The 144,179-nt window shown below is 40.6% G+C and overlaps 1 protein-coding gene and 2 pseudogenes across 2 annotated transcripts; 1 reads left to right on the forward strand and 2 right to left on the reverse strand.

Annotated features, from left to right (window-relative positions):
* Positions 1-15,466: 15,466 nt before the first annotated feature.
* LOC101677850 lies at positions 15,467-18,419 on the reverse strand (annotated as a pseudogene).
* A 10,331-nt stretch (positions 18,420-28,750) lies between these two features.
* LOC101690342 lies at positions 28,751-30,021 on the forward strand (annotated as a pseudogene).
* A 12,465-nt stretch (positions 30,022-42,486) lies between these two features.
* GCLC (glutamate-cysteine ligase catalytic subunit) lies at positions 42,487-89,371 on the reverse strand. Of its 2 annotated transcripts, none has more exons than XM_004771855.3 (16): positions 88,735-89,371; positions 66,271-66,383; positions 65,249-65,431; positions 61,898-62,011; positions 60,258-60,316; positions 60,015-60,148; positions 56,068-56,142; positions 55,502-55,618; positions 54,320-54,458; positions 53,783-53,895; positions 53,211-53,303; positions 52,816-52,920; positions 45,889-45,970; positions 45,700-45,803; positions 45,503-45,623; positions 42,487-44,073 (listed from the first exon to the last, which is right to left on the reverse strand). In XM_004771855.3, exons 1-16 carry the CDS (start codon positions 88,882-88,884, stop codon positions 43,862-43,864), a joined length of 1,914 nt encoding a protein of 637 aa, XP_004771912.1. In that variant the 5' UTR covers positions 88,885-89,371; the 3' UTR covers positions 42,487-43,861. The 2 variants fall into 2 exon arrangements, with proteins under 2 accessions (XP_004771912.1, XP_044926957.1); XM_045071022.1 differs by having other exon boundaries at positions 89,271-89,370.
* Between the last annotated feature and the right edge of the window lie 54,808 nt (positions 89,372-144,179).

Consider the following 144,179-nt stretch of genomic DNA (forward strand, 5'->3'; position numbering starts at 1 on the left):
ACCTGAGAGCTCATCATCCTGGTGGAGTCAAGGATTAAGGAAGTGATGAGCCCGTGAGGAAGGTTAGGGCCAGGCCACAGTGTGCTGACTGTGTGAAGGTCTACATGTCCATCACCAGGCCAGCCCCCCTTGCAGTGTGGCCACACATTGTTGGGCAAGTAGTGAGCCTGGTATGATATTGTTGGGCAAGAAGTGAGCCTGGTATGATAGCAGGTTCTAACAGGAATGGTGGAGGGGGAGGACAGTGGGTTCAGATCCAGTATCATTGGCCAAAAGAACACTTTGTCCAGGCCCTTTGTTCTTTCCTGAGCTCAGAAGCAAAGGCCCAGGAAGCTACTGCTCTCTGAGATGAAAGGAATTATATACCAGGATGGGGGCCTGTGCCCTCTGAGTGAGGAGGTTGAAGGAAGAGAAAAAGCTTATGAACAAATGAGCAGTTTGGGTCAGAAACAATGGGCAAAAGAGAGAAGACACTCCAAAGTGCCAGGTTCCTTGCAGGCAACAAAGCTGGAACCCAGGGGGGAGTCTAACAAATGCCATAATCTTCTTTTTGAGGACAGCCTGTTCCCATAGGCCTGATGCGACCTTATTTCTGTTAAATTATTTCATTGCTGTTTTCATGTCAGCACTTTACAAAACAACACAGGCCAGGAGTCATAGGTCAATCTCCTAAGTATGGAATAGGGAATTCTCTTCATATCCTGAACAGAGATGGCCCCTCGTGAAATCGTGCCACAGGTGAGGCTAACCTTTACTGCACCCCACATCACCCGCAACCCAGGGTTTTGCTTTGGTCTCAGCAAGGATATTAGCTGATTAGGCTTCTGGAGGACACCTTGATACTTGTTTCTAAAGGCCATCTTAGAGGTCCAGTTGCGGGGGGGGGGGTCAGGTGGGACAGGAGAACATCTACCTAACTGCTGAGAGTGAAGACTGGAAGCTGTACCTCAGTTTTCTTTGCCTATGAAGAAAGAGTGACTTTAGAACAGTGCTTGATCTGACTGAGGTAAGTCTCGGGAGGGATGGGAAACAGGTGTGCATGGACAGTGCTCATCTTACACTGTGGGAATTGTGTGCTTATGCATTTCTTTGAACAAAATTTATTGAGTGCATCCTGTATGTCAGCCATTGTTCAAGGTGACACAGTTATAGCAGGAAACTTATATTCTGCTGTTTCATGTTTTAAATATTATACGGAGTTACCAAAAAATCAAAGGATGTTGGGAAGGGTCCTTTCTCTTTCTTAGTAATGAGTCATTAAAATATTCTAGATCCATAGAGGGGCTGGTAGCCTGCCTAGATCATTCAGGGAGCTCAAGACATGTCCATCTTTTCTAATTGGTCAGTCAACGAGGAGCTCAGATTAGGAGGATATAGATAAGTAATTGCATTCCACATGGTAGTAAACTTTGAAATATGAAGTGAATTGTTTAACTCAGTAATCAACAAGTTTCAAGATCTCTTTGTTGTTATTAGTTTCCTGGGGCTGCGATAGCAAAACACAACAAACTGGGAAGCTTAAGACAATAGAAATTTATTCTGCGACAGTTGTAAAGGTTAGAAATCTTTTTTTTTTTTTTAATTTATTTATTTGACAGACAGAGATCACAAGTATGGAGGGGGGTGGGGAAGCTGGCTCCCCACCAAGCAGAGAGCCCAATGCGGGGCTCAATCCCAGGACCCTGGGGTCATGACCTTGAGCTGAAGGCAGCTGCTTAAACGACTGAGCCACCCAGGCGCCGTGAAGATTAGAAATCTTAAGCCAAATTGTTGGCAGGGCCATCATCTCTCTGAAGACTCTTGGGAAGGATTCTTCCTTGCCAGCAATCTTGGGCATTACTTGGTTTGTGGTAGAACAACTTCAGTCTCTGCTTTTCATCCTCGTAAGTCCTTTGTCCCTGTGGGTTTTCAAATCTTTCTCTTATAAGGACACTGGTCCTTGGATTTAAGACTTACTTTCTTTTTTTAAAAAAAAAATATTTATTTTTTTCAGCGTAACAGTATTCATTGTTTTTGTACCACACCCAGTGCTCTGTGCAATCCATTCCCACTCTAATACCCACCACCTGGTTCCCCGAACCTCCCACCCCACCACCCCTTCAAACCCCTCAGATTGTTTTTCAGAGTCCATAGTCTCTCATGGTTCACCTCCCCTTCCAATTTCCCTCAACTCCCTTCTCCTAATTCCCCATGTCCTCCATGCTATTTGTTATGCTCCACAAATAAGTGAAACCATATGATAATTGACTCTCTCTGCTTGACTTATTTCACTCAGCATAATCTCTTCCAGTCCCGTCCATGTTGCTACAAAAGTTGGGTATTCATCCTTTCTGATGGAGGCATCATACTCCATAGTGTATATGGACCACATCTTCCTTATCCATTCGTCCGTGGAAGGGCATCTTGGTTCTTTCTACAGTTTGGTGACCGTGGCCATTGCTGCTATAAACATTAGGGTACAGATGGCCCTTCTTTTCACTACATCTGTATCTTTGGGGTAAATATCCAGTAGTGCAATTGCAGGGTCATAGGGAAGTTCTATTTTTAATTTCTTTTTTTTTTTTAAAGATTTTATTTATTTATTTGACAGAGAGAGATCACAAGTAGGCAGAGAGGCAGGCAGAGAGAGAGAGAGGAGGAAGCAGGCTCCCTGCTGAGCAGAGAGCCCGATGCGGGACTCAATCCCAGGACCCTGAGATAATGACCTGAGCTGAAGGCAGCGGCTTAACCCAATGAGCCACCCAGGCGCCCCAGTCTATTTTTAATTTCTTGAGGAATCTCCACACTGTTCTCCAAAGTGGCTGCACCAACTTGCATTCCCACCAACAGTGTAGGAGGGTTCCTCTTTCTCCACATCCTCTCCAACACATGTTGTTTCCTGTCTCGTTAATTTTGGCCATTCTAACTAGTGTAAGGTGGTATCTTTCATCCAATATGACCTTGTCTTAATTATATCTACAAAGACTTATTTCCAAGTAAGGTGACATTCGCAGGTAGCGGGGATTAGGGCATCAACACATCTTTTGGGGGAACACAGCCCAAACCACGGCACAGTTAAATCAAAGGGTGCCATGAGAGATGGTGAAGGGAGTAACACATCCAGGTGCAGGTAATAAGGTCTACATTGTCCACACAGAGTTTGAAAGCAGTTTTATTATCACCATGCTCCCAGAATTCTAAGCAACATCGGTGGTCCAGTATTCCTCCTTACCAGGGGACCTCCTGCCACTTCTGTCATGTTCCTCCTACTTCCAACCGAACAGTGGTATGCATGACTTGTACTCATTTACTAAGTCTGCCATAGCGAAGTTCCACAGACTGGGTGATTTAAAGCACAGCAATAAAATTTCTCCCAATTCTAGAGGCAAGTCCAAGATCAAGGTGTTGGCAGAATTGGTTTCTTTAGAGGGTTCTCTTCCTTGGCTTGTAGATGGTCATCCTCTCCCTCTGTCTTCTTCCTGTGTGTGTGTGTGTCTGTGCTCAAATTTCCTCTTATGAGGACACCAGTCATGTTGGATTAGAGCTCATCCTAATGACCCCATTTTAACTTAATCAGCTCTTTAAAGATCTTAACTCCAAATAGAGTCACAGTCTCAGATAATTTAGCCCATCACACCCTGAATTCATCTATTAAATATATTTTTAGTTCATATTATAGTAGAAACAAAAACCCTACTTTTCCCAAGAAGTACATTCTCACGTTTAACCAGCTTTCTGTTATCATTCCTATTACTGTAGCACTTCACGAATGGGTTCCTAGTTTCACAGCCATTACTTGGTAACAGAAGTTTATGGTGAAAGAAGTTTTAAAGAAAAGTAGCAAGGTTCCCAAACTTACTTTATAATGAAACCGCTTTCTCTATGATTTCTCCGATAATGCTTTTCAGAAAGATACTCTACAGAACAAAGTTGAACAAAGCTTATTTATGGCAATATAAGAATTGTGGTGATATTGTTAGGAATATATTTAATTGCTCTTAAAAATATATAATGTTAATTGTCATTAAAATTATAATAATCTTGTGTGTATATCTTATTACATACAAATATAAGTACAAAATATAAATAAATAAATAACAAGTAAGATTGCTAGGACTCATGTTATGACTTGAGTCTAGGACACAAATATAAATTTGAGAGCTGAAAAATAGCTAATTGATGTTAACCCAAATGTCAGTTAATTGAGAACCGCTGGCTCACAGAGCTCATAGGTAACTGAAGGTAAAGATCACATATTCCACTGAAGGCCTTGAATGACCATGATCTACTAGGGGAAAATATAAAAAACGAATAAAAAAAGTATGAAGAATGAAAAAAAATCGCCCCAAGTCTGACCAACCAGAAGAAATCATCATACACATCTCAAATTGTTTCCATTCTTTTTAGTCTGCTCACCTATATTTGTTACATAACTGATATATCACATATTAAGTTCTATGCCCTATTTCATATATTAGTGATGTTGAACATCTTTTCATGTGTCTGTTGGCCATCCGTATGCCTTTGGAAAAATGTCTATTCATATCCTCTGCCCATTTTTTAATCAGATTTTTTTTTAGTTGAGTTGTAGGAATTCTTTATGTATTTTGAACATTAATCCTTTATGAGATATACCATTTGAAAATATCTATATACTCTAATTCAGTAAGCTGCTTTTTATTTGTTGATAGTTTCTTAACTGTGTAAAACCTTTTTAGTTTGATGTAGTCCTAATTGTTTATTTTTGCTTTTGTTGCCCATCACTGATGAGATACATCCCCCTAAATACCACTATGATCAATATCCAAAAATTTACCAACTGTGTTTTCTACTAAAAGTTAAATGGTTTGATGTCTCACATTTAGGCCTTTAATTTTGAGTTTATTTTTGTGTATGGAGTAAGAAAGTGGTCCAATTTCTGGAAAGCCTGGTTGGCTCAGTTGGTTAAGCAACTGCCTTCAGCTCAGATCATGATCCTGGAGTCCCGGGATCGAGTCCCGCATCGGGCTCCCAGCTCCACAGGGAGTCTGCTTCTCCCTCTGACCTTCTCCTCTCTCATGCTCTCTCTCACTCTCTCTCTCAAATAAATAAGTAAAAAAAAAAAAAAAAAAAAAAAAAGAAAAGAAAGAAAGCGGTCCAGTTTCATTCTTTTGCATGTTGCTGTCCAGTTTTCTTCAACATCATTTATTGAAGAAAATTATTTTCCCCATTTTATATTCTTGCCTCTTTGTTTTAGATTAATTGATCATATAAGTGTGGGTTTATTTTTTTATCCTGTTATGTTCATCACCATACATCATTAGTTTCTGATCCAGTGTTCCAAGATTCATTGTTTATGCACCATACCCAGTGCTCCATGCAATATGTGCCCTCCTTAATACCCACCACCAAACTCACCCATCCCCCGAACCCCCTCCCTTCTAAGTGCAGGTTTGTTTCTGGGTTCCCTAGACTGATTCATTGATCTATAAGTTTACATTTGTGCCAGGAACATATGGTTTTGTTTACCACAGCTTTATAATAGATCTTAAAATTGGGGATATGATACCTTCAATTTTGTTCTCTTTCTCAAGATTGTTTTGGCTATTGGGGTTTTTTTGTTAATGTTGTTCCATATGAATTTCAGTATTATTTGTTACAGTTCTGTGAAAAATGCTTAGTTAGTACTTTGTTATTTTGTTACTTTGTACTGTTAGTACTTTGATAGGGATTGCATTGAAACTACATATTGCTTTGGGTAGTATAAACATTTGTCAATATTAAAATTGGTGAGCATGGAATAGCTTTCCATTTCTTTGTATCATCTTCAATTTCTTTTATCCATGTCTTATGTTTTCAGAGTACATGTTTTTTACTTGTTTGGCTAAGTTTACTACGAGGTAATTCTTTGGTGCAATTATAAATGGAATTTAAAAAAAAAATTCTTTCTGCGGGGTGCCTGGGTGGCTCAGTGGGTTAAAAGCCTCTACCTTCAGCTCAGGTCATGATCCCAGGGTCCTAGGATCGAGCCCCGCATCTGGCTCTCCACTCCTCAGGGAGCCTGCTTCCTCCTCTCTCTCAGCCTTCTCCTCTCTCTGCCTGCCTCTCTGCCTACTTGTGATCTCTGTCAAATAAATAAATAAAATCTTTAAAAATTTTTTTTCTTTCTGCTACTTTATTAGTATACAGAAACACAACAGATTTCTGTATATTAATTTTGTCCCCTGCAACTTCACTAAATTCATTTATTATTTTGAATAGTTTTTTGGTGGAATCTCTAGTGTTTTCTGTGTGTAGTATTATGTCATCAACACATGGTCTACTTCTTTACCAATTTGGATGCCCCCCTTTTTTCCTCTTTTCTTTCTTTTTGTCTTTTGTATTTGGTTTGTTTGTTTGATTGGTTGTTGTGGCTAGGACTTGCCATGCTGAATCAAAGTGGTGAGAAGACATTCTTGTCTTGCTCCTGATCTTAAAGGAGAAGCTCTTAGTTTTGAGCATAATGTTAGTTGTGGGTTTTTCTTATGTGGCGTGCACTATGTTGAGGAATGTTTCCTCTAAACCTACTTTGTTGAGAGTTTTTATCATGAATAGATGTGGCATTTTTTTTTAAATGCCTTTTTTCATCTATTGAAATAATCATATAATTCTTATCCTTTGTTTTGTTAATGTGGTATAGCACATTGATTGATTTGTGAATATTGAACCATCCAGTAACCCTGAAATAAGTCCCACTTGATCATGGTGAATGATCCTTTTTTAAATTTTTTTTATTTTTTATTTTTTAAAGATTTTATTTATTTATTTGACAGACAGAGATCACAAGTAGGCAGAGAGGCAGGCAGAGAGAGAGGAGGAAGCAGGCTCCCTGCTGAGCAGAGAGCCCGATGTGGGACTCGATCCCAGGACCCTGAGATCATGACCCGAGCCGAAGGCAGCGGCTTAATCCACTGAGCCACCCAGGCGCCCCTGAATGATCCTTTTAATGTATTGTTGAATAACCTTTTATTGTTTTGCTAATATTGTGTTGAAGACTTTTGCTCCTATGTTCAAGGATATTGGCCTGTATTTTTTTTTTTTTTTTTTGTAATGTCTTTGTCTGGTTTTGGTAGCAGGGTAATGCTGGCCTCATAGAATGTATTTGGAAGCTTTCCTTCCTCTTATTTTTTGGGGCAGATCAAGAAGAATGGGTATTAACTGTTTTTTAAATGTTTGATAGAATTTAAGCTGTCGATTTATCTGGTCCTAAACTTTTGATCTTTGGGAGGTTTTTGTTTTGTTTTGTTTTTTACTCATTCAATTTCATCTGTTTAGATTTTCTATTCTTCCTCATTCAATTTTGGAAGATTTTATGTTTTTAGGAATTAATCCATTTCTATGTAGTCCAATTTGTTGGCATATAATTTTAATAGTTTTCTTTTATAATCTTTTGTGTTTCTGTGGTATCACTTGTAACCTCTTTTCTTTTGTTAATGATTTTATTTACTTGCATCCTCTTTTTTCTTGTAAGTCTGGCTAAAGGCTTGCCAGTTTTGTCTATCTTTTTTCAAAGAAATAGCTCTTATTCATCTTTTCTATTTTTTTTTTTTTAGTCTCTATGTCATTTATTTTTGCCCTGATCTTTATTATTTCTTTCCTTCTACCAATCTTGAGCTTTGTTTCTTCTTCTTTTTCTTTAGGTAGACCATTAGGTATAGGTTACATTGTTTATTTGAGATTTTCTTGTTTCTTGAGGTAGGCCTGTATCACTGTAAATATTTCTTTTCTAGAACCACTGCCATCACATCCCAGAGATTTTGGTCCATTGTCATTTCATTTGTCTTCATGTATTTTTTTTTACTTAGTCTTTCATTTCTTCATTGACCCATTGGGTATTTAGTAACATGTTGGTTACCTTCCATGTGTTTGTGGGTTCTTTTCTTTCAGTTTTGTATGAGTATGTGTAATTTTAGTTTGATACTATATTTGTGGTTGAAAAAGAGGGGAGACAAACCATGAGAGACTGTGGACTCTGAGAAACAAACTGAGGGTTTTGGGGGGCGGTGAGTTTGGTGGTGGGTATTAAGGAAGGCACTATTGCATGGAGCACTGGGTGTGGTGCTTAACAATGAATTTTGGAACACTGAAAAAAATAAAAAAAATTAATTATTAAAAAAAGAAAAGAAGGGGTGCCTGGGTGGCTCAGTGGGTTAAAGCCTCTGCCTTCAGCTCAGGTCATGATCCCAGGGTCCAGGGATCGAGCCCCACATCGGGCTTTCTGCTCAGCAGGGAGCCTGCTTCCCCATCTCTCTGCCTACTTGTGATCCCTCTCTCTCTGTCAAATAAATAAAATCTTAAAAAAAAATATTAAAAAAGGAAAGAAAAGAAAAGGATGCATGATTTGATTTCAATCTTCTTAAATTTATTGAGACTTGTTAGTGGTCTAACATGTGATCTCGCCTGGAGAATGTTCTATGTGGACTTTAAAAATGTGTATTCTGTTGTTTTTGGATGGAATAATACACACACACACACACACACACACTCTGTTAAGTCTTTCTAATGTGTCATTCAAACATTCAAAGACACTCTTCCCTTATTGATTTGCTGTCTGGATAATCTACCCATTGATGTAAATGGGTTGTTAAAAATCTCCTACTATTATTGTATCATTGTGAATCTCTCCCTTTATGTCTGTTGGTATTTGCTGTATTTAATGTGCCCCAATGTTGGGTGTATAGATACTTGCGATGACTATATCCTCTTGCTGGATTGATCCCTTAATCATTCTGTAATGCCCCTCTTTTTCTTTTGTTGCAATCTTTTTAAAATTTATTTTGTCTTCTATAAATATTGATAGTCGTGCTCCCCCCCCCTTGCATGGAGTATCTTTTTCTATACTTTTAATTAAGTCTCTATGTGTTTTGAGGTATGGAGTGAGTCTCTTGTAGGCTATATATAGAAGGGTCTTTTTTTTTTTTAAAATCCATTCCACCACACTGTGTCTTTTGACTGGAGCATTTACATCACTTAACAATTAAAGTATTTACTGACAGATATATACTTGCTGCAATTTTGTTCACTGTTTTCCGGCTGTTCTTGTAGTTCTTCTCTGTCCCTTTCTTTTCTCTTCCTCTCTTTCTTTATGGTAATGACTTTCTTTAGTATTAACCTTGGCCTCTTTTCCTCTTTATTTTTCGTGTATCTAATTTAGGTTTGGAGTTTGTAGTTACTATGAGCTTTGTATATAACATCATAGGTAAAAGGCAGTCTATATTAAGTTGATAGCCACTAAATTATAACATGTGCTAAAAGAACTTCCTTTTTAACACCCTGCCTTCATGTGTTATATATATGTTGTCATACTTCACATCTTTTTATTCATAATTTTCTTACTTCTAACTATGGGCTTTTCTTTACCACTTAACAAAGTCCTTTTTAACATTTCTTGTAAGGCCAGTTTAATGATAATGAACTCGTTTAACTTTTGTTTGTCTGGGAAACTCTTTATCTCTTTTTCTATTCCGAATGATAACCTTGGTAGCTAGAATATTCTTGGTTGTGGGTTTTTTTTCCCCTTCTGGCTCCTTCCAGAATACATCATGCCACTCCCTTTGTTCCACAAAGTTTCTGCTGAAAAAATTAGCTGATGACCCTATGGAGTTACCCTTGTACATAACTTTTAGCTTCTCTCTTGCTGCTTTTAAAATTCTCTCTTTATTTTTAACTTTTGACATTTTAATTATCATATGTTACAGTGTGGACCTCCTTGGGTTTGTCTTGTTGGTACTCCGTGATTCTTCAACCTGAATGTCTGTTTCCTTCATAGCTTAGGAAAATTTTCAACTATTATTTCTTCAAATAAGTTTTCTGCCTCTTTCTCTCTTCTTCTTCTTGGACCCCTTTAATGTGAATATTTGTGTGCTTGATGTTGCCCTAGAAATCTCTTAACCTATCTTCATTTCTTGAAATTCTTTTTTCTTTTTACTGATGAGATTGGGTGCTTTCTACTACCTTCTCTCCCAGTTCACTTATCATTTCTTCCATGTCCTCTAAATTACTGCGGATTCCCTCTAGTGTGTTTTCCACTTCAGTTACTGTATTCTTGAACTCTCATTAGTTCCTTTTTATATGTTCTGTCTCTTTGTTGAAGTCCTCACTGAGCTCTTTCACTTGTCTTTCCAGTCTGGTGAGTCTTTTATTCATTCATTTATATAATTATTTTATTTTACTTTATTTTAAAATTTTTAATGATTTTATTTATTCATTTATTTGACACAGAGCATGAGCGGTGGGGGAAAAGGAGAGCATATCCACTGTCTCCTCATTTTGCTTGACTTTCTGTATTTGTTTCCATGAATTAGGTGGAATAGCTACTCCTCTTAAGCTTGAAGAAATTGTCTAGTATATGATCATCCCCTGTGTAGGCTGTCTGTGCCTGGTGACTTTGACTGGCTGGCTAGTGTTCTGGTTATTTGGGGCATGGGGTCATGCATAGAATGCTCATGCTGGGGCTGCCCCTGGCAAGACAGCTGACCCTGAAGTAGGTGTAGGCTGGGTGTTGCATGGTGCTCAATGCAGGGGAGGACCCTGGCAGGGCTATTAGAGCTGAGGCAAGTGTGGGTGAGAGTGTTATGGGTGTGCAATGGTAGAGAGCCTGGTTCTGAGGCAGGATGTAGGCCAGGGAGCCCTGGCCATTTCGTACAAATAGGGTGGCTAGAACTGAGGTGGTCCTGGACTGGGGGTTTCTGGGATACTCCACACAGGAAGCACCTTGATGGGGTGAGTGGAACTGAAGCAGGCATGAACTAGGATGACCTAGAGCACCCTGGACTGGGGAGCCCTAGCACCCAGCTCTCTGGAGCTTAAGTTATATGGGTCACTTAAATGATATGGATTAGTGTTCATGGTACTCTGCACCTGTGTCTCCTTAGCCCAAAAGGTGACGCTATAGTGAGCACTGACCAGGTTTGTCCAGGTCTGTGGCATGTCAGCCACCTTGGTGTGATGGCAGGTGTTGGTATATGGGATAGATGCCTGAGATTCAATGGGGCAGTGGGCCAGCTAGGGCATCCAGACCATATTCCTGACTATGCTATCAAGGGGAAGGGGCAGTAAACCATGATGTTCAATAGGCACTCTGGACCCAGGGAGTTCCAGTAGTTCCCCCACCATGTGGCAGGGCTCTAGGACTAGTTCCTTCATATTCTAGTTGCTCTTTTAAATTGTGGCTTATTTTCTATGCTCCAAGGTATCCTGTGCTTGTATGGAATAGAGAACTATTGCTTGTTGACGTGGCAGGCTTGCTATTGTACTTGGAACCCTACTCCTGTTTGTGGTCTCAACATGGAAGGTGAGCATAAATCATGGCTTTCACTAGCCCTTTGGACCCCGAAGATTTTAGTAGCTTCCTCACCATTTGGTAGGGTTCTAAAGATAGTTCCTTCAAATTCTAGCTTACCCTTTTAAACTGCAGCTTTTTTTTTTTTTTTTAACTGTTTTCCAGGGCAGACCAATTTGCTCCTGGTTGCTCAGTATCGACCCTCCCTGCTGTAATTTTCAGCATTGGGGTTTGGGGTTCCATTTGTTACCATGTTTCCATTTTTCTTGTCATTCTCTATGTGATCTCTCCATCTCAGGTTGTATAGAAGCTATTCAAACAGTTCTCCTTCAGGAGGAACTGCTCTATCAGTAGGTGTATATTTCAAGTGTCCATGGAGGAAGTGAGTTCAGGGTCTTCCTGTGTTGCCATCTTGGAACACAATCAGTACCTGTTTTGATTACTATAGCTTTGTGGCATAATTTGAAATTTTGGAGCATGATGCCTCCAGCTTTGTTCTTTCTGAAGATGCTTTGACTATTCAGAATCTTCAGTGGTTCCACATAAATTTTAGTATACTTCTATGAAAAATACCATTGGTATTTTTATAGGGATTGCTTTGGATTAAGATGGCTTTGGTAGTATTAACATTTTCACAATATGGATTCTTCCAATCAATAAGCATGGCATGTCTTTCCACTTATTTTTTTCGGTCCTTTTCAATTTCCTTAATATCTTATGGTTTTCAGAATAGGCTCTTTCACCTCCTTGGTTAAATTTATTCCTAGGTATTTTATTCTGTTTGATACAATTGCATATGGGAATGTTTTCTCAATTTCTCTTTCTGATAGTTTGTTTTTAGCATATAGAAATGCAATAGATGTCTGTATATTGATTTGTAGCTGCTACTTTATCAAGCTCATTTATCAATTTGAAGAGTTTTTTGGTGTAACCTTTAGGGTTTTCTATGTATAGTATAGTATCATGTCATCTGTGAACAGTTTTACTTCTTATCAATTTGGATGCATTCTTTCTTTTTCTTGCCTGATTGCTATGGCTAAGATTTCCACTACTATGTTGAATAAAAGTGATGAGGTGGGTATCTCTATCTTGTTCTTCATCTTAGAGAAAAAGCTTCCAATTTTTCACCATTGAATATGAGACTGGCTATGGTTTTTTCCATATATGGCTTTTATTATGTCGAAGTATGCTCCCTCTAAACGCACTTTGTTGAGACATTTAGCATGAATGAATTAATTCTGTCAAATGCTTTTTCTTCACTTATTAAGATGATCATATAATTGCCAATTTTCATTTTGTTAAAGTGGAGAATCATATTGTCAAGAGGCAAATATTAAACCATCTTTGTATGCTTACAATAAATCCCACTTATAGAATGTATTTTTGTATTTTTGAATATGTATTTTTGAATGTGGCTTGCTCATATTTTTTGAGGATTTTTACATTTATGCTCATTAGAGATATTGGCCTGTAGTTTGTTTTTCTTTTTCTTTCTTTCTTTCTTTCTTTTTTTTTTTTTTTTATTGTTTTTGTGGTGTCTTTGGTTTGTTTTGGTAATATCCCCAAATGAATTTAGAAGTTTTCCTTCAATTTTCTGGCTGAGTTGGAGAAGGATAGGTATAAATCTTCTTTGAATGTTTGGTAGAATTGACCTGTAAAACTATCTGGTCTTGGATTTTACATTTGTTGGAGTTTTTTGATTGCCAATTCAGCTTTATTATTAATAATTGCTCTGCTTACATTTTCTATTTCTTGTTAATTAAGTCTTAGAACAGTGTATGTTTCTAGAAATTTATTTTTTCTAGGTCATCTAATTTTTTGGTTTATAATTGTTCATAGTAGTTTCTTATAATCCTTTGTATTTCCATGGTGTTTACTGTAACATCTCTTTTTAAAATGTTTTTATTTGGGGCACCTGGGTGGCTCAGTGGTTAAAGCCTCTGCCTTCGCCTCGGGTCATGATCCCAGGGTCCTGGGATCAAGCCTCACATCTCTGCTCAGCAGGGAGCCTGCCTCCTCCTCCTCTCTCTTTCTGCCTGGCTCTCTGCCTACTTGTGGTCTGTCTGTCAAATAAATAAAAATCTTAAAATAAAACAAAATGTTTTTATTTTTTTAGGCCCTTTCTCTTTTTTCTAGCTAAAGTTTTGTTAACTTTATTCTTTTCAAAGAGCCAATGTTGTTTTCATCGATCTTTTCTGTTTTGTTTTGTCCTATTTCTGCTCTGACCTTTATAAATTTTTTTCCTTCTACTCATCTTGGGCTTTTTTTTCCCCCCTAGGTCCTTTAGGTATAATGTTACACAGTTTGAGATTTTTCTTGTTACTGAGGTAGACCTGTATCACTATAAATGGCCCTCTTAGAACCACTTTACTGCATTCCAAAGATTTTTGGTCTGTTGTGTTTTCATGTGCATTTGTCTCCAAGTATCTTTTGATTTCATTTTTCATTTTTTCATTGACTCATTTGCTATTTGGTAGCATGTTGTTTACCTTCCATGTGTTTGGATTTTTTCCAGTTTATTTGTGTGTGTGTGTTTTTGTGTATGGTTGATGTTTAGTTTCATACCATTGCAGTCAGAAAAGATGCACAATATGATTTCAGTATTCTTAAATTTATTAAGACTTGCTTGTGGCCTAACATGTGATTTGTCCTGGAGAATGTTCCATGTACACTTGAAAGAATGGTACCCTGTTGTTTTTGGGTACAATGTTTTATATATATCTGTTAGGTCTATCCAGTCTAATGAGTCATTCTGAATGATCTGTCCATTAATGTAAGGGAGTGTTAAAAGTCTTTCTACTAGAAAGACAATTATCATAAGATCTCTCTGATAGGAGGAATTTGAGAGGCAAAGTGGGGGGTTTGGGGGTAGGGAAGACAAAAATGAAACAAGGTGGGATAGGGAGGGAGACAACCATAAGAGACCCTTTTTTTTTTTTTAAAGATTTTATTTATTTATTTGACAGAGAGAGATCACAAGTAGGCAGAGAGAGAGAGGAGGAAGCAGGCTCCCTGCTGAGCAGAGAGCCCGATGCGGGACTCGATCCCAGGACCCTGAGATCATGACCTGAGCCGAAGGCAGTGGCTTAACCCACTGAGCCACCCAGGCACCCAGAGACCCTTAATCTCACAAAACAAACTGAGGGTTGCTGGGGGAAGGGGTGTAGGGAGAGGGTGGTTGGGTTATGGACACTGGACTGGGGAGGTTATGTGCTATGGTGAGTGCTGTGAAGTATGTAAACCTGACCATTCACAGACCTGTACCCCTGGGGAAAATAATACATTATATGTTAATAAAAATAAATAAATAAATAAATGGCTTTGAATCGTGCATTATTATGGGCAATTATTATATAAGCTATTATTATTATATAAACTATTATTATGTTACTGTCAATTTCTCCCTCTGCCTCTGTTAAATTTGCTTCATACTTAGGTATGAAGCATAAATATTTATTAATGTTGTAGCTTCTTGTTGGATTGATTTCTTCATCATTATATAATATCTCTCTTTTTAAATTTCCAGTGTTATTTTTAAATTTAAATTCAAGGTAGTTAACATACTACAGTGCCTTTCTTGGTTTCTTGTTATAGTCTTTGTTTTAAAGTCTATTTTATTTGATGTTTTGCTACCCCAGCATTTTTTCATTTCCATTTGCATGAAATATGTTCATTCCCACTTTAATTTTTGACATTTCACTTATATTATGTGTTGGTGTGTATCTCTTTGGGTTCATTTTGTTTGGGACTCTGTGTTTCTTGAACCTAGATGTCTGTTTCCTTCCTCAGGTTAAGAACGTTTTAAGATCTATTTCTTTAATTTTTTTTTTGTCCCATTCTCTTTCTCTCCTCCTGCCGAGACCCCTATAATGCAATGTTAGTATGCTTGATGTCCCAGAGATCCCTGAAAGTATTTTTATTTTTTTTAATTTATTTTTTATTTTCAGCATAACAGTATTCATTATTTTTGCACCACACCCAGTGCTCCATGCAAGTATTTTTATTTTTAAAGTTAGGTTTTCTTTTCTTTTCAAGATTTTATTTATTTGACAGAGATCACAAGTAGGCAGAGAGGCAGGCAGAGAGAGAGAGGAAGGGAAGCAGGCTACCTGCTGAGCAGAGAGCCCGATGTGGGGCTCGATCCCAGGACCCTGAGATCATGACCTGAGCCGAAGGCAGAAGCTTTAACCCACTGAGCCACCCAGGTGCCCCAGGTTTTCTTTTCATTGTTCAGTTTGTTTGTGTGATTGGGTGATTTCCACTACCCTGTCTTCCAAATGTTTGATCTTTTTTTCTGTATCCTCTAACCTGCTCTTTATTTTCTGTAATGAATTTTTTATTTCTATCATATTCTTCAGCTCTTATTGGCAATTTTTAATGTTTTCTAAAGTTCTTAGTGTGTTCATCCATTCTTTTCCCAAGTTTAGTAAGCATTTTATGACCATTACTTTGAACTCTTTAATCAAGTAAATTGTTTTCTCCCCCATTTCTTATCATCACTTTATTTCTCTCGTGCTGTTCCAGTCTCTGAGTACATCAGGTATAGTGCAGCATTATGACGGCATACAAAAGCATCAGTTTCACCTCCCAACTCTGTTAACTGCTCTAATGAAGACACACATGGATAATGTTCTTTTAACATATCTGGCAATTTAGAAGTCTTCTTGTGAATACTCCAAGAACATCTAACTGGTGTTAGAAACTTTAGTTCTTTAAATGCATTTATTTGTGTTATCAAACTGTATCTTCTTTTTTTTTACATTTTGTAGGTATGATGTAGTAGACACATTATATTTAATTAAGCAGCTCCCCCTGGTTTCTGAACTGGGGATTTTAGCATCATTGCCTGGATCTTTTGTTTTGTCATCTTCCTCTTTTTCACCATCTTGGAATACCACATCTCTAGTCTTCCTGACTCTAAATTAACACTCATATCTTCACTGTTGACTTCCTGAATGTATCCCTTAGTTGCACAAGCCTCAACCTTTTCTCCATATTTCACTTTGTCTTGATTCTTCATTGTTAGAATATCTGCAATTGCATTTCTTCAATAGTCTGAGCCCCTGCCAGAACAGCTTTCTCAGACATTGTGATAATATTTTCGATAGGACTTGTGAGTGGTTCAATATGTGCAAAGCATAGCCAATATTTAACAAGTTTTTTGGCATCTGGAATATTTTTAATGAGGTCATTCAGTATGACCAACATTTCTTCTTCTGGCATCTCTCATTAATCAGGTTTAGGCATTCCAAAAATGTCTTGTTTACTTTTTCAGTAAATAATCTTTGCTCATCTTCTGCCATGATTGTCCAAAAGGACCCAGCTGAGTTTTCATTCTGCCCTTCAGGCTCAGGCTGGGTAATCACTGAGCTAGGAGGCATTTTCAGCACTTTTCTTTTGCCAGCTTTCCACTCACTCAGACGAGCTTTTCTCTCTTCTGCTGTTTCTCTGGCCTGAGCCTATCTATCAAGAGTTGCTTTTGCTATATGTGTCTACAAGGGTCAGTGCTTTTTGATTTCAGTATCAGTTTGGTCTTAGAAGATGCAGCAGGCTTGCCTAGAGTTTCAGAGGTCAGGCTTATTGACAGTGTCTTCCTTCTCTCTACATCCTGAGAACCGGTTTTGGCACTAGATGAAACCGTGTTTGATTGCAGTAATTCATCCTCCCGAGCCCTTCCCAGATTATAATGTTGGCGGTGGTTCTCCCAAGGCCCTGTTTCACAGCACCCTGAGCACTGTCACTGTGACTTCTGATGGGAGGCCACACCAGCTGTCTATCCTGAGATGCCGTGCTCCCAAGTTTAGCAATGGTCACCGCGTTTGTGGCTCTATCACTTTTCATGGTCACACTGTGGGTGTCTGTGGGTGGAGGCTCTGGGGCTTTAGGGACAGCAGCTGAAGGTTTCTTCGTTGTTGCCGAACTCTCATCTCTTACTAGCAGGGGCTTTCTAAATGAATTAATCTTAGACTGAACAATTTGGCCAGGGTAAGACCCAAGCACAAACTCCTTGGGCATGTTAGCATCTTTGGTTTTTCTTTGGGTATTTGTTCCTTTTTATTGTTGCTTTTAAAATGAAACACTTGGCTTAATTCATGTGTTGATGTTGAGGGTCATCTTTAATTGGTATGGATTGTCCCATTTGATTATTATCCTCAAAATTATGTAGTGTCAATCACTATGGTTGAATTGGTTGATTCATTAGAAGGTCTTAAAGGAATACAATTTTTTCTCATTGTTATATGATTTTTGTTCCCAGGAGGTCTACTGACATTTTCTTTACCAGCCATTTTTGTTTTAAATTTCAGAACTTTTGTCTCTTTGCAGACCTGGCCCTCAGAGTTCATCACTTCATGGTCTCTACTACTGGGTATGTAATCTTCCTGTCTGTATGCAAAAAAAGCTTTTCTTTTTAATATATGTTCCCTGAGTTTTTGTCTCCTTTGTTCTCTGAATGCAGGCTGAGCCCTCTAGTTGGGGGTAGTGTAGCTCCTGAGGCACGGCTGGGAGCCCATGGCTGCTTCCAGAGGGGGATGCGTCTCGGCTCTCTATCAGGTAAAGTGTTTCATATAGTTATTTTTTGGAAGCTTTTTCTTATTCTTTGGTTTGATCTTAGAGAAAAAGCTTTCAGTTTTTCACCATTGGATATGAGATTGGCTATAGGTTTTTCTTTTTTTTTTTTAAGATTTTATTTATTTATTTGACAGAGATCACAGGTAGGCAGAGAGGCAGGCAGAGAGAGAGGAAGGGAAGCAGGCTCCCTGCTGAGCAGCAAGCCCAATGGTGCCCTAGTTATAGGTTTTTCATATTTTTCATATATGGCCTTTATTATGTTGAGGTATGCTCCCTCTAAACCCACTTTGTTGAGAGATTTAGCATGAACAAATATTCTTCTGTTTTTTCATTTTGCCTGACTGTCTGTTGGTTTCTGTGTATTAGGTAATTTAATTATGTCTCCTGGCCTTAAAAGAATAGTCTCACGAGGATTTCCTGTAGGGCCAAGAGCAATGACAGCCTTCTTAACCGGTAGAGTCAGGTATTCTTGTAATTTCCCCTGCTGGGCTATGTGTGACCTGTTGTAAGGTAGCTTCAGCTGCTGTGGGCATAGTGATGTGTGGGATGGCTGGGACTGCTTCAGGTGCATTGGTGGGCAGGGATGGCCTTGGCCCCGATGGCTGCAAAGCCCTGCCAGTTGCAAAGCCTTGTTGCAACTGCTTTAGGGCATGCTGGTAGGCAGGGTTACAAGTTCCAGTGTGACTTCTGTGGGTAGTCTGGTGAGCAGAAGTGGCTCTCACTTTGTTGGCTATGAGGCCTGTCTGCAGCTTGATGCACAGGTGTTTTTGGTATAGTTACATTGCAATATTTTCACTTTTGTTGGCTTTACTTTTTGGTTTGCCTAACCCAAATGTCATGAAGACAGTCTTCTATGTTTTCTTCTGAGATTTTTATAGTCTTAGGTCTTACATTTAGGTCTTTGACTTATTTTGTGTTGATTTTTGTATGTGGAGTAAGGTAAGAGTCGAACTTCATTCTTTTGTACATACATACCCAGTTTTTTTAGCACTACTTGTTAAAAGAACTGTCCTTTGTCCTTTGAGTGGTCTTGTCACCCTTACCAAAAATCCTCTGACCATATATGTGAGGGATTACTCCTAGGATCTCTATTCTATTCCATTGGCCAAAATATTCATCTTTATGCCAGTACCACACCATTTTATGGATCCAATTTTAGTATATGTGCTGCTGAAGTGAGCACAACCACACCATATTAGATACTGTAGCTTTGTAATAAGTTTTGAAATAATGAAATATAAGGCCTCCAAATTTGTTCCTTTTCTTCGAGATCGTTTGACCATGCAGGGTGCCTTGAGAATTAATAATTAATGTGAATTATAGGATGGATTTTCTATTCTTGCAAAATATACCATTATGATTTTGATAGGAATTTTGCTAATTGTAGACCACTTTGGATAGTATTGACATATTCATGATAGTAAGTGTTCCAATTCATGAACATGTGATGTCTTTCTAAGTCTTATCTCTTTTATGAATAGTTTTTCCATCTTCCTTACCTTTTCTGGGCAGTCTTAATATCTTATTTTTCAATGTTTATAAACTCATTATGTATAAAGGGCATTTACTTTTTCTCATATTGTGGCAAATATTCTGCCCAATTAGTTATTCACCTTTCTACTTTTTTGATGATGTTTTGATACACGTTTCCCATTAAGTTAAAATTTATAATAGTCTTTTGAAGATTTTTTTTTCCATTGAGGATAATTTTTTTGTTGTTGAGGAATATTGGACATATAGCATTATATTAAGTTCCAGTGTAGAGCGTAGTGATTTGACATTTGTATATACTGTTGACCTTTGAACCACATAGGTTTGAACAGCATGGGTTCATTTATATGTGGATTTTTTCAATAAGTTACAGTACTATAAATGTATTTTCTCTTCTTTATGATTTTATTAATGATATTTTAATTAAAGAAAATACCATTTTCTTTCCTCTAGCTTACATTAAGAATACAATATATATGCATAATATACAAAGTATGCGTTAATCAACTATGTATTACTGTTTCAATAACTCTCAGGTAAATGATTTCTTAAGCTGATGTCCTCCATGCAAACACTGATTATTGTAAGTGACTCTGCTAATACTAAACATTCACTTCACCAATAGTAACTTCCTCTTACCAGGGGATTCTTTGAGACAGAAAATAAGAAGCAACGATCTTCCTTAGTCTTATTACTTTTTTTTTTTTTTTAAAGCTTAGCAGTGTGTTAAATTCATCCCTTCATTTATCAAAGAATGCAATATAAGCTCTCCTGATCAAACTCAGACTTGCTTTATTTGGGGCATATATTAGAAAGGGGGAGAAAAAAACCCTAAAAGATTTTGGATACCATTCTGGTGAACATTGTGATACCAAAGCAAGACTGGATCTTTATTTCACATCTTGTTTACTTTTTCAGAGTAGAATCTTATTTACACATAGTCCTTTAATTTTTGAAAATATTGCTTTTCTCTGTTCAATGGTGTAGGTGATGTTTTGTTGGCCTTTGCTTCATGGCAAGTCCCAGTAATACTTCAGTAGGTTTCTAGTGGCTGTTTCATGCATGTTCACAAGCAAATCTGTCACCTTCATACTCTTCCAACCTGGACAGCCAGTCTGCAGGGTCCAACTAGGGATATAACACCTGGCAAGTGACAGTAGTGTCTACTGATGTTGGAACCCTTGGGGTAGCAAAGCTGTTCAACCTTCAGCAGGAAAATGGATGAAAATGTGTCCTGCTTTCTGTGTTTTCGTTTTTAAAAGGAGTAATGTAGAGAAATATTGGTGCCCCACTGAAAGGGTTTCAGGAAACGGCTCTTCTGTGTTCTCCATAGAACTCAGAAATGAATCCAGGGAAGTTGGACTCTGAAAGAAGAAATCTGAGTCATAAGGCCTATGTATAACACTTGGTGTATACTCATGCAGAATTTTTGAGGGGAAGGAACTGTCTGTCTGTCTTGGTCATGCTGCATTTCCAGTTCATTGGTCCCTGCCATTAAATGTATACTCAATGAATATTTGTTGGCAGCCAGATGCAACTTACCAGTGCATTGTCAATGTTTTCTCAGCAACAGGGCAGTGAGAACTTAAGTAACATCCCAGGAGCTCCAGAGCCTGGGAATCTTTTCTCCAAGCACAGCAGATGATCTAGTGTCCCATCTATAATGGGGTGACTTAAAGGTGCCCTAGGAAGAAAGGTTTCCCCAGGGATGCCTAAAATTCCATGAATTGGGTAATTGTTTTTCTGTTTGTGTTTATTCTCACATGGGGGGATGGGCTAGCCTGGTGATGAGTATTAAGGAGGGCATGTATCACAATGAGCACTGGGTGTTGTACACAAAAAATGAATCATAAAACACTACATCCAAAACTAATGATGTATTATATGGTGATTAACATATCATAAGAAAAAAAGAAAAAAGAAAAGAATCAGGCCTCAATCTTTTTGTCCACAAGCCTATTTCCTAGGAGCAGAGACCCCTCCCTTTCGCCCCCTGCTACTCTCTGCCTTGGCAGGTTCCAAGCAGAGAACCTTTCCCTGGCTAAACAGCCATTATTATGGATATCGATATACCTATACATATATATATCATATATACATGTGTGTACATGTGTAAATATGATAAATATATTTCCTATTAAAAACTCCACAGTGTTTGTGTGACTTGCATCTGAGACCAGCCAAAGGACCTGCTTACAAGGCAGAGTGGAGGCTGATATTTATTGAGTATCTCTTGTGAACCAGGTACCTGACCAGATGGACACCGCCTGGTGGGGATGACTTTATTAGGCAGATGTTATCATTTCCATGTTTACAGAGAACAAAGCTAAGGCTCTGAGAGAAATAAAGGACATTCTCAGGGTGATGGGACTGTGTTGGATTCCAGAACCCCAGTTATCTTCTCTAGTACAGAAGACCACCCATTCCCAGGGGGGCAAGGAACAAGCCATACATCCCTTCTTATATTCTTGCTGGGCTTTGCACAGGACTTTGGTATGTTTTATAGGAAATGCCTGCAACAGAAACCCATTCAAAATCAGCTTCAGCAAAAACCACCTAGGGTATCACCTTGGATCTGAGGAAAGCTGAACAACCATGGCCTCAGCAGCAAGAGCCCTTGGGCTTTTTTCCTAATTCTCCACCATGAGGGGTCTCAATAAATGTACCTCCTTCTCTTAGCTGAAGTCCTCAAGAGAGAAGGCAGTTGACTTCTGGCTAGCCAATGAATTACCTCCTCTGGAGTCAGGTGTTTACCTCTAATTCAATCAGCTATGACCAAGAGTCATGAAGTAAAAATATGGTTCCCGGGAACTCATTCTGTGGGTAGATGAAACATTTCTCCAAAACCACAGTCACATGCTGGGCAGACAGTCCAGAGAAATCTGTTATATTTGGGTGTAACTCCATAAATGTTTATTGCCTGGTTGTTTTTTGTCCTAACCAAATACTTTGGGAACCTTGGCTGAATCATTCTGGGTTTTTTTTGTTTGTTTTTTTTTTGTTGTTGTTGTTGTTTGTTATTGTTGTTGTTGTTGTTTTTAGCCCCAAGACAGGGATTCATACGTGTTAAAGAAAAATATGTGTCATTTCTATATACCAGAGTCCCCTTGCTTACAAGCATTGGAGCAAATCAAGAAAGAAGAAATAGACTATTTATTCTCAAATGCTTGGTTTCAAGGGGGCAGAGGAAATAGGAAAACATCTGTGGCTAGGGCTATTGTGTTTGCTGCTGGAAGACGACCAAGGCTAGTTATCAAATAGGTGGGCAGCAACAAGTAGGTGTTTGTTTTGTTCTCTTAGGAAGTTATTTTGTTTTGCAAGTTGGTTGAATTTCTCTGGGGCCAGTATCCTGGGTGTTCAGAAACTCTTTTTTTCCCCATTCAGAGTGCCTGAATTTTACATTTCACCTAACTCTAGAACTGAGCCAAGGCTGATTTGTAGAAGTACGTTACTTGCAAGTTGGCACTCAAGGTTACACGTGCATGGATTATGTCTATACTGCCACCTTAAGGGAGCTTCTGGAATTCTAATATGCTTTTTGTTAAAATGATTGATTATCAAATGTAAAATTTCAGAAAGGAAAGTGAGAAAGGGTTGTTTGTTTGTTTGTTTGTTTAAATCATAATGGAGTAATCCACCTCTTTAAAAAATGACCGTCTGGAAGATTTCAAGGCATAGACAATGTCGCCAGGTGTGTCTGAGTTATGTAGGTTAGGGTTTGAGATCCGCCTCAACTTTCCATGGTCAGTGACTGTCCTTAACTCAGACATTTACCTTTTCTAAGCCACAAGTATAAAGTGATGTTAGTACTATTTCACTGTGTTTTGTGTTGACTAAAGGCCATAGCATGTGTTCATCTTTTGTACTTGGTAAGCACTTGGTAGATGATTGCTATGTTATCTGAAATTTGCTGTGACTGAAGGCATTAGGGAAGCCTTCTGCAGGGAGAGGGAGAGAAAGGTGGGGGAAGGGGGGCATCAGGAACTCAAATAAAGCCAAATACTCAACAGACAACCTACAGTGGATGTTCGGTAAACACTTAAATGAGGGAAAAGGGGGAAAGGAACTATGTCACTGGAGAGGAGTTTAACTGTCAAAATGGGGATGGCAAACATTCTTTCCACCATTCTTTTTAGAATTGGGGAATCATAAAAAAAACCAGAATGCTTCTGTGGTGAGGATCCTAGACATGTACTCACTATTTCTTTTTTCAAATGGGGTAACCAAGTGGTTGAGTCATTTCTCAAGTATTTGATTGTGACTCAGTAACACTACAATTAGAACCCAACATCTTGACAAATAACCTAGTGCCCTTTATATAATGTGGAGATATCACTCAAGATTGGCCAAAACAGGACTTCCCTGGGTTTTCTTTTTTTTTTTTTAATAACCTGGGAAAGTTATTTAATACGACTATGCTTTGATTGCCTCACCTGCACAATAGCCATAATAATAATATCCTACTTCAGAGGGTTGTGGTACAGATCCAATGAGATGCTTCATATCAAGCATTTAGAACTGTGCTGTTAATGTCAACCAGTCTGGTTATCAGACCACAGAGTTCACCTCTCACAGCTAAATTGTTTCCTGGGCGTGACCAATCAGGCTTTGCAATCTCCAAAGCCATTGGCTCCCGAACTCTGTGTCTCCACGATAATCAAAACGTTATTTCTTTATAGCTCTTGGAGTGTGGCACAATTGCCTTTTTTTTTTTTTTAAAGATTTTATTTGATAGAGAGAGCACAAGCAGCAGGAGAGGCAGAGGGAGAGGGAGAAGCAGACTCCTTGCTGAGCAGGAAGACTGATGCAGGGCTCGATCCCAGGACCCTGAGATCATGACCTGAGCTGAAGGCAGATGTTCAGATGAGCCACCCAGGTGCCCCTATTTTGATATAATTATAGATTCCTTTACAGTCCTAAGAGATAATACTGACAGATCCTGTGTACCTATTACCCAGTTCTCTCTAGTGTAAACAGTTCATGGAACTGCAATATAGTATAACAATTAAGATACTGACATTGATATGACTCATCGATCTTACTCAGATTTCCCCAGTTTTACTTACACTCATTTATGTGTGTGCTTTTCGTTCCATATAATTGTATCACATGTACAGGTCCCTGTATCTAATATCACAGTCTAGCTACAGAATAGATGTACCATCCACAAAGATCTCTTGTACTATTCTTTTATAACCACACCCTCTTCTCTCCCGCACCCTCTCTGCCCCGTCCCTCAACTCTGGCAACCACTAACTGTTATTAAGCTTTTCTCATTCAGTGTAATTCATGGAGACTCACCTAGATTGTTGCCTATAACCTTAGTTTGTTTCTTGGTATTGCTTAGAAGTATTTGATGATAGATGTACCACTGTTAAACCATTCGCCCCTCAAAGGACATCTGGGTTGTTTCCTGTATTTGGCTACTAGACATAAAGCTGCTATGAATATTCATGTACAAGTTTTATATAAATATAAGTTCTTATTTCTCTGGGGTATATGCCCAAGAGTGCAGCTGCAGGGTAAGAACAGTAATAACATATTAGTTTTATGAAAAATTGTCAAGCTGTTTTCCAGAGTGCACTACTTTATAGCAAATGCAAGTGGTCCAGTTTTGGGGCATTCTTACCAGCATTTAGTATTATCGCTATTTTTTATTTTAGTTTTCCTAATAGGTGTGTGGTGGTACCTCATTGTGGTTTTAATTTGCATGCCCCTAGTGACTAATGATGTTGAACATCTCCCATGCTTTTTGGCCATCTGCCTCTCTCCTCTTTAGTGAAACATCTCTTCATATATTTTGCCTCTTTATAAAATTGGGTTATTTTCTTTTTGCTGTTGAGTTTTTGAGAGCTTTTTTAAAGATTCTATTTATTTATTCATTTGTCAGAGAGAGAGTGAGAGAGAAGGAGCACAAGCAGGGGGGAGCAGCAGACTTAGGGAGAAGCCAGCTCCCCACTGAGCAAGGAGCCCGATATGGGGCTCGATCCTAGGACCCTGGGACCATCATGATCAGGGCCAAAGGCAGATGCCTAACTGACTGAATCACCCAGGTGTCCCATGAGACTTCTTTATATATTTTAGATATTAGGTCATAAAAGACATCTTATTTTTTTTTTTAAGATTTCATTTATTTATTGGAGAGAGAGAGAGAATGAGTGGGGGTGGGGCTGGGGAGGAAGCAGAGGGAGAGGGAGAAGCAGACTCCCCACTGAGCAGGAAGTCCAATGTGGAGCTCGATCCCAGGACCCTGGGATCATGACCTGAGCTGAAGGCAGACACTTAATGAACTGAGCCACCTCGGTGCCCTTACATTTTTCTTTTAGAGTAAAATATCAACATTGGATTATGGGTAGCATAGTGTATGTACCAGTAAAATACATGACCACAACAGCCAAAGAAAGGGAGGAGGTAAATGAAAGTACACTGTGGTATGGTTCTTAGCACTATATATGAACTGACAGTGTTAATCCATGCCAAACCATAAGTTAAAATGCATATTATAATCATTTAAAAGACGCAGAAAGAGGAATCATTAAAAAAAAAAGATATAACTAAATTAATAGAAGAAATAAGGTGATGGGGCACCTGGGTTGCTCAGTTGTTAAGTGTCTGCCTTCGGCTCAGGTCATGATCCCAACGTTCTGGGATCAAGCCTCACATCGGGCTCCCTGCTCTGTGGGAAGCCTGCTTTCTCTCTTCCACTCCCCCTGCTCGTGTTCCTGCTCTCACTGTCTCTCTCTCACTGTCAAATAGATCAATAAAATCTTTAAAAAAAAAAAAGAAAGAAAGAAAGTGGAATACCAAAAGATGGCGAGAAAGCAGGATTAATGGGGAAAAGTGCAGCTAAAAAAATAGAAAATGAATAAAAAGATAATACACTTAAACCCAACCATATTGATTATTATATTACAGTGGACTATGACCTTTACTATAAGAAGTTTTTAAAAAGACCCAACTATTAAGGTGTTTACAAGGGACACACTTAAGTATAAAATCATAATACGTTGAGTAAAATGACAGAAAATATTTATTATACTAGTACTCATCATTTTAATGACGAAAGGTGATATGGCTATATTAATGTCCGATACAGTAAACTTCGAAATAAGGAGTATTATCGGAGGTAAAAAGAGACATTGTATTATGTTACATGGGTCAGTTCATTAAAAAAAACGACCGATCCCAAACGTGAAAGTAACTGCTAACAGGGTTTTAAAGTACACGTGTCAAAAACTGACAAAACTAAATGGAGAACTAGACAAATCCACAGTCGTATTTTGAGATTCAACACTCCACTCTCAGTAACTGACAGTAAAGCAGACAAAGAGGAGGGCGAAGGATTCAGAAGAGTTGAGTATTATAAAAACTCAGTGTAGTAAAGACCACCACACACTGGATAGGTCAGATACACTTTTCACGTGAACATGGGGTTTTCATCAGAAAAGACCCATGTTGAACTATATGTTGAACCATAAGACAAGTCTAAAATTTAAGCTTTAAATCACACCGACTATTATATGACCACAATTAAATTGTTAGACATTGGGCCCTTGGGTGACTCAGTTGGCTAAGTATCCAGCTTTTGGCTTCGGCTCAGGTTATGACCTCAGGGTCCTGAGATTGAACCCCACATTGGCCCTGCTCCTGCTTGGCGGGGAGTCTGTTTGAGATTCTCTCTTTCCCTCTGCCCTTCCCTGCCACTTGCTCGCTCTATCAAATAAATACATCTTTAAAAAAATTGTTAGACATCAATAATAAAAAAGATATCTAGAAAATTCCCAAAGATTTTGAAATGAACTAACATGCCACTAAGTAACACATGGGTCAAAAAAATCATAAGAGATTAAAAATATGAAAAACAATGAAAAATACCACTTAAGAAAATATGTGTAATAAATATGAAATCCGTAGCCTTAGCCACTTATATGTTAGAACACAAGCCTTTTACATTTTAAAATGAGAGTGGGAATAAAATAGACTTCAATATGGAATTTCATTTCACAGTAACTTTGTTCAGACCATTTCTCTTTGTGAATTGGAAAATGTAAACCAATCAAACTAAATAAAAAGGCAAGTATAGAAGAGACCATCAGAGGGCACTATTCTTTAACTCCAGAGGAAAAAGCCTTTACTGTGAAAAACTGAAGACGTACTGGTTCTGCAGGAGACCTGAGACAGCACTGAGATTTGATGCCTTTATTTTGAGAATGAGACTGTTAAGGGTTGGGGGTGGAGGTGGGGAGTGGTGGAGCAAATGACTTCCCAACATCATAAAAATTGTAGGAATAGAGTCAGAACTAGAAACCAGTCTCCTGACTGTTACAGCACATCATGATTCTTTATGAAATCAGAGGCAGACCCAGACTTTCCTATGGGCTTATGTTCATGAGCTCTATTCCACTGGAATCTCCCGGCGATGAGATCTATGCCTGGAGTTGCTGCACCTGCTGTGGGTAAGGGGAGGCAAAGAGGGATGCAGACACCAGGACCTGGAGGCATTTGAGCGCCCAAAAAGTTGTGCTTGGAACTAGCGCCACCTCTTGGATGTTCTGGTGATGCAAACCCATATAATTCCTTATTATTTAAAGCCAATCGGTACAGGGTTTTCCGCCACTTGCAAGCAAGAATCTTCAATATGACAAGCTCCTCTGCTTTACAAGAGAGCCAATGGAATTCAGGACATAGGGTTTTATTTTGGAAAGAGGAAAAAAAAAGGTTCTAGGTAACTCACCAGGACTGTGTGTTGCAAGGTGATAACTAAGGATAGAAAAACAGATGAGGACATGCTCATGTTTCATTTTCCCCCAGAAATTTTAGTTCCTAAGTTATGGATACAATTATTTTCTTCTCTGCTGACTTATCCGTTGCATTCTTGGCAAGGTAAATTATTTCAAAGACCTTTAAGAAAATATGCTGGTAGCAGGGAGATGCCGGTTGTGTCATCTTTAATACAACGGTGTCCTCTGACTCTCTAGGGCTAAAGAGCAGGCAGTAAAAATACTATACAGTTGATGTATTTTGCCTTTATGTGCATCTCATTTCCATCCCACAGCAACTCTTCAATGTATTCTCAGGTGTCTTTTACAGACAAAATAGAGACAAAGAAGTTATGAACTGCCTAAAGTCCCCCCACTACTATGTATAAATATGAAGATATGAACTCAAGTCTATGCTCTTGCTTTATGCTATAAGTACTTGTATCCCCCTTTGAACCCAGTCCTGACAAATTTCCTAGGAACTTCAGCGCATAGTATTTTTGATTGAGGTGTTAGCTGTCAAACCGTTTTCATTAAGAGGGCATATGGTGAGGCAGGTTCTCTTCCACAGACCGCCTCAGAGTCCTGCTGTAACAATCAACAGTCTCTTCCTCCTCCCCACCATCTGCTCTGCAGCTGCCAAGCAGCAACCATGAGTGAATGCAACTCCATCCATGTTGGCCATGCTGGTGTCCAGACTGGTAATGCCTGCTGGTAGATCTATGGCCTGGAACATGGCATCCAGCCTGATTGGTCCGATGCCAAGTGACAGGATCACTGGGGGAGATGACATCTTCAACACCTTCTTCAGTGAGATGGCGCCAGCACGCATGTGTGCAGGGCAGTGTTTGTACACCTGGAACCCACAGTCATTGATGAAGTTCACACTGGCACCTTGTCCATGCTGAGAAGTTCATCACAGGCAAGGAAGATGCTGCTAATATGCCCAAGGAGATCACTGGCCTTGACTTGGACTGAATTCAGAAACTGGCTGACCAATGCACAGTCTTCAGGGCTTCTTGGTTTCCACAGTTTTGGAGGAGGAACTAGTTTTGGGCCCACCTCCCTGCTAATAGAGAGTCTCTCTGTCGATGACGACAAGAAGTCTGAGCTGGAGTTCTCCATTTACTCAGCCCCTGGTTTTTCACAGTGGTGGCTGAGCCCTACAATCCATCCTCATTACCCACACCACCTTGGAACAATCAGATTGTGCCTTCATGGTAGACAATGAGGCCATCTATGACATCTGTCACAGAAACCTCAATATCAAACACCTAACCTACACTAACCTTAACCACCTTATTAGCCAGATTGTGTCCTTGATCACTGCTTCCCTCAGATTTGATGGAGCCCTGAATGTTGATCTGACAGAATTCTAGACCAAGCTGGTGCCCTATCCCTGCATCCACTTCTCTCTGGCCACCTCTGCCCCTGTCATCTCTTCTGAGAAAGCCTACAATGAACAGCTTACTGCAGCAGAGATCACCAACACATGCTTTGAGCCAACCAACCAGATGGTGAAGTGTGACCCTCACCATGGTAAATACGTGGCTTGCTATCTGTTGTACTGCGGCAACATGTTCCCAAAGATGTCAATGCTGCCATTGCCACCATCAAGACCAAGCATACCACCCTCTTGGTGGACTTGTGTCCCCCACTGGCTTCAAGGTGGGCATTAATTACCAGCTTCTCACTGCGGTACCGATGGAGACCTGGCCAAACAAAGTACTAAGACCTGGGCTCACCTGGGTCACAAATTTGACCTGATGTAGGCCAAGGGTGCTTTTGTTCACTGTTATGGAGTTGAGGGCATGGAGGAAGGAGAGTTTTCTGAGGTCCGTGAGGACATGGCTGCCCTTGAGAAGGGTTGTGAGGACATTGGCGGATTCTGTTAAAGGAGAGGGTAAAGAAGGAGAGGAATAGTAGAGTTAGAAATGTCACAGGGGAGGACACCTGGATGTCTTAGTCAGTTAAGCATCAGCCTTTGGCTCAGGTCATGTTCCCGGCATCCAAGTCAGCTCCTTGCTCAGCAGGGAGCCTGCCTCTCCCTTTGCCCACTGTTCCCCCTGCTTCTGTGTGCATTCGCTCTCCAACAAATACATAAAATCTTAAAAAAAAAAAATTAAAACTTAAAAAAAAAAGTCATAGAGGTGCTCTTTTTACCATGAAGCTTATTCTGTGTTAAACCTTGAAAGGTTGTGCTCCAATCAGTTAATTTGTATGTAGCAGCGTATACTCCCATATACAATTACTGACCTGTGCTCAGGGCGCCTGGGGGCTCAGTGGGTTAAGCTTCTGTCTTCGGCTCAGCTCATGATCTCAGGGTCCTGGCATTGAGCACTGCATATGACTCTCTGCTCACTGGGGAGCCTGCTTCCCCGCCCCCCTCTGCCTACTTGTGATCTCTGTGTGTCAAATAAATAAATAAAATCTTCAAAAAATAATAACAATTACCTGTGCTTGAAAACACAATGCTTTGTTACAGACCCAAGCTGTCCATTTCTCTGTTGGGTGTGAATAAGGTATTCCTTGTAGAAAGGGTGGTAAGGAGGAGGTGGGAGAGAGGGCACAGTGAGAGCATAATGGATTCAAAGGTATTAAAAAAATGCTAGTTTTTGCTCAGAAGTTCCTTCTCAATCATTGGTACCCACTCCCCCCCCCGCCCCCGTTTGAGGTATGACCTACATAAAATGTTTAAAGTAAGCTCATCTTAATTGTACAGCTTAGTCATTTTTGAACATATTTATAACCATGAATCATCTCCCAGATTAAGATGTAGAGTGAGTCTAGCACTGTAGAAGTTTCTTTTATGTCTTTCCAGCTGGGACTAGTCCATTCCCACCTAGAGGCAACCACTGGTGGGGTTGGGTAATTGTCGCTTAGTGCTGTCTGTTCTTGAACTTATAAATTGAATTGCATAGTACATATATATTTTTAAAATCTGGCTTCTCTACTCAACATGACATTTGTGAAATTCATTCATGTTGTAGCAGTTCTTTCCAATCCTGGTGTTACAGTACATTGCTCTTCCTTTTTTAAATTGAAGTATAATGGACATGTAACATTTGTTTCATATGTACTACATAATGATATATATATATATATATATATATGGCAAAATGATTACCATAATGAGTCTAGTTAACATCTGTCTCCATACCTAGTTACAAAAGTTTTTTTCTTATAATAAGAACTTTAAAGTTTATTCTCTTAGCAACTTTCGAACATGACATATAGTATTACCAACAGTAACTGTGCTATGTATTACATCTCCATGACCTGCTTATTTTATAACTGGAATTTTGTACCTTTTGACCTTATTCATCCATTTCTCCTCCTACAACTCACCCTGCACTTCTGGCAACCACTAATCTGTTCTCTGTATATGAGTTTGTGGGTATGTGTGTTTTAAGATTTCACTTATAAGTGAGATTATACTGTATTTTGTCTTTCTCGGTTTTACTTCAGTCACTATAATGCCCTCAAGGGCCATCCATGTTGTCACAAATGACAGTATTTCTTTCTTTTTTATGGCTGAATAGTATTCCTTCATGTATATGTACACCATACTTGGTTTATTCATTCATCCACTGATGGACACTGAGGTTGCTCTCCTGTCCTGGCTGTTGTAATAATGCTGCGGTGAACATGGTGGGGAAGGGGTGCAGATAAGTGTTCTAATTTTATTCAGCTCTACACCCATGGAATTTCTGGATTATACGGCAGTACTAGTTCTTATGTTTTGAAGAAGCTCCGTGTACCGTTTTCCATAGTGGCTACACAATTTACACTCCACCAACAGCTCATAAGCAGTCTCTTGTTTCCACATTCTCTCCAATGTTTACTTCTTGCCTTTTTGATCAGAGTCATTCTAACAGGTGTGAAATGCTATCTCACTGTGCGTTTCCCTGACAATGAGTGTTGTTGAATACCTTTTCATGTACCTGCTGTTCATTTGTATATTTCCTTTGGGAAAATGTCTATGCAGACCCTCTGCCCATTTTTAAACCAGACTGCTTTTATTCTATTGAGTTGTATGAGTTCTTCATAGAGTTTGGGTATTAACATTTTATCTGATAGAAGATTTGCAAATATTTTCTCTCATTCAGTAGGTTGCTTTTTCATGTTGTTGATGGTTACTCTCCTGTGCAAAAGGTTTTCAGCTTGACATAGTCCTCGTTGTTTATTTTTGCTTTTTCTGTCTTAGCTTTTGGTGTCGAGTCCAAAGAATCATTGCCAAGATTAATGTCAAGAATCTTACCACCTTTTTTTCTCAGAGTTTTATGGTTTCAAGTTTAACGTTCAAGGCTGTAAGTCATTTTTTAAATTGAAGTAGAGTTAACATACAAATGTTATGTTAGTTTCAAATGTACAGCAGAGTGATTTGATCACTCTCTCTGTTATGCTATGCTGACCTCAAACATAGCTACTGTCGCCACATGATGCTACTACAATATAACTGACTATATTCTCCAAACCTTATATCCCATGATTTATTCATTCTATAACTGGAAGACTGAGCCTCTTGCTTCCCTTCACCCATTTTACCCATCTCCCCATCCCTTCTTCTCTGGAAACTTTTAGTTCCTTCTTTGTATTTATGGTTCTGTTTCTGCTTGTTTGTTGGTTTGATTTTTTTGTTAGGCTCCACATATAAATGAAATTATATGGTATTTGTCTTTTTTTGCTTGATTTATTTCACTTAGAGTAATACCCTCTAGATCCATCCATATTGTTGCAAATGGCAAGATCTCATTCTGAACAATTTGATGTCTGAACAATATTTCTGTGTGTGTGTGTTTCTGTATGAATGGACACATGGGTTACTTCCATATCTTGGCCATTGTAAATAATGCTGCAATAACCATAGAGGTGCATATATCTTCTATCTTTTCAAATTAATGTTTTCATTTTCTCTGAGTAAATACTCAGTAGTGGAATTATTGCATCTTAGGACATTTCTATTTTTAATTTTTTGAGGAGACCCATGCTGTTTTTCACAGTTGCTACACCAATTTACATTCCTACCAACAGTGCGTAAATGGTTCCCTTTTCTACACATTCTCACCAACACTTGTTATTTCTTGTCTTTTTGAGGCGAGCCATTCAAACGGGAGTAAGGTGATGATAGCTCCTTGTGGTGTTGACTTGCATTTGATTTTACTTTAATCATCAGGGAATGATGAGATGTTGAGCCTCTTTCTTGTGTCTGTTGGCCACCTGTATGTCTTCTTTGGAAAAGTGTCTATTCAGGTCCTCTGCCCATTTTTTAATCAGATTGGTTTTGTTTTTGTTTTGGTGTTGAGTTGTATAAGTTCTTAATATGTTTTAGATATTGACCTCTTGTCAGATACATCATTTGCAAATATCTTCTCCCATTCAGTAGGTTGCCTTTTTGTTTTGTTAATGGTTTCCTTCATTGTGTGAAACTTTTTTATGTTGGTATAGTCCCAACAGTTTATTTTTATTTTTGTTTCCCTTGCTGAAGAGACTTGTCTATGAATATGTTGCCAAGGCTGATGGTAAAGAGATTATTGCTTATGTTTTCTTCTAGGAGTTTTATGGTTTCAAGTCTCACATTTAGTTCTTAATCCATTTTTAGTTGTTTTTGTGTATGGTAAAAGAAAGTGGCCCAGTTTCATTCATTTGCATGTAGGTGTCCAGCTTTCCCTTTCTTTATTGAAGAAATTGGCCTTTTCTCCTTTCTCTCTTGTATATTCTTGCCTCCTTTGTCATAGATTAGCTATAAAAGAATTGATTTATTCCTGGACTTTCCATTCTGCTCCATTGACCTATACTTCTGTATTTGTACCATAATCTTTTGATCACTGGAGCTCTGTAGTATATCTTGAAACCAGGGATTGTGATACCTAAAGCTTATTCTTCTTTATTAAGATTGCTTTGGTTATTTGACATCTTTAGTTATTTGATAAGTATTTTAGTACTTTTGTTCTATTTTTGTGAAAAATGCTATTGGTATTTTGAGAGAGATTGTATTGACTCTATAGATTGCTTTAGGTAGCATGGACATTTAATGATATTGATGAGGGAGCAGGAGGCTGGCTGAGGACAAAGCAGGAGCTGGCGCCTTGCACCCCCTCTTCACCCTTTCCCCTCCAGAAGTGTAGCATCCCTCAGGCAGCCCTGACTGCCATGAACAATAAGCAAATAGTTAACTTGCAGAGCTCACAATCCTGCTAGACAGGAGTCTCCCTTGGCTTACAAATGTTCTAAATCTCACTAACAAAGAGGATTGATAGCAGGATTGTGACACCCCACCAAAAAGTCTCCCAACTATCTTAATGTTAATGGCTGGTCTAAAGACAACATTGATCCAGCAGCAAGGGCAAGGCTCCGACAGGCCTGGAACATCCTGGCACCTTGTAGGCCCTCTTTAGCATATGAAAACTCCACTGACACCTCCCTTCCCCTCACCTTACCCCAACAGCAGGGTACGTAACCTGCCATCCCTCACAACCCGGGGCAGCAGCTCTTCCTGCCCACGGGTCCTGTCCCCATGCTTTAATAAACCACCATTTTGCACCAAAGATGTCTCAAGAATTCTTTCTTGGTCATCGGCTCCGGACCTCAGCCCACCAAACCTCACCTAGGTTCTAGAACTTCATCAATATTAATGTTTCCAAGCCATAAGCATGCTCTGTCTTTCCATTTGTTTGTTATCTTCAGTGTCTTTCATCAGTGTTTTGTAGTTCTCAGAGTACAGATTTTTTACCTCCTTGGTTAAGTTTATTCCCAGGTATTTTATTTATTTTGGTGCAACTGTAAATGAAACTGTTTTCTTGATTTCTCTTTCTGCTACTTCATTATTAGTGTATAGAAACGGTCTATTTCTGGGCATTAATTTTGTACCCTGCAACTTTACTGAATTCATTTATCACTTTGAGTAGTTTTTGGGTGGAGTCTTTAGGGTTTTCTATGTATGGTATCTGTCATCTGCAAATAGTGACAGTATTATTTCTTCCTTCCCAGTTTTGATGGTTTTTATTTCTTGTCTGATTGCTGTAGTTAGGACTTCCAGTACTATATTGAATAAAAGTGGTTGTTCCTGATCTTAGAGGAAAAGCTCTCAGTTTCTCCATCATTGAGTATGATGTTAGCTGTGGGTTTTCATATATTGCTTGTATTACATTGAGGTATGTTGCCTCTCAACCTGTTTTGTTAAGAGTTTTCATCATGAACAGATGTTGAATTTTGCCAAATGCTTCTTCAGCATTTGAGATGATCACATGTGTCGTGGCTGGCGCGACAAATCGACCAGGAACGTGAGGGTAAGAGGATGGTGAAAAGAAAGAGACAAAGAGATGGGGGGCAGGAGGAGCACTGAGGAGGATGTCCAACAGTGCCGCTTTTATTCCACATCTACAAACATTTATAAGGCAGATCACAATAGAAGGAGTAATACATCAGCATCTAGTCAGATGACTGCAAGTTCCTATAACAAGTGTACATTAACTACAAGCAAACCTCGTGATGCCAGGTAGTCACGGCTAATGCTATTAGCTACTATTGATGCAAGACAATCAACCAGGGAGTGGGTTATGGGAAGTACAGGTACAACAAGGACCAACTAAGAATTCATGACCCTGATCACATTGTTCCCTTCTGAGCGTGTGGGAAGCCACGTAGGTGAGCGCACGACATATAGCACAGACCCTTTCTCAGTGTTACTCAACTTTCCTGTCCTTAACCCCTTATCAAGGTGTCCGGACTTTAAAGGAGACACAGGTCAGGGCCTGGTTTGATCCACGACTCCAACCGTGCCGTGGCCTCCAACACACATGAATTTTATTCTTCGTTTTGTCAATGTAGTGTATCACTTTAACTGATTTGAAAATACTGAACCATTCTTGCATTCTTGATATAAACCCCACTTGATTGTGCTGAATGATCTTTTTAAAGTATTGTTGAGTGCAATCTGCTAATATTTTTGTTTAGGGTTTTTGCAACTATATTCATCAGGGATATTGGTCTGTAGTTTTCTTTTTTCTTATAGTGTCTTTGGTGTTTATATCAGGGTAATGCTGGCCTAAAGAATGTATTTAGAGGTTTTCCTTCCTCTTCTTTTTTTTGAACAGCTTGAGAAGAATAGGTGTTAACTCTTTTTCAAATGTTTGGTAGAATTCACCTATAAAGCCGCCTGGTCCTGGACTTTTGTTTGTTGGGAGTATTTTTATTACCAGCTAAATTTTGTTATTAGTAATTGGTTTGTTTAGATTTTCTATTTTTTCCTGATTCAGTTTTAGAAGATTAAACATTTCTAGGAATTTATCCATTTCTTCTTGGTTGTCCAGTTTGGTGGCATATAATATTTTGAGTATTCTCTTATAATCCTTATATTTCTGTGGTATCAATTGTTATTGCTCTTTAATTCTGTTTTTATTTATATGAATCCTGTTTTTTTCTCAATGAGTCAGCTAAAGATTTATCAATTTTGTTTATCTTTTCAAAGAAGTAGACCTTGGTTTCAGCAGTCTTTTCTGTTTCTTTTGAAAGTCTCTATGTCGTTTATTTCCACTCTCTTATTATTTCCTTCCTTCTACTAACATTGGGCTTGTTCTTCTTCTAGTTCCTTTGTGTGTAAGTTTAGACGGTTTGAGATTTTTCTGGTTTCTCAAGGTGTTCCTGTCTCTATAAACTTTCCTCTTAGAACTGCTTTTGCTGGATTCTAAAGATTTTTGGACTCTTGGGTGCTCATTTTCCTTTGTCTCCATGAACTTTTACATTTCCTCATTGATTTCTTGGTTGACTTTTTTATAACATGTTATTTAGCATCTACATGTTTGTGTTTTTTCTCCAGTTTTTTTCTTCTAATTGGTTTCTAGTTTCATATCCTTGTGCCATGAAAAGATGCTTGATATGATTTTATTCTCCTTAAATATACTTGTTTTGTGACCTGCCATGGGATCTCTCCTGGAGAATATTCCATGTACACTTGAAAAGAATGTATAAGCTATTATTTTTGGATGGAATATTCTGTATATATGTTAAGTCCTTCTGGTCTAATGTGATGTTTAAAAACTTTGTTTCCTTTATTTTCTAGCTGGACGATCTCTTCACTGATATAAGTGGGATGTTAAAGTCCCCTACTATTATTGTACTATTCTCAATTCCTCCCTTTATGTCTGTTAATATTTGGTTTCTGGTTTTAGGTGCTCCCATGTTGGGTGCATAGATATTTATAATTGTTTTATCCTGTTCTCTGACCAATCTCTTTATCATTATATAATGCTCTTTTTTTGTATCTTGCTATAATTACTAGTTTTAAAGTCTATTTTGTCTAAGTATTGCTTCTGTTTTTTCTTTTTTTCTCTTGCATTTGTGTGGAATATCTTTTCCATCCCTTCACTTTCAGTTGCATTTGTCTTTAGGTCTTGAGGCAGCATATAAGTGAGACCTATTTTTTTATATATTTATTCATACCATGTTTTTTGATTGGAGCATTTAGGGCATTTAAAGTAATTACTGATAGGTGCGTATTTATTGCCATTTTGTTCATTGTTTCTGGTTATTTTTGGAGTTCTTCTCTGTTCCTTCCTACTTCTTTCACTCTCTTTCCTTGTGATTGAGGAGCTCCTTTAGTGTTATGCTTTTATTCTTTAAAACTTTTTTTTGTCTATTTAGGTTTTTGGTTAGCATGAAGTTCATATAGAACCTCCTAAGAATATAGCAGTCTATGTTGATTGTCACTTAAGTTCAAACACATTTTAAAATCACTAAATTTTTACTCCCTCTCTTCCATGTTTTATGTATGTTGTCTTATTTTAGCGTCTTTTAAAAATTCCCTTAATTTTTAGATATAACCAATGTCAGTACTTTGTCTTTTAACCTTTATACTATGTTTGTAAGTGGTTAGTCTTAGGTGTATGTTTGCTTTTTACTCATGAAATTTTTTCTTTCATAATTTTCTTCTTATCATCTAATCTTTTTTTTTTTTTTCACTTAAAGAATTCCCTTTAATATTTCTTGTAAGGCTTGTTTCCTAGTGATGAAACTTTTAAAACTTTTACTTTTTAATTTCTTTTTTGGGGGGTGGCCTGGGAAACTCTCTACCCTCTCCTTCAATTCTGAAGTGTAACCTTGTCAGGTGGAGTATGCTTGGTTGTAGATTCTTTTCCTTTAGCACTTTAAATATATTGTACTACTCCTTCCTGTACTCCAAAGTTTCTGCTAAAAATTCAGTTGGTAGCTCTACGGCACTCCCTTATACATATAACCAGTTGCTTTTCTCTTGTTGCTTTTTAAATTTTCTCTTTATCCTTAATCACTGACATCTTAATTATTACATACTAGAGAGTGGACCTGTTGGGTTCACCTTGTTTGGAACTCTCTATGCCTCCTCAGCCTGGATGCCTATTTTCTTCCCCAGATTAAGGAATTCCCAAGCTCTTATTTCTTTAAATAAAGTTTCTGTCCCTTTTCTTCCTCTCTCCTCTTTCTTGGGCCCCTGTAATGTGAATGTTTATGTTTGATGTTCAAGAGATCTTTTTTTTTTTTTTTTTTATCAAGAGATCTCTTGACCTGTTTTCATTTAAAAATTTTTTTCTTTTTGGTGTTCATTATGGGTGCTTTCTCTTACTCTCATCTTCCAGTTGGTTGATCCATTCTTCTGCATGCTTTGTACTGACTCCTTGTAGTATATTTTTATTTCAGTTATGGTATTCTTTCTTCAGTTCTGATTTTTTTTTTTTAAGATTTTATTTATTTATTGACAGAGATCACAAGTAGGCAGAGAGGCAGGCAGAGAGAGGGGTGGGAAAGCAGGCTCCCCGCTGAGCAGAGAGCCCATTGTGGGGCTCGATCCCAGAACCCTGAGACCATGACCTGCGCCAAAGGCAGAGGCTTTAACCCACTGAGCTACTCAGGTGCCCCCAAGTTCTGATTCTTTTTAAAAATACTTCCTATCTCTTGTTGACATTCTGAACTCATCCACTCTTCTCTTTAGTCTAGCGAGCATATTTATGATTACTTTGAACTTATCAACTAGATTGGTTATGTTTTATTTACTTCTTTTTCTGAGACTTTTGTCTTGTTCTTTATTTGGAGCATATTCCGGTCTCATTTTGCTTGACTTCTTGTGTTTCTGTGAATTAGGTGGAATAGTTACTTCTAAACTTGAAGAAATGGTCTTGTGCCTGGTTGTCTCCTATGTAGTTGTGTGTGCTTGGTGACTTTGGCTGCTGGAGGTGTGGATAGTGGGAATGGTGGCGGGCATATGAGTAGGGGGTCCCAGGACATTCTATTTTGGTGGTATGGCCAGAGCTGGTGTGGGCACAGGCTGGGAAGTTTCAGGACTCTCTGTACACAGTGTCCCCAATAGCATAGCTGAAGTGGGTGCAAGCTGGGGTATCTCCAGGAGTTCCTCTCAGGAGGCATCTTGGCAAGTGGCTGGAGCCCAGGCAGGGTATAGGCTGGAGGGATCCCAGAGCACTCCACACAGCAGGTGCCCTGGCAGGGTGGCTGGAGGCAAAGTGAGTGCAGGTTAGGTGCACTGGCAAGTTATGGGGAGCTGAGGTGGTATGGACCTGGAATGTTTTAGGATGCCTTGTGCCCACATCACCTTGGTGAGATGGCTAGTGCTGTGTTCTCCGGTAGTGTCCTGATGTGTGCCACCCTGGGGGCCACTTTGGTGGAAGGGCCGGATCTAGTATGGGCTAGGGGCTGGGGCTCTGAGGTGGTGGACTGGCGAGGATGCCTGTCCTGCTCCCATCCATGCTACTGAGGCGGAAGGGGAATGTAAACCATGGTGCTCACCAGTCCCTCCAACCGAGAGAGAGTTCCAGCAGCACCTCCCACCCCGCCCCCACCCACCACCCAGCATTTGGCAGTTTCTAGTTCTGCAGCCTTCCTATTTGCAGTTTCTCTTATAAACTGCAGCTTTTCTGTGCCCCAGAACACCCAGGGCTGCTGGGGGCTAGGGTCCCGGGGCTCACTGAGGCAGCAGGCCAGCTCGGGCACCTGGAACCCTACTCCTATCCACACTATCAAGGTGGAGGAGTAAACTGTGCTACTCACCAGCCTCACTCACCCAGAGAGAGAGAATTCCAGCAGCTCCCCTGCCATTTGGCAGGATTCTATGGCTGATTCGTTTATATTCTAGTTCCCTTTTCAGACCATGACTTCTTTTCTTCCCTAGGGAAGACGACCCGGTCCCTCAGTACTGTCCGTTCCCACCGCAGTTTGCAGCAGCAGGGGTGGGGTTCCTTTATTACTCTGTCTCCGTCACTCTTGTTGTTCTCCATGGGGCCTCCCTAGCTTTTGTGGTGCCGCTGCTCAGTGAGCCCCCAGGTCTCTAGGGAGGTAATGCTCTCTGAAGAAGTGTTGATTTGGTGTGCTCCTGGAGTAGGTGAGTGCAGGGTCTTCCATCACCATGCTGTCTTTGACCAGAAACTGTCTCGTCTTTGATTCGAGTTACTTGTTGTATCTAGCACAAAATAGTAGTCTAGTTTCCCACTTTTCTATGTGGCTGTCCATTATTCCCAGTACCATTTACTGAAGAGACTGTCCTTTCCTCATTGTGTATTCTTGGCTCTTTGGTCATAAAGTAACCATATATGAGGATATTCCTGGGCTAGTCTGTTCCATTAATCTGTTTTTATGCCAATACCATACCGTTTGGATAACCACAGCTTTGTCATATAGTTTGCAATCAGAACAGAGCTGGATACATCATTGCCCTTTCATAATCCATCTTCCACACTCAGTTTTATAATGTTTCGTATTATAGAACATTAAGAGTGGATGGAGCTTTAGGCATTATCCAGCTAGTTTCAGCTTCCACTTACAACAAAAACATGAATAGTCCAAAGGGTGTATTTCTCCCAGCCAACGCTGCCTTCCCACGTCTCTGCCTTTCCAACTCAGACCTCATCAGCTCCCCCTTTAATTCACGCTTTTCCAAGTATCTCTTGGCCTGTAGGTTCAGTAATGTTTACAAGGAGTGTTAAACATTTATATAAAATCATAATGGAAGAGAGCAGCTGGTAGTACTCAAACAGCTTATACTCAAGGAAGTCTTAAAATAAATGAAAAGCTTATCACAGCAGCACCTATAAAAAACCTTGCAATTAAGCAGGCTATTTATAGCTTTGAAAGGGCCCCTTACCTAAGCCCACACCACATCCTGGATTTCTACACATTTCGTGGCTCGTGTTTGCATAGGTGGTGGTTTAGAAAGAAGTGGTCAAGGCAAGGCTTTCTCCATTTTGAACAGAAAGGCTCACACAGCCTCAGAGCTGAGCCAGACAGCAGGGGCAGAGGCATTCTGGGACCAGAAGCTGACCTCTTCCTCATCCAGGACACCTGACAGGTAATAAATTAACCTTTGGGTTAAGTAACAGTCGGTTTTATTTTAAGTGAGTGTCTGAGAGTCTGGGTTCAGCTGCAACTGTTTCCACCAGGGAGAAGACCCTTTTTGCTCTTCTCAGTGCTCACAGTTCTGTTCCTAAAACCCTGAATTCTCTGTTGTGCTCAAGTGGTAAAGCTCAGGAAAGGCAATGGTCTGGTTTTCAGGCAGAGGAGGACCTGGCTACAAGACATTAGAACTGAAGTGTCATTGAGACATAAATTGCCTTGGCTCTAACAGGTACAGAGTGTGATTTAAGTCCTCATTACTCAAAGTGGCCCGCAGAGTAGCAGCCTCCGCATCTCCTGGGAGCTTCCTAGAAGTGGAGAATGCAGACCCCAAGGCCAGGCCCCCTGAACCAGAATGTGTTCTTCACTAAGATCCTAGCAGATCTCGAAGCAGATTAGTTTGACAAGTCCTGCTCTAAGATCTTTCAGATAAAGAAGAAGTCTGAGCTGAGAAAAGTGGACTGACCCTTACCTTACGTTACAAGGGGCTGGGCAAGGAGGAGAGGGATGTTGATCCAAAGACATGGGTTGGCAAGAGCTCTTGGCTGGGCTTGCTGATTCTCTCGAGCTTAGAGTGCACACAGCACCGCCCCTGCACCCACCGACTCAGCATAGCAGCAGTCTAGAGTCCAAGAAACATTCCCTGCCAGGGTTCCTTTCATCCATCCAAGCAGGTTTCTTCCCTCCCCAGTGGGGTGAACAGCTCCTAAGGAAGATGAGCCACCTGTTTGGAGACCAGGCTTCTTTCTAAAAATATCTGAGGATTGCAATGAAGAAATGTTATTGGGGGTGCCTGGGTGGCTTAGTGGGTTAGGCATCTGCTTGGCTCATGATCCCACGGTCCTGGGATTGAGTCCTGTGTCGGCTCCCTGCTCAGCGGGGAGCCTGCTTCTCCCTTTCCCACTTCCCCCTCCTTGTGCTCTCAAAAAAAATATCAAGGAGGATCTGGGCTAACTACAACAATCCCCTTCACCCTCCATTTAGCTGTGGAACTCACACATCCAAGAGCTGTCAGAATGCTAATTCCATTCTTTTATTTCCTCATACCACAAACATTTTAGTTCATCTGCCTTTTTACAACTTGATTTACACAAGCAAACTGCAAATGAAAAACAGGCATTCTTTAATCTTCCAAAATACATGTATGAAACATCGCACAAAGCCTAGTATTTATACACAAACAGGCTTAGCTGAAGCAGCTTTATCGCAGTTTGTTAAAATTAGCATTACAGTTTAAATATTTATGCCTGTAAAAGTTTGCATAATCTACTATACATAGTTATTTCAGAAGCAGTTAGGACCTAACTAATTGGGGAAAAAAAACCCTTTAACAGAAAGCACTAACAATTATGTAAACTTAATTTACAATTAAACATGTAGGGTCCTGATTCACAGAACTTAGTGCACATCATGATTCATTCATGGTTTTCACAGAGAAGGTAAGCATTATATGGAATACTCCCCAGGTAAAATCTAGAATGGTCTTTAGGAGAATGTCAGTATGTTTACAGGAAACGAGAGAAAATAACAAAACAAAGACTTAAGCAACTGCATTTGATTTGAAAATTATATATATAGCAGCGATCAGAACGAACAGGGGCCACAGGAGAAGGGCTGGTGCTATTTCTGCCATTACTTTTGGTTTGTACAAATCACCCCACTAATCACTACAGGTGAACTCAATAGTCTTTCTTCCTACAGCCTTCTCTTTAAACTTAATGCCTAAATCAGCAAATTTAAACAAAGAAATACCTTTAATAACAGCTTACAGTTCAATGCATTTTATTTAGAGGGAAAAACTTGAGGCAGGATGACCAAGCTGTTAGCTATTCCAATTACAAAAGAAACAGAGACAAGATGCCAGAAACCCAAGGTTACCCTTGAAGCATTTCAATGGATTCAATAGTGATTTTAGAGTACACAACACTGAGAAGGACTCGAAGAAAATTAACATGACCAACTTCTTTAAAGTAAAGGGATAGGTTTCAGTGAATCAGGTCCCAGGTAAAGTCTTAAAAAAAACCCAGAATTTACAGTAAACATCTTGAGCTCTGGAATGCAGGTAGAGTACAGTGAGTACATTACATCTACAAAAGTGCTTGGACAGTAGGTCTTCCAGAGTAAGAACTGAAAAATGTACAAGCCAGTTCACAATAACTTTACAATGTTATTAAAATACATTGTTAATCATAAAAATACTTTACTATGTACATGTACACTGTATAAACTCTAGATTTATCTACCGAAGGAAAGCCTCTAAATCCATCTCTGGCCGACTGGCCCCAGACAGTGCCATTCTAGAATTTGGTCTTCATCCCACACAAAGGGGCTGAGGAGTACTGCCGTTAGTTCTTCAGTAAAATAGTAATGTTTTTCTCCCTCTGCAGAAGGTCTAGGTGGAAGAGTCAGTTTTACTTCCACTATATTTTACTTTCCTAAATGCTGGTCCAAGTAACTCTGGGCATTCACATAATTCATTTGCAATCTGGTTACACTTTAAAATAAGGCTGTAGTTCATTTCGTCAGTTATGACACTGTCTTGCTTGTAGTCAGGATGGTTTGCAATAAACTCTCTCATCCACCTGGCAACTGTCATTAGTTCTCCTGGGGTTGGGGGAGAATTAAGACAACATAAGTTAACAGAAGTTTGTTTTGTTTTAAAGTAAGGTGACATTTAGTGACCAGCACAAATACAATCCTGAAGAAAAATCAGTAGGGTCTCCTGGTATACCCACATGGCAGAGGCTGGGGAAAATGTTTTCCAGGGTGTCGGAAGAATTCCTCCTGGGGAAGAAGTTTAGGTTGCAGGCAGGCAACTAGAACTTCACATCCAAGGTTCGATGTTACCCACACAGGGATGAAGACCAAATTCTGTGGGCTCTTCAGATATGGGGAGCCACTGAAGAGGTCATGTATGCAAGGACTACAGCTAACACTGAAGTGTTACACGGAAGTTGGCCAGAGAGTAGGCCCCACAAGGAGAAGTTTTTCTCTTCTGTCTATATAACTGAGCCGACTGTGGTCATCGCTTCACAATATATGTAAATCAAAAAACCCACCACGCTGTAGGCCTTACACTTGTACTGTGATGTGGGTCAGTTATCCTTCAACAAAACGGGGAAGAAATTCAACACTGGGAGCTAACTTGCGTACTAGAGCCTGGGTCCTCCCGTTTGGCTGAAGAGCTGCACCTGAGTCCAGAACTATAGGGTCTAAAGTTCCCAGAACCATCTTCCATCAAAGAGGTGGAGAAAACAAGGAATAGTAAGTAGAGTGAAGGAAAAGAGGAACCGGCAGACACACCGTTTGGAGGTGTTCTTTTGTGACTCCAGAAGGTTCATGAAAACCTCAAGGGAAACACTGATGCCATTACTCTTACAGCTGACCACTCCATTGTGCCAGACCTTGGCTAGGCACCATCATGTGATCTCAAAACGAACCAAAAAAGAGGAGTTCTGGGGTGCTTATTGGATGGAAGCAGGCTGAAGAACCAGAAGTCCTAGCCGTTGCTCCTGGAACCTAGAGTTACTTAGACCTAAAGAAAGAGCCTGTGATAATGTACCACAAACACAGCTGCCCCTAAATGACTAACAGGCAGTGTAGTTCATTGTCTAAAATGCTATTTATTTTTTTAAAAAGACTTTTAAAAATTTATTTGATAGAGAGATCACAAGTAGGCAGAGAGGCAGCTCCCCGCGGAGCAGAGAGCCCAAGGCGGGGCTTGATCCCAGCACCCGAAGATCATGGCCAGAGCTGAAGGCAGAGGTGTCAACCCATTGAGCCATCCAGGCACCCCTAAGATGCTATTTAAAGATGCATCACTGCTTTATGAACCAGTAAGAGAAAAAGAACCACTAATCAGTCAATGATTATAAGGTATATCGTACTGCAGGGACATCAAATGTGAGAAAGAATGCACTGATAAAACAGTGTACTCGAGTAGACTACTACTCAAGAAACTAAGATTGTAAGACTGTAAGGTTCTGCCTATGTTAAGACTTAAAACAAGAAAGAGAAGTAAAGGATGCCATACCAGATGCTCTCTTCTTAATTAGCTTTAGGTAGTTCAGAATACTGCATCTGGTGTCCACATCCACTTCCATGTTTTCAAGGTAAGAGTTCAGAATCGGGATCAGCCCGGGAAACACACCTTCCTGTGAGAAGCAGGACACATCATTAGTGCTCCGGCCATGGGCACAGGCGGCGAGGTGAGCAGAGCAGGGCCCCTACCTTCCCATTGATGATGGTGTCTATGCTCATCAGGGCGTACTCCTCAAGCGCCTGCTCCGTGCTGTGCTGGGCCTTGCCGTAGCCGTCCACCATGGTGTTGCCACCTGCCGGAGGACAGGACACAGGTGCTTGAGCAGCCTGCTGGAGCCTCAAGTAAGTGACCCCTAGGAATCTAAGAGAATGTAATACCTTTGCAAATATCTTTCCTGAAATAAAACATTCCCCGCAAGACAGCGTCTCGTTTCTGTGCAACTTTCATGTTTTCGTCAACCTAAGGGAGAAAAATAATCATGGCTATGTCAGAACATTCTCGATCCACCATAGAAGTTGGGGTACCTCCCTTGCTTCTGCAATTAAGACTCCCCCCATAAGAATTCTACTTTCCCCTTCAACGCTTTCTGTTGGAAGAACAGACTTTTGACTTATGTGGGGCCCGTGTCCTCCAACCACAGGTCAGCATGTGCTTTTTTAATAACAGGGGGATTCTAAGTTTACTATAAAAAAAACAACAAAAACTTTTATTCGTACAGGCTGCCTGCAAGCCAAAGCACCTTTGTGACTGAGCCTACTAAGAAATCCGTGGAGGGCAAGGGGTCGGTTCTCCCCACACAGCACAGGGACTCATCCAAGATGCCAGGGTGACCAAAAGCGGAGAACCGAGAGAGAACTTCTGCTTCAGTGCTGTGCCCTCCCTGCCACTGGGGATTTGCTGCCTCACTGTGGTGAGCAGAGAAGAGTGGACAGGTTGTCAGATATGGAATGAGCTTAGCTCTCCAAGAACAGAGGGTCCATCAGGTAGTTCAAGCACATCAACTATAAATGAGCCCAAAAAACCTGTTTAAAAAATATATACCCAGGAGCACCTGGGTGGCTCAGATGGTTAAGCATCCGACTCTGGATCTTGGCTCAGCTCTTGATCTCAAGGTTGTGAGGAGTTCAAGCCCCACACTGGGCTCTATGGTGGCCAGGGAGCCTACTTAAAAAAGAAAAGGAAAAAATACATACTCAGCAGTAAGACTGCTGGATCATGTGGTATGCCCAGGCAGACCAGTTAAATCAGAGCCTGTGATGGTGGGTCCCACCTATCTGTATTTTTACTTTATATCGAAGCTTTGTTGACACACAATGTTATGTTAGTTTCCCATGTACAAAACAGTGATTCAACAACTGTATCCATTATGCTGTGCTTGCAACAAATGTAGCCCCCATCTGTCACCATATGCTACTGCAGTACCACTGACTATATTCCCTTTATGCTTTCTCTTTCCTCCCTGGGACTTAGTCATTGATACCTGGCAGCCTATACAATCTGTTGCCCTTCCCTGTTTTGCTCACTTCCCCATCCCCCCATTCCCTGCAACCATCAGTTTGTTCTCTGTATTTAAGGGTCTAATTCTGTTTTTTATTTTGATTTTTATAGATTCTACATAGAAGGAATCCCAAGGAATTTGTCTTTCTCAGACTTAGAATAATACTCTTTAGGTCCATCCATACTGTCACAAATAGCAAGATCTCATTCTTTTTTATGGCTGAGTACTATTCCATTATATATAGAACCACAACTATTTTTCTCATGTATTGATGGGACTATTGGATTGCTTCCTATGTCTTGGCTATTGTAAATAATGCTGCAATAAATATAACAGAAGTGTAGATATTTTTGAATTAATTTTTTCATTTTCTCTGGGTAATTATCCAGTAGTAGAATTACTAAATTATCAGTCTCATTTTTTTGCATGTAGCTGTCCAGTTTTCCCAGCACCATTTATTGAAAAGACTTTTCCCCATTGTATATTCTTGCCTCCTTTGTCCCAAGCTGACCACATTAAGAGTAGGTTTATTTTGGGGCTATTCTGTTCCATATAGACCTATGTGTCTATTTCTGAGTCAGTACCTTACTGTTTTAATTACAATAGCTTTGTACTAGATCTTGAAATCTGGGATTGTAATACCTCCAGCTTTGTTCTTTCTCAAGATTGCTTTGGCTACTTGGGGGAGGTGGTGGTTGTTGTTCCCAACAAATTTTAGGATTGTTCTAGTTATATGAAAAATACTACTGGTGTTTTGATAGGCATTGTGCTGAATCTGCAGGTTGCTTTGAGTAGTGGGGACATTTTAACAGTATTCTTCCAATCCAAAAGCATGGTATATCTTTCCATTTGTTAGTTTCATTTTCAATTACTTCCATCCATGTTTTATAGTTTTCAGAGTAGAGGTTTTTACTGCTTGGTTAAGTTTATTCCTAGGTATTTTATTCTGTTTGGCTTAATTGTATATAATATTGTTTTCTTTCTGCTTTACTATATATATGTAAATGCAAAAGAGTACTGTCAATTTTATATCCTGCAGCTTTACCGAATTCATTTATTACTTCAAATAGTTTTGGGTTTTTTTTTTTTGGTGTAGTTTTTAGAATTTTCTATATCATATGTCATCTGCAAATAATGAGTTTTACTTATTCCTTACCAATTTGGATGCTTTTTATTTCTTTTTCTTGTCTGATTGCTGTGACTAAGATGACTTTCAGGACCATGTTGAACAAACCTGGTAAGAGTGAATATCCTTGTATTGTTCCTGATCTTAGAGGAAAAGCTCTGTTTTTCACCATTGAGTATGATGTTAGCTGTGGGTTTTTCATATATGACCTTTATTAAGTTGAAGTATGTTCCCTCTAAACCCACTGCGGTGGGAGTAATCCTGAACGGATGTTGAATTTTGCCAATGCTTTTTGTGTGTGTGTGCATCCACTCAAAAGATTTTTATCCTTTACTCTGTTAATCTGGTGTAGCACACTGACTGAGACTTACAAATACTGAACCATCCTGACATCCCCAGAATAAATCTCACTTGATCATGGGGAATGATCCTTTTAACATGTTGCTGAATATGATTTGCTTATATATGTTAAGGATTTTGCATCCATGTTCATGAAAGATATTCACTTATGCAGTCTTCATCTGGTTTTGGTAATAGGTAATGCTGGCCTCAGAATGGATTTGAAAGCTCCTTTTCCTCTTCTATTTTTTTTTTTTAATTTTATTTTATTTTTTGCAAAGGTATAAGGGAAATCGATATTAACTCTTCTTTAAATGTTTGGTAGAATTCACCTGTAAATCCCATCTGGTCTGGACTTTTGAGTTTTTGAATCATCAATTCCTCTTCATTACTAATATTGGGTGTCCTCCACCAGATTTTCTATTTCTTCTGGATTCAGTTTTGGAAGATTCTATTTTTAAGAATTTACCCATTTCTTGTTTGTCCAATTTGTTGGCATACAACTTTAGTAGTCTCATAATCCTTTTTCTGTGGTGTCAACTATTACACTTCCCTATCATTTCTGATTTTACCTGTGTCCATTTTTATTTGAGAAATCTAAAGATATTTCAGTTTCATTGATTTTTCTGAAATTTTTTAGTGTCTATTTCACTTATTTCTGTTCTGAGCTGAATTACCTTCCTCCTACTTACTTTGGGGTTTGTTCTCCTTTCTCTAGTCCCTTTAGGCATAAGGCTCATTGGAATTTTTATTTCTTGTCATAGGTTTGTATCACTGCAAATTTCCCTCTCTAAGCTATTTTTTTACTCTCCCAATTTGGAGCATTGTGTGTTTATTTTCATTTGTCTCCATGTATAAAAAACTCCTCTTGATTGTAATTTCTATAATTTTCCAGTGACTTTTTAAGACCCTTAAAGAGACCTTTTACACTTTTTAGTCTTTTATTTCCCATAATGAAATCTTAGGAGATCTTAACCCCTATAAGATAAAGGGTCATGTTGAACTAGGATGGATGGTGCCAAGTTTTTGATTACTGAGCCTGTCTCCCATACTTAAATTCTATTGTTATGGGTTTTGTTTTGTTTTGTTTTTTTAAAGACACATGACCTCCTGAATAATCTAGACACTTCTAGGAACATATCCAAATAACAGCCTAAAATTCCATCATGGTTATGGACAGGTTTTCATTTCTAATATTTTTTTCTTACTCTTGACAAAAGTTTATAAAGATCATTTTTTTAACTTTTGCTTTTATAAGTTTCTCTTTAGAAATATACTTTACTACTGCATTTCAGATTCTCAGTTTGACTGCTAGCTAAGGTTTACTTTAAATCTCTGAAGTACTTAAAGCTATGGTTTTCCCTTTAGAGACTAGCTTTACCAGCATAACAGTTTTGAGTTCACTTAAAACCTATGAAGAAAGCAATTTTAAACTTCCAACTTAAGTTAAATTTCTCTTTAACATCTTTTTGTTGAATTTTAGTGAGAATGCATCTTGAATGGTGTTTACTCTTGTGAGGAAGATTTTCCTTAATTTTTGTAAAATCTTCCTCAGGGCACTTGGAAAAACATGTGCTGTGGTAGGAGACTTGTGATAAGAACCATATAACCCAGCTAATAAACTGTGCCTTTTAATTCCCCAACAGCCTTTCTCCTCCTTTGGTTATATGGCCTGTTAGCTACTGAGTACAGGCAAGGCACTCTTAAGTGACTTACCTCCATGAATCCCCCATGTTCTTACAATAGCTCAATTATCCCCAATTCTACACATGCAAACCAAGGCACTGGGATGCTAAAAACCTTGTTCAGGTTAAAAAGCCTTTGAGGAATGCAGGTGATTTATGAATTTACTGCTCACCATGCAGCCCTGTCAGAGCCACCACACTAGAGTGCCTTTAATTTGCTCCTGCTACGCTTTAAGGTACAAAACAAAAATCACAGGTCTACTACTCTGGAAGAATACAGAAAACTGCTTTCTCTGTTTAATATTTTATTCTCACACTTCTGTTATCAGTTGGTCATTTCTGCTATCTCTTCAAAAGGTCATTATCCAGTTGTTTTTCCATAGTTGTCCTTGTTTTAGGGAAGCAAACTTCTACACCATTATGTTGCTCTTCTAGATCATCTGTTTTAGCTTTTTAACAGGATAGTTTAGTCTGTTCAAATTTGTTTTCATCTTAAATTTTCACCATTTTACGTTCTCTGGGCTATATCATCATACCACTCCCTTGCCCTACCCCGACCTTTTGTGGCACTGGAAAGGCTCTCTTTGTTCTTTTCCCACTCCTTTAACCTAGCAGGTTAGAAGCAAAATCTCTTATTTCTATACTGTACCATAAATCTCCTTCAACTATCCCCCTAGTAGGTAAGAGTTCTGACATAATCTATTACGTTTTGATAGGATCACCTGGAATTTCAAGTTTTGGAAGATATTCTGTTTTCTTTACCCCTCAGGATTCTGTAGACTTTTCTCCAGCTCATAGTATTTAATGTTGGAGAGGAGAATTCATTTTTTTTCCTCTTGGAGCTATCTGAATTTTCTCTCCCATTCAAATGGTTGATTTTTCTCTTTAGGATTCAGAAATTCCTAGATCTGGGTTCTTTCAGTATTTCTCTCTCATTCTTGATGGACTCTCACTCTGGAAAAATTCTATTTCTCAGATTACTAGATCTCATTTTTTATATAGACCATTCTCTTTTGATTATAAACATCAAATTTTCCAGAGGAACTCTCTGTTTCAGTTTTTCCATGATTTCCCATTTCCTTCTCATCCTGCTGAGATAAATCTCAATTTGGTCTCTAAATTATTAACTTGGATCTTTAATAATAACATCAGCTCTACTGGTAAAAATAGTTTTAAAAGTGTAGCTTTGGGGCGCCTGGGTGGCTCAGGCGGTTAAAGCCTCTGCCTTCAGCTCAGGTCATGATCCCAGGGTCCTGGGATGGAGCCCCGCATCGGGCTCTCTGCTCAGCAGGGAGCCTGCTTCTCCCCCCACCCTTCAACTGCCTCTCTGCCTACTTGTGATCTCTGTCAAATAAATAAATAAAATCTTAAAAAAAAGAAAAAAGTGTAGCTTTTCCTAAGAAGTCTTCTCCAAATGCTCTCCTGTTCATAGTGCTTGTTTATTTTGTGATCTTTGCATAGAATATTTTCCAAGGGCACTAATTAGAAATTCTTTAGGAGTTCTTTCAAGTTGCTTGAATTAACTATATTTCACCGAGGGGAATGCATTCTGTAAGCCCAGCTAGCCCTTAAGGCTATTAAAAGTTATCCACTTTCTGCTGGTTTTCAGACATCTATTCAAATCTGTTAACAAAGGCGTAGATGGGGAACTTCCCGGGACTCTTCCTTACAGGGCCTGATCTCACTAGCAGGTATACCCATCTGGGTAAATGGTCCACAGAATCCTATGGGTTATTATTATTGTTTTTTTTCCTATGGGTTACTTTTGGCCAGGGTGTTAAGAGCAGGCAGAGACAGGCTGACAGCCAGACTTCCCTCAGGGTGTGCCGGTAGGACAGGTACAGGCTAGAGATCCCCCTCAGGGAGATATTAGGGAGTGAGGAAGGGTGGATGCTGAGCTAGGCATTTCTTTTCTTCCTTCTGTGCTTGCTCTGTCAGGGCTGCTCTATTTCTCCCTTCTTTGACACTAAATCCTCAGCAGACCCCTCACTCAGCCCAACAACCTTTTCCAGCCACTTGCTATGCCCAGAGACCCACTGGGCCCGGAACCGAAGGTCTCCAGGTTAGTTAGTTGCTGCCTCACAATCTGCAATTATTCCAGAGCTCCTCTGGGAACTCTCTCTTCCAGAGAGTTCCTTTTCTGGTTGTTACTGGGCTGGAGCGGATGAACTATTAGTTGTTTTTCTGAAAGTCCAATCTACCTTCTCCAGAAACATCTCCAGTTCAGCTCCACTGAGGTGACCCTTCCCACATCCCCCGCAGTTACATTTGCGCCTCTCCTCTTTTCTTTTAATACAGTTACCAAAACGGCATTTGGGGGAGGATGTGGATTGAACCTGAATTGAAAGCCATCAACCTGAATTGCAAGCCTCTATAAATAAAGTAGTTATTCAAAAGCAACCCTAAAACTCTTTCAAACAGGCTAAGAAGCTACTGTTAGCACTTTGTTTTCCAGGAATCTCTACTAACGCAGTACTAAAATCTACAGCATAAGCTTTGGCTTAAGAGGAAAAAGAATAGGGTGGAGAAGAAGCATTTTATTCTAAATGGTGAAAATTCTCCATCAGGTCAGATCTAAAATAAATATTACACATAAATAAGCAACAGATAATCTACAGATACCCAAACCCATTGCTATACTGAAACACATTCTTACCTTTGATAGTGGAATGAGAAAATCCAGTTTGTATGAAAGGATCACTCTGGTAAGCAGCACCACAAACACCACATATGCAGAGTTCTCAAAGTCTGTTAACTGAACCTGGACAAGCAAGAGCCCAGAGAAGTTACAGACCAACCACACAAACAAGCTCTTCCCCGACAGGACCCTCCTCAGATCATGTCATTCCCAAGCCAACTCCTACTTCACCAAGAAGGCCTGGGAAGCCCTCTCTCCACAGTCTAGTCTCAGAAATCAATCCTTAGCTTTGGACCTGCTTTTATCATGCACACATATAATCTGTATCTGAAGAGCCTCTGAGAAGAGCATTAGAAGGGTAAGGGGCAGAGGATGGGCGTCACTGAATCACTTTTTGCTGACACACATCTTACCTCCATGGGTCGGAATTCTACTCTCCATCCAATATCTGAGTTTGGAGGAGGGGGCTTAAATCTCATTGTCTGCCAATTTGTAGACTGAATATTCTATAATAAAAAAGCAGAAAACCAATTTTCCACATGTCCAGGAAAATATTAAGATGGTATGATGTTTATAAAGGGAAGATTATGCACTGTTGATCCCAGATACTCTTTAATTAAAAATACAAAAAGGTACAATTTATGATTTCCTTGGTGTGTGACTTGCTAGGAAAAATGTTTAACAAAAGTTGGGTGATATGTTGGTAGCAGAGAAATCTCTGATCCTACTTTTTTTATTGCAGCATATGTGAATTTTTCACCTTTCTGCAAGCAAGAGAAAATAGTGAAAAAATGCAGAATCAGAGATACAACTAGTCAGAATCATAAAATAAGGGTACTTTAAACCACTCTAAAATTTCTTAATTCTTTACTGCACTAGACAATGAAAGGCATCAGAGATTTCTCCTACTACTAACCACTCGCAGGTATAGAAAATGGCCTCCATCTTGGTTAGTGAAGTGAAATGCATTTAAAAGAGGAGATACCTCAAAATGGTCAGATTCATTGGCATCATCCAAGTGTATTTTCTCTTCGAACAGAGTCAGTGGGTCTCTAATGAAGAGATGAGCGACATGCTGGGCCAGGAGATGATCAATGCCTGTCAAAAGAGGTCACACCAGACTCCCGTCAAAGCCTCAGGCTCCACTGTGTCTACATCCAGTAAGAAGACAGAATAGTTCAGCAAGTTTGAAGACAGGGCATCTAGAAACTTAGGAAATGGCTGGTTTTTTCAGTATCCTCATGTCACCCAGGGTTTTATCCTACAGCCCCTGAGGAAGTGTCACAGGTTTATCTGCTGGTGGGGCACTGGTGTAGACTTAGATACAGACTTCCCAAGTAAGTCAAGAAGATCTCACAAGTATTTGGAACTTGAAACTTCAGGAACAAGCAGTCTCATAAGAAAAGTTACGAGACTTCACAATAAAAATAGAAACCAGACCAGAAATCAGCAAAAAGTTCTCAATAGCTTTGAAGAACTAAAGGTGCACAATCCAATACAGAGAAAAGGAGGGGCTGCTCACCTTCCTGCAGCAGCTGCTCATAGATTTCTTTATCTATTGTCAAGTCGATGTCATTGTATTTCTCCCCACACTCAGATAAGTAGCTGTCTATCGAATCATATCGGGACTTACTGATCCTATAGTTATTGTTCTTCAGTGGCTAAAATTGAAAAAAATATGAATGAATGCCATATAAAACACTCTGGAAATAAATTAATGCCCCAAATAGTTCTATTTAAATGCTTTTATGTTTTATATGTAATAATTATATATAACCATCCAAACTTAAGATCCTGCAAAGAAGTTAATCCTAAGAAATTATTAGGGAAAATTATGAAATGTGGAAGTAACTGAAGTAGCTGTTCTCTGATAGGATTTAAGTATACTTTTTTTTTTTTAAAGTAGATTGCCTTCATTCTTACTAAGCTAGCAAAATATATGCCAAGGTTGAAAGTCAAGCTATTAGCACAAAAGTTATTAAAACCATTTCTCCTTTACAGTTTTCTTCTGCTCAGGCAACATGTTCAGCAATTCCTGAGCACTCACACCAAGACCTGAGCAGCGGTGCAGGCCTGGCTGGGAACGTCAAAGGCACTTGAAAGGGCTCATTTAAAACCCCTGTTCAGGTCTCAGTTCTGGAGATCCTTGTTTATTAGATCTAAATGAGCCTGGGTGTCTATTATAAAGATCTCCATAGGTAGTCTTGATGCACACTCCAGGTTGGAGAAGTGCACAGTCACAATTCAACATGCAAACAAGAGGCACCAACTTCCCCTTATTAGGCATACCTAACCCTTTACATGGGGCAAAATAATCTTCGACCCCAGATTCAACAGCAGAAAGCTCATATACAAAGCACTCACGTAGTGCCAAAAAGCCTTTTGGTAACAAGAGCCCATCAGCACTTAGTTTGAAAATGTAGGGAAAAAAATCATCACTAAGTTTCAGAAGAAAATGAAACAAATACAGATTTCAGCAAGTCATGAAAACTTCTTGTCCAACCAAATCATGTTTCCCATATACTCACCCCAAAACAAACACTATGACCTCAAATCAAGTTCAAACCTATGAATTTCTTCCCACATGTGACTAGCCCATTCAAGATAACAATTTAAGGGAGACTTCAACATTGTAAGTAGTGACAATAACCCCATTTTACCTGCTTGACTTTTAAAAAAGACTATTAAGGAAAATCACTCCCACCTCCAGTCCTCTCTCCTCCCGAGTTCTGTCATCCACAGATGCAGAAATCACTCCCCAGCGACAATCGATGTCTGACACATAGCCTCGGTAAAAAGGAGATGCCGCACTCAAAGCCATCTAAAAACAAACAAGAGTCAGCACCTGCAGGTTCGAAGTGTCACTTACATGCTGAGAAAAGCACCATGCAGTTATCTCCAGTCTAGAGGAATCCGTTGAGGTGAGCCCTATGGAGTTCTACTCCTTTGTGCCTGCATTTTCATAGCGAAAGACATCAGAAGGGACTCAAATCCTTGGATGGGATTAATTTAAATCACCCCTCTGTCACACTAATGTGAAGGATGGGAGAGGGGAAATGGCTACACTCAAACTTGACACTAACACAGGTGTCTTGCCAGCAATAGTAAACTTCTACAGCTGAGAGTCTTAGTCCATTAGCTCTAAATGCATGCTATTTATGTCCATTTCTGAATAAAGTCTGAACTGGACTTAAATGGCAGAGTAAGCGAATGTTGCACAAGCACTCTCTCTACAAGGAAGTCTTTAAATAAGATGTCGTTTCTACTTACAACAATTGGACAGATAGTGGCCAACTGATCATAAAGGTATCTGGCCTCCGATATGCTGCAGGCTTGGAACGTTACCTGTTTAAGAATTACAAGTTATTAACAACGAAAAATCAACATCTTCCCTGAGGAGTTGAGTCTGAGAAGGGGGACGGCCGGGGAAGACAGTGGGCACGGTGTGCAGTGGTCACTCCACGGCTAACAACACTTATTAACACAGCAATTTTGTTTACATCTTGCCTTGGATGAACTTTGCCCAACAAGGGTATTTGATCACGTTCCCAACTAATACAAATAACCATTTCCTAAGTTAAGTAAGATTAAAATGGTAGGAGCGGAAAGGAAGACACTAGGTAAATGTCAAGTTTTGAAAGGCATCCCCTCTTCTGCTGGCTTGTTTCCTTCACCAGCATCGCAGGCACTTCAGGGAGCTCAAGGGCTAGAGAAATTTTGGCACAAAAGAATAGAGATGCTCATGATGGATTCCCAAGCTCACTGGTGGCAAGTACAAGGACTAGCCTGGGACAGAGTGAGACTGGAGGAAGGGAGAGCAGTTAAAATACTGCAGCTGACAAGGACGTGACCCAGGAGGGATGCAGGAGGCACACCAGAGTCCAAGCAGCAGCCGCTGGGGGCAGGAGGTAGGGTATAGAGAATGAAGGTATGACTTGGGTTTTGGCTTGATGTTCCTGGAATAGCCAGTGAGCAGAGGCACCAAGACACGAGGGGCATATGAAGGAAAGAAGCACATAAAGCAGCCCTTTATTTAAGTGGCTAGGTCTCCAGGACTGATGCCCATCTGAGTTGGAGAAGTATTTAGGGAGTAGGCTCAGATAACATTCTGATGATGGGCAAGATCACCCAGGAAGCCTGCAGAAGAGGGATAAGTAGAACATTTCAGACTTAGGCAGAGAAAAATAAAAAATCCTACTGTTCATTAGTACAAAATGTTCTAGAAACAAGTACCCAAAAGAAGCCAAAAAAATCCTGCCTGCCTTGCGGTGGGGAGCAGTAGAAGGGACAAAGAACACAAATTGTGCTTGTGTTAGTATACCTATATTAACGACAAATGGGGTACACAGTTTTCCTGTCCTCTGTGGTTATTTAATAATGGTATTTTGAATTTAGTGTTGGTGCAGGAAATAATTTAAGGGCTTAATCCTTGAAGGAGCAGCAAAGTGAATATGTTTATTATTATAAGCCCAACCTGTTATTTCCCATAGTTTTAGCCAGGTCTCAATTTTGCTTTTTTAACAATGAACTTGTGTTAGGAGACTTGCCGTCTACCTGGAGAATTATATTCATGTCAGTGTGGTAACTAAATACAGAAAACTGTTTAGATAACTTGCTATAATTTCTGTTAATGATTCAATGCTGTATTTTAATTAGTGTGTACTGGCAATTAACCAGCCATTACAAATTAATACAACATAGAGAATAGCTGTGTCTTAGACCTCAAGGAGTAAGAGTACCAAAGGTTAAAATAAGTGTCGGCAATTAGGTCACTCTTCACCAAAACAAGGGAAGTTTCTGCAAAGAGGTGGGAACTCAGAAATCAGCTTGTGCAAGGCTAAGGATAAAATGGCAAGTGAGGAAATGGGAGACAGTAAGCCAAGTATTTACAAACTTCTCTGCTGGGACAGACTGGCTTCTCTTAGATGACCTAGTATATACCAGGCAATTCACAGGCAAATCAGTATGCTTCAGAAAATTTGCACCTGGAATTCCGGTTAAGTTACAACAGTGAAGTGACTTAGTTATTCTAGATATACTAAGTAAATGGCCGCAGCACTCAAGAGCTAATGTATCTATCTCCAAATCAAACAGAACATGACTGTGATTAATGGCCTGGGGCAGGGGGAGTAAAAGAGTCTTTAGTCCTTAAAGTATGAACAGTTTTGGCTTCTGGTGTCCTTTTAAAGTATCACATAAAAGGAGAAGCAGTGTCACTAGGAAACAGAGGGCAAAAAAGAGGAAGTAAGAAAAATAGATGTTAGAAACCTAAATGTCTAAAATTTACCTAGAACCCATTCTTGAAGCCACCCGGTTTTCTTAGAGGTTCCTGGAAAAACCTATTACAACGTGCATGAACTTAAATGATTCTTGAAAACTCCCCAAGAGTCAAGCATCTGAGTGTGGCTATGTGACTTTTGTTTTGTACAGTTAAGTCTTCCATTAAACTTAAAATATTCAAACATTTTCTGCTTTAACAAGCAGTTTCTAGTTTTCCACTTGAAGACACAAAGCAGGGTGTTTTCTGAGGCAATGTGTGGAATTCATCTCATTTCCCAAACACTTTATGTGATTCACGCTAATAATTTAAGTTGAGTCTTCAAAGTGGGGTCTTGGATGTTCAATCAAGAAGAAAACTTCATCCTTAAACCCATGACAATATGTAAACTTGGATGGAAAATTTTATCTACAAGTAAAAAGGTTAGAACACATTTATTTGAATGGTGTTTCAAGGGAAAGACCATCCCTCTGGAGAGAATTGACTGTGCTGTCCCCCGCAAGGCATGCTGGTTTAATATTAAACCAGAAAAGGCAATCAGTATCCCAACTGCGTGGATACAATTTTAAAGCCATGCTCTTTAAGTTCTAGAGCTTAATGGTTCTCTTTAAAAACATTTATAATTAAGATAGAAGAGCAGATACATGGGTAAAAAAAGTCAAAAGGTCTTTTTTTATGAAATGTAACCCTCTGTAAGGAAACTTACTGGCCTATGTTTGGAAGACCACACACTTTATACTACCTATGTAAGTCAGGGAAATTGGGAAAAAAAAATTATGGTTATGTAAACACATTCAGCATGGAGAAATCTGACTCTGGCATTCAATTTTCATTTTAAAGAGTTATAAAAATAAGCACATCATAGCTTTACGTGCAAGAAAGCACATGTCTACACTGCAGCTGTCTGAGATGATGGGAATGCTGAGTTTTGGGGCCTCTGGGTGGACAGCAGGCAGACCGGAAGTCCAAGAACTCACATCAGGGCCACACCACTTCAGGCCTCTAAAGATACCACTTCTAATCTTCTGAAGCAATCCGAACTGGATATACTCTCCTTGGACAATAACAAGTGGCCTTTTTATTTGAAATTGTCAATTTTCACTTTATACTTTGTGCAAGTCCTACTCCTGTTCTTATGATTTTAAGCGAAGGAAAGTTAAAACAAGCATTTCCATTGATAAAAAAACAGTGAAGTAAATATTAGCTTAGAGTAAAACCTAGAAGGGAACTTAATATAAGCCCTCCAGTGAACCAAGGAGAAAACCAAGACGGAAAGAAGTGAGGGGAGCTATCCAAATCCCAAATGAGGGACAGGTGCAGCCCGAACCCACTGCTGCCGGGTGGGTCCTGTGCCCGCCCATGCAGGCCCTCAGTGAGCTTAGGCACAGTCCCTGCCGGGGGCACCAGTCATCTGACTAGATCTGTAAGAAGCTTTAACCGAGGAAACAGAGAAAGGCTGTGCCACCTCCTATGTGACCTTGCCAGGAGCAAGGTAAACACAGGCTGCTCAGTCGTTCTTTTTCTACCACTAGATGGCCTTGACTGGATATGAACAATTACGGTCCAAACAATCCTTCTCTTGGATCACAAGGGCACTGGAGTGCATCCAGAGTTCCCTTTCAGAAACAGATCTGAATGATGTTACAAGCTCCAGGCCCAACCATCACTAGAAAGAACAGAGGCAGGGATCATGGAATAGTTCACAATGGAAGTAACAACCATTTATCTCTGTAGCAAACTGGAGATGCCATGATTTCTCCATCAGAAGGTAGCTACCAATGAATTCAGTAAACATCACTGGTTTTCAGAAAGGCACACTTAGCTTTCATTTCAACTGTTATCACAGTATAACTGAAAACATGCGTATCTATAAAGCAAACAAGTTAGTAAGTAGAAATGGATGAGGGCACTCTGCCTCTCTGTGTATTTGAAACAATACCTGAAGACAGCAATTGCCCATTCCAAATCCCATGGCATCCATGTAAATATGATCAGGCTTAGAAGCCTTGGCTGCCTCCTCATCCTCAGGAAATGTTTCTATAAACGGAGACGGTGTATTCTTGTCCTTAAATACTGTAGGATTAAATTAAACAAACGAAACACGGGACAAGGGTGAGATTCAAGGATTAAACAGCAATTCCCCAGCTGCCCTTCACACCCCACCACCCCTCTGTGGACGTACTTGGTACGTTGATGACAACCTTTTCTCCTCTTCTGTGTCGGATATTTCTTGTTAGGGTACTGAAACAGACAACCAAACATCATAAATCAGCCACCTAAGAACCAACAGGTAAAAGAATTCACTCATATGCAAGTAAACAGAAAGAAATCCTACCTCAAACGAGTGTCTGAGGCAATCCTACAGGATATCCCTGTGAATCAAGCTATTCTAAGGGAATTTTCTGTGAGAAGGCTTTGCATTAATACCACTTCCTCTGCCTCTTGATCAGGAATGCTATTCTCTTCCCTGTTCCACTCCAGACACCCCACTCCTGTAACTTCTCAAATCAAATTCAAGTGTCCGGGGTCTGCCAGTGGTCTGGGCTCACCGTGTACTTCTAACCCTCCCCGTGTTCACACTTAAGACTTCAAGCTTTAATAACTCACTTTCCCTAGGCACCTCTGGAGCCCCCATACCTTGTTACTGTCCCTCCCAATTGGCAGTATTAATACCTATTCTCTAGACCCACAGCATCTAAACCAGAAGCTACCAGGCACATTGTGGCCACTGTGCACTTGAAATGGGGCAAGTCCTACTTAAAATATGCTGTGAGAATAATATACACAACAGATTTTGAAGACTTACTACAAAATACAAAAATAAGACATTTTGCTTTATCAATAATTTAAAAATACTGATTCCATGTTGAAATAATTTTGGATAAACTGGATTAAACAACACAATAAAATTAAGTCCATCTTCTTTTTACTTTTCTCATGTGACTGTAAGAAAATTTATAACATCTCAGGCTGACACAATCGCAGCGGACAGCGGTGATGCAGACTCAGCTTGCAGACCAGCCTCTCCCACACCTGCTGGGATCTCCTCAGGCAGAAGCACCCTCTCCTTTCTCCGAGGAGGTCTCTGATGCATCTACCTTGTAGCATCCAGCATAACCTTATCTTTTCTTGCAACTGAATCTATCTTCCCTTTGGGCACACTCTAACATTTGAAGTTGGGAACTCCGCCTATAATCTGTTCCCCCAAAAGAATCTGCATGTGACAGGTGTGCAGACCTGTCAATGGAATCCACACTGACAAGATCCACGGTCCCCACCTGCAGGTCAGGAGCCTAGGTTGGGGATGATACAGGAGACTCAAGGTACAAAGCAAGATCAGACTGGTACGTGCCCTGAAGCCACTTTAAACCCAGGAATGAAATTACAATACAAGCTAGTAGAGCTTGGAATTAATAGAACACAGAAGGTAAAGAGTTGTACATATTTTGCCCTATTATGAAAGTATATTGACTGGAATGAGACTACTTAGAAAGGGGGGGGGAAAGGGGGGAATAATTAAAACTTCCCCAAATGGTGTTTACAGAACTAGGACAGAAAAATATCTGTACACTGAAGACCACAGTATCTAAGTCAGTGACTTTAAGGGAACTTGTAAGATGGGCAAGTCAGCTGTGCTCTAGGAAGCAGATCAAGCAGCCATATGTGCATATCCTGCTGGCTTCCCTGGTTTGTTACAAAAGGAGGCTGAATTCAGTCCGTGCTCCACAAGGATTCTAGGAAGGAGCACCTTACTCTCAGCCGGCAGGATTAAGAGTGAGGGACATCCATTCCGTGTCTTTTTAAAGGCAGAGCCATACTCACCTAAAGCGGGGGTGCTTGTTTATGGCTTCATCAGGAAAGAAGAGGGACTTGGAAGCTCCTCCTTCAACCGGATTGGGCTTGAACTCTGGCAGCGTGAACCCAGGACAGCCTAATCTACAACAAATTGAAGAACTAAGTAGATAGGATTTTGTTTTCAAAAGTTAATAATGTCCCGCCATCACTGCTCCTGTTAGGAACCACCCATGCCTGTCTCGCTTCCCCCCTCTAGGGGCTCTAGTCCACGAATGCTGTGTAAGTACCGTGCTTTACAAACACCCACTTGTACTCGGTCTTCCTCACTGACATCTTCTTTGATGATTGTAGCCTATTAGAGACTTTATCAGAGACCTCCATCCCCTCAGGATCTCTAGAGTGCTTCTTCACGTCCTAGCCATCTCTTCATTTAATAGCAAGAGCCAACCACACAGAAGTCCTTCAGCTAGGTCACGTCAATTGTCACAGGCTATGCGTTTTCCTTTACCAGCTTTCATCTGATTGTTTTTTGGCCTGTCTTTTGGCCCTGCACACCCCTATGGCCCCCAACCTGTTGCTAAGCTTTGTTCAAATATCAAAGGGCTCTCCTGCTTTTTGCCTCTACAGATCACCTCACGAGTCCCTCAGGATTAGGCAGTGTCTCTACAGGTGTCCCCATGTGCCCCAAGATCTCCCTGATGTCTGAAACCCAACCTAGGTCTCTTACTTGACCTAACCAAGAGCTTTAATTCCAACACAGAAAAAGGAAGCTCTGTCTTTATCCCTAAACGTAAAGCTCAAATTCCACATCCAGCTCTTCAAGTTAAGAATTTTAAGGTCATTGTTAAATGTGCTGTGAGAGAGGACAAAGAACGACAAAGTTTGTGAATGCAAAACAAGGGAGGCTCTTTCTTGTCAGGGCTTTAGATCAGTGCTAGGAAACTTTTTGGGCTTAAGAGCCAAGACTACCCAAGCCTTATGCTCAGCCCCTACCTTTTATAAAATAAAGCACCTGTTGGCTGCCCATATCCGCCTTGTGAACAACAATGGAATCTGCTGATCTTATCTGGAAACCCGCTTCCAGCTATAATGAGGGTTCCTGAGAACTCTTGCAGCTGTGGGCACTATTTACTAGGAGCCTGCAAACTTCAGGAAAGTTCGGTAAGAGCAGCAGACTTTACTCTCGGGGGTTCCAAGGCAAGCAGAACTAGGCTGAATGGAGGGAGAATGAAAATGTGTGTTGGGTGGACAAAGGCAGGCAGCACTCCAGTCCTCAGATCCTCCAGCACTGCTGTTCTCGTAGGCCGGCACCATCCCACAAACCCTTCTGCAGCCCCGGGAGGGCTTCATGTCCGCCCGGGCCATTACCAGCGGGTCCAGTACATGTGCCCAGTGAGCACGTGAACTGAGCCTAGTGTGACTGAGGAACTAAGATTTCTACTTAAGTATCATTAATTTTAATATTCTCTTGGCCATTGTTTTGGATTATAGCTCCACAATAGAGTTTAGCCTCTTTACAAGAGAAAAATCATACAGTTTACACTTAAGAAACCAAGTACTCCTTTCTCTCTTGACACCAAAACAGAACTTTATCATTTACTACTGATAGGTGAGGCTTCTCTAATAACATTCTTCCTTTGTTGATAAGTCAAAAAATACCCTGCCATCAAAAAATATATGAACATACTCTTAAAACAAAAAAAAACCCCTAGATTTTCAGAATAAAACATTCTTCTGTCTCAGCTCTCCCTTTATAATAACTCCTACTGCTTTTAGGATAGCAGGGCAAATTCTCAGTAAATAGGATCTGGCCCGCTAACTACCTGCCCAGCCTCCCCTTTCCTCTCGGTGTCCTCGCCCCACTGGCCAGCTGCCTTCTGTTCAGCCTGGGACGTCTGCCCACTCTGCTCACTCTCCCTAGGCTGTCCCTCCCCTCCCCACTCCCACTCAACTTCTCCCAGGACACTGGACATCACTCCAATCATCTTCCCCACCTCACAGAACCCACCTGACAACCTCGTCCCCCTCTCTGCTCGGCATCTTGTCCTCAAAGCACTTCCTCAACCTTATATTCCCTGGAGCTGTGGCTACCTGCTCACTCGGTCTCCGCAGAGGCAGAGACTCTGCCTGTGTTCATGACTGCATCCCCACGCCCCATGGGTCTGGCATGGAGCAGGCACTCAAATATCTGAGTGAAAGGCAGAGAAGGGATTTTTTTTTTTTTTTAACCCTCTTCCTTAAAACACTAGGACAAAGGACTAGGCCAACTCCTTTCCCAGCAAACCTGCCCACCCTCAACCAGATGGGGCTCTTCTTCTGGCAGGCAGAGGGAAGTGGCCTACATGACAGAACGAAGCAATCACAGAAAATAAGAGATGTATCTCTAGATGTCCGAGCTGCTTAAGTAGGGTTTCGACCACTGAGGTATTACACTGAGGATTTTTAAAGAGAAAATCCCAAGTGTCTTTCCAAGACCAGCAGTAGGACCCTGCACGCCTGCATTCATTACAGATATTTATCATTAAAAAAGAGGGAGGGTATAAAAATAGTTCTAAGTGTTTTAGTCTGTGGATACCAATCCCAAAGTTCTTTTGAGCCCTGAGGAGGTAAGCACACTTTGTCACAATCTGACAGCTAGCCAGCACAGATAAGTCAGATTTACAATTCGGTAGAATGGCATTCCGATGCCGAGCTCCTATTATGTGTGTGTGGTGTTTATGTACCTCATTCTAAGCTAAGAGCATAGCTTCACTATTTACATCTTCTTTACTTTTAGGAACTTTTACCCATAACTAGATTTGATGACAACCTCTAAATTTCCTTTTCAACACAAGACACAAACATGGCCTAATGATACACACACCTCCACCCCCGTTCACAGTTAGGATGTGTCAACAGCAGACTGGGCACACTGATGCCAGCCCTCCAGCAGGCGACCCTCCCAACGGCCACCGATACCAGCACTAGCCAGCAGAAGCCACTGTGAGAGTCAAGTGGGGAGAGCACCTGATCGCCATCAGATTCTGCTCCTCCTCACAGGGTCAGAACTGCTTGGCAGACGTGCCTCTCCCTCCACCCCAGCCCGGGATGGGTGTCGCCATGACCCTAGCGGTCACTGTGGTCCTTATGGTCCTGTCCACAGAGGCCAGACGAATGCTCTCATAGAGCAGTGCTCTGGCCCACCACCCACCTGCTGACGCTGGCACACAAGGTCTGCCTGTGGCTCTAATGTGACAGAGTCCATCAAATGCAGCACATAAAGTACGAACTGTCTGTGAAGTATGAGAACTGGACGGTCAAATGCTTGGGTCATGATTGGCTCTTTTAGAACCTAAAGCTCTGAACGATCTGCTGGGGCATGTTCATACAGGAACTAACCTGGGAAATGAAGTGATTGTGCAGAGAGCCTGGTTTTCTCCTAATAAAGCAGTCGCTTCCTTCCGGCGTTTCCTCATGTTGTCTTCGACGGTGTTGAACTCAGACATCGTTCCTCCGTACGGCTGTCCGGGTGTGCCTTCAATCATGTAACTGCCATACTCAGGTCTCCACAGGGTAGGATGGCTACAGAGGAGGGAAAATTCCATTCCCTCATATTTTGCTGCTGTCTACTCAATTTTTAGAAGTTTTTAAAAAGTCACTTCCAAAAATGGAGACATCACTCCATATAAATGAAGCTAAGAACTCCTTTACAGTTCCCAAAGGCTGGTCATTCTCCAGAGCTCCTCAACTAGGCAAGGGTTGGAAGTACAGGGACCAAAATATTTGTAAGTAACTGAAAACCACACACAGTGTGCTCGCTGTCCAAGACAAGCTTGCCCACTTTGTGAGAAAGGAGAGGAGGCCATAGGGGCTTTTTCAGCTCACTGCTGGCCTCCAAACTCAAAGGCAGTCTCCCAAAATTGAGTGAGCAGGAAAATGGAACTGAAAAGCACATGTCCCTTCACCTCTTTGTCTGCTCAAAGAAATATTAAAAGACAATCCTGCCAGCCAAACAAACTCAGTCTAAGTTCTATCTGATCCCACGGTTTGGGATCTCAGTAACACTGAGTCACACTCTGTCCACAGTTTCTGCTACCCCCCTTTTTCTTTCAACATTTAGTAATGGTAAGCAGGCTTCATATTGTGTTTATAGTTCTAAGTACTTAAATACATTAATGTATTTAAAATGTCAACACCCTACACAGGAGGGATTTATCTTCACTCTACAGCTGAGGAAAGAGAGGCACAGAGACATTAAGCATCTTGCCCAAGAGTATACCCAGCTACGAAGCAGGAGAACCAGAGCCTGTGCTCTCATCTACAATGCCATCCTGCCTCCTAGACACCGGAGGAACGATTCCACTTTCGTAGTTCTACCAAGTTCAGAAACACTAAAGCAACCCTTTGGTTTATCTGCTTACTTTGGGTTTGTCCTTTCCCCCTTTTCTTGTAGAGTTTCAAGAACTTCCTCTCCGGATAGGACCAACCGGACTTTCTTATTTTCATGATCAAAAGACACCAACATGTATTCCACCTGTTGAAAGTAAAAGAAAGATTAAGCTTCTTCCAGACTTGTGTTCAGTGTAACCTTTAGGAGGCAGGGAGATAAGAAGGTCAAAAAGGACCCACAGTAATTGGAGACAGTCACATTTGCTTACACTACACGGCACACAATGAGTGTTCTTTTGCACAGTATGAAAAACTGGAGAAAATCAGTCAATAGTGCCCCTGTTTGAGAACCAGAACTTATTTCTCCATTACTTCTTTTCCCTGCTCTACTTAATATCTCAAAGAAAAGTCAAGATTTTGATAGATCGTACTTCACAAATATTTCAAAGCTAAAATTCGGTCAACTGCAGCTACAAAACGAAGTTGCATTTTTAAATTTATTTCCTCAAGTGGCTCACTGTAAGTTTATGAGAGTGGGTATCTGGACAGATTATCAAGGCAGATAATCTTCATTTACTGGCAGGTTATTAAATCCCATTGTTAAGTTTCACTGTTGGAGAGTTAAATCATAACCATAAACACACCAGTACGGACAAGTTATTTTAGGAGTTGCAGCAATGTAGTTTTGGTTCTTCAAGAGTAACTTAAGACAGCTTCCCCACCCTGAAACCATATACGATTTACAATGTAAGGTGCACTAGTGCATTTATAATACCTGGTGGAATTCGGATAAAAATGAGGAGTTTAGTATCAAATAAGACTTTTCTGGGTGGAGTACAAATAAAGCCTGCTTTTATCTTCCCTGAAATCAGATGCTTTAAATCATGATAGTTGGTGTAAACAGTGGAAACTCAGAATCACGATTTACGGCTGAAATAAAACATCCATATTTAAGTGAAAAGGTATGGAATCAGGTCGTTCAGGCAAACACTTGAGAGAACCCTCTGGGCAAAATACCGAGAGAGAGAAAAGGTGATAAACTACTGCCCTAGGAAGCAGACCAGTCTGCAGAAAGAAGTATTTTGTTTGGCTTATCATAAAAGAAAAATAAGGAAAAAAATAAAAAAGAACAATATATCCAGTATCTACCTGACACTTCACATGTAAATCCAGATTTCCAGCCTTGAAAACAACAACCCAGAAGCCCATTCCTACAGGGTGGGGCATGCTCTGGTCTGCAGTGGCCTCTTTCTACTTATGCGTACCTGCCTGGTCTGGGCAGGCACTGCAGTCAGCCACCCATTAACGCAGACACAGCCATGTTCAACAAGAGACAGTTTTGCACCTAAGCTAAGAAATGGAATTATAAAGGGGAAAAATGTCAGGAAACCAAAGAAAATAGCCTGGCAGGTTTAAACAACAAAAACTAAACTTTCAATAAACTTTTCAATAAAACTACCTTTTATTAGTTGTTGCTATGGACTGAATGTGCCCAACTCCCCCCCCAATTCACATGTTGAAACCCTTATTCCCCAATGGGATGAGATTAGTGTTCTTAATGGAAGAAATAAGATGATCTCTCTTTCTACCACGTGAGGACAGAGCTGCTTGTAAGCTAGGAAGAGGGCTCTCACCTGGAAATAAATCTCTTGCCACCTTTCCCCTTGGACTTCGCAACCTCCAGAACCATGAGAAATAAACGTCTGTTGTTTAAGCCACCTAATCTATGGTAAATGTTATAGTAGCCTGAACTAAGACAGCGGTCTTACTGAAGAATTTAAGTTCCCATTATTGCTTTCCTATTAGAATTTTTTAGTTCAAGAAATAGGTAAGACTACTTGCTTTAGCTACATGAACCAGAAATGTGAAATCTGCACTTGTATAATCACTCAATATAAAATGTCTGAAAACCGTGAGCTGCAGAATCCAGAAGTGCTCCCAAATTTAAGTACAGGTTTTCAGATAGCTATTTGGGAGTCCTAGATCTGGATGGAGAAGCTAAGAACTGATGAACAAGAAACTTCATTAAGTCTCAGGATGAGCATAAGAAAGGGCATGCTGTGAATTTTCATATGTGGATCCTAATCTCCAAATCCATCATTCAAAGAAGGAAGGATCACGTATTTTACAGATATGCAAAGATGCTCAGAGAGGCTGAATAAGCTGCCCAAGGCCACAGGGTCAGGGCAGGGATGTGAACCAAGCCTGCCTGCCCTCAAAGCACAGCACACTTTGCTGCTAGGACTCTAGAGAATGCCAATTTTGGAGAGTGGTAAGAAAGTTTTTGAAAAATCGTTACGGGGGGCCTGAGTGGCTCAGTTGGTTAGGTATCTGCCTTCAGCTCGGGTCATGATCCCAGGGTTTTGGGATCAAGCCCCATGTCTGGCTATCTGCTTCGAGAGGAGCCTGCTTCTCCCTCTCCTCCTGGCTTGTGCTCTATCTCGGTCACTGTCTCTTCTTCTCAAATAAATAAAATCTTTAAGAAATAATCATTATAAGCTATATGAGGCAGGGGCAGGATATAATGCTGGCTGAAAATCTCACAAACTGATTATGCCTCAATTTTATGAAGTGGGCCTGACATCATAAAAGCTGAGATATTGCAGTTACAGTCTTAGATTTAAGCAGAGGCCTTAGCCCAGCTTTGGCCCAGGTCAGAGCTTCTGGCTCTACAACGCCTTGCTGACTCTGAGGAGGAATCTTCCTACTTCCAAACTTCCTCCTTTGATCGTTGGCTCCAGCACATCTGCAGGCCATCATCAGTTATTTGGGTCCCCTTCTTAACCAGAGAGCATTTCCTGCAAGACAGATGAAGAGATACTTCCTAGCTTACTGGGTTCCCATCATTTATCTGCTAACAAAAGGAGCAAAAATTTTTGTACCCACTTATATAAATAGGCTAAAGTGCAATAACTCTTGTTAGTTTCCAAGTTTTGAAATAATTGAAATCCTTAATTTTCAAAATCACTGTGAGACCACGAGTTTAAAGCATGGGAAGGGCAGAAGAACAAAAAGCTCAACCTCAGCCCGAGTTTTAAATATCAGCCAAACGGATGACATTTAAAATGCTTACAAACCCAACTCTCCCTAATTAAAAAATAATCATCCATGATCTCATTAAGCAAATGAAACAAACACATCAGACTATTTACCCAAGTGAGAAAAAAAAAAAAAAACAGAAATAAACGCACTCACTTTTGGATAAACTGGAAGTTGAGTTAGAAGCCTTAAGAACTCCCTAAACACTTTTCAAACTCAAGTTTAAGGTTCTTGGACGTAATCTCCCCTCCCCCAAGTCGCTTTGATTTTCTGCCTCAGTGCTCAGGACGGTTCTTTCAGCTCTTGCCTTTTTTGTTACCTTTTTAAACCCTTCCCCTACCCACCTCAATACATTTGTGTTTATTTCTAATTCTAGATCATACAAGCATCAAAATAATTAACTCAATCTTTCCTAACAGCCAAGCTAGAGCCAAAATGGAGTTTGGTTCAGTGAGCTAGCTGTTGAGTGGTAATAAAATGACACATTAAGTCAATGCTGTCCCTATGTAGAATACCTAAAGTCACAGTGATTTTTATTATATCTGGATTTTGTCCCCATCTTAAACTTCCTTTTTGCATCCAACAGATGAGAGAAAAGGCAAAATCAAGGAGAAAATAACAAGAGGGCACAGAGTCCCTTCTGAACACACCACATTCCAAGGACTAAACATACTGGCTTCCAAACATGTTTGAAACAGCATGTGGGCTGTGTAGAGTTACGGCAACATCTATGCACGCTGCACACATACACAATCCCAAAGGCATAAGCGGCCTGTAGAGTGACTAATTCAAATTTGTGTAATCAACATAGTATTTGGAAGTAGCAAAAATAGCCACTGGGCTCTATTCTTGGTACACAGATCATTAACTCTCTAAATGTAACTTAGGGATGCTGCTACGTAGTACCCATCAGTTATCTTTTTATACGGGGGGAAGAGACAATAAAAATAACTAGCCACTATGCGAGACACACATTTTTAAATGTGCACTTTTTCTACAAATGAAAATGAAAATTTAGATTTCATTGCTAAAAAGGTTAAGTTTTATCCCACTACGGCAAAAAGCCACTATATCTCAGAACAGCTGAATCAAAGACAAAGGCCCACTCAAAAGACTATTATGTAGGCTATGCATATACAGTGTTGCTAGGAATGACCTGAACACGATAATCGACTAGTTATTCAGTGCAGGTTTACACAAGCATGAGGTGCTTTATGTTTATCCAAAATTAGGCCAATAAAATAAAGAATCTTAATTGAGATGATGTCAGTACACCAGACAATGCTGGATATATAGTAGACTGTAAAATACTTGTGGCATCAGAGTTCAAGTTAACAAGAGTAACTGTTAATATCAAAATATTCATTTTTTTCCCCTTAGGATTTATGTTGCCTTTAAATGGGATTTACCACCAGTTTAAAATAAATTTCCTTTGTTAAAAAAAAAAATATTTTGAGGGTACTCTACCATGAAGGTAAGGGTTTTTTTGTTTGTTTTTAAGATTTTATTTATTTATTTGACAGAGAAAGAGAGATCACAAGTAGGCAGAGAGGCAGGCATAGAGAGAGGAAGGGAAGCAGGCTCCCTACCCAGCAGAGTCAGATGTGGAGCTGGATCCCAGGACTCCAGGATCATGACCTGAGCCGAAGGCAGAGGCTTTAACCCACTGAGCCACCCAGGTGCCCCGAAGGTAAGGGTTTTAAGGAGCTTAGAACTTAAGGAAAGGCTAGACATTTTATAAAATGGGAGTGTTTAAATCTCTACTCCCTGGAGGTAAAAATGGTGCTTAATTAGGAAAGCAATCTAGTTCTACATGGCTCAGAAGCAGTTAGAGGAAGTTCCTTGTGTTTAGGGAGGTTCTACTTTGAGAAATTCTTTTGTCTCCAGCCATCCTATCAAAATTCAAAATTTGGGGCTCAGGGCCAGCTCCTCTACTCCACTGTTGGTGTTTTTCCAGTGGCCCAAGCAGTAGTCTTGACTCCTGCTAGAACTACCTGCCACTTCTCAGAGACCCAGTTTTCTCTTTACACTAACTCCAAAACAAGTCCACAGCCACTTTGTGGGTTAAGGATACAGTCAGAGTTCATGACAGATTAGCACCCAAACCCACAGGCTTGCTGTCTGGCCCCCCACCCGTCCTTTCACCCACTCAACAAGGCCCAGTATTGGATAGGTGCTGCCAATACGATGAGTCAGGCTGGTGTAGCTCCTGTTCTCAAACTTCCATTGCTGCTAGATCCAACAGCCAGTAACACAAAAGAAGGAAACGATCTGGGTAAGTGCTCAGGATGACCAAGCGGAACTGTACGTATGTAGAAGAACTAATCCAGTCTAGGGGATCAGAAGGCTTCCTGGAAGAAAGGGACTGGCTAGATGAAGGAGAGGGTCTACTGATGTTTCAACAACCTCCCAGAGGATTCCCAAGCTTTCCCCCACCAACATTCTGACTGCAGCATAATCACAGGTCTGGCTGGTCAGAGATGCAGATAAACTGGGTCCACCCCATAGAGATGATGCCACAACAGTCCTCCTCTACATTAGAAGCAGTTTTTTTGTTTTTTTTTTTTTTTAAGATTTTATTTCTTTATCTGACAGATGGAGATCACAAGTAGGCAGAGAGACAGGTGGGGAGGGGGAAAACAGGCTCCCTGCTGAGCAGAGCCAGATGCGGTGCTCAATCTCAGGACCCTGAGATCATGACCTGAGCCAAAGGCAGAGGCTTTAACCCACTGAGCCACCCAGGTGCCCCAACATTAGAAGCAGTTTTAAAGCTAGCTGCCAAGTCTTCTGTCCAGAAGACCGTTTTCTCACATGGCAAAATACAAATGGCCAGTAGGTTTGAGTGCATGCTCAACTGTCCAGTTGATGGCATTTATTTCCATACCTAGCAAGAGACCCAAACTCAGAGCACCCAAAGAGCAGCCAGCTGCCATGATGCTTAGTTTTAAACACCTGCACTTAAACAGAGACGACCAAAATGAGGAGACCAAAAGAAGAGCTGTGCTTCAAATACTGAATCAACTTGAGTAAAAAATTCTGATATGGATATAATGACATTTGATGGGGCTCAGAATGGGTTTTAAGGCAAACTCCCAGGTGAGGCACATCTAGTGACACTACAAATATCAAAACCACTGTTTTATGTGGTAACTTCTAAGCACTTCTGGGGGACTAGTAACCATGAGGTAGAAACTCCTGACACACGTGCTTTTGTACAGCCTTGTGTACGGTGAGATTTTAAACTGCTGATAGGTTATATTAAACTGCCACATGGGCCCCAAAGAATGCTTTAGTTTAGTCTAAAGACATATCAAATTCTTAAATTATTGGATGTATTTTGACTTTCTCTCCTACTAGAGATGTCCTTTTACAGATGTTAATTTACAGAATTACACAGGGTGTACTCTAGGGAAGTTTTCGCTTTTGGAAAACAAAATAAATGTGGCCTCACCCTGACCTGGTCTTCTGTTGGCATCCTAGATTAGGACTAGATTAGGACTTCAGTTTACAGAGTACACGGCTTTTTTTTTATAATGTGTTAATCTCAATTTTAACAATACATAACATCAGTGAATTTCCTGTATGGTTCAGTGAAGTAACTTCCTTGAATCATTATTTTGGCCCACACAGAGAAAAATTTTTTCACATGCCAAGATTAGTAATATGAAGCCTAAGTGAAAAAATTGAAGACTTTAAAGGAGGGAAAGAAGGGGTGCCTGGGTGGCTCAGTTGGTTAAGCCGTCAGCCTTTTGCCTGCAGCTCCCCCTGCTTGTGCTCTCTTCTCTGACAAAATCTTAAAAAGAAAAAAAAAAAAAAAAAGACTATGTAGACTATGTTAAGGAATTCATATGTTCTTTTTTTTTTTTAAAGATTTTATTTATTTATCAGAGAGAGAGGGGGGGAGAGAGCGAGCACAGGCAGACAGAATGGCAGGCAGAGGCAGAGGGAGAAGCAGGCTTCCTGCCGAGCAAGGAGCCTGATGTGGGACTCGATCCCAGGACGCTGGGATCATGACCTGAGCCGAAGGCAGCTGCTTAACCAACTGAGCCACCCAGGCATCCCAGGAATTCATATGTTCTAATGAAATCTAGCAGAACCCAACCAGTCTTCTCACACAAACTAACGACACAAAAGGCAGTTCCATCAAGTCAAGTCACCAATGGTGAGGGCACTCAGCAGTTAAAACAACCCTAACCCTAAACCTTAACCTTTCCCGAAGACACAGTATTGTAAATATAGTTTTTATTTACCTAAAAACATCTGTATTTCAGACCTATAGCTTCTGGGTTCCAAGGACAAGTGCAGTACTCAGCTCTTTGCTGTGAACACATTCCTCAGCCAGAGTCCTGGTCACCACATGGCTAACAAGAAGCGAGGTATCTGGGTCCCCACACAGAGGCTGCTCTGGATCAACTGCTCTGCGGCGCTCAGTATTGGGGGCTGTGCACCAAGAACCTGTGAGGTGGCTCCTAGCAACTGTGGGTGAGCTTAGGGTTTTCGTGGGGGGGGGGCATGCTGCTCCTGGAGAGAGAAAACCCACTCTCCATGGTGGGACCCAGCTCTGCCCAAATGCACGCCTAGTGCTGGGAGAGCAAGAAAACAAGGATACTCCTTTACGGTAGAAGTTAGGTTGGTCTGAATTCAAGGACTGCCCAGAAAATAGAAGTTTGGAGTTTTAGTTTTTAGAACTAGTAGACTAGCCCACCAAACTAAGGTTTGTTTATTAAAAAAAAAAAAAGCACTTTCTAAAAAGACTAAGTGAGAGCCAATGCTAAAACAGAAATTCCATCTCCAAAGTGAGTGCTGTGCCCAGAAGGGCTCACCTATGCCCCCAGTGACAGAGCAGGGTGTGGGGGTTGTGGGCAGAGATTCAACAACTCCAGTTCTAATGCTATATTTCACCACTGCAAGAATCTGAGCACACTCTTGCATAATTCCATCTCACAAAGGTAGCATCAGGGCCCCCTCCTCAGGAAAGACTCCTGGATGTTTGGGCAGATCCCACTCAGAGCGCAGTTCTATCCTTACATTGGGATGTGGAAGACGGAGACTTCTATGAATACAAACTCCTTTCCTGCCAGATTTCAAGTTCACATTAAAGAGGTAAGTCAAAGCACTTGATTTTGGCCCAGTATCTGCTGCCCCCGGCCGAGGCTGGCACAAGCTGCATAACTATCAAGTGAGGTCAGCCTGATGTTCATGTAAAGGGCTCACCCGCCTCTGTCCTTTCCCGGGGCTCCACTGCCAGCAGAAGATTAGCTGGGAAGGCCGCAGCCACATTACTAAACCTGTTAGCATTTGTCCCGCAGACCGAAAAATTTACCAAGCATATTCAATATTACAGTTTTGAAAGGATGTTGGCGTTTCACTAGAAGGGAATCACTGGCCATCTGGTACAAAAAACACTTGAGCATCTGTGGCTCTAAGATATTTAGATGTTCACTCAAACAAAAAAAGCCAACTTCCTTTATCACCACCATCCTTTCCTCTTTCTTTTTCTGTCCACCTTCCATCTCCTCTTGGGTTGGAGCCCATGAAGACTGTCTGAGCACTCTTCCTCCTGCTTACTTGGGAGCTGGTGTATGGGGGAAGCAGGCTTTGGAGTCCATCCGATACTGGGAAGAGGACAAGCTTTGTGTCAACTGCCTAAAGTAGTAGCAGCAACTACACAGCACCCCGCAGATGCTGGTGGCTATTGTTTTCCAGCTTGTGGGTGAGGCTACGGTTACTGAGGCAGAACAGTGTCTCAGAGGTGTTTTCCAAATGCTGTCGGCTATAATCAACATTACAGAAAGATCTCGAAATAGAGACTATCAGAATAGGTCACTGACGGGAAGGGAAGCACCATCTCACCAGAATATTTCCTTTGGCATTTGTTTCAGGGACCACGGGCTTCAGCTAAAAGTGAAAGCTCATAGTGTAGAACACGGCCTAATTCTACAGTTAAGTAGTCCTGGGTTCCTGCACCAAGCAGATCCAGTCATCCCCCTCCTCTTTGAAACTTTCAAGCGGCTCCCACTGAGCAAAAAACACCACACCTCCCCTTTCAAACCTCCCTTTTCCCCACCATGTTGTGGCCACATTTCTGTTTTTCCAACAACCAAGTCAGGGCCTTGACAGCACTTTTCTCTGCTTGGGAAGATCTTACTTTAGCCCTTCACACAGCTGGCTCCTGTGGGTCTCAAGTTCAGTGCTACCTTTTCAGAGAAACCTTTGTTGACCACCCGGCTCCCCCAGCACGAGCCCCTCCTTGTCCCCACCCCCAAGGGGGCACCACCCTGCTCAGAACAGCCTTAATTTTCCCTCTTCTCTTAGAAATATTACCATGACAGACATTTGGAATTTGTCTTAGACTCTGGGCACCTTAGCTTCATCATTTGAAGAAATAAGCGGGGGCAAGAAAAAAATTCCTTCCAGCTCTAAAGCAATACAAGTGTCCCCCAGCTTTTCAAAAATTTGAGTCAAGCCACTTCGTTTGTTGAAAGCCCTAGAAGAGCACAGGTTTCCCCGTTATTGGAAAGTACAGTGTCCCTGTAAAAACTTTCGCAAACAGAATTAATTAGAATGAAGTGTTCCCCGTTTTCCAAAAGTTCGTGGTGGGCCACTTGCTTTTAAAAAAGACCTTACATTAGCATGGTAACTGCCTTCCCCCAGGCCCCCACAAAAGCAAAAATCCTCTTTGGAGTTCTTTCGGTTAGTGAAAAACATACTAACGTAGGTCTTTCATAAAAGCAAAAAATGCCATAATGCAAAACTTACAGAAAGTGAGAGATAACAGCATCTGTTTTTGCTAACTGAAAGTAATTTGGAGGTTTTTGTTTTTGTTTGCCTTTATGGAAAAAGGCAAAATTAAAGGCCCCCCAGCAAGCCCTTATAGAGACAATTGGCACCCCAAACACCCCTGGGAACCACATCCAGCAGATCAGTCTAAAGTAGGCATAGTTCTGACCTGTGTCAGTGAGCATCTAGACTTTATGTTAGGTTATTTTGTGCACCCGTTAGTAAGATACATCCCAAAGTACCAAGAAAGTCTAAAGTTGGGCACCTGGGTGGCTCAGTTGGGTAAGCAGATGCCTTCAGCTCAGATCATAATCCAGGGGCCTTGGAATTGAGCCCCAAGTCAGGCTCCCTGCTCAGTGGGGAATCTGCATCTCCCTCTGCCTCTGCTGTTCCCTGTGCTTATGCTCTCTCTCAAATAAAAGCTTAGGAAAAAAGGTCTAAGGTTATTTTGGGAGTCTGGAAACACCCAAAATCTTTTCCATATATTAACAGTAATTGCTTCTTCTCTTTACACCATTTTGGGTTATAAAGGGTTTCATAGGGATGCTTTACTTTTGGTTGATGGGGGAAATCTGTATTTCTGTATTTCTATTAAGCTCTTCTAGAAATTCTTAGTGTATGATCAGCCATTTTTCTTTCACTTTCAAATACACTACTCACTCTGCACTGCCAGGAAGGTAATTTTATTCAAATGCATTGTCTTATTGTCCAAAGCTTACCCCTTTTAAGCATATGATATCTTAAAAATTTTTATGTATGTATGAGTGGAAGTCCCTCCTCTGCTATCAATAGGAAGGTCCTAAACACACTTTCGTTTTTTATTAAGGCTTCAGACTTCATCAGCAATTTCATTTAACTAGAATTACAGCAGAGCAAGGTTCTTAGAAGTACAATGGGCTGCCACATCTAGATGTGGTTTTCACAACTGCTCTCTGAATTGGTCTCTCTCGCTTCTGCCTCGATTGATCTGTTTATTATAATTCATCCTGAGCTGAGAAGCCAGATGTCAAGCTTTCAGAATTGTGTATTAAGTGAGTGCTCTAAGGGTAAGGGCTTGAGACGCTTTTAGGAGGAAAGTACATAAACTCTGTCCTTAGAAGCCTTTTGTTTACTTCCTAGTCCTCTGAGTACTAAAGCCCCAGGATCAGGACCCCTAGATACAATTCAGTACAGCAGTAGCAGCCTTGGGGGGGCCAAGAGGAGAGGACTACCATGCTTAACCACAGGCAGGGCTGCTGAAGCATGCTGGCTAAGAAGGTACCTTCCACGTACCCAACTTGTGTAAATAGGTCAACATTTCCAGAAGGAAATGAAGGACATATTCCTAAATAACCTCTTCAGGTTTGTCTGTGGTTTAAAGTGCTCAGAGCATATCCTTTCAAATAATAAAATCTTAAAAAACAAAGTTTTTATTTGACGGAGAGCCAGAGATCGCAAGTAAGCAGAGAGGTGGAAGCAGACTCCCCGCTGAGCAGAGAGCCTGATGCGGGGCTCTATCCCAGGACCCTGAGACCATGACCTGAGTCGAAGGCAGAGGCTTAACCCACTGAGCCACCCAGGCACCCCCAAAACTTTTTTTTTTTAATTTAAAAAATGTTAACTTCCTAGGGTTGCAGGTCTCTGGTGCAACCCTTAACCTTTAAAAAAACTTCAGACAAGTGCCAGCCAGCTTTTATAGGTACTTCAAGATCCTGACTATCTCTCTGGAGCATTAAAATATGTGAAGCCCTGTGCACCCCAGTCCATGACCCCCACAGGTAATCCAAACAGGGCAGAGTCACAGCCCAGAATCTTACTAGCTTCCAGGAAAAGGGTCACGGAGTCTCTTGCCTAACAGTTTTGTTTTAACTCTGCTACATCAGCATCCAGGGAAAAAAAAAAAAAAAAGGATTAACCAAATCCAAAGGACTAAAAAAAGGACCTCAGGGGAAGGGAGACAAGACCAATGGATGTGTGTGAACATTTATGTAATGAGGAACATCTGGTTTGGGGCCCTTTTGTAATTTTGTTCTGGAAATAAGTTTAACTACCAAATCCCAAATGGTCTGACCATGACAGACACAGAAATCCTAAGCATACAGAAAGCACTCCAGTGTCCAACAGCAGAATTGTGGCCATATAAACTCTCCAAGGATATACCAATCCAGATAACCAAGGTTTCTGAATAGCTAGCAAGTTGTATCCAAAATGAGCTCTTTGGGCTACAAGACTGAGGTTTAATCATGCTTCCCCAATGTCTTAAACCAGGTCTGAGAAACCCAATCTTCGACTGGAGACTCAGGGTTGCCATTCTAAAATACTCAATCCATTACAATCATTTTCAACGTGCTACAGAGACAACTTAACAGCCATGGACGTTATTCCTTACGGGATACCCAAATTCATATACTATCCAGTTCAACTAAAATAGTTCCATTCTGTTTCTTTCTAAAATTATAACCAAGATTTTAAGGACCCTATGAGCTCTGAAAACATCCATAGGCGTTGTGCCATTTATTTTGGCCAGAAACCAACTTTTGCTTTTCTTGCAAATTTTTAATATGTTCCAGATAGGCTGCTGCCAAAGCCTCCAGTCCCTCCCCAACCAGCAAATACAGTGCTTCACTTCAGTTACCATCCTTCCAAAGCTCTCGAAAGCACGCTCTCCTCCTTCCCGCACAGGACAGCGCTACTACCCGCTATGCGGCTTCCTCTCAGGATGCCACAGATTCATCAAGGTTCTGAGGTGTGGCCAAAGTTTCTTCTCCCTGGGCTAACTGGCTCTCCACTTGGGTTTTAATCACCATCTTTAGGCCTGTGGCTGCTCCACCATACACACAGCTCAGATGTTGCTCCAGCTTTCTTCTGTCTTACCTGGTATTTCCACTGAATGAGTGGAGGGCTCCTTAAATTAAAGGGTTGCAGAAAAGAATATCCAAACCAACAGTTCCCCCAAGGAACCATCCTGCCAGGGAGTCTTATTCATCTGATCATCTTTGCCAGGAATGGGTAGGAGAGACATAACCTAACCGCTCATGTGCCTCGTCCTTTCACTCCCTCTTTAAAGTATCTTATTAGTAGTATTATTTTTAAAGACTATTTGTCACAGAGAAACAGAATGAGAGTAAGCACACAAGCAGGGGGAGAGGCAGGCAGAGGGATAAGCACTTTCCCTGCTGAGCAAGGAGCCCAATGAGGGACATGATCCAAAGACCTTGAGATCATGACCTGAGGGGAAGGCAGACACACAAACTGACTGTCACCCAAGTGCCCCTGAAGTATCTCTTTAATATATGCCAATCTTTATCTCCAGATTCCTAGGCTACACTCTCTTCTCTCACTTAGCAATGACATGTCCTCTGTAGTGTGGTCCTGGTCTCTAGTTAATCCTCCCAATCCATTCCATTTCACACTATGATCAAAGGGACCTGGAAGAAATTCCCTTGTACCAGTCTTGGATTTAACAATACTGTATCTCCTGACATGGCCTATTAAAGGACCTTCAACAGCCTGAAGCCAACCTACTTTTCTAGCCTCAATTTCTAGGCATTCCCTTTTCCCTGCTTTAGTCCTGTGTTATGGCAATACTCCCTCAACATCAGGCACCTCCGTAATCTCACATTTGTGCATTCCCGATCCTTGCTTCTCTAACTCACTCTGAGACCTACCAGAAGATTCACTCCCCACCTTCCATTCATAAGACTCCCAGGACCTCTCGACAGACAGCAAACTCTTCCTCTCCTCCCTCCCGCGCATCCACCCATCTGCCTCCTACTCCAGTTCAAGGGTGGAGAGCTTCTCGCTTTTCTTGACTTCTCTCTTCAACCCCATGACCTAGCATAGTTATGTCCTTAATATATAGGAAGTACACAATAAATACTTAATTTAAAAGTTTTCCATCATGGAAATAAAGCCTTTAGTCTTCTGCCATACGTAAGTGAAATTTCAATATCATCTTTTTTCAAGAAAACATTTTCACAATACCATCTTGCTTTTAATAGAAAAATTGTGAAGCTCAAATAGGCTTAAGACATAAAAAAAAAAAAAATTTCTAGAAACCTAGTATTCATGGCTTTATAATTAAATTACTTTGTCAGTAGCCAGTGAACTATATTATCTTAGACCAACGCTAAAACCCAAAAGGTGATAGGGTAAGGAAATAAATTCTATCATTTCTTGTATGCATTTCCTGATTTTTATAAATTGTATGGAATTTAAAGTATTCTCAGTAAATTGTTAAAAAATACAATTAGGAACTATACATATGTAAACACACAATTCAAAACTAAATGGTAGGGGCACCTGGGTGGCTCAGTGGGTTAAAGCCTCTGCCTTCGGCTCAGGTCATGCATGATCCCAGGGTCCTGGGATCGAGCCCCGCATGCTTCCTCCTCTCTCTCTGCCTGCCTCTCTGCCTCACTGTGATCCCTGTCCTGTCTGCCAAATAAATAAAATCTTAAAAAAAAAAAAAAAACCACACACAAAACTAAAAGGTAGATTTTTTGTGTGTGTGTTTTTTTTATTAGTCTTACAGAGGAGGAAATTGTGGTCTTAAGAGTTTAAATTCTGGGGGCGCATGGGTGGCTCAGTGGGTTAAGCCTCTGCCTTCGGCTCAGGTCATGATCTCAGGGTCCTGGGATAGAGCCCCGCATGCTTCCTCCTCTCTCTCTGCCTGCCTCTCTGCCTACTTGTGATCTCTGTCAAATAAATAAATAAAATCTTAAAAAATATAATAATAATTTAAGTTCTGTGTCTAAGATCACACAATCATTCAGGGGAAGACCCGGGACTTAGATTTGCATCTTCAAATTAAAGTCTATTCACAAAATGTATGCAGACTTTTCAAATAATTGTGTTTTCACCAAATACCCAATCATAGGATGAAAACAGTGATATTAAATGACAAACATTATAGCATAAAGGCATATAGTTCCTATAGTTTTGTTTTGACTTTAAACAAAATTTGCTAGGGGCACCTACCTGGCTGGCTCATTTGAAAGAGCATGAAAGTCAACCTTGGGGTCATGAGTTCAAGCCCCAAGATGGATGTAGAGATTACTTAAATATAAAAATAATAAAAAGAAACTTGGCTAAATGTTGATTGCTGGAGGTATCTTATAACCACGAGGACAGCCAGCCTTTGGACAAAGTTTACAGAGAAAGGAGAACAGAGCCGAAAGGAGAATAGAAAAAATAGGAAAGACTTCTACTTCTGTTCAAGAGGGAATAAAAGCAACCAATTTTACCTTCCCATCTGAAACAGCCAAAATGAGAGAGAGTATATGAAACAGCTTTTTCAAGACACTGGATAGCAGTTAACACAAGGCAGAGATTCCTGATCTATGGGGAAGAAAAGCAAAGCGAGTCCACCAATTGCCCCAACTTACTGCCAGAAGAGAGGAGGCTATAGATCAGGGGCAGGAAGGTAAGGCAAAACCTGGAGTATGCCCTGAATTGAAGAGATAGAGCTGAAGGTCTGAGGAAAACAAATCAATTAGAGTTCACAGGACCAAACATCAGAGAACCCTGAAGATCTGCAGAGGATTCCCCCTTAAGGATTCAGTAGTAAACCAACCCATACAGGAGTACCAAAGTACCAAGTACCCAAAGCTGGGGCTAAGTGTGTTCCCACAAACCAGAATGGATTAACTCCTTATTCAGGGACATTGGGGAAAATATCCATAAAGGTCTTGCCTCAGTAGAGGGAGTAGCCCTAGAGACTTCTCCAGATCTAATTATAAAATCAAGACGGCAAAGGACTGAGCTGCTTCCAAATAACTGTACTGTAGAACAAGGCTTAAAGAACAGAGTTAGGAATATACAATTAACAAGCACCCAACAAGGTAAAATTCACAATAACTGACATCCAGTCAAAGATTACCAGGCGTGCAAAGAAGCAGAGAAACATTCAGAAAATAAAACTGAACTTAATCTTAAATAACAAGGGTGACAGAATTAGCTAAGACATTAGACCTGTTATTAGAACTGTATCCCACATGTTCAAGAAGTTTAGCATGGGTGGCTCAGTGGCAGAATTCTCTCCTGCCAAGAAGTTTAGTAAGGCTGCAGATGTATATGAAAAGATCAATTTTATTTCAATATATTAGCAATGAACAGTCAGAAACTGCAACATAATACCATTTACAATAGGAAAAAAAAAAACACGAAACCGTGATACAGGTAACAAAAAAATGTGAGACTTGTATGTTAAAAAACTAAAAAAGCAAAAAAAAAAGGATGGGAGAAGTTAAAGATTTACTTGTCCTTGGGTCAGAAGACTCATTATTAAGATGTCCATTCTTCCCAAATTGATCTACAGACTCAATGCAATTGCTGTCAAAATCCCAGGTTTGTTTTTGGTAGAAATTGCCAAACTGGTTCTAAATATCATGTAGAAATTCAAAGGGCCTAAAAAAGTCAAAACAACTGGAAAAAGAAGAAAGTTGGGAGAGCTAACGCTGCCTGATCTCACAACGTATTATAAAGCTATGGCTATATAAAGAGTATACTACTGGCATAAAGATAGATAGATCAACGGAATAGTACAAAGACTCCAGAAATAAAGATATACACATAGACAACTGGAATTAGACAAGCTGCAAAGGCCATGTACCTCTGGCAGCGAAGAAGGGATAGTCTTTTCAACAAATGGTGCTGGGGCAACCAAAATAAAAAATCCATACTTTACACCAGAGACAAAGCTAACTCAAAATGGATCACAGACCTAAATGTAAAGCCTAAGGTCATAAAACTTCTAGAAGAAAATACAGCAGAAAACTTTTGTGACCTTGAATTAAGGAAAGATTTCTTAGATAACACACGGAAAGTACAATCCATAAAAGAACAATTGGACAAACTGGACTTCATTAAAATGAACAACTTCTGTCCTCAAAAGACATCCTTACTAAGAGAAGGAAAATAGCCTGGGAGAACATATGTGCAATGGAAATTATCTGGTGAGAATTACATCTAGAATATATAAAGAACTCTCAAAATTAGGGAAATGGCTTTAAGCACATTTCACAAAAAAGTCATACCAATGGCAAACAATCACATGAAAAGATACTCATCATCACTGTTCTTAAGGCAAATGCATATTAAAAATGCAATGAAATACCATCACCCACTTATTAGAATGGCTAAAATTAAAGACTGACTATATCAAGTGAAGACAAGAATGTGGACAAACTGGTATATCCTGCCGATAGGAATATAAAATGGTACCACTACTTTTAAAAAGTTCAGTACTTTCCTTGAAAAGTTCAATCACTCCTAGGGAATAATCAAAGTAGATAAAAATCTAAGTCCATACAAAGACTTACACACTAATATTCATACAAGTTTTATAATAGCTAAAAACTGGATAGCCAAATAATGGATAAGTCCTAGTATATCCATGGAATGGAATATAATGCAGTAATTAAAAGGAATGAGCAACTGATACATGCAATGAAATGAATGAATCCCAAAATATACAAGCAGCCTAAAAAGCCAGACCAGAAAAGTACATGCTTTATGATTTCCTAGATCTAAAACTCTAGGAAATGAGAACTCTACTACGGGGCCAGAAAGCAAAGTAGTGGTTGCCTGTGGAGGTGGGAAGAGAAGTGGGAATTGCAGAGGGGCACAAGGACATTTTTAGAGATGATGTATATTATTTTGATCGTGGTGGCAGTCTCACAGGTGTACACATATACCAAAACTTACCAAACTACATTTTAAGTATGTGCAGTTTACTGCATGTCAACTATAACAATAAAGATGGTAAAATGTTTATGAAAACCCACCGAACTTGGTTAAACCATGAATGTATAAACAGAGTATTAACAAGCTTATCAGCATATCACCCATTCAATACCAGCAACATCATTAATGCCCCAGTTTTCTAAACAACATATTCAGATGCTTTAAGTATATGAAAAGTTCAGACACAAATTTATTTTTCCTTGATTTCACCACTGTGCTTTAGAAACACATGAATACTGTTAAAACAATGTCCACAGTGATAGCAAAGTAAAAGAAAAATAAAACTTTGCTTTATGGGTCACAAAATACTCAATGACTTATGTAAGAAACCTGAACATTCCTAATGACTATCAAGAAATATTTGTGCTCAACATCTAATTCTAGTCCATGTCCAGTAATGCATTAAAGGCATTACTGCCTTTAGATTTAAAGATTTAAATTTAGATTTTTTAAGTGCAATTCAGAAATACTGTACTTTCCAAACACTATCAATACCATTAAAAATAACTAAGCCAATGGAATATAATTATATCTGAAAAAAATACAGATAAGTTAACTGGTTAAAAAAATGTCCACGTACACAGAATGCTTCATTCCCCAATGATCACAGCTATTTTTAAAATTATTTTTTTCCTTCACATTTTTATTTAAATTGCAGTTAGCTAACAGTAGTATTAGTTACCGGTGTAGAATTTAGTGATTCATCACCTACACACAAACATCTGGGGGTTCATCACAAGTGCCCTCCTTAATCCCCATCACCTGTTTAATCATCCCTCCCCCCCCCCCAACACCCCCCCCCCCCCCCCCCCGCCATGCAATCCTCAGTTTATGCTCAATCGTTAAAGAGTCTGCTTGACCATGGTTATTTAAATGAGATATAGCAGATATTTAAAAACATCCAAGTGAACAAGTTACCATTTATGAGCCTTTACTCAAAAGGCAAGACACTTACTTGTAAACCATTTCATCAACATTATCTCATTTAATCTTAACCCTATAAAGCATTATCATTCCTATTTTATAGATTAAAAAAACCGAGGTTGAGATAAAGCAATTTGTCCAAAGCTACACGTTAATTAACACTCAAATAAAAATGTTTTTTGTCTATTCTAGATTTATAGCTCAGAGTTATGTTATTTTTCTATAGGATCATAAGCTTATTAATTAACAATGCATTTTCTAAATAGTCACTTAAAGCATTCTTAACCTACATAGGCAAATTTGTCCTTCAAACTCAATGGGTGACATTTCAGCCCTTAACATACCCCATCCCAGCTTTACTGGCTTTATGCATGGTAAGAATAAACTCAAATATCAAGGACATGTTTTATTTTCCTAAATTCACATGCACTTCTCTGCTAACTAGAGGACAATTTACCTTCTTAACTTTGAGAGCCACTACACTGGGGTAAAAAAATTAGAAAAACTATACATTTGCTTTTAATTTTTATTTATTTATTTATAAAAGATTTTATTTATTTGAGAGAGAGACAGTGAGAGAGAGCAGGAGCAAGGAGAAGGTCAGAGGGAGAAGCAGACTCCCTGTGGAGCTGGGAGCCCGATGCGGGACTCGATCCCAGGACTCTGGGATCATGACCTGAGCCGAAGGTAGTCATCCAACCAACTGAGCCACCCAGGCGTCCCTACATTTGCTTTTTTTTTTTTTTTCTTTTGTTTATCTGACAGAGATCACAAGTAGGCAGAGAGGCAGGCAGAGAGAGAGGAGGAAGCAGGCTCCCTGCAGAGCAGAAAGCCCGATGTGGGGCTCGATCCCAGGACCCTGGGATCATGACCTGAGCCGAAGACAGAGGCTTAACCCACTGAGCCACCCAGGTGCCCCCTTACATTTGCTTTTAAATGTTGTTTTCTGACACCTCTACAACCTGTACTGTGAACTCTGTAAAAGGAGATTTGATGAAATCTCACACATTGTAAATAATCCAAAACCTAGTATTGCGTGTTTAAGAAATGGACCTGAAGTCAGCCAGATTTCAATTCTGATAATGCCTCTGCTGTTAAGTAGCTGAAAAGGCCTGGCAGGCAGGTAACACTAGAGTGAATTCAAAAGTTGTCCTTACTGCCACGTTTGCAGCCTATGTTTCCTAAGTTTGTCTTTTAATGGGCGAATTCCAGTTATGAACAAAATCTGCACCTGAAAAGTTTGTGTATGCTGTGAAAAGGTAAGTGCTTTTCTTTTTTTTTATATGTAGAGTAGAAATTTTAGCAGGCAAAAAGAATACCCAGGAACATCCATCTTAAATCTCCCCCACAGTACTCCCCCATCCTAGGGCAAAATGGAAGTGTTCTCCCCGCAACCCAGGAGTTAGAACTTCTATTTCCTCCAGAAACAATAAATGGTGGCTAGGGTTAGGACCTCTTTCACCAAACGTGAAAGATGCATCTGTAAGCTAATCTGGGAATCTACGCATTCATAAGGTTGTTACAGGATAATACTTCTGATTTCTAAAAAGCCAGCACACACGTTTAGAATACAAACCATTTTTACCTCAGTGATTCGTAGCCTTTGCTTTAAGAGTTTAAAGATTATCTACAGGTGAATTTCAAAAATAACATTCTGGTTGAAATGTGTACATAAAAAATTGTGTACATTAAAAAAAATTTTTTTAATTTTTAATGTAAAAAAAAGTTATTGAAACGGTTCTTACTCAAACTACAAAAGCTAGGTGAGTCCAACCCTGTCATTTTCCACAAGAGGAAACTAAGGCTCACAATCATACAGGCAGTTTGGCAGGCTCTGCAATAGGATACAAGTGGCATTACAAATCCAGGGTTCTTTCTGATATACACTACCAGATACAGATACTGTCCTAGGAACTAGGGCTAAGCATTTCCAAAAGGCAGGGTCTTCTAACCATGGTTTTAGGTGGTTTTTTTGTTTTGTTTTGTTTTGTTTTTTGGCTTCTAAGACTAAAAGTTCCCACAAAAAGCAGTCATTTGGTATCATATCAAGCAGTCCGACATATCACATCTCAAACACCATTTTCTGCCTGGCAAAGCCATCCTCCATCTCCAAGGGCCACACCACCCACCACACCCTTCTCTACTTTATCCATCTACCCAGCTGGTTTCTCAGTGACTTCTCAAGACTTCTGCATACAATACATGCTTGCTTGCCACCTGACCTTGCCTGCAGACTTCTACTTCAGCAGATGTGATCTGTGAGTTCCTCTGTGTGAGGAACGGCCCGAACGTCTCTCCTCCTCTTTTGCTGAGGCTCATCTCATCAAGGAAGCCTCCCATGATAAATAAGAGACTCTGGTTTTCAAACTCCTTAAGTTGGCAACCATACTAAGAAATAATTTTCATGTGGCTCTATACAGACCTGCTCACATGCACTCTCAAATAACTCAAAAGTTTGACATGCTACGCTGCCTCTTTATGACAAAGTAATCCTCTTCATCTGATTCCATTTCACTTTTTTTTTTTTTTAAAGTTCTGGAGAGGAAAAAAAAGTCAAGGAGAACCTAAATATGTCTGTCAACCTGCTCACAGATCATGACCTGCAAAATTCCCTACTCCAAAAGACGCTGGTTTATTAGGGGGAAAAGAAGCAAAGAGATGTGGAACAGAAAAAAAAAAAAAATCCAGGACCTGGGGATAGAGCACAGATCACTAAATGCACACAATACGCAAATGAACACACAATGTCAGATGCTATGAAGCAACAAGGAACTTCAGAATGAAACTGAAGAATTACCGAACACAATACCACACCCCTTTTCTGTCCAAAGTATGACAAACCCCTTCTAGTATAAATGTGAATTGCTATTATACTTTTGAAACTTAAAACACTGCAATTCAACTGTAAAAATCAGAATTATCGTCCAACTTTTGAAACTGACAAACTAATTTTACAAGGAAACAGATATTGCCTCAGCGTAGCACCACCCTGACACCTGGGTCAAGAGTAATAACATCAACTAAGAGAGAAATTTGCACCTGAGCAAGCGATGGAACCCAAATGGTTAAATAAAAAAAAAAAAAAAAATAGCACTTTTCAAAAAAGCATCGGATTATTTGAATGGTTTCTACATGTGTCTTTAAAAAAACGGAAAGAGAGCACAAAAAGCTTTGGCAAAAGAAAACTAAATCTAAAGGGGGGGGGGGCGCAATGCTTTCCACAGCATTCCAATAAACAATGGTTCAACAAATTGAAAATTCAAAGACATTTCAGCTCTAGGCAGAACACATGTTGAAACTGGCTTGTAAAGAAAGGATCCAGGCCACGGAAAGGCACTAACAAATCCCAGTTGCGAAGCTTGAAGAGTTCCCATGCATGGTGGTACAAGAAGTTTCGTCCTCTTTAGGAAAACCGAGTTGTAATGCCTGTTCTGTGCCTAAAAAGTGGTGGCAAAGCGTGGAGGGCGAGGAAGGGTGTGTGAAGAGAATGAGAGGGAGCTGATGAGAAGCAGCTGGAGGTTTAAAAAGGAACCTGCAGGAGATGGGGCAGAAGCGAACATCCTGAAGACCTGAATCCTAGCGGCGACGGCCCTTCTAGGACAACCTGGCCCCCCCTCACTGATCGCAAAAGCGTATTTTGACACCGGACGCGAGACCCCGATACACGGTCGGCAGATACACCAGACTGAAAACTCCCGGAGGCACCAAATGTCACACTTGCTCACGCTCGCGCCCTCCCAGCGCCTAACCCATTTGTTCAACGAAGGGGAAAACCCTAAGAATGAATGAATGGGAGAGGGAAGTCTAGTGAGAAGGCTCGGGCAGGGCCCCACGCTCGGGAGAGCTCCGGCCGCCCGTCGGGGGAGAGCAGGGACAGCGCACCCGGGCGGGGACGCGTCCGGGGACCCTCGGGGCGCACCGCAGGGCGCGGACCGCCTTGGGGGCGCGGGGCGCGTCTCGCCGAACAAAGGAGACGCGAGGTGGCCTGACAGGGGCGCCCGGCGGGGGCGGAGGCCGCGGGCGCTCACCTCGTCGCCCCACTTGAGCACGTCCTTGTGCCGGTCCTTGACGGCGTGGTAGATGTGCAGGAACTGGAGGATCCCGTGCCGCCGCACGTGGTCGGCGTGGCGCTTGGTCTCCTCCCAGCTCAGCGGCGAGCCCTGGGACAGCAGCCCCATGGCTGCCCCCTCCTCCTTCTCCTCGGGGCTGACCGCGGCCGCTGGCTCAGCGCGCGGGGCGCGAGTCCGACACTCAGTTGCCGGCTGAAAGCGGCGGAGGCAGCGGCTGCTGCGCCCCGTGGGGGCGCCCTTGGGCCACAGCTGCCGGAGGGACGGTCCGCTCCGCTCCGCTCCCCCGCGCGGGGGTCCTGGCCGCCCAGGTGACCGACTCAGGGGTCCGGCGCGCCGCGCGGACACGGAGGCAGAGGACGGGAGGGCAGGCTGAATGGCTCTCGGCTCGGCGGCCTCGCCCTTCGCCCGCTCCGGCTCCCGTCCCGCTGCTGCTCCGAGGCGGCGGCGACGGACCCTACAGTCACAGTGCGGCAGCGGCTCTCGCTTCTCTTTACCGGTGTCGTGCACTGGCTTCTTCCTACTTGTGACCAAGACCTGCGCCGCCACAGAGCATGCCCAGTCTTCCTATCTGCTCACTCGCAGCTCCAGGGTGCGATCCGTCGCTCCGGGTTTTATAGACTACGGGCGGGGGCGGGGAAAGAAGGCGGTGCAGGAGAGGAGGTGTGGCCGAGCGCCCAAAGAGCCTCAACGAAGGCCTCGGGGGAGGCGTGCGCAGGCGTGGTTGGGGCGGAGTCAAAGGGGCGGGGGTGTGGGGAGCGAAGTCCCGCACGCTTTAAAGCAGAGGAGATAGAGTAAAACATGTGTTCTCTAACCCAAAGAGATAAACTTTGAGCCGGGGAAGAAATTTGGTTATTTGAATTAATGAACAACCCAATGTATTCATTTTGAGGTGAGAAAAGGCCTCACGCTCATTAAAAACAGGTGAGAGCTGCAGGGTACGGTAATAACATCATAGCTTGGGAGTCAGATGAAACACCTGTTCAGTTCCAGTTTCCACTATCTACTGACTGTGAGATCTTGATCACGTTATGTCCATACCCGTGTAAAATTATATGAATTCTGTCTTTTATGGCTGTTGTAAGAGTGCACACGATGCAGATGTGCTTAGGGTCGATGGCCAATAAATTACCTGGCTATTAAGAGGAATCAATTTGTCTACAGGGTTTATGTATATACAATGTGTTATTGCAAGTATTTGTGTATTCTCTAAATTAATTATTTGATGACATAAAGTCTTTGGATGGTCAGACACCATTCATGGCAACAAAAGGGATTTTGTCAACATCTTCAGACGGATTTTCTTTTTTAAAGATTTTATTTATTTATTTGACAGAGATCACAAGAAGGCAGAGAGGCATTCAGAGAGAGGAGGAAGCAGGCTCCCCGCTGAGCAGAGAGCCCGATGCGGGGCTCGATCCCAGGACCCTGGGATCATGACCTGAGCCAAAAGCAGAGGCTTTAACCCACTGAGCCACCCAGGTGCCCCTTCAGATGGATATTTAAAGGAATCATCTCCAACAGCATATTCCCCCATCCAAAGCTAATATTCATCCATTATGTGACTAAAATGATGTTTTCATGAGCTTACCAAGGAGAAAATATTAGAAACAACTGGGATTGATCCTGTCATGGTGGGAAAGAGAAAGGTGGTACCTCACCCCCATAAATCTGTGTTGACAGAGTGGTGATGTCAAGGAGGGAAAAAGAGACAGCAACTAGATCACACATGTACTGAGGCCAGAACGTGTGTATTTATTGTGCTCACGTCCATCAACTACAAAGCTAACATTAGTAAGCATTCATTAACTGCTGAATGAATACAGAGTTGTAGGACTCTCTTCTCCCACACCCCTTCATAGTGGATGTGTCCTTATCAGGGATTGGAGACATGGATACCCAAGGTCTGGCTGTAATTTCCACAGTGGAGTGTGTGTATGTGTGGCCTGTGGATGGGGGCAGGGCTGTGGGGGTGTTTGAAGCTCAGGTGATGTTTCCATCCAGAGCACACAGCAAGAATAAAAACCAAAACTCATTCTAACTTGTTCATGGCTGACTCAGCAACCTCAGCTACTGCACCCACTCTTCCTTTACCCTCTGCACCAATATCACCAGGCTTGTTCAGTCCTGGCCTTCCACTGTTTTTCCCTGCTTGGAATTGTCCACCTGACACATTCCTGTTTATCTGTTGAGTCCCAGCTATTCCTCTCCCTAATTTGGTTGCATTTGTACATGCATCTGTTTCTACAGTAGGATAAAATCATTTAAAAAAATCTCCACACTAGTGACTTCCTCTAAGGATAAAGATGATTTATATGTTTTGATTTTCTTTAATTTTTTATTTATTTTTTAAAAGATTTTATTTATTTATTTGACAGAGAGAGATCACAAGTAGACAGAGAGGCAGGCAGAGAGAGAGAGAGAGAAGCAGGCTCCCCGCCGAGCAGAGAGCCGGATGCGGGACTCGATCCCCAGACCCCGAGATCATGACCCGAGCAGAAGGCAGTGGCTCAACCCACTGAGCCACCCAGGCGCCCCTGATTTTTTTTTTTTTAATAGAAAAGTGCTTGTATAAATCTTGGCTTCCTATGGAAGGCAGGGAGTGTGGGAAGTTGGGGAGGCTGTGTTGCTCATGTTTCATATGCAGGAGAGGGACCTAAAAGATCATTTTTTATTCTCAAAATCTCATCTAACATTTGCATAGGCCTGCATTGTTCAACACAATAGCCATCAACCACGTGCGGCTACTGAGTATTTGACACATGGCTAATTTGTAAAACTGAATTTTAGTTTTATTCTAACCCACTTAAATATAAATTTCAAAATTGATATTCCATTTGGTTACTGGAAAACTTTTACATAAATTTGGAGCAGGTCGAGAATGTGAATTTACTTTTGGGTCTGTTAAATTTGTGATATGGAAAGATCGAGTATTTCCAATGAAAATGTAGTGGCCTAAGAGAGGTACTGTGAGTGTAATGCACATACTAGATTCAAAGACAGTACAAAAATAAAAATGTAAATATTTTATTAATAATCATATACTGACTACATGTTGTAACTGTATTTTGGATATGTTAAGATACAGTATAGTGCTTAAACTAATTCACCTTCTTTTTAGTTTTTAAAGGTGGTTCATGAGAAATTTAAGATTATCTCTGTGGCTCGCATTCCACTTAATTGAAACACAGCAGGTGTAGACATTTACACTTTGCAACGCACACACTTTTCTCCTACACCTGCTGGATTTCCTCACAATACCTGAAGCTGGGCTCTTGGGAGAGTATCCGTTTCGTTTTAATGAAGAATACAGGCACAAGGGTGGTTCAGTAAGAGACTAAGTTCAAGTCTAGCCAAAGCTTTACGAGGTACTGAATGTAGTGACAGTTAATACTGTAATTTGAGTCATTCAGCCCCAGATTCCGGTTGACACAAAAGGGGGCCTCTCCCACCCGAATTCAGGCAGCACTCTGAAGGGCCCCCGCGCTCTGTTCAATCTCAAATCGGGTGCGGCACGGTGGCACTATTGGGCAGTTAAGTCAAAGTTAAACCATGGTCGCCGCAGTGCCTTAACCAATTACTGTTACAGGAGGAGGGAGGGGTGGGAGTGAACCCACCACAGATCAACTGAAGTCACATTCAACAACAATCAATCCCCTCTATTTGACAGCGTTTTTCATTTTTAAGTTTACTTCTCCTTCTGTACTCCTACGACTAAGTTTTCAGAGACCAGCCCCGGACAGATCTTTTAGGGTTTTCATGGTCGCTAAGCGGAAAAGGCGCTCGTAGACAGCAGAATCAGCTCTTCTCCAGGCCTGCCCAACTGCGGATGCCTGTTCACATACTTCGCGGAAAATTCCCGGACTCAGTCCCCCCGAATCAACCACCGCCAGCTGCGAACGCGACAAGGGTTCCCCGCCTCCTACACGGGGTACAGCCGCAAGCCCCGCCTCCAGGACTGCCCGGAAAACCCGGACCGTGGAGCCGGGAGGCTGGCGACGCGGCGCAACCGCGGGGTCGAGCTGAGCATGCTCGAAGAGCGGCTCAGTCGCGGGAGGAAGCGGCGCGGGCCGCGGGCGCTGCACGCCGCGTCGTTGTTGTGATAGAGCCCCCGCCACGTGACTGCGCCAGGCCCGCCTCCAGGAGCGCGGTGCCGCCTCCCAGTGACTCAGCACTTTGTGCGGTTTCCGTGCTAGAGGTCAATGCCGGGGATGTTGCTCGAGGGCAAAGTCTCGGCGCTCCAATCTTCTCACTCCCCCACGGCTGCTGAGAGTGTTGCAGCAGCCATTTCAGACGTGTTGGTTTTCGGGCCTCTCAGCAAGGAGAAAAAAATACATTTCCCGATGGTCACGCCGGTTCCAATTTTCCATGAGTCAGCTGCTCCGCTGAGATCGCGGAGATCAAATGAGGAGAGCAGAGGGCCTGTGCCTAAGGGTCTCTGCGGTGCGGTGCGGTGGGGTGGGGTGGGGTGGGGGGGTGGGGGTTTACAGGTTCAGGCCGCTTGGGTTACCTGCTTCAACCCTACTGTTGTGTTTGGTTTCAACATCCCTTAGATACTCTCCCGGGGGTCTCAGTAATTTACTCTTCGTGGCGCACCTGTTTTATGCTAAGCACTTTGATCTAGAATTCATAGAACAATCTTGGTTGTTGGCTATAATTTTATAGATAAGGCAACTGAGATCTACTAATAGTAACTAACAGGCAGTGGCCAGGGATCTGAACTCCGTTTTACTTTCTACTATACCTCATGGCTGGGGTGAAGCTGAGGGTATCTTTCTGCTTCCTGGCTCTTGATTTTGCCTCCACTAAGACCTCCTTTCCTTTGACACTCCCTTACCCCCAAAAGATCTCTGTTCAGATAGGTGTTTAAGATTTTCTTGCTTTGTATTTTAATTCATTGGTAGAAACAAACTGCTGTCTCTTAACTCAGGTGTACACAGTACAAAATGCTTAAGATGCATAAAGCATTTTCCCCCTACCACTGCATTATACTTGGAATTTGATTTCAGTACGTTGAAGTACCCCAGGCCTTTTATCATAGAAGTGCAGCACCCAAAAGACTGTGGTCTTCACTCTAGCTCAGGGTAACCTGCCCAATCTAAGTAAAGTGTTCCTTATCATCAGGGACCCTTCCTTCTTCACCTGTTCAAATGAGGTTTCCCTTCCAACCTAAACATTCTCTGATGTAATGCTACTAAATTAGTTGAAAAAGTACAAATCTTTTTGTATTATGTGGTATTTCTAACACATGTTGAGCTGCGCAACTGTCCATTCCAAGTCAACCAAACACAGACCCCCAGTCAACTTGGTTTTCAAAGCCCACTTTTAGTTCACAGGGAGTGAAGTATAAACGTGCTTATTTTCATGTAGAGTTGCCAAAGGTCTGCTCTGTCAAGTGAAGGCCTTTGTGAAGTTGGGGAAACTTGAGTGCGTAAAGAAGATGAGTAGGAGTCCGTGGGGTGAGATTAGAGCTATGGGAATGAGAGAGGATGCTTTTAAAAGCAAGATCTCTCAGGAGGAGTGATGGAATCCAGAACACATGTCCAGTATCTTGGCCTTCTTATGAGATGATAGGCAAGAAGATGAGGATGCCAAGACTGAGGTGTTGGGACAGGAAAGGTAATGGCTGAGTCCAGGAGACTTCCTCTTCTTCACTGGAGCATGGTTAAAGAAACACAACTTTTTATTACAGACATTTGCAAACAAGCAGAAAAGTACATGTAATATACCTATTGTTACTATTACCCATCTTCAGTGTCACCACATGACTAATCTCCTTTCAAGTATTCACTCCCTCCCCATAATTTAAAGCACATCTCACTGGGGCATGATCTCAGGTAGTTTGCTCTAAGTCAGGAATGTAAAAGACAATTGGAGCAATTGGTATGAGGGATGATTCAAAAAAGTGAAAAGGAGTAGCAACAGGCTAATCCCTTGCTGGAAATCAGTTTCCTTTCTCCTGAAATTGGAGACAGTTGGTGTTAACCAGTTGTTTTTATTCCAAGGTTTTTAGCTACATTCTACCTTAGGTGACCTTGCATTTAAAAACTAGAACTAAAAATCCGTCCTTGTCACATGTAGTATAAACTGTGTCACGATGGCTGGCAGGGAGAATGATTTTTGTCAGAGGAGGCCTTTTGTCAAATCTGAGTACGGTCTTTAAGGCATGTGTTTTACATTTGTTAAGATCTTAATTTTAGTTGCTACCTTTTCCCTCCCATTTCACTTACCTTCGTTCACATAAATATATGTGAACTTGATTCTAGATTAGATAACACCAAATAATTGAACTGTGGCACACAGCACCCCATCATTTGTGGCCGAGGAAATGTGAAAAAGGACTGATCATAATCACATCATTTAGAAAAGCAGTGGTACTGGATATCAAGCAGTTTTGCTTTGTTAAGACTAGTTCCTGGAAGCAAAGACAAAAACAAAAGAGTAACACAGTTGTACTTCTGGAAAGTGTTTTTCCACACACGATACCTTCTACAGCCTATTTTAGTCCCATCTAAACTATGGTCCCATCTCAACCTTGGTTTACATGTATCAGAATTAACTCTAAATATTAGATGGGTGTCTTTATTTTTTTTAATTCTTTTTAATTTCTTGTATTTTTTATTTATTTGTCAGACAAAGAGCAAATGAGCACGAGCAGTGCTCCCCACTGAGCAAGGAGCCAAATACAGGACTTGATCCCTGGATCCTGGGATCCTGATTTGAGCCAAAGGCAGATGCTTAATGGACTGAGCCACCCAGGCACCTAGAATGCATCATTATTGCTTCAGCCTTGCCAGCACTTGGCAGTGGACACTGATTAGTGAATATTTCATCACAAACTGAGGTCCTCAGGAGTTGAAATTTAGCAGATCGTTTTCCCCCTGCTTTTCCCTATGAAAATATCCCCAGTCAATCTTCTTCTAAGAAGACAGTACAAAAGGAAGGCTAGCCCAGGAAATGTCTTTCTTCTCTGGGTAGAGGAGCCCCTGGTTTGAGACAGGTGGTGAGGTCCCTCCTCATCAGGGTGATGGCTTGAGCCCTCACATTCACGTCATTTCCTCCTCACTAAGTCTTTCTTGGCAGTACCCTCATCTGATCTCCTGCCTTCGAGAGGTTTTAATATACAGGCTATCTTAATATAGCATATAATGTAACATATAATAGGCTGCCTTACTGTATATGTCCCACTCTCACACCTTACAGAATTTTTTTTTTAAAGATTTTATTTAATTATCAGAGAGAGAGAGCGAGCGAGCACAGGCAGACAGAATGGCAGGCAGAGGCAGAGGGAGAAGCAGGCTCCCTGCCAAGCAAGGAGCCTGATGCAGGACTCGATCCCAGGACACCGGGATCATGACCTGAGCCGAAGGCAGCTGCTTAACCAACTGAGCCACCCAGTCGTCCCACATCTTACAGAATTATAATGTGAGTTCATTTTAGATAAGAAAAAAAACTGAGCTAAAGGAAAGTTGAATGCTAGAACCTGTACTTAAATCCAGGACTTTTGACTACAAATTCAGGACCCACTTTGGCCCAAGAGTGATGGTGTAATTTCATTCAGCAGCGACTTTCAAAATGTTGTCGTCTTTACTTTGTTGGGACTATATAAAAGAAACTCTTAAATTTGATATTTTAAGGTTTGTTTTTTTTTAAATATACATTTCTCTTTCTCTTTCTATGCCCTTTGACTTCTTTGTTCATGATTTCTGGATTATAGAGTCAGAGATTTGTCTTGTGCTCATGGAGGAAGATATAGAGAAAAATAAAAAAGCGGATGAGGGGTGGAATCACCAATCACTCAAAGAATAGCCTTAAGAGGTGAGAGTACCATAAGAGCTACTATAGCCACCTTCAAGATATGGTTTGTTTGTTTCTTTCTTTCTTTCTTTTTTTAAGATTTTATTTATTTATTTGATAGAAAGAGACACAGTGAGAGAGGGAACGTAAGCAGGGAGAGTGGGAAAGGGAGAAGCAGGCCTCCTGCTGAGCAGGGAGCCCCATGCGGGCTTGATTACAGAACCCCAGGATCATGACCCGAGCCGAAGGCAGATGCCCAATGACTCAGCCACCTAGGCACTCCCAGAAATGGTTTCTTTTTAAAGGAAAATCCTAAGAATGATCCATTAAGTAAATCCTTTAAGTAGATCCATTAAGTAGATTCAGTAAGTAAAAGACCCTACCTTTATAGTACCATGTAATCATATCATCCACTAAAATCCATGGTATTGAAAATGAAAATTCTCTGCCCAGAAATGCATGCACATATCATAGCTCTTTTTCTTGTCCAGGAAACCAAACAACTTATGCGAGACATCATGAACCACCTTTACATGCAGGGAACTGATCAGGATTCACCTTGCCCATCCTGATCAGTATGGTCAGGGGACTAGTCCTGTGGTTGTGGGCATGCATGGTAGGGAAATTCACTAGGTTTTTTTGAGTCATAATTGGATTGCAATGTTTATTAAAATAGCTAAAAACTTGAATGTGAGGATTTGTCCACGAAGATAACATTATTATTAGAGTTAAGCCACTATCTTCTTGTTTTCACTATGCAAAACAAATAACGAAGAAATATTTTTTACAGATGTCTTTTAATATTTATAAACATGGATTAAGTATGTCCATAAACTAGCTACGAAATTAGTACCAATGTTGATCTCGGCTACAAAGAACGTCTGGGAGTTTGGACAATATATAAACTTCCATGATTATGTAACTAAGGCAATTCTCTGCCAGCTGGATTAAATTTGTGTTTGTTTATTTAACAAATATGCACTAGGTACCCACCCTGCACGGGTCCTGTTCTTGATGCTGAAGATCCTGGGTGAATGGGAAAGGCAACAATTCTGTTCTCATGGATCTTTCCTTCCTTCTGGAGGGAGAAGACAGCAAGAAAATAAACTCAATAATTTTAGATGCCCTTTTGAAGAAAATAATAGCACTCATTGTTTTCATGAAAATTTATGTATATCAGACTGTCTTCTGGTTAGTTTTGCTAATGAGTTAGCTACTAGCTGTTATATTGCACACAGAAAAAGCCACCAGCTCTGGAAAATTTCCCTTTGCTCCAGCTCACGACAAAAATCTCTCAGTTGAAGAATTTCCCCCCACTCCCTTTTTTCTTCAGGTAGGACATATAGCTTCCTTCTTAGATTTCTTCAAAATGAGAATCAGTAGGAAATGTTATGGAAAGATTGATGCTTTGGTTACCTTGGACAGTCCTTGGTTTCTGTTATGGATCTATAGGCCTTAGAAGCATAATATTTAAACAGTATTTAAACAGTATCTAAAGCCTGAGGGGTTTACAGGAGATTTATGATGGAACTTATTTATGATAAGAAAGTATTTATGATGGAACTTATTCAGGAAGTCAAAATAGTGTCAAAATGTCAATGAATATCTGATTTGATGTTAATTACATGATTAAGGTTTTTGGTTGTTTTTTTTTTTTTTTTCCGAACATTACTCGGGATGAAAACGGTAAGTAATAGCATGCCTTTGCTAACATTACACTATACTATTCTGCAGGTAGACTGTATTGATAAAAAATTCCTAGCACAGATGGTGGAAGGCATCTAGAATGTAAAACTAGAGAGGAAAAGTACACAGAATCACATTTTTCAGAAATCTGGTACATTTCATGATGTCAAGTTTGTAAGGTATAAATAAGCTAATCGATACTCATTATATTACTTTATATTACTCGCAAGGTTGCTTATAAACCCTTTTTTTTCCTTGTAAGAAAACAACATAAATTCTGCTTGAAGATGGAATCTTCAATAAGAGTTTCTCTCTCTTATCTATTTAAAAATTTTCTAGATGGGGCACCTGGCTGGCTCAGTTGGTAGAACATGAGACTCTTGATCTCAGGGTTGTATGTTCGGGCCCCACATTGGGTGTAGAGATTTTTTTTTTTTAAATCTTATAAAAAATTTCTAGATGTAAAAAAGGCAACTCAGGGTCATCACTCTTTAACTAAAGTAATATGCCTTGAGGTTTCCAAGTTTCAGTTTTCAAGTTAAGACTAGTTTAGACAGTTTCAGGCTGTTTGTTTTATATTCAGATGATTATATGGTAGTTTATTTAAAGGCAGAAACATGCCAACGTAGGCCGGCAAATATTTACTTCAATATTTAAAGTCTGTTAACAGCCCAGTTCAGTTAACGTGTCGTTGCATGACTCATGAATACTGGATTTCTTGAAACTGTGCTTAGCCCACTGCTGAAATAATTAAAAAAACAATGGCTATTATGTTTTGTTTTCTCTGAGGCTTGTAGTTTAGGGATCACGTTAGTACTGCATTCCAGAGTCCCAGGGGAAGGACATAAAAACTGGTGCAGATTATGAGACGTTACCAGAAACTAGAGAGAGGAAGAAAGAACAGAAGGGAAAATGAAAGAAAGAAGAGAGGATAGGAAGAGAGAAAGAAAGGAAAGAGGATAGGAATAGTGTCTTAGATTCCTGACCTCCAAGCTCGATATAACTCACCCATTCATTCAGACTCTTAAGCATCCTCTCATTTGATTCCCAACAATACAAGCTGGGCAACAGTATCTGTATTTGCCAGTTGAATAAAGCAACGCTTTATAGATTTAGGCCTCCTTGTAAAGTTACATATCTAGTAAAGGACAGAATCCAATTTCAAATCCAGTGTTCACCGCCTTGCTTCTCCACTTCCGGTTCTCCAGGCATACCTCTGCCATGGGCTCTTTCCCAATACGATAGGAGAACAAAGGTCCCAGGCCCAGGGCTCTCCTGCCAAGTCAGCTGTTGGCTCCAAGGACACTGAGATCAGTGGCCTTTCTTTCCCTGATGTTGCCTGATTTTCTGTAGCATTTCTGGGGAAATGGGCATTTCTTCTTTACTTCATGTGGTGGCAGCACCATCTTGGAGGGCAGCTCTCCATCTGGTTGCACGGGTTCATCTCCTGCTTCTCAGTGATATTCTTTGAATTCCAGTAGTCAGTGAACACTTTGCAGGGGTTAATGGAGGAGCTGGGAAGGGTATGGGTTAATAAAGAGAGGTAGGTAGAGGAGTAAAGTTAGCGTACTAGGGAAAATATGAATAAATCTAATGCATATTTTTTAAGCCTCCTAGGTGCCAGGTATGTGCTAGATGGTGAGACAAAAAAGTGAGCAAAAGACCTGGTAGTTCTCTCACAGTTTATAGCTAAGCTGGGTAGGAAAAGACTGGTGTTAAATAAAGAGCCGTATGTCATGTAGACGTAACATTGATTGATGTTTATGCTCAGTTAGAATAAAGAGTTCTGTTTTTAAAAAATAAATAACCATATCAATTAATGCATAATTTAAATTGTTATGCTTTATGACAGTAAAAGAAGGGGGGTAGGAGAATATAGTTTAGATGGGACAGGGGGTGACTGTTCCAGGTCTCAGGAAAGGACTCTCTGGGAAATGATGTTCCAAACAACATGTTTATCAACAGTTTGAATCCTGAAATCCTGTATTATTGAGGATTCCAGAATACTAACATCGTTAACCTTTGATGAAAATTATAGGTAATAGTAAAAAATACATTTGTTTTTATTACATACACATGCTTTTCCTACAGCTTTTAAAAGTAAATCGTAGCTGGAGGCAAATATTTCTACATATGCTATTATAATTATACATTTTAAGAAACTATTGTATTTCCTGGAGTAAACCAGGAACACCAATTTTTACAGGTAGAATAACTATTAGGGCACCTGGGTGGCTTAGTCGGTTAAGCGTCTGCCTTTGGCTCAGGTCATGATCCCAGAGTCCTGGGACCCTGGGATGGAGCAGGGAGCCTGTTATCTCTTTCCCTCTGCCTCTCCCTCTGCTCTCTCTCTCTCTCTCACTCTGTCTCTCAAAAATAAATAAATAAATAAATAAATGAACAAAATCTTAGGGGGAAAAAAAACTATTATGTTGTGAAGGGATTTCTTTTTTCCTCATATCCCCCAACTAACCAAAGTTGACTTCTTCTTATACATATAGATTCTCTTCTCACCATTTAATGTCTGTTTTAATGTTAATATTCTATGGTATGTGGGCTACATCTCATTTTTAAGTCTTATGTAAGCCCATAGTGTTTTGTACCCGGTAAAATGTTACTTAAATACTTATTTAGGACACACCTACATTTTCATAAAGAATAAACTGATGAAATTTTAGCAGCACCTAATGTTGCTAAAGATGAAACATGCTGAAAGCTTTTTTAGAAAGTATTTAATAAAATATGTACTTACCCCCTTTTGGGGGGTTATAAATCATCACCTTGTTTTCTACTGAAAGTTCCTGTTTAAGTAGCTTACATTAACAAAATGAAGTTATCTTAATTAGTGGGAAAGAGTATTGATAAAAATCTTTTACAGTCCATACTTACCTGTATACAAAAACTTTATGTAAAACTGGATACGCCTATTTCAAAATGTAACAGTAATGTTTGTAAAGACTCTCACCATCATCAAAGCATTAAAAGCACCATTAATCTTTTATTTCCTGAGTAACAGGAAAGTTTGTTAAGTTGCATAAATATCATATTTCCTTGGTTCTAATTCTTCTTTGTTATAGTTTATGATATCTGAATTCAAGATTTATTTTATAATCATTGTTTATGATTGATTCATAAGCAAATTTTTTTCTCAAAAAAACAAACAAAAAAGCAAACCCTCTGATTTAAATCCACGTGCAATTTAGCCACTATAGCTTCAGTGTGCAGAGGCCAGAAGGCACTGGGCCTCAATGCCAAACTCTGTTTGCTCTTCTTGATCTGGAAGTAGTTCTGCTCAGAGCCCACTGGTCTCCAAGTCTCTCTTGGAAGCTTCTGTGGAACCTCCTTACCTTTCTGCCTGTCTGGACTCTTTTAACCCTCTCTTTAGTCGAGCTTCCTCCCAGATGCTAGTTTCCATGGTATGTCCAGGTGGTTCCAACCCCTTCATTACCTTCCTTAACAAGAAAACTCGGCAACAGCCTCCCTTTCCCCCACCCAAAGCATCAGGTCACTTAAGGGAAAACTGAAGAGGAGCAGTCAGTGACAGACCACGATAGCTGTTATCCCTCTTTTAGGTTAGGAGACTCAACAGAGAAAATCAAAGCTCAGATGACTTGTCCAAACTTCGACCTATGAAAAGCATTCACAGGATTTGCACTGAGGAGTGCCACTTCAAAGGCAACTACGCCAAGTTCTGAGTTTCTTCTGCCCCCATGGCTGTTTTTGTTTCTTGCTGAGTGTGTCAGCTGAAGTAAACAGAGCAAGCGGGTAGGAAGCACACGGCTCCTTTGAGTCCAGAAGTTTAAAACACCCATCCACATTACTGCTGTTGGAGCAGGCATCACGTGGGCACAGCATACTAACAAAAAGACTTCTGAACCAATTTTTCAGCTTTTATCTTATATTTTTGTTTCTTTCATACAGTTTGATGTGTGCACTTAAATGCTGAAAAAAAAAAAAAAAAAGAAGCTCCAGATAGCTGAGAAATAAAAATTATAAATTTGGTAACATCTTTTGTTATTAAATCGTATTTATGGTTTTAAGTGAGCTTGGATGCTTTGTTGACCAGTTTTCGCCCTTAAAAGAACAATGAATTGAAATTCAATTTATTCGTTCAGTTCAGCATTTCTTTTCTTCTTTCCTTTTCTCTGCCCCCATCCCCCGCCACCATTGATCATTTTAGGAAACCCCTCTAAGATTTGAGACACAAGTGCGAAGCCTTATGGGATACACAGATGAACACAACCGATATATTTCCTAGGATACTACAGTGCAAAGATCCGGATCTTTAGAACAGATGGTAAATACAAAAGCAAAAACCCAGACAAACAAAAACTTTTAATATGTATTAGAAAAGGATGACTCTTTAAGGAAAATTCTGATAAGGTGCTATTTTGTTTGCTGGTTGGTCTTGTACATAAATTTCTCTCCACGGTAAGGTAGGCATTGGGGAAAGCATCATGCAGAGCCGGGATATGGGCTAGGCTTTGATGGAGAGGTGAAAATTTGCTATGTACAGATAGTACCTGGACATAGAAGTTTAGGCAGCAGGACCGCCAGGAGCTACATCATGGAATCAGAGAATGGGCTGTTCAGAGTCAACAGTGAGTGTTTTGTTTTGATGGAATGTTAGATTTTGAAGGTGAATACTAAAAAATCAGTTTTAAGTGCTAGGTCAATTCCAAACCCAGAGGACCTAAAATGCTAAAGACTCAGGACTTTGTTGTTCTCATTTTTGTTTTTCTCTAATGCGCTGAAGGCTGAGCCAGTTGTGCTCCTTAGTTTATAGCAGATTGGCCATTGGTCTGTGCTGGACTCTTCTGTCTCATTCATTCATTCATTCATTTTTATTTCCTTTTACTTCCACTGCTGATTTCTAAGCTCACCTCAACCAATAGCAACCATTCTAATGCCCTTGATATTTCTATTTTCTTTGTGCACGTTTTTATTATACAAATATTATTGTGTGCATGCTCTTAAACACACCCTTTACAGTAGAAAATTTCTAACATAAAAAAGTAGAATATTATAATGAATTCCCACATATTATCCATTCATGTCTAATCTTGTTTTATCCACGGCCCCATTTTCTTTAGTAATCCCTCCCCTTATATTATTTTGAAGCAAATTACAGATATCATATGGTTTTCTCTGTAAATATTTCAGCATGAATGTTTTTTTTTAACCTTAGCCTTAATAAGATTTATTCATTTATTTGAGAGAGAATGCATGTGGCCAGGAGGGACAAAGGGAGAGGAAGAGAGTTTCAAGCAGGCTCTGCACGAAGGGTGAAGCCTGACGCGGGCTCGATCTCACCACCGAAATCATGACCTGAGGCAAAACCAGGAGTCAAACCTTGACTGACTGCACAACCCAGGCATCCGTCAGTGTGAATCTTTAAAAGATAAGGACTTTTTTGGGGGGAAACATAACTTTAATACTATATTATCTTACTTTAAAAATTAGTGAAAGTTTCTTAAGTATTTCTTAAATAAGTGGTGTTTATAGTTCCCTAATATTTCTGTAGCATATTAGAGGAGATTGAAATTAAAAAACCTATACTTTTAGAGGAGGAGCCCTGAAGAGATAGGCTGAAGGCTCTAAGGCGGGCATTACTCCCTGGAGGGCGCCTTGGGGCTAACACACACTTGTGGGAACCATGGCAAGCTAGAAACAACTATTGCTACTGAAGGAAAGGAGGGTCAGTGTGATGGTGATGGTTCCCTTTTTAATTTTTCAGTTCTTTATTTTATTTATTTACTTTTTAAAGATTTTACTTATTTATCTCACAGAGAGAGAGCACGAGCAGGGAGACAGGCAGAGCTAGAGGGAGAAGTAGGCTCCACCCTGAGCAGGGAGTTTTATTCTTTATTTTTTCTAATTCTTTTTAATTTTGGGCACCTGGGTGGCTCAGTGGGTTAAGCCTCTGCCTTCGGCTCAGGTCACGAATCCAGAGTCCTGGGATCAAGGCCCCCAACAGGCTTTCTGCTCAGTGGGGAGCCCCTTCTCTCTCTGCCTGGCTCTCTGCCTGCTTGCGATCTCTCTCTCTGCCAAATAAATAAAAATAAAATCTTTTAAAAAATTCCTTTTAATTTTTTAAAATTTTTTATTTATTTGTTAGAGAGAGAAGGAGGGAGAATAAGCAGAGGGAGCAGCAGGCAGGGAGAGAAGCAGGCTCCTCACTGAGCCAGGAGCCCAATGGCGGGACTTGATCCCAGCACCCCGGGATCACGACCTGAGCTGAAGGCAGATGCTTAACTGACTGAGCCACCGAGAGGCCTCATCTCTTTTTAACTTTTCAATTCTTTAAAACCTGGCTAGCGGTTCCTGAATTATGTTAAATTTTCTCTGTCAACAACAGCTGTGTTTCTGCCTCTTGACTGGGCTCCAACTGATACACAAAATTTCCTGTCCCTTTGGCTTCTCCTCCCCACCACTGTGTTGTTATTATCTAGAATTTGAGTTCTACCTCATTAAATATATATGTATGTGTATTTTATTTTCTCGGTTTATTTTTAAAATAAAACATGGAGGTCTGTCTTTCAGCTGTCTTTTTCAGACAAAAATTTTATGTTTTTGGTAACTTTTTTCATATTAACAACTTTATTTCATTTTTTATTTTTAAAAGATTTTTATTAATTCATTTGAGAGAGATGGAATGAGCAATGGGGAGAGGTAGGGGGATTGAGAGAGAGAAGCAGGTTCCCCACTGAGCAGGAAGCCTAATGTGGGGCTCCATTCCATGACCCCAAGATCATGACCTGAGCTGAAGGCTGACATTAAACTGACTAAGCCACACAGGCATCCTCACAACTTACCTTGTATCATCGACATACAACAAACTGCAATTTAAATTTTGCATTTTGATAAATTTTAGTATATGCATACACTTGTGAAACCATCACCATAATCAAGATAATGGACATATTTTATCCCCCCCAAAAGTTTTCTTTTGCTCTTTTGTAATTCTGTCCTCACAGCCTTTCCCGCCCTTCTTCCCCATCCCCAAGCAACTACTGATCTGCTTTTTATCACGATAGATAAGCTGCATTTTCCAGAATTTTATATAAATGGGTCAAACAGTACGGATTCTTTGATTTTGCCTTGTTTAGCATAAGATGTTGAAGTTTGTTCCTGTTGTATGTATCCATAGTTCACTCCTTTGTATTGTTGACCACAATTCCATTGTGGGAATATACTGCAATTTGTTTATCCATTCACCTGTTAATGGACATTTAGGTTGTTTCCAGTTTGGGCTATTGCCAGTAAATCTGCTAGGAGCATTCAAGCACAGGTCTTTGTATGTATGAACACATAAACAAAAACATTTTGTTTTTCCTTGAACGATACCTTGAAATGGCATGACTGATTAGATGGCATGTGTTTGTTTAGCCTTTTAAGAAATGGCCAAACTATTTTTCAAAGTTGTCCAATTACTTCACATTCCAACCGGAAGCACAGGAGAATTTTAGTTTCTCTAGATTCTTGACAACATTATATATGGTTGGTGGGTAGAGATAGTTCCTTATGGTTTTAATTTGCATATTCCTAATGACTAATTGTGTTGAGCCTCTTTTCATGGGTTCATTTGCCATCCATGTATCTTCTTTGCTGACATTTCTGCTAGAGATAGATCATATTTTGAGTCATAAGACAAGTCGCCATAAACTTAAAAGGCTTTGAGTCATACAAAGTGTGTTTTCAGGTCATGATGAAACTAAATTAGAAATCAGGAACAGAATGATACCTGGAAAATCCCTAAATATTTGGATCTAGTGTTGCTCTTTAAAAAATCTGATGCCAGTCTGATTCTTGTAACTTTGTAGGAGATAGACTCTTTTTCTCTGGTAGTTCTGAGAATTTTCCTTTTCTCTTTGATGTGCTTAAGTTTTCCAAACCTGTATCTGAGTTCTTAATCTCTCTTTTTGGGCATGCAGTTCCCTGCATCTGAGTTCCCTCATTTTTCTTTAATTCAGAGTATTTGTTTTATTATTTCCCTACAGCCAACCGATCCCCTTCTCCCATTTTTTTTTTTCCTCTCCTTTTGGATTCCTATTCCAGTACATTAGCTTGTCTACTTTAATCCTTCATGCAAGAACCTTTTTTCCACCCTGATTTCTGGGAGATTTTCTCAGTCTGCTCTTTGAATTTCACTATCCATTCCTTTGGCTATATTCAACTCGCTATTAATTCCATTGACTATTCTTTCTTTCAAGTTATACACAAACACATATATACTTAATCTTTTCATTTGGATCTCTTTTTGACTTTTCTTCCTGCTTCATAGTCCCAATAACTTTCTCATAACTTTGGTTGTGTGCTTGGGTTACATCCTTAATCTGTTTCTCCGGTATTTCTGCTTGGTACGATATATATTATTCGGTTTGTGATTTTCCTTCTCTAATGGTTCTAAAATCAGGTATTTTAGGTTGCAAGCTGATGTTTCTCTGGAGTCATCAAGTACAAAGATGAGATACCAGGGCTCACGCCTTAGTTCATGGCTCTTTTGTGACTTTAAGCTATTAGAAGATGAGCCCCAGTTCAGAGAGTCCTAGACACCAGACTGCAGTAAATCTCTTATGGGTTGCTCCTCCAAAGGGCATTCCTCTGTCAGGATTCTCTTCTAAAGGTTTAAAAGGGAGAGGACAATTGTTTCATACGTGTTCTACTATCCCTTCGGCGGGCTTGCTGAGGAGGTCTGAGGACTGAGAGCGACTGGTCAGCCTCCCCCTTCTCTGGGCTGTTGCTTCTGACTCACAGTGGATCTGAGACAGGCAGGGGGCCAAAGGAAATCTGAGAGAGAGGCAGACCAATCTAGAGGCACTCTCTTTACCTGTTGCTCCGTTTCTGCATGCCTCTCCACCCAAAGCTGATGATGGCCTTTAGTCTCTCCAGGAATTTCTCAGTTTTTAAGATCAATCCATTCCTGTCTCTCCTGTAGTTTCCCCCAGAGTTGGGTGCCCATGGCCTTTGCCTGGTAAACAGCTTGTTTGTACTTCCTGGGTTATCATTGAGGGACAGGTTGCTGAGAGCTTTTGAATTTTGCAATAAGAAAATTAATCTTGCGGCAAAGTGACACGAAAGGAGGAAGGAAAGAATGACTCGTGTAGGTAAGCAGTAATGAAGATTTGAATGAACAGTGTGTATGCTGTGCAGATGATCTGTCAGTTGAGCCCAAACTTGAAGAAGCTTTTGTTTTGTTTTGCCTTTTCCCCCCTAAATATGTTTATTCTTAGCTTTTTTTAATTCTTTCTTAAGTGAATGGCAAACAAAGCCTTGGGAGAAATTTAAGATGTTACAGTGAAGAAGGAAGCTAAATGAGGCCACATTGGAGAGCAAATGGTTATTATTTAAAACTTATGGACCACCCTGGATATGCTAAGTTTTACTTAAGAAAATATGAAACATGATCTCTTCCGTTCAACAGCTAACATTTTCAGGAAATGTACACCACATTTCTGTGTGTGCTTTACTACACCTACTGCCAATATTTCAACTTGTTTAATTTGAGGAATTTCCTCTTCTTCGTTTTCTTTCCCTCAAAAAAAAATTTTTTTTTTGAGAGTGGTTCCTTTTCTTTTTTCATAAAAATAGAGACTAGAAACAGATGCTATTGTGTATGTCCATAATCTCGGGTTGAAAGTTCATGATTAAAACACTACCGTCGGGACGCCTGGGTGGCTCAGTTGGTTAAGCAGCTGCCTTCAGCTCGGGTCATGATCCCAGCAACCTGGGATCGAGTCCCACATCGGGGTCTTTGCTTGGCGGGGAGCCTGCTTCTCCCTCTCCCTCTGCCTCTGCCTGCCACTCTGTCTGCCTGTGCTCAATCTCGCTCCTCTCTCTCTGACAAATAAATAAAGAAATTAAAAAAAAAACACAAAAAAACAAAAACAAAAAAACACTACCGTCATCCTACAATTCTTCATAAAGCCAGCTAGATGGAGAGTTTGCTACTTCCTTGTAAGTTTTCAGTGTATTTGCCCCTCTTCTCGATAGTAGCTGGCTGGTCTCTATTTTTATTTTAGACTCCAATAAAAGAAATTAGGACAAACCATAAGAGACTCTTAATCATAGGAAACAGACTGAGGGTTGCTAGAGAGGAGGGAGCTGGAGAGAGGGGGTGGATGGATGGTGGACTTGAGGGAGGGCATGTGATGTAATGAGCATTGGGTGTTGTAGAAGACCGATGAATCACAGACCTGTAACCAGTAATACATTATACGTTTATTAGTTGAATTTAAATTTAAAAAACAACAACAACAATGGTGTTCAAAAAATAATAAAATAAAATAGTTTGAACTGCAGCACGCAGGATTTATGTTAACAATAAACATATGAAAAAGGTTCAGTCTTAAGTTGGACCAACATTTTTGTGTATGTCTTTTTTTGTTGTTTGGTTTTGTTGTTTTATTTTGCCTAGCACACTGCCCAAAAATTGTACGTAAAAAGACTTGCGCAGTAAGAACTCTCATTCACTGCTGATGAGACAGCAACTCTGCTGGCCATGAAGGATACTTACACACAGCTCTAGTGACGTCTGTGCAGCTGTAGAGCCCCGCCCCTTCCCGATGCCCTCTCTCCTGTACCTGTGCCTCTCAAACCTCAGGATGCATCACAGTCACCCAGAGAGCTTGTGAACACATGGGTTTCTGGGGCCCAACCACCAGAATTCTGATTCAGTAATTCTGGAGCGAGGCCTGAGTATTTGCATTTTTAACAAGTTCCCAGGTTACGGTGATCCCCATAGTCCACAGCCAATTCAAGAACCACTGCCCTATATCAGTGGTTCTCAACCCTGGCTGTAAGAGTAGTTGGAGAGCTTAAAAAGAATACCATTGCCAGGGCACACGTATAGCTCAGTTAGTACAGCATGTGGCTCCTGATCTCAGGGTTGTGAGTTTGAGCCCTGCATTGGTTGTGGAGATTATTTAAAAATTAAATTTCTAGGGTGCCTGGGTGGCTCAGTCGATTAAGCTTCTGCCTTCGGCTCAGGTCACGCTCCCAGGGTCCTGGGCTTGAGCCCTACATACATTGGCTCCCTGCTCAATGAGGAGCCTGCTTCTCTCTTTGCCCCTCCCCTTGCTTGTGCTCTCTTTCTCTCTCTTTCAAATAAATAAATAAAATCTTTTAAATAATATGAAAATAAAATCTCTGAGAAAAAAAAAAGAATACTGTTGCCCCAAACTACCAATGTTCACGTCCACACTCAGCGATTTTGATTTAATTGGTTGGGAGTGGGGCATAGATATCTATGTTTTATAGAAGTTCTTTGGAGATTCTAAGGCACTCTCAGCACTGAGAATCACTGCCATATGCTCATACTCCCTTCAGGATTCAGAGGAACTCATATAATTGTTGTTCCACTTCCATTCAAGCTTTCAACATGAAGGCATTATAAAGATATTTTTATTTAAGTTGATTTGCCCATTGGTCCTGGTCAGGACCAAAAACTAAGTCAGGGCTTATCTTCTCCCTTACTCTTACTAGTTCAACCACGATGTCTCTCCTCTGATCCAATCTTTACTTCCTCTTCTCCCCTCTCCTTTATCTCGCTCATCTTCCTAATGCTTCCTTTAGAGTTCTTTACCAACAACCTCGTCTTCAGACTTTCTAGTACTTTTCCTTTTGCCCTCTTACCTACCTGAAGACTGCCTTGTTTCTGAAGACAGTAAGTACTTCCTCTGCAGCTCTTTCAGATGTAGGCTGTTAGGGGCAACTGGGTGGCTCAGCGGGTTAAGCAGCTGCCTTCGGCTCGGGTCATGATCCCAGCGTCCTGGGATCGAGTCCCACATCGGGCTCCTTGCTCAGCGGGGAGCCTGCTTCTCTCTCTGTCTCTTCCTGCCACTCTGTCTGCATGTGCTCGCTCTCTCTCTCTCTCTGACAAATAAATAAATAAAATCTTTAAAAACAAAAACAAAAAAAACAAATGTAGGCTGTTAGATGTCCCATGTTCCCTGGGTGTGGGAATCTGGACGCCAGTCTGCAGTCTCTTTCCCATTTCCCTGCAACTTCTAGATGGTTACTCCTCAAGCCTTACATAGATTTTCTGTGCCTCTGAGGTTTTTTTTTTTTTAATTTTAAATTTTTTATTTTTTATAAACATATAATATATTTTTATCCCCAGGTATGTGAATCGCCAGGTTTACACACTTCACAGCACTCACCATAGCACATACCCTCCCCAATGTCCATAACCCCACCCCCCTTCTCCCAACCCCCCCGCCCCCCAGCAACCCTCAGTTTGTTTTGTGAGATTAAAAGTCGCTTAGGGTTTATCTCCCTCCCAATCCCATCTGGTTACATTGATTCTTCTCCTGCCCCCTTGTGCCTCTGCGGTTTAATGCTCTCTGGCTAGGTCATCCCACGCTCTTCTACCGATGTCCACCAACCTCCTTTTCTCTTTACTCATTCACTAAACTTGGGGCACCTGACTCTCCATCTTTCCTTGAGCCGTATGCCCTGCCATCACCCTAGTAGGCGTCTGCATCCACAGGGCTGACCATCTGGCACTCTGACATTTCAGTCTTTCTCCTTGTTTTTGATAAGCTTCTCCTTCATTCCAGCTCCCCAGCCATGTCACTCTTATGCCTTGGGCCTTTGCCATCACGAGGAGCTCACCATCTGTGAATTACTGTCATCTGTTGTCCCAGCCCATACTCAATGACCTAACATCATAATCGCAAGAAGCTGATCCAGAAGAGGATTTAATTCTTTTTTTTAGAGAAGGGGATTGCATGTGGGTGGGGAACTGGACACATGTTGCTGATAAAGAGGCAAATACAATCTCACATTATTTTAAGTCTTAAAGGCAATGAAATTGAAGAACTATATGTTTCACTTGTGTACCTAGTATGTGAAATAATGAAATTCAAAAGCCTATGTCAATGAACTTGGATTCCCTTTTCAAGGGAAAAATAATCTGTTATGAAAGGAGACTCTCTTTGCAGTTTTCTCTGTGAAGGCCTGAAGTCAGTAACATATGGCCATAGGCCCCCTAAATTGCTTTCCCTGCCTACTTCAAATCTTACCCTTAATATTTTAATCCTTATGCTAGGGATAGGTAACATTATTCTTTTTTCTTATACATTCACGTTTTACTGTGAAAAGTTGCACATGCCTTCTGAATAGGTTACAGGACTTATAAGAGAAATCAGCTTCCTATCAAAGCATGATTCACAACCTAATTCTGCTACATGTATTAAGAATCTTACAAATATTTATACTCTTGGACATTATGATGGGCAGAAGGAACACAAGATAGGGAGGCAGGGCCCGGCACCCATCCTTTCCATTTATTTTACTCCTTCACTAAAAGATGTGTAGAAATGGAAAATGCTTACCATCTTTTCATCAGGCTCAGAGCAACGCACAGTAATCCTGAAATTCAGTTCTCCCCAGAGCTTTCATTCTTAGGAGAAAGTTTAGGGATGTGGCAAGGAGGGACATTGACCTATTTTTCCGTGAACACACTTTGGACTATTTTTTTAGGATCTCTGTGTCACTTGCTCATAGTGTTTTGTTTTCTTACTTTTTATGTTTGCATCAGTTCTGGATACAGTCTGGCTGGTGCTGACGGGAAATGAGAGCGTACCCTTTAGGGTGTGGTTAGGGCACAGCTAATGATTATTCTGTGATAGAGACAGGCATATCCTGGCTGCTGTAAGGATACTGGATGCACAGAAAGGTAGCAGAAAAGTGAGATGGAAAATTGCAGAAGACTAGAAGTCGGAAAACTCTCAGTAATGATTTTTCGACTCATAGGTTTGTGATTTGGGACACTTTACTTCGGTTTTCTGAACCTGGGTTTCCTTACCTGTGAAATGGAGATTAGAGGGTCTGTTTTTCCTTTCCTCACAGGGTCATTGTGAGGATGAAATCATGTATTCTGTATGTGAGTGCTTATAGAGTAGTAAAGCACCACAGAACAAAGGTAAGGTGTTCTTGGAGGGTGGGGTGTCGTGCTTGATGTGGGAAACAAACGGAAAAAGAAAAACTAAATTTCCTTACTACCTACAGCCTGCTAACAAGTCCCTGAAACAGGCAGAGTGACATTCCTCTGGGAACACAGCTGCTTCCACATAATACTATGCTAAGGGCAAAAGGCAATCTTAGCCCAACCCCCAGGAACCTGCAAGTCTACTTTAACATATGAAACTTTCTTTGGGAACTTTCTTTGTCTCTACCTCCCAAGATGTATGTTGGCAATCATCCCTCAAGCATATGACCCAGAAATATACATTTGAAGGGTCTCATGTTTTTTTTAAAGATTTTATTTCATTCATTTAACACACAGAGAGAGATCACAAATGGGCAGAGAGGCAGGAAGAGAGAGAGTGAAGGAAGCAGGCTTCCTGCTGAGCAGAGAGCCTGATGCGGGGCTTGATCCCAGGACCCTGAGATCATGACCTGAGCTGAAGGCAGAGGCTTAACCCACTGAGCCACCCAGGCGCCCCTCATGACTGATTTTTTTTACTAAACAATAATAAATGACCTTTCCTAACAATAGCTAACCCCCTCAAGGTCCCGGAAACCTTGTTTCCAAAATACCTTGGAGGCTTGTGCTGCCCCTAATCCCCTCCCAACTTGAAAGTATATAATCAGTCACCTGTCACAACCCTAGTGCAGCTCTTTCTGCCCATGGGTCCTGTTCCAATGCTTTAATAAAACCACCTTTTTGCACCAAAGACATTTCAGAACTCTTTCTTGCCTGTCAGCTCTGAACCCCACCACTTCAAACTGCATCATTTGGCATTCCAACATGGGGCTTCGAGTCTTTTCATCTAGACTCTGAACCTCAGTGCACATGTGGTGAGTACTTCCTCTTCTCTTCCTTTACTCTCATTTCAGGCTCTTCAAGTACGATCTTCTGGGAACACCTTCATGCCGATTGCTCAGGCTGCAATCCTCTAGCCAGTGGCTACTGAATGGAGAAGAGAAAGCCTGCTTTTTGGCTGAAAGTTAGTACCTTGGCCGGAATGGTAACAGGACCCAGAAACTTGATGCCCTCTCTTTATTCTTGTTCTTACACAAAGTCATCTGTCTTGGGCACGGGACAACCACCTAAGTGACTATAGCGTGGAGGCCAACCTTAAGACTCCCTGGTGAGGTTTCCTCCTCATTGGTCTAAAGTGATCCCCTTCACATCCCTGGTCTAGTTGCTTCTGGCTGCAGGACCTCCACCTGGAACTGGCCGCAGTCAGCACCCAATTGAATGAAAACCCAACATGGAACCATTCCCTAGAGAAGCTGGCTGTAAAGGCTACATGTGTTGGAATGTCCCTTAGACCATGATGGGTTTCTATCTTCACTGTTTGCTATCAATGTCCTCTACTAACAATTTAAATGACAAAATTAGCTAATTTCCCCTTGTAAAACTTTTCTCCTATTTTCCATGGGTTAAAAATGGTGAAAAAAAAAATGGTGAATTCTGCAAGGCAAGGTAAAATAGGTACGACCTTCCTGGTATGACCATCAAAGCAAAGTACCTTGGTTCATATATCAGCACCCATTTTGCAGACTAGAATGTGATGGGCGAGTCAAGAAACACTAGCATCCTTCCTACTGGGGCCTTTTCATTTTTATTTTTTTTAAGATTTTTATTTTTATTTTTTTTTGGCAGAGAGAAAGATCACAAGGAGGCAGAGAGGCAGGCAGAGAGAGAGAGGGAAGCAGGCTCCCTGCTGAGCAGACAGCCCGATGCGGGGCTCGATCCCAGGACCCCGAAATCATGACCTGAGCCAAAGGCAGAAGCTCAACCCACTGAGCCACCCAGTCACCCTACGGGGGCCTTTAATGGCAGGTGTTGATCATAGTGATTTTGTTTGAGGGACTCTTCAAGTCACTTTGACACTAGGAACCCCTGACATAATCCTGCGTGGGACACCACCTGGGAGTCAGGATGGAATTTTCTTATTCATGGATGTTCCTAAGGATTCTCCCTTGGGATTCCTTTTAACCCACTGGAAACAAGTCAGATTGCAAAATTTAGGAAGGGAGAGATCTTCTGTAACACTGCATTACCTCAGTAGGATCTATCAGTTAGATCTTTTCTGTAAGAAACAGGGCAAATGGACAAAGGTAAGAAACAGGGCAAATGGACGAAGGTAGAAGGTACTCAAGGTCCAGGCCTTCAGGGCTCTATATCAGGACTCAAACCCAAGGACTTCTCGAAGAACGTGTTTGGTCAGTAACTAGGCCAGTAAACTGACATACTGGGTGATAATTATCTAAATAGGCCTTCTCCTACTGGAATCCAGGTTGCCAGAGGAAACACAGGCCACTGGTAATGACGGGGACTCTAACTCACTGTTTCTTGTCCTAATACATGTGGGGGTCTTCTCCCTCATTCATTTCCAGGGTAAATGGTTATAATTGGAGCCACCTGTGGTTAATTTACCTTGGGACAGGAACATGAAGGAATCATCCCAAACAGCTGCTTAAACTCCCTCTGCTTGGGGGAAGTTCTCTGTCTCCTCTGGCCTGATCTGGGCTGCCTATTTCCACTTTGGTGGAGAAAACCTATTCAACTGTCTGAGCTGATGAGGTTTAGAACCGGCAGCCATCTTTCTCTACCTTCCGGCAGCACGTCACCCCATCTGCCTCCCCTTCCCTCTCCTCTAGTTTCTGCACCACCTGGGGTGCACCCTGCATACACCACCGGCTTTAGATTGCCCCAGTGGTGCCCCTGGTAGGACGCGACAATGGGGAACAAGTTGATTGAGTTTTAAGTGGACCCAGGTAGAACGTGATTTGGTATTTAAACCAATTTAAGTTTGTTGGTTTAATTAAAATGGATATGTCTTTAGAGTTATTGGCATTAACTATGGAATTTCATTCTACCAAGGTTTACTAAAGGTCAAATAAGCTCATGTTATCTCTGTTGCAATTTGTTACCAAAAAGGTGACTTAAATTGATGGTTAATGTTGTCTGTCTCAAAGTTTTTGTGGGTAATTGTTAAGGTAGCTTTCAATGTCTTTGGTAACTTTAAAGTTTTGCTTGGGTGATAAAGTGGATTGGATTCTTTGGACATCTGAATCTTTTCCAAATAGAATAAAGTGCTAAAGCATGAATAATAAAGATAGCATGTCTGTGCTTTTGACTTCTTATTGCAAAAAAGCTACAGATATTTGGGTCTGTTGGAAATAGGCATTGTGCTTAAGTGATCCATAAAGTTACCATCTGAAGAATTCTGGTGTGATAGTTCACACACTTGGTTACTACTTGATTTTCACTGGAGACTAAGGACTCAAAGAATTAAAATCCTGCTAAATGTTAAGACTAATGGAAATAAGGGAAGCAATTCCACACGTGTAAGAAAGATATTAGGAATGGGAATACATTTTTATTGATGGTAAAAGAAGATTTTGCCCTCAGTGAGACTGGTCATTTGGAGAGAAATGGCTTGGGACAAAATCTGAATGCAAAAGAAAATTGTAGAAGGTTTGCGAAGAGAATTTTTGGAAAGAAGTTTTATGTGTGGTAAGGACAAGCTAAGATTGAAATGAACGGATTTTAAAAAGTACATTGGTGGGCGCCTGGGTGGCTCATTTGGTACATTGGTACATTGGTATTCTGCTTTTTCTCAGTTAAAAAGGCAAAGCTTTCTTGAATTGTTTGGTCTGCTCTTGATAAGAAACTGTAAACAAAGTTGTTTTCTCTTTTCTTTGTTTGCCCAGAAAAACCAGTTTCTATGCTTTGTCTTCATCCCTCTTTAACCACCTGGAATCCTATCTCAGCATGTGCTTTAGAGTTTGCTAAGGTTTTCGTTTTTGTTTTTTTTTCATCTGTTTATAGATTTATTTATTTATTTTATAAAGACGGGAGGGGCAGAGGGAGAGGGAGAGAGATTCTTAAGCAGATTCCATGCTGAACGTGGACCCCCACATAGGGATCCATCTTAACCACCCTGAGATCACAACCTGGGTGGAAACCAAGAATCTGATGCTTAGCCAACTGGGCCACCCAGGTGCCCCTGAAATTTGCTAAGTTCTTAAATTTCCTCAAGATTTAAAACATAAATGAAGTCTCTTTGACTAATTATGTTTGTTTATTTGGTATGTTACATTCTGGTACAGGTCATTACTTGATAATCTGATTCCTGAAGTGTTCTGTGTCAGAAGTAACTGAATTTTCTTGTCAATTGCCTCATAATGACCTCTCATACCAAATCATTAACAATGCCCAATTTATAATTGTTCTTGTGCTCTTACAAAACATGGTTTGTCTTTAAGGCAATTCATATAAAGGTCTCTTATAACAAATAAAGGTATTCAGTATCTTTAAGATCAAAACTGAAATGGGTAAGAATTTCCAGAACTAACTAAAAAGCTTATTAGTAACATGAGACTAAATAAATTAGTAACATGGGACTAAATAAATTGAGAAGAAATTATTATAGTTTCATAACTCTTGTTGGAAATATTGCTAGTTCTCTAATGTTTGTTCTTCCAAAATAAGGAAACTCTTTTTTTTTTTTTAAGATTATTTATTTATTTATTTATTTGACAGAGGGAGATCACAAGTAGGCAGAGAGGCAGGTAGAGAGAGAGGAAGGGAAGCAGGCCCCCTGCTGAGCAGAGAGCCCAATGTGGGACTTGATCCCAGGACCCTGAGATCATGACCCTAGCCGAAGGCAGCTGCTCAGGCGCCCCAGAAACTTTCTCTTAAGATACCTATGACTTACAGAAATCTGATAAAGTATTCTTTGTGAACAAAGTGAAGCACTTATCTTTTCTTTCTATCTGAACCCTTTGAAATTCAAAAAGTCTCAGTAAGTATTCTTTCTTCCCTGGCAGTCATAGTCCTTTGCATAAGTTAAAAAAGAGTCTGTTCTCCTTATAACAGGACACCTTTAGAAACACTGGTTATTTTACCAAGGTTTTGATTGGAATGTTGTATTTGAGAGAGACACACATGGACTCAGATATGACCAGACAGCGTTAAGGAATTGAGGTTGACTTCATGAAACCTGGAGCCATAAAGTCCCATGGAAATGTTGGGGGGTGATTCCTTGCTACCAGCAACCCTACCAGATGAGTAAAGAATGTCATTTCCTGGCAAGTACAGGAAACTCAGGATACTTTGGGGACCCGGTGAAGAGGAATTCACCCAAATCTACAGGTATTGAAGGCATGTCTGATGGCAAATATTTGGCTTGATTTCTGGCCTAGAGAGGCTACTAATAGTTCAATCTAGATTCTTTATGAAAAGTTCCAGCAAAGCAGATTTTAAAAGATCTATATGGCCAATCACTCTTCTTGCTGAGCTTATGTAAATAATTAGGCCAGGTTTGTTAAAAACTGGATTTGTTCTGCCAAGAAATTAGTCTTGATTTGACTTTTTTTGAAATAAGGTGATTTCAGAGAAAAAAAAAACATGTTTCAATAACACGTCTTTGAGGATGTTAAATTCTAGTTCTGGTCGTCCTTGAATGTTGTTTGCCTAAGCTAAACAATTTGAGGTAAACTTCAGAGAAATTACCACAGTAGCTCATGTATAGATACTCTTCTTGCTTGTTATTCTGTGGGGTTAATAACAAGACACTATGAGCATATGATTATTAGAATAGCTGAAAAATGAGATTGACTCCTTAACAATTGTATGACTCGGCTAGCACCTTGACCAGTTCTGTGTGGCTGGGATGACAAAAATCACTCCTTAAAAGTCAGAGCACACCTTCCTCCATGGGGTTAACTGTGGACTTGTGGAGATAATGGATGACCCCACTTTCCCTGTGATTGGATTAGGTGATGCACTTGGGAATGCCCTTACCTCTGAGACAAGTCTTCTTCTACTTGTCAGTGATTCCTAGTAATTAGGTTACTGTTTAGGCTAGGCCTCAAACAATGAGGGTTTCTTGATGATTTTATTCCTTAATCATATTTATCCTAGAAGCTACCTCTATTGATATAAAATTGTAAGTAGAATCTTTAGACAAGCATACAGTGACCACCTGTAACTAAGCTAGATAGACAGACACCCGCAAATTCAAAAGATGGTCCTCCAAAACTGAATAGCCCTCAATATCTTGACCATAGTTCAGGGAGGCCCAGAATTAGATGACTGGTTCCTCATGGGACCCAAGGGCTGTATGTGTCTAATTTGTGTCCATTGCTTCCCCCAGGTGGAGAGGCCACTGTACTCTTGGTCTTGCCTGGATGCCCGGATGCATTATTAAAACCAGTACCAACCCAGCCAACCTTCCAAATTTAAAGCAATGATGGACATGTTCTGTGTTTCATTAGTGTGACCACCAAGCATCCATCTTTGTTCCCTCTTCAGGTTTGGAGGATGTTGTTTGGCACATGCAAGCTCTTCATAGGGACACGAACAAAGCCCTAAATGACACTCAAGATGGCATTTCTCTATTCATTACTGAAGTAACACAGATACCTGAGGCAGTTTTACAAAACAGAATGAGATTAGATTTTTTAACTGCTGCACAGGGTAGAACCTGTGCTGTCGTAAAAACAGAATGCTGTGTATATATCCCAGATGACCACAAAAACACTTCTGGGTTTCTAACTGACATATGACTCCTCTAACTGGCACTTTAAACAACCTCTCTCTTTCATCTTTTCCTCTAATGATTGTTTAAACACCTGGACTGGAAGAGGATTTTTGTCAACTACCAGCAGACTCTTATTTGGGCTGCTTTTTCTTTTTGTTATTCTAAGGACGTTTTGCTGTTTTCTCCCAGGTCTCCCCACCTGGTGCCTGGACTGCTGTGCTGCCATGATCAAGCTGACCCAGGATCCTTACCATTCTGGGAGATTTACACATGTGGTCTTCTTGGGATTCATCTGTTACTACCTTTGGTAACTGCTATGTATGTAAGCCCCAACTGACCAATGTTGACCCATAGGTAGAGACATCTCAATGCCTCTGTTCAGCAGGAAGAAGTTACAGAAGATGAGACCTTTCACCCTCAGCAACATTAAAGACGTCAGGGTCAAATTGTACAGGGGGGGAATAATGTGGGAAACAAAGGGAAAAAGAAAAACTAAATTTCCTTAATACCTACAGCCCACTGACAAATCCTTGGAACAGGGAGAGTGACATTCCTCTGGGAACTCAATTGTCTCAATGTTAATACTCTGCTAAGGGCAAAAGGCAATCTTAGCCCAACCCCCAGGATTCTGTAAATCTACTTTAACATATAAAAATTCCTTTGGAAACTTCCTTTATCTCTGCTTCCCAAGATATATGTTGACAATCATCCCTCAAGTATGTGACCCCCTAGTCTCATGACGGAATTTTTATTAAACAGTAATAAATGACCGTTTCCTAACAATAGCCAGCCCTCTCAAGGTCCTGGAAACCTTTTTTCCAAAATACCTTGGAGGCTTATGCTGTCCCTAACCCCCTCTCAACTTGAAAGTATATAATCAGTCACCTGTCACAACCCCAGTGCAGCTCTTTCTGCCCATGGGTCCTATTCCAGTGCTTTAATAAAACCACCTTTTTGCACCAAAGATGTCTCAAGTGTTCTTTCTTGGCCATCAGCTCTGAACACCAGCACTTCAAACTACATCAGTGCTCTCCTGAGCTCTGAGGAGAATATTGAACTAAACTGATTTATGAAATCTGTGAGGTTGACATGATAGTAGTGATAAATTGTAAATTTAAAAAATGGTTGAGTAAAGTCAATAGTTTTGGGAATTATAAAATGATTGAGTGAAGATGAATAGAAATACCAGAAATTTAGTGGATTAAAAAGTATCTCTGATTTTTAAAATATGTTGCATATTTAAACTATATCAAATGTCTTTTACCCAAATGAAAACACACAGCCCTTTCATAAGCCCTTTTTCTTTTAGGCTAATGGTTCTCTGCTTTTTAAAATATTCTTTAGATCCTAGTTAGATATAGGAATGGTTTAGGTGTTCTACTCTATCTACCAAGAATAATCTTTTATACTTTACTTAAACAAAGTCAAGAAAAAAAGTGAAAGTCAACCCAAGAATCATCAGTCAAATCTCATGTTTTGGCAAAGGTGTTCCTCCTAAGGAACATATCTCCTAAGTTTTGACTTCCATTAGTCCTTTATCCTTCACATCCTGGGCTTCATAAACCCCAATGTTTGTCTTATTTCAAACTAGTTCTCCAATTTGTTTCGCTTCATCATCTCTGAAACCATCTTCTTAATCTGTGCTTGATTATCTTCTGCCTGGATACTTCCTGAACCTTCACTATCACCATTTTATGACATTCTTTACTCATACTTGGGCCCTGCTTCAAAGCAATGCAAAATTATTTGTTGGTTCTTTACTGTTTTCTATTCCTTTGGCTTTCCTTTAAGCTAAACCCATCCTTTGCCAGTATATCCCTGGATTGAACACAGTGTTTTGCTCATTTCAGGTTTCCAGTACATGTTGAATCCAAGAGAATAATCTTGTTTATCGAACTTACTGCCTAAGCTGGAGACCATTTGAGCAAACATAAATGTGTATGACCCTGTTTATTGTATAAAACATGAGTTTAGAGTTTTCAGTTTGAATCCTGGAAAACACACCACCTCAGTGAGACAGAAGAGCAATAATGTGAGATGGGGATGAGCATAACCACTTCCTTCTTCCCAGGAAGCAGGTGAACACAGTAGGTCCCTCCTCTTGGGAACTGTAAAGGTTGTCCAGGATCCCAGCAGAGGACTTGAAGCTTGAACTTGAAGAGTTTGGAGGTGACAGTGGAGCCACAGAAGTGGCTCCTCCTTTGGCCAAAGGAGGGTAAGATTGAGAAAGAAAGGAGTCATTTTCAAAAGGGAAAAATGGCAGTTAGCAAGCTTGGAGAAAGGAGAATGGGAGAGCTAAAATATCAAAGAATGAAAAAATATTTGATAAGAATGTAAAGTTCATGGGGACAGGAATATTTTTTCCTCTGTTGTTTGTGGTAGTATCTATTCCTAGTGCCAAGAACAGCACCTGGCATGAAAGAGACACTCCATAAACATTTGCTAAATGAATAAATAAATGAACAATAGATGGCCAGTGTGTTAAATGCAGCAGAGAGTTTGAAAACACTCAGGACTAAAACGAAGGTACACAAATGCTAGATTATGGGAGATTGAGAAATGAAAGCCACATCTGTTTTTTGCAAAGCTTGTTGGTTCCTCTCAGCAAGACACTGTAGTTGGATTCCTCATCTCTCAAAATCCCAGCAAAATGACCACATGAATTACATGAAGAGAGAGAATCCAAGTCAGCACTAACCACACGACAGAAATATCGAGCAATTTTTACTGGATCCTGTGTGGATGGATGGTTCTACATTGGAGGCCTGTGGGCACTCTTGTTCTGAAAGCATCACATATTTGGAATGCAAATGGAAAAAGGCCCAGCAGATTCCCTTCATGGGAGAAAGGCAACGAGGTAGGCAGTGAAGCCATTAGTCACACATTCTTTGGCCTCTCTCCTATTCTGTGCCTTATGAAAGCCTAAAATCACTATTCAAGCTCCATCCAGAGACCACACGCTCACTGCCTTCTGTAGGGCATCCCTCCCAGTCCTCTTAAAGGCTGTAACTGCTGTATCTTTGGCTGTATTCACCTCACTCGACAAAGGGAGGAAGAGAGGAGGGTAGGGGCTGAGATCAGCAGTTAAGGAGAGTCTAAGCTATGGGTGAGAGCTGGAAGGTGGGGGCTGGGATTCGAATGGCAGCCCGTGCTTCTCAGGAGACCACTAATGGATGCCCCACTTACCAGGTTGGGAAAAGCTGAGCAAGGTTAAGGGGGAAGAACAGATGTGACTCAGGTGGACATGGGCAAAAGGAAAGCAGAAGGCTAAAGATGGGGCTCACTTTTTAGTAACATCAAAGGGAAATCAGGGGAACAGGGAGGGTGTGCAGAAACGTGGAAGGGAATGTGGTACAGAAAGGACTGAACACAGTAAAATAAACTACGACTGTGATCTGAATCAACTCCTTTACAAATTGACTGAGAATTCTCCTCTTCCCTTCCAAGGTCTCTTCCGTTCCATAGAGAAGCAAAACAAGAGCTTAGGAAGAAGGGTCAGAGCACAGTTCATCTCTAAAAGCCACCTATGGGCGTGAGTTTCTTTGGTCCAGTGATTTCTATTCAGGCACATGATGATTATGACCCAAGGAGAAGATTTTATGGCTCATCAATGGGTACATTAACATACTTCCTCCCACACCGTTGTGGGGAAGTACGTCTTTCTCTTTGGAGGGGATCCACTTTCAATGTTTGTTCTTGGGAACTGTTTCTCATGACAAAACCCAACAGCCAGAGATCACCAGAACAAATCAATATTTCAACAAAGTTAGATTCATTTTATTCTCTCTCTTGTCTTCTCCCTCTTGGGAGATTGTATTAAACCAACAGATACCAAAGATGCATTTGTGATGGATAAGGATCATTTACAAGCTTACTGTTACTTGATGCCCCACAGGTGACAAAAGGAAGAAGAGCCAGAAAGAAGATGGCTAGAATTTGAATAACCCTAATGGAATGAACCTGTAAAGGTCAGGTTTATTCCCAAGTTCTGTTCCCTTTAGCTCTTTCAGTGAAGGGCTGAGAAGTATCAGCATCTAATGGATATACCTTGCTAATAAATATCTTTATAATATATAGAACTTTGAAGGAAAATTCACTAGCTGGTTTTTTTTTCCTTTAGTTCTTTTTTCCTATATTTATAAATAACACAGAAGAAAAATTCCAATCAGCAAAAATAACCCGGGGGATCCTGGGTGGTTCAGGCTCAGGTCATGATCCCAGGGCTCTGGGATCAAGTGTCATTGTCCCCCCCATCACCCCACATGGGGGGGCTCCCTGCTCAGTGGGCAGTCTGCTTTTCCCTCTCCTTCTGTCCCTTTTTCTGCACCCCACTCCACTCTCTCTCTCTTTCTCAAATAAATAAAATGTTAAAAAAAGGTGTAAACTGAAATGTATGCCTCAGTGTATTATTGTATATTCTAATCATATACAACTCTTCCTTTTTTATTCTTAGCAGGTCGTGAAAATCAAGATCTGTGAGAATCAGCAGCTTTTTTCTGCTGTTTTGAGGTTTGTAGATTTAGGTAGCAAACCGTTCATTCATTCAAATAAAGTTACCATACTGTTTGGGATATAGAAAAGAGGCAGACATGGACGTGATCCTTTAGGAATGTGAAGTCCCCAGAATGCCCTTTCTTCATCATGTTTTAGAAATGAAAAAGCAGGGATGCTTCTTTTCTTTTTTTAATATGTAGTGGATGTGTGTGTATGTGTGTGTGTGTGTGTGTGTGTGTGTGTGTATGGCTATTATATTTATGATTCCCTTAAAGTTAAATTAGGAAGATGTTCTTGGAGTCTTTTGTAGATTAGGAAAAGACAGTTGTGAAAGATTGCAAGACAGTCACAAATTATTTCATTGCATGCCCTTTAGCAATATGACTTTCCTATATTCCCATATATATGGTTCGGTCCAGGGTGCCTGGGTGGCTCACTCGGTTAAGCATCTGCTTCAGCTCTGATCATGAACCCAGGGTCCTGGGGTCGAGCCCCGCACTGGACCACCTGCTCCGCAGGGAGACTGCTTCTCTCTCTCTCCCTCTGCTGCTTCTCCCTGCTTGTGCTCTCTCTCGCTCTCTCTCTAACAAATAAATAAATAAAATCTTAAAAAAAATCAAAGAGGTTAGTTCTATTTCTCCACCCAGTAAACCAGGGCTTGGTCATGTGACTTGCTTGGCCGATAGGACACAAACAAATGTACCACAGGTAGACACTTGAAAAGCGCTAGTGCCTTAGGGCTTGCTGTCTTGCTGCCCCTAAAACCCTGAGAGAACCATATGAATGAGCTTGAGCTACCTTGCCGAAGGAAGACACATGGTCATGTCCATGGCACTCTGCTAACAGAGATGGCAACCACCAGACAGATAAGACGAAGGCTTTCCTGGACCATGAAGACTTAGGAGCTTGGCGGCACACAGCTGCTTAACAGACCCAGACCCCAGCTATCCATTGGAAAGTATGCACTGGCCTTCTCCCACCCACATGTGTTGAAGGTCACCACATTTTGGGGTGCTGTTATGCAGTAACGCTAACTGATAACAATGCTATTTGTTAATCTCTTAAAATTTAGAAAACTTCGATTTAACCTGATGCAGCCACAGGATTAGGATGAAGTCAGAGAGTAAAGATCTGGTGGTACGTTGTAGCTTTTCTCGAGGCTGCTTGTTGAACTCTGTGACTGACACGCAAAAAGCTTCAGAAAGTTAGTGTATACAACTTGATGTGTTTGGGAATTGGTAGAGGCTTTTATTTTAGTTTTATTTTTTAAATTATCTCTAATACAAGATCTGAAATGGAAATTGGTTAGGGGTCAGATTTCTAGCTCCGGATGAATAGAAGAATGGCTGATTGTTCCCGCTTTTGTTCCAGCTCTGTCTCACCACACTGTGAGTCAGTGTTTGCTCAGTGAAAGATTAGTATTTATTGCCTCTCAGTTCAACAACAGACTGAGTTTTAAATATAAAAATTGCCATGGTGAGTTATGCCCGCCGACCACCCTTCACTCTGCCACTCGTTCCCTCTGTGCAATGGCTCTGAGGGATACATTCTAGGAAGTGAATGTTCCAGGTCTTGGCTCTAAGCCCAGCAGAGGCAGCAGTCAACTCTATGATGCCTTTGTCGCCTGCTCTGCCTCCAGCCCCTGGAATTAGGTGTCCGTTCCACGGTGCCAACTGCTTCTCACCGAAGTCACAACTCCGTATTGCTAAAGCCAATGATGCTCTTCTGTCGCCATCTTGACATCTTCCTCAATTGATTAACAAATCCTTCAGAGCTGCCCTCACAACAGTTCTTGATCCCAGTCTCTTTAGTTTTCTCTCTCCAGGTCAGAGAATGCGTGTTCCCAGATGGTCTGTGTCTCTGTGTCAGCCAAGGCCCAGCCTTTTGAAAAAAACTGAAGGGCCGAACGCTTGACTCCACCATTATTTTCATTTTGCACATAGTACCTTCCTGCTCTGGAGCTGAAAGGAAAAGTGCTCTGGTTAACTAAATCTGGAGGGCCAAGGGGCATAAAAATGTGGGCGGATGTAAGGATGCAAGGATGTGTAACCTTGTTTAGTTAAAAATATCTGGGGCGCCTGGGTGGCTCAGTGGGTTAAAGCTTCTGCCTTTGGCTTGGGTCAGGATTCCAGGGTCTTGGGATGGAGTTCTGTGTTGGGCTCTCTGCTCAGCAGGGAGCCTGCTTCCTCCTCTCTCTCTGCCTGCTTCTCTGCCTACTTGTAATCTCTGTCTGTCAAATAAATCAATAATCTTAAAAAAAAATCACCTGGCCTTGTCTATAGTAATTTCCACAGCTTCATGAGGCTGCCATTTCTTTTCTAGAATGCCATATTTACTTTATAACAAATAGTAATTCCATAACTAGCACCAATTTTTTCCCTCTCTTCATCATTTTAGCTTTGAGTTGCCTGTGTTGGAACGCAGATGCTTGTTTTCTAATGTCTTGCCTCTTCCTGGAAGATACTTTTCCAGTCTGCAGGGGACTCTCATGTCCATATTCGTTGGGCATTTTTCACCCCCAAACTGTCTGCTGTACCCTGTAAAATTCTAATTTTGTAAAATAAAAGATCGCACTTTCAACTGTTTGGTGACTCCTCATTGTTAGTAGGTTTGCTTTTCTTTTTCTCAAAAAGATGATCACAATCACGAGGACCACTTTTGAAAAATCTCTCTGTGTGGATATCACTCATATTTTGGACTGAGAAAAAAGATGGGTCACGGCAATATCTTCTCCAAAGACCCTTCTTTGTATATTTTGAAACATTTATTAGGTACCATATGGCAATCAGTAAGCCCATAGAAGATGGCAGCGTGATTTGAGAGCTGTATGAGGCCTGGAATTAAGAAGATTAGGGACTAGATGGATATGTGTTTGTCATTGTGGGGGTGTACGAGACACCTCTTGTTCATCCAGCATCAACAACCAGACGTATAGGTGTAAATGGGCTCTGCCTGGCCTCAGCTGTGTGTGCGACTCTTGCTGGCCTGTTCCTTCTCTAGCATTCCTTCTCCCAGAGTTCTTCTGAGTTCTGAGTTCTTCTTCTGAGAAGAGCTCTCTGAGAAGGAGAGTTCTTCAGGAACTTTCTGAGACGTGGCGACAGATGCACAAACTCGAAGTACAAGACAATAACGTTCCAGGGGATGGTCTCTAACCAACGAGAGATGGAAGCCAGGGCATAACATGAATAAGGATACTCGAATTACTTCTTTTAGCCTTAGTCTCCTGCTTTATGAAGTATAGAGAAAAATTCCTACCTAATAATAAATGCCCTCCAGTGTAGTGGGGATAAAATGAGATAAAGTATGTACAGGTCTGTCAAAGAGTAGATGCTCAATAAATATTAATTGTCCTCTTCTTTCCTACATTTACAAAATTGTGTTAAAGAGTGTTATGATTTTGGTTCGTTTTCTCACCACTAGGATTTACAAATAAGTTAAAGAAAATAATCTTTTCAACATAAAACTCTTGGAAAATTGGAACTGCTAACCAATAACTATAGCCAAAAAGTGTAGTTGAAAGAACATCCTGTGTATAATCAGAAAAACCTAGATTCTAGTTCTCCTCTCAACGATTGCTGTCTGTATCACTTCAGGCAACTTGCGGCAACTCACAGAACATTGGATGAGGAAATAGTTTTATTCCAGCTTCCAAGAAACTGTTGGCAAGAGGGCGGGAAGCAAGAAGAGGAGAAGGTTTAATAGTAACACAGTCAACAGAGAATTTATTTCTAGCTTTCGTTCCAAGTAGGAAGTGATTCTTAACAACTAAAACAGGTTTAAAACCACACACACACACACACACACACACACACACACACACACACTCAGTCATGGCATACAAAATGATTTGCAGAAAGGACACCATGACTCTGTATCCCACAGTTGGAGCAACAGAGCTCAGTAAGCCATAGCCAGGTGGGAATTTTGCAGCCAATAATGGGCAAAGCCCTTTATCACAGTCCGCTGGTAAAACCCAAGTCTTCAAAGAATTTCTATGAACAAGCTAAGAGGAAAAATTAACTTCTTAAAATCATTCTCAAGGATCCCAGAGCAAGAAGCAGGTATCTAAATGACGGTTGTGGCATAAGCAATGGGTGAGTCATCTGGAGAAACTGGACTGAACACTAACCAGTCCCTTCAGGCCACTAAGGGCCTTTCTTTAGGAAAGATGAGCCAGAGATGACACGGAAACATGCTCTATGTTCTTTAGAATTTGTTGTGCATGTTTGTGGAGTACAAACTCTTTATATGTCCCATTAATGGGTCATTTCAGTCATCTTCACCAATTGTTTTATTTCTTTAAAACTATTGAGTTGTTGGCCTGCCTGGATGGCTTGGGTGGTTAAGCATCTGCCTTCGGCTTGTGATTACAAGGTCGGGGATCGAGCCCCAGGTCTGGCTGTCTGCTCAGTAGGGAGTATGCTTCTCCCTCTCCCTCTCCCACTCGAACTTGCTCTCTCTGGTGCTCCCTCTCTCTCAAATAAATAAAATCTTGAAAAAAAATACCGAGTTATTTTGGGTGTTGTTTGAGGTGTTTTGGTCATTTTTCATTGTGATAAAAGCCATATAACATTAAATGTTTGATCTTAATGGTTTAATTTGTTTCTTTAATAAGTTTATTTATTTAAGTAATCTCTACACCAGATACGGGGCTCAAACTCACGACCCTGAGATTAAGGGTGGCATGCTCCACTGACTGAGTCAGCCAAGCACCCCCAATCTTAACCATTGTAGAGTGTACATTTCCGTAGTGTTAAGGGTATGCACATTATTGTGCAACAGATTTCTAGAACCTTTTCATCTTGCAACACTGAAATTGCATATCCACTAAACATTAATTCTCCCTCCCTCCTAGCTCTTGGCAGTGACCTTTCTACTTGCTATTTCTATGATTTTTGACTACTTTAGATACTTCATGTGATACTTTAGATACTTGACTGCTGTAAATAGTGCTGCCATGTGTATCATACCTCTTTGAGATAGTGCTTTGAATTTCATATATACGTATTCAGAAAGTGGAATAGCTGGATCACGTGGTAGTTCTATTTTCAATTTTTTGAGGAACTTCTGTATTGTTCTCCATAATGGCTGTTCTGTTTTATATTCCCACCAACAATGCACAAGGGTTTCAATTTCTCTGCATTCTTGTGAACACTTTTTTTTTTTTAAGATTTTTTTATTTGACAGACAGATCACAAATACGTAAAGAGGTGGGCAGAGAGAGAGGGAAGCAGGCTCCCTGCTGAGCAGAGAGCCTGATGCAGGGCTTAATACCAGGATCCTGGGATCATGACCTGAGACGAAGGCAGAGGCTTTAACCCATTGAGCCCCCCAGGTCCCCTCTTGTGAACACTTTTAATTTTCTGTTCTTTTCACAGTGACCTTTCCAGTGGGTTTGAGGGGGTATCTCATTGTGGTTGTGATTTGCATTTATCTTATGGTTACTGATGTTGAGCTTCTTTTATATGCTTATTGGCCATTACCATATGTTTGGAATATTGTCTATTTGAGTCCTTTCCCCATTTTAAAATCAGATTATTTTCTGTTGTTTTTGAGTTGTAGAAATTCCTTATATATAGTCTTTTCTGGATATCAAACTATATATGTCAAATATATAATTTGCAAATATTTTCTCCCATTCCATAGGTTTCCTTTTCATTCTGTTGATCATTTCCATTGATGCGTGGAAGTTTTTAAGTTTGATGTCATCCCATTTGTCTATTTTTGCTTTTGTTGTCTGTGCTTTTGGTGTCATCTCTAAGAAATCATTGCCAAGTCCAATGTCCTAAAGATTTCCCCCTATATTTTCTTTCAGGAATTTAATAGTTTAAGTTTTACCCTTAGGTCGTTAATCCACTTTGAGTTAATTTTTGCATCTGTTGTAAAGTAAGGGTTCAACTTCTTCTATTTTTTAATTTTTATTTATTTATTTATTTTTATTGGTGGATATCCAGTTTCCTCAACATCATTTGTTGAAGAAACTACTCTTTTTTCCATTGTGTAGTCTTACTAAAAACTATTATATACATACAAGGGATTACTTCTGGGCTTTTTATCCTGTTCTACTGGTCAATCTATGTGTCTTTACACCAGTACCACACCAATTTAGTGACTCTTGCTTTGTAGTATGCTTTGAAATCATGAAGTATGAGGTCTGATCTTTGTTCTTTTTAAAAATTGTTTTAGCTGTCATATATCCCTTAAGATTTCATATGAATTTTAGAATATTTTTTCCTTTTTCTGCAAAAAATGCCTTTGGTATTTTGATAGAGATTGCATTAAATCTGTAGATCACCTTGGGTAGTATGGCTATTTTAATAATATTAAGTCTTTCAGTGCATGAGCAAGGGACCTCTTTACTTTTTTGTGTGTGTCTTCTTTTATTTTTTTCAAGCAATGCTTTGTAGCTTTCAGTGTACAGGTTTTTTTTATCTCCTTGGTTAGGTTTATTTCTAAGTATTTTATTCTTTTTGATGAATAGTAAATGGGGTTATTTTCTCAATTTTCTTTTCAGATTGGTCATGGGTATTGTATAGAAATGCAACTGATTTTTGTGTGTTGATTTTTTATCCTGTAACTTTGCTAATTTCTTTTATTAGTTGTGATAGGCTCATGTGTGTTTGTACATGTATGTGTGGAGTGTTCCACATATAAGATCATGCTGTCTTTGAACTGAGATCATTTTACTTCTTACTTTCCAATTTGGGTGCCTTTATTTCTTTTTCTTGTTTGTTTTAGATTTTTGAACATTGGAATTCAGATTCTAGTCTGCTATGTGGTCCTTGGCGAGAAAAACTAGGGCCCTTGTTACTCTGTAAAAGTAAGAGAAGCAAGCCACCTCTTCCAAGCAGCGCAGGCTGCACTAGCAAAAGTGATGTGTATGGCAGAGCACAGGATGAATGTCAGTCCTTCTGATCCCCTTGACTAAATGCTCTTGGGCAGTGGATGCTTGTGGTGTATGACTTCACATCCTCCCGGCCTCACTTTTATTCCAGCCTTAGCTGCAGTGACCAGTTCTGTGCAGACATCAACCACTTTCACACAGGTGCCCCTGAATAATGTCTCACCTAAAACTCCAGTCCTCTCATTTCTTGTCTGGGGGGTTTTTGAGATTTCCCTTCATGGGGATGCTCATAGGAACCTTCTTGGCACTCACACATGTGTAAGATTAAAGTGGGGGTGGGGGTGAGGAAGCAGGGAAAGGAAGGGAGAAGAAGGAACACTTAATAATACCCCATGAAGCAACCTTTGACCAATGGGGGAGAGGGGTCAACGAATACATGTTCTGCTCCCCCTCTAGAAACTTCCATGGAAGTTTCTGAGACACATTTCATAAGACTCGTCAAAGTTTCCCACGGGATAGGGCAACTGAGTCCCTTTGGGAAGGGCACCATGAGACATGCTTGTAGAACCATACGCAGCAGTGCTGACCGTAACCTCCGACAGCACTCGCTTCAGACCCTACCTTAAAGAGACTCATTTGTCTTTGATGCCTCACACGCTGCATAACTGCTTCACATTTCTGAGTTCTGCCTCCTTTTTATAAAACAGAAGTAAAGTGTGAAGCACTAAATACATTTTAATTACTAACATAAATCACTATTTCTCTTTTTGAATCTCACACCCACTACCACATAAACGAATATTTGCCTTTGTAGAAAATCCTTTATATGGATGTAGAGACACATGATGACAGGCAGTGAGTGTTTTAGACTAAGCTGCTGACTCTAGAGAGATCTCCTTTCTACTTTATCTTCGACTCTTATCTGGACAGCAGAATTGTTAAGTTCTGTCAGCCTGATCTGGACTCCGGCATGGCCCCACCTTTCCAGATTAAGCCAACGCTGACCCCTTGGTCTAGGTGGTTTGGACAGCCTGCATGTGTCCCATCTTAAGCACTACTCATTCTACATGGATCTGAACATTTTTAGAGCCCAGTGGTGCCAATCAGGTGAGGGCAGCTCTTATTTTCATTCCCCCTACCCAGCCCCCTGCACCACTCCAAATTTCCCCCTCACTGCACTGTCTTCTCTGTCAATACTTCCAAAGGTACCACTATGTGATGTCAACAAGGATCTATACTTTGTTCGTTGCTATATAGGAATTTTGTGTTTGGAATTTGCTGCTGTTGTTCTCAGAGATAGCCTGCCATTCACAGATGAGAGAAAATGCTAAATAAGAGCTATTTTCTTTCCACATTAAAATATGATCAGATTATTGTCATTTATTAACATGTCTTTGGTTCTTCATTTGACCCTAAATGTTTTCATTACTGGGGTCCAGCTAGTATCAGAGAACACTGCCATTATCTGTTTTTTTCGAACACAAGATTATCGTATTATTGACTTCACTGTCCCATTTTCGGTACTGTAAAATGAAGACTGGGTGTTTAGGGACTTAGGTCAAGACCCATTTCTGCCACTGGCTGTGTGACCTTGGATATTTACTTAATTTCTCTGGGATCCAGCTTCCACTTCATAAAATGTGACTGCTGAACTAGACACACCACCTCCTCTAAATTCTGAGCGTCTCATGGAATTGGAGTCAACCAAGCACACACCTGGGTCAAGACATCAGTATTAGTGTGTCTTCATTTCTTATTTATTTACTCTGTTGTCCTTTTCCTTGTCTGCTTGTTTATTTTAAAGTTATATCAGTACTTGGGGCTCTGAATCTTACTATGGAGTGTTGTCCCCAAGTGTCAAATCCTTCTTTAGCCAAGACAGACATGCCACGTGTCTTTCCCTGTGTGTTTCTGTTCATGGAATACCATTAAGCATAGTCTTCCACACATTTTTGAACGTTCTTATTTTCTATATAGTACAGACTGTTCCAGACTTTGATGTTTCAACGTAATGATTTTTTGATATTAGGCGCAAAAGAGATGTGCATTTAGTAGAAACTCTATTTCCGGTTTTGAGTTTTGACCTTCTCCTGAGCTAATGATATACAGTATGATACTGCCTCATGATGCTGGGTAGTGGCACAGTTCCTAGTCAGCCATGCTATGAGTCCAAGGTCAAGGTGTCAGAAGCTTTAGTTTCTTCTGAGGCCACTGTCCTTGGCTTACACATGATCACCTTCTCACTGTGTCCTCACTTGGTCCTTTCTCTATGTGTGTGGATCTCTGGTGACTCTTTGTGTCCAGACTTCCTCTTATAAAGACAGATCCCAAGTCCAATCAGACTGGATTAAAGCCCAACCAAACGGTCCCATTTCAACTTACCCAACTCGTTAAGGGATCTATCTCCAAATATAGTCCTATTCTGAGATACTGAGAGCTAAGCCTTTTCTATACAAATTCTGGGGGAACAGAATTCAATCCATAACATTCTCCATATATTGGAGGAGCTAAGTCAGCAGTCCAAGACTTTTATGAAAATAAGTTTGTGACAGGGCAGTTGGGTAGCTTAGCTGGTTAAGCAACTGACTCTTGGTTTTGGCTCAGGTCATGATATCAGGGTTGTGAGATCGAGCCCTGTGTGGGGCTCTACACTGAGCTTGGGATTCTCTCTCTCCTTCTGCCCCTCCGCCCCCCTCCACCCACTCCCACATGCATGCTCTCTCTTTAAATAAATAAACAAAATCTTAAAAAAAAAAAAAGGAAAATAAGGTTATGATAAAAAAGCAGTTTTTAAAAATGTATATTGGAAAAAGCATATTGAATTATTTTAACTTTCCAGTTCATTCTGAGAATATTGAGATACAGTGGGTATCTCAAAGAGGAACAAGACCAGATGCAATACTCATTTGCTAGGTGTCGGCCAGGCTGATTTTTAAACTGTTCTGTCAGTTGCTGACAGGCACTAAAGCTTCCGCCTATGGCTGCGGATTTGCTTATTTCTCCCTTCTGTTTTGTTAGTTTTGTTAGTTTTCATCTCATGTATTTTGAAGCTCTACTATTAGAAACATACACAGTAGGAGTATGCCTTGCTGGTGAATTGATCCTTTTATCATATGAAATACTATTTTGCCTTGATGTTTACTTTGATTGATACTAATATGCCCTCACTTTCTCACGTTTACTGTTTGCATGGTATATCTCTTTCCTTCAGTATATTTGTGTCTTTATTTTTAAATTGCACCGTTTATAGGGAGTATATAATTCCGTCTTGCTGTTTAAATTCAATCAGACCATCTACCCTTTCATTGCGGTATACAGTCCATTGACGTTTTATCTAGTTACTGACATGGCTGGGTTTGGGTCTATCGGTTTGTATTTGTCTTCTGTTTGCCACGTGCTCTTTTGTTCTTCTGTTACTCCTTTCCCACTTTCTTTTCATTTAATTGAATTTTTAACATTCTTACTTATTTCTCCTATTTTTTTAAAAAAATCACATTCTATTTTAAATTAACATTGCAGTACTTCATATAAAATGAAAAATGTTTTCAACAGTATAATTCATTTTACTCCATTCTTTATGCTAACTTACCATATATTTTATTTCTATGTACTTTATAAACCCCCCTACACAACAGTGTTACTACTTTTACTTTAAACAATTGTCTAAAGGATCTAAGAGAAAAGAAAGATAGGTTTTTTAATATATCTACATATTTCTAATTTTCTATACTCTTCATGCTTTCCTATAAATCTGAGATTCGTTTTTTCTTTCAGTCTGAAAATTCGCTCTTAACATTTCTTTTATTATAAATTAGCTGACAACAAATTCTTTCAGCTTTCACTCACCTGGAAATGTTTTTATTTTACCCTCCTGTCAATGATAATTTTGCTGGGTATAGTATTTTGAGCTGATACTGGTTTACTTTTTCCCCCTGCAGTGCTTTAAAGATTCATTTTCTGTCTTTCTGTCACCACTGTTTTTGCTGAAATGTCAGTTTGAATTTGTATTATAGTTCACCTGAATATAATGTACATTTTTCTCTGGCTTCTGTTAAGACTTTCTCTTTATCTTTGATTTTTCTTCTCTGTAACTATGAAATGTCTCGTTGTGTTTTTCTTTGTGTGTGTTTATCTGGCATGAGTATCACCCAGCTTCTTGGATCTGTAAATCGGTTTTCTAAAATCCCAATTTAGGAACATTTCATCCATCTTTCCTTCAAATGTATTTTTCCTGCTCTGTTTTCTTTCTCTTTTTGTTCTGATACTCTCCTTACACACATTAGATCATTGTTATCTTTCTAGAGATCACTGAGGCTCTAGTAATTGACAATTTTTTTTCTCTTGTTCTTCAGGTTGAATGATTTCTTTTAATTTGTCTTCAAGCTCACGACTTTCTCTTCTGTGATTTCTGGTCTGTTGTTATGCTTATTTCATGAATATTTTATTTCAGATAATGTAATCTGCCAATATAGAACCTCCTTCTGGTTATTTTTTATAATATCCACTTTTATGTTGAGGTTTCTCATCTGTTTGCTATGTTTATCTTTTCTGCTATGTCCTTAAATGTATTTACAATGGCTACATTTCTGTCCTTGTCTGCCCATCCTAACACTTAGGTCACCTTCAAGTCTATAGACAAGGTTTTATGGGAATGCAACTATGTGCATTCATTTACATGTTGTCTGTGTCTGCTTTCATGCTAGGATGACAAAATTGAGAGGTTGTGAAAGAGAACACATGACTTGTAAGCCTAATGCGTTTTCTATCTGGCCCTGTTAAAAAATTTTGCCAACCTCTGCTCTAAAGAATGACCCAGATTTGAGGACATATTATCTCCTCCTATCACATGGCCTTTCTGGGGAAGGAAGTGGTCAAAGAGCCTAGCAAGGTCTCCCACTGTGTCTGGGCTGGAACTCCAAAGCCTCCCAACACTGAGCTACCTCATGGAGCACTTAGCCTTGCAGCAGCCTCTCTCTTTTGGGTATTGCAAGGGTTTTGCCCTGTGTGTATGCAGCTCTGCCCTCAGCCACAGATCTGCCCACAGCTCCCACACAGGCTTCTAGGAACCCATCTTTGCAGCTGCATTTTCTCTGGTACCATACAAATTCCTTACAAATTCCTTCAGCAGCTTTGAATTTCACTCTCTGCCTCTTCAGCCCAGGGAGACTTCAGTGCCCTGCTAGAACTTCACTTCTTTGTCCCTATGGTTTGGAAGGTTTCCCTAGGTAAAAATCCAGGGTGAATGTGCTGTTCATTTCATGGGCTTTCCTTCTTTCAAGGACCTCAGTCCTGTGCTACCTGGTGTCCAATGTCCAAAAATTATTGCCTCATTTATTTGTCATTTATAGTTGTTACGACAGGAGGGCAAGTCTGGTACTGGTTACTCTGAAGGTGATGAAAGGCAGGAAGTTGATCTTTATCCCTTTTTTATTATTAAATTTAATCATATATAATTATGACTGAACTAGCCCAGAACCTTTGAATTATAGTAAGGGAAACCATAGTCTTAGATGAGACTTTAATTAAATCTATCTAACATCTATTTTTCTTTTTTCCTACTGGGTTATCCTTCTATCTTTTTTCTTTGTAATTGGAGACATCCTCCATTCATGTACTTTGTTTTTCTTTTGGGGAAAAGTAAAGATTTTATGACTATCATGCTGTTCTACAGTCATAGGAAATGTTCAAACCTGTTACAGTATAATATGTGTATGTATTTATTTTATTTTATTTTTAATTGAAAGTTGACATATAATCTTATATTAGTTTTGAGTGTACAACACTCAAACACTGTGTTGAGTGTACAACACAGTGATTTGACAATTACATACATTACAAAATGGTCGCCACAATAAAGAGCAGTTACTATCTATCACCTTCAAAATTATTATAGTACATTGACTATATTCCCTATGCTCTACTTTCTATCCATTTTGTATATATTTTATCCTTTAAAACTACCACTACTAGAAAATAATTCAAGGCTAGTAGCCCTACTTCCCTATGTTAAAACAATATTTGTAGAATTGAAAGAAAATTTACAGCTGCATCATCTTGTCAGATTGTGCTAAGTAGAGTGTTTTTGTTAATGTCCCTCAATTTCAACTTCAGGGAACTGGACACAGGTTATTTTCTAGAAGGTAATGCATTATGCTGATTGGACAAACTGCCAACATGTAAGGTTTAATTTCTGTGCCACAAAGAAGTTCTACATTAGTGGATTAATTTCGACTGTTTCTCAAAATTTCAGTTCTTTTACATTTTATCTCAATTTTAGAACTTACATTATTGCACCAAGAAATCTTGGTGATTTTAAAACACTAAGCACCTCTTAGATGTTAAATTGATAAGCATCAATGCAAATTTTTGGAAAACGTGCTCATAGGCACAGTGACGAATTACAGTTTGCAAGAGGTAACTGAAATTTTGAGATGTGTGTAAATCATGTCATATGCAAGAGGAACCACCAAAGAAATGAGGGTTGGTGATGAAAGCACTAAGTGTTAATTTTTCAGCATACTTTAATAGGCTGTTTTAAGTGCAGAAAAGACTATGCAGAGGCTTGTTCAAGCCTTTGAAGCTAATAATACATTTATTAGAGTTTCAGATTCTAAATCCTTAAGGTTTAAGGTTCAGCTTACAAATCTTGTTTTATTTATAAACCAAGCACATTTTTGCAATCACTTGTAAGAGTCTTTGACTATATTTGGTTCTACTTACAGATTTGTTAATTAAGTATCTTTGACCTTTTGACACTGCACTTATATATTTACTCTATTTAAATTCTGTAGCTTTAAAAGTTGTTTGACCTACAAACCTTTCTAAGTGCTTAAATAATTCTTACAAATCTGACCCATTAGACTCATAACTATAATGTAACTATAACTATAATGTAAAAATCCTTTTTTTTTTTTTTAAGGAAAAAGCCTGAAAAACAAAACTTGACTAAAATTAAGAACTTGTGTTCATCTGAAGACACCACAAAGAGAGTGAAAGGCAGGCCAAAAGACTTGACATTTGTGGTGGGTGTATCAAAAAGGAACCATGGTAGAATACGTAAGGAATTCCTAGATATGAAGGACACAGGCAGGTGACTTTCCTTAATACCCCCTGACCTATGAATGGGGAGGGCCTGGAGAGGGGGGAACTGTGAGATGAGTGACTGCTGAGGTAGCTCTTGAATGATGGTGGCAGGAAGCCAGGAGGCTGAGTGTTGGATATTTCCTTGTGGCTCCAGGACTGTAGGAGGCAGAGAGGTGGTGGCAGGGTAGATGCCCATGGCAGAGGCTAGGGAAGGGACCTCTGGGAGCAACACTGACCCACAGCCTCCTCATCTGTTCATCTCCTCAGGGCTTGGATCTGGGAGACTTCCTCCAGGAGGCGCTGTTCCCAGAATCTCTGCAGAAGCTCTGCAGGGCTGCTTCTGTCCCATCCTCCCTTCCTGGCCTCCACACTCTCACACTCTTGCTCCAGTCTCTTCTCCAAGAGTTTCAGGATCAGTCAGGTCATTTCATCTGCCACTGAGGAGTCCAGCATCCTGGCATGGTAAGAGAGGAGATGCCATAGGCTCACCTCCCTGCCCCCTGGTCCCCACCTCTTCTCAGGTTATCTCCAAGAAAGAACTGCTCAGCTGAAGAGTAAACTTAAAATTCTCTTAACTGTTTCAGTGCTTCTTCCCAGTTTAGAAGATTTTGACTACAAAATAGAAGTCTATATTGACTATTCAACTACGCATTTAAATTCTTTTATTCTTATTCTTATTCTTACTATTAACATATAATGTATTATTAGCCCCAGGGGTACAGGTCTGTGAATCATCAGGCTTACACAATTCACAGCACTCACCATAGCACATACCCTCCCCAATGTCCATCACCCAGCCACCCTCTCCCTACCCGCTCCATGCGCCCACCCCAGCAACCCTCAGTTTGTTTCCTGAGATTAAGAGTGGCTTATGATTTGTCTCCCTCTCTGTTTTCTTCTTGTTTCATTTTATTCTCTCTTCCCCTATGACCCTCTGCCTTGTTCCTCAAATTCCACATTTAAATTCTAATTAGAAGGTTGACACTCTGATAGACCTATTTCTCTTAAATAACCTTAATCAGAAAATGCTAAATTTGCACACACACTCTAGTCTCAGTAGAGCAAGCTATGACAGAAATTGTGCTTGATTCTGAATCTCCCTTGAGTAGAAAGGTACTTCTTCTCCATGGAAACAATTTCATTGACCCATACAATTTGGGAGTTAACTGTCTCAGCTTGCCTGGTGTTGCCTGGTGTTGCTTACTGCCTGGAAATCTCAGCCAGGAGGCTTACTGTATACTCTTTATGGCAAACTTGGTGGGGCACCCGGAATCTGATTTTGTAGCTTTATCATTGATTTCCAAAGGCACAAGTTCACTTAGTCCTCAAACTTCTAATTCTCTCTGGAGGGAAATACGCCATCCCTCTTTTCTTCACTCTTATGATTTGTGAACAAATGTCTTTTACAAACTACTCGGCTGTTGCTCAAATTTTACGGACCATCATAGAACTAGTGTGCTTACCGAAATGATATCCAGTTGAATTTTTGGAAATCTCTTCTGACTAGTTGGTCATAACTTCTAAAGTCATTCTCCTGATAAGTCTTTCAGGGATTCCCCCATTATGCTGCACTACATGACTTGCAAGACCCAACAATTCTATGATTTTCACAGAATAATTTTATATGTGTACTTGAAGCAGCCATCCACAGGTGCCTCGTTCTGTCTATGTAACAGGTGTTTTTCAAGCAATCTGGCGGTTCTATTATGACTCATCTTAGTTTATGGTCCTGGGTTATTGTGTTCATAATGTTCCTCTATGCCTCCATTCACCGTCATCCATCCTCCTGTCTCTCTTCTTCTCTCTGTAACACACAATAAATGAGTGCTCACTTCAAGTTGGATGTGGTTCTAAAAATAAAAAGGTAAGCAAGATACGGGTACTTGGCTGTTTCAGTCAGTGGAGCATCTGACTCTTGATCATGGGGTCATGAGTTTGAGTCCCATGTTAGGTGTAGAGATGACTTTACAAAAAGTCAAAAAGGAGAGCAATATAGACAAAACAGATATTAAATAAATATACATGTATAACCTTTTAAAAACTTAAAAAAATTGAGATATAACTTTCATGTGGTAAAATGCACAAGTCCAGAGTATAAGCTCAATCAATTACCAATAACTCAGGAGATTTTATAAGTTCTAGGAAGCTTATTCAAGGACAACTGAAATTTTGCCAATGAGCACAATATCCCAAATTTAAAAAAAAAAAAAAAAAAGGACTTTGTCTTAAAATGTCCATTTGAAGGCCACTACTCAGATATCTGTGAATTGTTGGTTTGGAGCGGGATCAATAACTATGGACTGTGGGACACCATAGGCTATTTCTGTATGGCCTAGGAACTAAGAATGGTTTTAAAATCTTTACATGATTTGAAACAAAATAGAAGAAGAAGAAGGAACAGGAACTATATGTGAACAGCAAAGCTTAAAATATTTATTAACTGAATCCTTAACAGAAAAGTTTGCTGACCCTGGAGCTACAGAGGAAAGAATGTTAACCAGAAGCCAAGGACAATGATTCTTTTTCTTTGCTCTCTAGCCTAGTAAGCCAGATGTGTCAACAGGTTCTCTCTCACTGGCGCTAACATGTTGCTCAATCAGAAAAGGGTTTAAATTTTTACTAGCTTATGTCAGTCCCACCTAGTGATATTAAGTGTAAGGAAGAGTTTGCTAAAACACCATGCCAGACCACTAAATTAGGGCACTCAGAGGTGGTTAATCGCAATCTTGATAAGAACTAGGTTTTTCAGAAATATAGGAATAGTTATGGCTATGTTTAGCTCTTTTCAAGCCTATGGGTGTGTTTTGAAGACTTTGTCATAGATATGCCATAGATATTGTCATCATCTGAGACCTTTGCTGTACATTGGGGGTGGGGACAAAGCAGGAAAATATGCAAGGGGTTCTGCAAGCCATATATCCTGTCCCTCCTTTTCTCTCCAAATAACCCATATGCGTTTTGCTCAAGTCTATTCCACCTTGCCATGTGATTCATTCAGCAGTCAACATTCTACTCTCCAGAGGGAAATTCAGACTCAAATCAGGCCAGTCTGGCTCGCATTTGGTCTGATGACTAGACGGGGGTCACATGGGAGTTTCTAGGTGGTGTTGATGTAATTGTTGCTGCAGTTTGAGTTGGTCTGTTATTGGATCAGCTATGGTTATTGGCATGGAGAGGAGGCTGGAAATAACTAGGAGAATGTTTGAGCCCTAATAAAATGGGTGGGTCTCAGGGGAAAGTTTGTCTTGGAAAGGGAAGTAAGGTGTAAGCCAAGAAATTTGTGCAAAAGCCAAGAACAAAGATGACTGGGGGTAGAGACAGATTGCATCTGTTGGGCTCAAGTCTGGGTTGGGACATACTTCATACCAGGCTAGGGGCAGGAACGTGAACTACCCATTTGCAGGGTCTCTAGAAGCCTTGCGTTGGCTGCTGGAACCGAGCTGGCCACTTGAACGCTGAATGGCAATTGTTGAGTGTGATTGCATTGGTAAGGCCCAGGATTGAGAAGACGAAGTTACTATTGGTATTATTACTACAAAAAATATTTGATGACATTTGCCATTTTATGGGGTATTGCTATTTTATTGAGACATCTTGTAAATAATATCTCTACTCCTTACTACAACTTTATGGAAGCAGTTGCTATTTTTTAAAAAGATTTTATTTATTTGTCTGAGAGAGAGAGTGCATGTGACCATGAGTGAGGGGAGGGGCCGAAGCAGAGGGAGAAGCCGACTCCCTGCTCAGCAGGGAGCCCTTCTTGGGGCTCGATCCCAAGACCCTGGGATTATGGCTTGCACCAAAGGCAGACACTTAACTGACTGAGCCACCCAGGTGCCCCTGAAGTAGGTACTATTTTCCCTATTTCCCAGAGCAGACAACTGTAGATCGAAGAAGGGAAGTGATTAACTTGTGCTAGTAAGTGGCAGAGCTGGGCTTTGGAGCCAAGTCTCTCTGTGCCCAAAGTATAAAAGCTGCTTAATTTTATACCTAATGGTCCTTCCATAAGGGGCATTTAACAAATGCTGTAACCATAAAGCAGTTACTTATCCTACATCCTGGAGTATAGTTCTCCATAGATTTGGGTGTATCTAGGGACTTTGGATACAAAGTAAATCTAACCTCACAATCCTCTGATGTTACTATAATATACATACTTAGCCTATTTTAACCAAACATCTTTTTGAGTCATACAGTGTGCCAGCTGTTGTGTGCATGATAACAAATGAAATATGCATAGTCATAGCCCTCATTGGGCTTCCAATAAAATGTGTTGGATAGACATTGAACAAGGAAATAAGATAATACGTATGTAATCCTTCTAATGGTTTCATATGTCACTATTCTGAGCACAAGGCAACACTATAGAAATTTCTGTCAGTTTTTCTAGACTATGTGGGAACAAAGAGGTAAAAAAAAATCTTGCTGCATTTGTCAGTGGGGGACACTGAGCAGCTTCTAAACATCAGTGTTCTTGTCTATACCACTGGCAGTTCCTTCATGGAACAGTTTCTGGACTATTTTGGTATTGTTGCAATTCAGAGCCAAGTTTGAAAATCCTACTTGCTTCATGGAGGTGATAAAAGAAAATGGAATTTAAGGGGGAGAAAAAAAAGACATGCTTTCTTTCATTCTGCTGATGGTACTTTTAAAACTAGCAACAACAACAACAACAAAAAAAACCACAAAAAACCAAAAAAAAACCCCACAAAGACAAAAAACAAAACAAGACAAAAAACAAACAAAAAGCAGCCAAAAAAGAAGTGATCTGATCAAACTAAATAAAGGTGTAGGAGGGTTCTGTAAATATGTGGCTTCGACAGGGAAACGTTCCTGCGGCAATACTGACGTGTGTATCTTTTCATCCGCTGTGATTCAGGCGTTGCAAACAAGCCACTGGTTCTCAGCCCTGGCTGCCTTTTTGTGAAGCTTTCCCTGGAGAGTCTTCCCTAGTCTGCTGGGAGCTCCTTGTGTGAGGGGCTGCCCTTCCATTTTTTCTTTTTCAATAACTTAAAGCTTATTTGTTTGATCCTTTCATGAACCCCCAGAATGTTGGGATAGATGGGTGATAGAATGGAAGGGGAAGCTGAATATTAGATCTTGAACTGTTCTATCCTTAGGGGTTTGATTGGAAGAACAAAGCATGATGGCCTTTCTGATTAGTGTGCAGTCTGTCCATATTTGAACAGCTGACAGGGCCCTGCCATGGACTTCTTCGTTTCCTATTGGGTTTTCTCTTCCTCTTGTTCTCTCTACAGCAGGTTATACTCTTTAAGACTGAAAGTGAGTGTTACTGAGGATTTTTCCCTATTGTGTATTTCCTACGTTCTTTGTATATTTAATTGCTTATGATTTTAGGTGTAGGACATGGAACTAGTTATTTATTAGTCAAATCAAATTTCAGACTGTACACCGCAGCACTTAGCAGGGGGCATCAGAATCTGAAATGCTGCTCCAAGAACTTAAGTACAATTTTTAATTCTCAGCTTACATATTTGAATTATTTAAATGCTTTAATTAAAAAAAAAACCCTACTGATTTCATTCTAGAATAAGATTCTGTTATTCTCTAGCCTATAGCTCTGTTCTTTCTCCAGCATTTGACATATGGGCTGGTTTCCTTCCTCTTGTCTCATTCAGATATTATCTCTTAACCTTGACTGTTGGAACTAGAGCAAATATTTTCAGACACTGGAAATATGTCAAAGTAAATATGGTGTTGACAATGTAAGGGCAGTGTCCAGACCTAATGCTGACTATTTAATAGATCCTACCCCCCCCTTTTTTTTTTACATATATGATTGAGAGCAAGATATGGCTCACGGCCTCTACTGTGTCCAAAGAAAAGAGAAGGAGACATACAGTTATCAAATAAACCGTTGTCATATGTTTTCCTCGGCAACAAAAGCACTAATACTTGAAAGTCAACCGAGAAGAAAAGGCCCACTTTCACCAGGTGGAAGGTCTGGTTGCTTGGTCAAGGAGGGGAGGAAAGATAGAGACCTAGTGGAGTAGGGAATGTGGGGTGGGGGGTAGGGGGACAGAAAAGGGAGAAGACGTAGCCTCTTCCCTCTTTGGAGCCAGGGGCATGAAGTTATGATGAAGGCATGGAATGGTACACTGTTCCTTTGTGGGCTTAGGAGCATTGGCATTCATTTGCTCATTTCTCAGTGTTCATTGAGCACTCACTACGAGCCAGGTACCATTCTAGGTGCTTGCGATACATCAGTGAACAAAACGAAGACGTCCTTCTGGAGTTTATGCTTTAGCAAGGAAAGACACACAATACATACAGTAAATAAGGAACCATATAGGAAGTCAGAAAGTGATAAGTGTTCTGGGAAAAAAGAAAAATCAGAGCAGGAGATCCAGAGTGGGAGGTTAGGTGCATGGTTAGGACACAATATGGCCCTGATAGAGTAGCAGGATAGTTAGGCCTTCTTGAGAAGGCATGACTTGAACAAGGACTTGAAGGAAGTCTTGGGTGCAGCCAAGTGGCTATCTGAGGAAGAGCACTGCAGGCAGAGGAACAGCCAGTGCAAAGGCCCTGTGCAGGGAAGGAGTTGGAGCAGTCATGGAACAGGAAGGAAGTCAGTATGATGGGAGTGGTGTGTAAGGGGTTGGGAGAGGAGGCAAGTCTAAGAATTGCACAGGGTTCTGTGGACTCTACCTTTGTCTCTTCTATCTCACCTCCTCTCCCACCCCAACTTTGAAAACCCTTCTATGAATCCCTCTGGAATTCACCATCCGTTGTCACAAAATATGGTATCAGCCCAGACTCTAAATAATTTCTTCCTCTTCCTTTCTACCATGGACTCTACTTCAGCAGCCCTCCGGGTGGTGGTGGCGGGATTCTTTCATAGCACTCATGCTGGTAAGCCTGGGGGTGGCTAAGCTATTCAGATGGGCAAATAGTTTTCCATCCTTTAAAGCTCCATTTATGAGGTGGCTTGCTGTAGTTGATTTTTTTTAAATGGTGCTTGGAAACAGACAATT

Source organism: Mustela putorius, unplaced genomic scaffold (genome assembly GCF_011764305.1).
Source record: "Mustela putorius furo isolate JIRA1106 unplaced genomic scaffold, ASM1176430v1.1 tig00003983_pilon_pilon_pilon, whole genome shotgun sequence".
NCBI lineage: Eukaryota > Metazoa > Chordata > Mammalia > Carnivora > Mustelidae > Mustela > Mustela putorius.

Excerpts from the sequence above, each read along its gene's own strand:
- GCLC (XM_004771855.3), bottom strand. The coding sequence starts at position 88,884 with ATGGGGCTGCTGTCCCAGGGCTCGCCGCTGAGCTGGGAGGAGACCAAG. Across the intron at positions 55,619-56,067 it reads CCACTATCTGTCCAATTGTT|ATGGCTTTGAGTGCGGCATC; the intron begins GTAAGTAGAAAC and ends GTTTGTTTTTAG. Across the intron at positions 44,074-45,502 it reads AATTAAGAAGAGAGCATCTG|GAGAACTAATGACAGTTGCC; the intron begins GTATGGCATCCT and ends CCCCAACCCCAG.